Source organism: Primulina tabacum, chromosome 2 (assembly GCF_025594145.1).
Source record: "Primulina tabacum isolate GXHZ01 chromosome 2, ASM2559414v2, whole genome shotgun sequence".
NCBI classification, from domain to species: domain Eukaryota; kingdom Viridiplantae; phylum Streptophyta; class Magnoliopsida; order Lamiales; family Gesneriaceae; genus Primulina; species Primulina tabacum.
The window spans coordinates 4627583-4749279 of NC_134551.1; the positions used below are offsets into that span (position 1 = coordinate 4627583).

The window sequence follows — 121697 nt, forward strand, 5'->3', positions numbered from 1 at the left end:
TCATACTAAAGATTCATGTCAAGTCTCCTAATATTGACTCCAAATATCCTTGCCATTGCTGATGATTTCTCTTCCTAATTCGTGAGATATAAATCCTGGATTTATATGAATATCCGAGATTTTCTTTATCTTGTTTCCTTGCATCTTGTATGATATACTAATTTGTAATATTTCATACCCCAAAATTCGAAATTTGCTTGGCAATAAAGATTTCAACACGGCCATCTTATTCTAATACAATAAAAAGAATCTTATGCTAATAAAATTTCCTTCCAAATTTTAATTACATTATTGCAAGATTTTTGGTTCTCACACTAATAGCTAGCAATATCAATCGAACATTTAATTAAAAGTAAAAAAAAAAAATATTATTACCAAACATTACTACTAGCTAGAATGACACGTGTGTTTGTTTTTTATGAGGAAATTTCGCTCCCAAATAAACCCACATTCATTTATCTTTAATAAACAAAAATCTGTTTATCTATATTACAAGAAAAATTCCCACAGAAAAAAATATATTACAAAAAACGACAACTTCAATACGATCTATATATTATATGCAAAGTAATATACAGTATGTATACTATTAATTTTCAGGTTGAAGTGGTTAGGACTAATCGGAAAAATCATATTGAAATTATATCTATCTAGAGTAATATTTGAATTTTTTACGAGAACGTAAAGAGAGGAATTTATTATTTTTAAAAAAATGTTAAGATATGATCTCATGTATCTTCATAATTGTTAAAATTGAAACTTGAACTTAACTCAATCTCAAAAGCTGGTTCAAGGGAGATGATTGTCTAAATCCATACATGCAACTCTGATAGATTTTATCCAATTGATATGGAACAATTAACATAATTCCTCATGCCCAGAAGTAAACATATGGAGCGTGAAGTTTACTAATGATCTATTTATGGGCAGAATGAATGGTTCAACTATAGACAGTCCAATACATAACGGTGGAAACTGATTCTGATATCAACTTAAGATTAGAGTTTGGATCAACTCAACTCCAAAAACTAGCTCAAGTAAGAGGATTAAGTCTATATATATAATTCCCAATGATTTTAAACTATTATTGAATTTATCGATTTTAATATATTTATGTTGTTTCTTGTCGTATTCTGTAGGAGACAGGAGGATGCAGCCCGCAAGAAAGCGGTGTTTGGGCTCAACAGGGATGACAATAGAGTGAGGTGATTTTGTGAATTATATATCTCTCACATCTCTGTTTTTTCCCAACCCAAATTTGCATAGATCAAATTTATATTAATATTCTCATCTCCATTTCAAAAATAACAATAAGGTCCGGGTGCATGGCGGGGTCGGTGGCTGACACATTTTTTGATTATAATTTACAATTAAATTATAATAAGTATTTTTTAAACATAATTAACAATAATTGTTACAGCCTATTGTTTAGTTAATCATTATTCGTTGACGCCAGTCATGGAGGTAGGTAGGAAAAAATCATTAGCAAATTTTTTTTTTATTATAGCAGTTCGTCTCATATATTATTTGGAAATTAGCGAACTAATAATAGTAATTAGATGACGAAGAAGAGTTCGATTACTCGAAAGATGATGAAAAGGGTCCAAGAAAATGGGGACAAATCAAGAAAGAATGGTGTGCATGCAACAATGGGACCATGCAATCCTCGACAGACTTGTCAAGTGAGATGGTTCAAGTAATTTTAAAGCCAGAAAAGAAGAATCACAAAGCTTCAAATGCAACAATCAAGAATAGAGGTGATGATGTACAATTAAGAATTCATTATTTAATACTCTATCGTCACTCCGACGAAAACTGAATAAAATTTAGAAAAAAAATACAAATTAACGGAGGTAATCACAATCTTAAAGATCAACTATACAGAAATTAAACCCAAGAAACGTAGTTTGCCATAGGATGGTCTTTATTGGTGAATTCATGTTACTCAGTTTGCAATAGGATGGTCTTTATTGATGATTACCTCCTTGCGGAAAAATTCATGTTACTTTTAAAAAATTATCTTAAATGTGAATCTAAGAATGAATATATCTCAATGTACGTGAGTCACACCCCGAAATCGAGACGTATCATCGACGTTGTTTAACAATTAAAATTGCAAAACAACAAGTCACATAGTACAAAAAATAGCCAAAAGCCAATCTATTACATAATTATAATTGTTTCTACGGTGCATAACACAATTACGGAAGCGAAAACGTTAAAAAAAAAAAAAAACTAAAACCGATGTTTGAAACTTTATGTCTCTAACTTGATTACCAACCCCAAAACATGTGTTGTTCACCTTCTTCCCCTCGATCTTCGCCCTTATATGGGAAGGAAGTAAGGGGGTGAGTGTTTAGAGAAACACTCAATATGTGGGGGCAATTGTACACAAAAATACGAAATATACATACAATTTGAGTTCAAAGGTGATAATGTCGCAACATGAATCAATACATGATATAAATAGAATTCGAAATAAGGTATCAAAGCATATTCTAATTGGAGTATCAACTTATATAAAACATTATTATTCATCTACTTATCCATTATATACTGATCAGTCTATATTGTTACTCATCTAAAGGGACGAGACCGTATATCGGTTATGCCACTAAATATGTGGATTTTTAGGACAGCATTCTTCAATGTTAAGTGTCCATTAATTGCTATGTCCGGTATCTTCATATATTTCGTTCTAGGATGGACTGACTCAACAATTTGCCATTTTTGTTTTCTTCCAAGTATACATGTTGTATTTGTAAAGACTCTTCTGATCTATAAATTTATTTATTGATTAAAAAAAATTTCTGACTTCTTTTATACACTTATGTACTATTCTTGGTATATCACTTGTAAGATTACTACATATTTAATTAATTTGAATCCAAATATGAATTCATAATTATTAGACATGTATCCACTCAACCATAAATTTAATTTCCGAAAAAAGAATTTTGATTTGCAATTATATTTAAATTTATAATGGGTTAACACAAGGAATTAGAGTAGATAATCTAAAGACATTTTTATGATAAAATTAACAAGAGAAAATTTAAATTCTTCTTGATGATTGATTTAAATCATTCCCATCAAAATAAACTGCGGATTTAAGTAATAAATTTTTGATTGATGAATTAAATATTTATATTTTCGTTTTATGAAAAAGAATAGAATTAATAAATGTGTTGCTTGTGGTGTCAACAAGTAAATAGGAATGTAAACAGCTAAAATATGCCTAAGATACACAATTACGTGCACTCCGCTCTGAACCCTGTATTCGAAGCACATAAGCAAAGAATCTCTACAGTTTGCATTTTATTTAAAAATACATAGTTTTAATAAATAAATATGAAATAAATCCACCGCCCAATATTTTTATTTTTATTATTATATGTGGTGTATTATTAAATGGAATTATCCAGTTTTAATAATTACTACACATATAATTTAATATATATTAGTGTTTTTCTTGGAAGGAAACCATGTGAGCATGTCCATTGTAAGAGAGTCACACGTCTCCCATCAAGTATTTGACTAAATTTATTTAAAACAGTTTGTAAATTCTTACGTAGTATAAGTTGTTTTACGAGCTTATAATAAGCTGTGATGTCTTATTTTAAAAATAAGTTGTCAAAGTGTTTGAATGAACTTATTTTAAATAATTTAAAACTGTTAACGTGTTTGATATTATAAGATCTTTTTAATGTCAAAATTAAGTATAATACTATGAGTTACTGTATGTAGTTATATATATAGTTACATATACATACATATATATATATATATATATAGTTTTATAATTTTATTATTAAAAATAAATCTATTTTATATTTTTATTTAGAAAAATGATGTCCTTTGAAAAAAAAATATTTAAAATTATTTTTAATGTGTGTAAGTAAAATCGTTGATTAAAAAATTGTGGTTACTAATTTACTCGATAAAATTTTAACAATTTTGTTTTTTATATATCAATAAAAAGATTGAACAAACCTTATTTTAAATTCGAAAAAAAAAAGTAAAGTGATAAAGTGAAGATTTAAAAAGTAAGGATAAAATAGAGATTTAAGAAGATCATTGGAGAAATGAAATATTAAAATAATTTTTTTTGAAAAATATGGTGCATCCCAACTTTAAAAAAAAAACAGATTAATTAAATAAATATTTTGGATTTAAAAAATTAGTTATGATTTTAGTTCTTTATATCATAAATTTTAAATTTTAATATATTATATTTGAAAATTTCAATTCCAATTATTTTCCATGTGACACTGATGTAGTCACAGTGCAGTATGCCACGTTAAGATTTTTGCGAAAAAATGACCAGAATTATCGAAAACTAAAAAAATACATCATTAAAAATGAAATTTATGGAAAAATTACTAAAACTATCGAAAATTAAAAGACACGTGATTAAAATTGAGCAAGCATATATAATAAATCACAAATAAACAAATATGATGATATCAAAATTTTATCTCGGGTTCGGTCCATAGAGCGGGTCTTCAAATCATCACAGCTGATTGGTTCGGGTCGGAATCCTGGACGATATCAAAATATATATTATTATTGTGAGAAATAACAATAAAGATATTATATAATCAAACTTGAAAATTTCTCAAAACGTTATTGTCAGAAATAATAATAAAGACATCGTTTATAGAACGTAGTTTGCGTTAGTCTTGGATTGCACGTAGAATGTTTTCTCCGATTATTAAAAATTAAGAGTTTCAGCAATATTGCAAAACGTGGCCGGCATGGGATTCGAATATGTATTTTCTCCGACAAATTAAATTATTACCACTATTAATATTATCACCATATTAGTAATTAAGTCTTTCATAATAATCATTTAAAGTCAACTCTACTGACATTTTAGGTGCCCGATACAATCCCATGTTTAATTTTGTTTTAATGTTAATTAACTAATGGCATTATTAAAATAATCTGGTTATGTAGTGTGCTACGCTTTTCCTATAAAAAAATTGTTTTTTGTTTATTTCTCTTTTCTTAAAAATCATAAATAGTCTTTTTTTTTTTCTAAATAAACAAGCAATAGGTTATAATGTATATTAGATCATGCACACATATTAATGCAAACTCAAGCTAAAATACCTAAAATTAACTGAGAAAACAGAAATCATGAAAAATTATTCTCAAGATTTACATTTTCCATAGTTCATTGTATCTCACTGCTAACCGCTAGACTGAAGCAGTAAATTAATATATGATTAACTTATAAATAAATAAATAAATAAAATATAAGTAGAAAAAAAAAAAAACGAAGAGGAATAAGTAGTGGGGTGGTGAAGGTAGCGCAAATTCTGCGGTGCCAGCCTTTCACTCTAACCATCCACAAGGAATCCAATTGCCATCCCAAAAAGTAAGCAATCCCTTTGCTTCCTAGCCAACCAATTCTTACTTATTTTCCCATTTTCTATTTTTTTTAGGAGAACTAATGTCAGATTATCTGCTACATTGAATATATTAAATATTTCATAATAAATTGGAAATATAAATATTAGTTTTTCATTTAACGTAGATAATGAGTTTTGAGTAACACCAAATTAGAGTCGTAAAAAGAAAAGATGTTATACATTAAAGTATGAATAATTATTGGATTGTTTTTTAATTACAAAACAATTATATATATATATATATATATATATATATATATATATATATTGTAATTATTTCCTTGAACGTATAATGAGCAATGGAACAGTAAATTAAAATAAAAGACCAAACTTGATTGACTTACAATCAACTGATTGAAGAAACCTCTTCTTCAACAAATTCTATTGATGTGTATAAATGTATACATATCCTCCATATTGTAGTTTTCTACTTTAATACAAACTTGTACATGCTAAATTGTAGCCCAAAATTCAGCCTCAAAATCCTTCAATTATATATATTTTAGCAATCAAAGTTTCTCCTTACCTTGGATTCAGTAATTTCCCGAAAAGGAATTAAGCTAAGAAAAACATTATAGAATCATGCAAGGTGATCGAGAAGTGATTATGATCAAGGGTAAACGCAGCAAGCGGCCAAGGCCCTCCTCCCCGCTCGCATTAACAATGTTGGCCGCTAGCTCATATAGCGTAGCCGAGCTAGGCGGAGGCGCCGGTTTTGGAGGTGGTGGATCGATGAGTGTCGAATTCTCCGGCTGTTCTGATAATTCAGGCGAGCTCACGCCGAGTAGTGCGGATGAGGAGGAGGAATACATGGCTAACTGCTTGATTCTCTTATCCGGAGGACAATCCCGAAACGCGTCACATCCCCGGGTGGCGGTGGCGGAGCTCTACCGGTGCAAGACTTGTGACAAAAGTTTCCCTTCATTCCAAGCTTTGGGCGGCCACAGATCAAGCCATAAAAAACCCAATAATAAACCAATGATTTCCATAGAAGAGAAGCAGCCATTTTCAAGAAACAAGCAAGAATCAACTCTCTCGCTTCCATTCTCAAATCCAGCTTTACACAGTACTTCTCCTCCTCAAAACAAATGTAGGGTTCATGAATGTTCATTGTGTGGAGCTGAATTCGCCTCCGGTCAGGCATTAGGCGGCCACATGCGCCGGCACAGGCCAATTCCTCCGCCAGCGGCAAGTAGTAGCCACGGAGAGTCTCAGGAAGTCAAAAGGCCGAGGAATCTTTTGTCATTGGACCTTAATCTTCCAGCCCAGGAAGATGATCGAGAGGATCAGCCAAAGTTTCCTTTTACTACAAAAGAAGAAGTTATCATCTTCTCCACCTCTTCTTTGATTGATTGCCATTACTGAGCATTAGATTTGTTCTTCTTTCCTTCTTTGATGAGTAAATTTTAGCAACGAAATTGTGTATTCGTTGTTCATATAATCTGTCGATTTACATTCACTATTAGATCATAAACTTGTTTCTTTTGTCTTCAAGGTAGATGGAATTTATTATTAATTCAATTCATTGATACTTCCTCTTTCCAAAAAAATATATATTTTAAGACAATGATGGTTATTGGATCCGTTCCGAAGAAATCTAACTCATTTTATTGGCATCCTGGTTCAGTTTCTCTCTAAACGGGTTTATGACCTTAAGCCTTACGACAAACTCTAGCGACGTAATAAAACTTTTTCTTTGTAAAAGATGAGTTCTTGAACTTGTCTCACTCTAATTTTTGATTAAATTGAATATGGGAATTTTTTATGTTCTTTGCGAAAAATATTGTTCGTTTAGTTCTGTTTATCTGGTCTTAGTTTTTCCAATTCTGTGATATGACAAATATTTATAATATTCTTCACATAGTAAATATTTATTTAGATTAAATATATATTTAAATACTTTTTTATTTAATTTGTTTGAGTTTTAATTATTAGTTTTTTTTAAATAAATTGTATTTTATTTTTATTTCGTTTTTAGTCTATTTATTTTAAGGGTAGTGAATATTGTGATTTGATAGATGTTTTTATTGAAAAAGTTTGTAAAATATTTGAAAAATCTCTTTTATTATATCGTGCGTAAAATTAGAAAATTTGCACAAAAATTATATTAAGACTAGCACATAATTTGCAATTCACATAATATAGAAGTCAATTTACATTGATAACAATAAGTTGATTGTTTTCGCATGTACATTTCATCTGGCTATTTAACTCGAATTGAAAATAAATAAAATTAGCTTGTCAGTTTATTACTTATATATTTCAATTTATTATCTATGTTGATCCGACTTTCTCTTAATTTTCATAATAAAAACTTAATTAAAAAAATATCAAAATAAATAACACAAACAATTTTAATGTGATTTAGTTCAACCGATCTACCCCACGAAGTCACTGCCAGATATCAAGTAAATCCATTAAAATGGAACAGTTACAATCATACAAGAACTTAATCAAACTAAAAGGCTTTTCTTTTCTAATGAAATATTTAGGATGAACATGTTCAATAGATTTTATTTGACGAGCATCACTCAACTTTGACTTCACTTTAATCGAACTCCCTTCGACACATAGATTATTCTCTCCCTAAAACAACACTTTCCTCTCTTGAAGAATAAATCAAGAGGATATGAACACATTCAATAGATTTTTGTTATGTCAAACGTATACTCTTCATCATCAGACGATGAAAATCTATCCTACCTTATGACGAACCAATTGCTTATCTCTTCAAAAAGACTGCCAGCCCAGAGATTATTGGCACACACCGCTGTATTGCTTGAATTGAGGGAGTCAAGCTGCGTATGTGGCTATAAACAGAAACAAAAAAAATCGAGAACGTGTTGCTGGAGCTCAAAAATTATATCGAGATTACTTCGTCGATAATCCCGTCTACATTGAGAAAAATTTTCAAAGGCGATTCTGAATGAGGATACCTTTGTTTTATAGCATTGTGGAAACTCTGATCTGACTATATGCATATAATATTATATCTTTGTCCAACGAAGGGACGAAACCTGTAAGCTCGGGTTGTCATCACTTCAGAAAGTTTTGGCTGTGATATGACTGTATGCATATAATGTTGCAAACGATACCGTCGACAAATACCCGAGGATGGGTGCATCAACAACGTTGGAATGTTTGAAAATATTTTGGAAATGGTGTATGATATGTTTTCTTAGTAGTATTTGAGCAACCAACACCAGCAGACATTTCTCGGCTAACTACTGAAAATGTTGGAAGGCAATTTCTCGTAATGCTCGAAAGCATTGATTGTGTGCACTGGACTTGGAAGAATTGTCCAAAAGCTTGAACATTACAATATCAAAGTGGACATAAAAAGAAAATTTAATCATACTACATGCGGTTGCATCAAGAGATTTATGGTTTTGGCATGCATATTTCGGCATACCAGGATGCAACAACATCTATGTGCTGGAGATATCCAATTTGTTATTAAACACTGCAAAGGGTGAAACCCCTTTAGGGCAGTTTAAGGTGAACGAGCACGAATACAACGTGTGATACTACATAACCAATGGTATTTAACCATCTTGGGCTTCCTTTATAAAAACGGCACATGTATCATTCTCTATAATATGATTGTGGAGGACAAAAAATATGATATGCAGGAATATAATGATTTTCCAACTCGAGATATTGAATATGTGCCCCTAGATGTTGTCACTTGTCCATTCAAGATATCCTACCACGGAGTTCAACGTCTTTTTAAAGTGACGTATCGGTATTCAAAACAGAGAATTGCACCACAAACTTTAAAAATACTTGATCGAACATATTTGGAGTTTACGTAACGAAACATAATGAAATTCATTCACTTTTTAATCACATGTACTCTTTAATTATGTGTACTTTAGTTTTTTAAATTATGTGTATTTTTTCTAATTATTTGTAATTTTTATTTATATTTAAAACTATAATTATTTAATTATTTTATTTTTTAAATATTTAATTAATAAATTGAATAAGAAATCATAATTTAACATAATACATCAATGTAACACGAGAAGTAATCACAAACTTCATCTACCCTCGAGTCTTTTGTTCCAGTATACGAGTAACGTGTTGTTGACTTGGATTCTATCCGTTGCTCTGAAATTCTATCCCATAATATATATGTATACGTATGTGTTACGTTTTACGTATATTATACTTCGTTAACCATTTCTCAGGATTATCGTTCTTTCACATTTCAATATTTTCGCCCATCTCTGTCTGAATTCTTATCCTTTCTCCCCATCTCCTTATTTATTCCCATTTTCTAGCTGTTATTGCTCTTCACTTCTACTTACGCTTCGTCAAACTTTCGAAATTGCCAGGTAAATTTTCATCAATTTATTTATTTTTCTTTCCCCATGATTTTAGTCAATTAATTATGAATAATTAAATTGTCTTGATATTTTTGTTGCGGCATTCTATTTGTATCAATTTTTGTGTGTTTCTTTAATAGTTTAATCGATCAATCATCTGTTTTGTTTTGCTTTTTGGGATGATTTTCAGCTGTCAAATGCTTGAGTTTCTGTCCATTCTGTGTGATTTTGTGATGCTAATCTCTTTTGTTCGAATTTGGTAATGCTTTTGCTGTAGCGATTTTTACTTATATTGAGTGAAATCTGACTGATTTTTTTTTCCCATACGATTTGTTATGCTTCCGAATGTATGGATCTGATTAATTTGTGCGAGCGATTGCGAGTTTTAAGATGTTTGTTTCCTTCACGAGTCGCATTCTTACCTTTTCTTTTCATTTTTCCTCATTTCTTACAATGCTAAGTGACTGGTCGATTAGATCTTGATTGCATTTTCTCCGGTTTGGTTGGAAAAGTCTACGCGTCTATGCTAGTGTTTATCCCATGTGACGTGACCAAATTTTAACCTTTCTATTCTTAGTACATGGATTCTCAGGACATAAGTGGTTTTCAATTGAAATATGCGGGTCCCACGTGATCTGTTACAGGATTGCGAGATCTCTTTATGTTTATCTAACGGCATACTTTCAATTGTTGAATCTGGAGTGAGTAAAGTAATTTTATAGTTCTAGTATCATCACCTTTTTTCATTCTTCTTTCATGGGTTGGTAGATGGCTGTTTGGGGTGGTTTCGGCTTGTGGGGTTAGTTGAGGTAAATGGTTGCCTCTTTCGAAGCTCAACTTAAGCATGTGCTGGATCGTGATTTATTTGTTGATTCATCAAGATCGAGTTTGTTGGCTATTGACTTCATTGTATTAACTTTTATCCATGGGTGGTTTGAGTTATAAGATATGCTCAGCGGCATAATTTGACTGGTCAAAGTCAAGCACATCTCCATGGTTCTTAGTTTAAGACCACAGTTCTCTTGGAAGTTGAATCTCAAGGACTCAGCAGTTGAATTATTTTATAAATCTCCAAGAAATTCTTTTGCGCCATTTTTTTTCCAGTTCCAGGAATGCTTGAGCTGCTTTAATTTATTTGCACCCTATTTCTCCTGTTTGTGACATACTTCTGGTTATTTCGAAGAAATGGAAATGACGGGGGGACTAAAATACATTATATTATGGCCTTTTCAGGTACTTTCTTGTTTCTTGTTTGACTGTGTTTGGATCTGGTGTACCTGATTTTCATTAGGTATTTATTTTATTTCCTTTTTGTTTCTTAAGGTACTCAAGAAACATGTATAAAGAAATATACTTTCGGAGAAATAAAATTTGCCACCTGCCTAGTTTGTTCAAAGAAGTTGAAAGATAGGACTGCTGAATGTGGTATGGAATTTGAATCTTATCGGATGAAGCATAAAAAATTATCGGCCGTAGCAGATCATGAGATCCATTTTGCAACAATTTTCTTGCCTTGGTCTCGTAGAATTCACATCTCTGAGGGATTTTCATGAATTCCTTTAATTAGTGTCCAAAATCATTAAGTTGAATTTATGTTTGTCTTTAAAAAATTTGGTCAAGGATAAGTATGGCATCAAACTCTTGTAGTCCGTGACTTGAAGAATGTCTGGCCCTTTTTCTGTGAAGAGAGTCAAAGAGTCAGAGATGTGTTTCTCCCCTTTGACGCAGCAAGTCGCCCTGGCTGCTAAAAGTGATTCGATCTTAAGAACTTCGACAATTGCTGATGATTGTCGTATTCCAATCTTGCCTGGATTGCCTGATGATGTCTCCAAGCACTGTCTTGCTCTTGTTCCTCGATCTAATTTTCCCTCCATGGGTGGTGTGTGCAAGAAATGGAGGTCCTTTATCAAAAGCAAAGAGTTCATCACTGTCAGAAAACTAGCTGGGATGCTTGAGGAATGGCTTTACATCCTTACTGTGGATAGCGATGGAAAAGAGAGCCACTGGGAGGTTCTGGATTGTTTCGGACACAAACACCATCAACTCCCACAAATGCCTGGTCCTGTCATAACGGGCTTTGGTGTGGTTGTTCTCAATGGAAAGCTTCTTGTTATTGCTGGGTACTCTGTGGTTGATGGAACTCAATCTGTTTTAGCAGATGTTTATCAATACGATTCTTGCCTCAACAGGTAAAACATATTATGTCGCATCACCATTTCCTATTTTCCTCGTTGCTTACCATCAATCTCTGTTGGCTCATACAGTTTAATTTACTTATCTGGATTATTTTATCGGAGTACGAAAGGAATTTTGTTTTTGTTTTTGTTTTTAACTTCTAAACATGTGCAAATTAATGTGGTTTAAGATAAATCTGTGTTGATTTATGCATCAGTAGATTTATATCATGTTCGCTGATTTGGCTGTGCATCAAATAATTTGGCATGTTTTTACCTCTCGAGTATATGAATAAAGAAAATATGGACATTTATAAGTACCTCATGAACTTCCTCCATCCCCGAGAGGTTAATTTTTTTGGATCACCCATCACAAAATTTCTAACTCTTGCAGCTGGAGCAAATTAACTTGCATGAACGTAGCGCGGTATGACTTTGCTTGTGCTGAGATGAATGGCATGGTCTATGTGGTTGGAGGATGTGGGGAGGATGGAGACTCTCTCTCGTCTACTGAGATTTATGATCCCGATACTGATAAGTGGACTGTGATAGAGAGTTTGTGGCGCCCAAGGCGGGGATGTTTTGCCTGTGGCTTCCAGGGGAAGCTCTATGTTATGGGAGGTAGGTCGAGTTTCACCATCGGAAACTCGAGGTTCGTTGATGTTTATAGTCCTGACAGGCACACATGGTGCCAGATAAAAAACGGCTGTGTTATGGTTACAGCGCATGCAGTACTAGGACAGAAACTGTGTTGCATGGAATGGAAGAACGAGCGTAAGCTTGCTATATTCAACCCTGCAGACAATTCATGGAAGACGGTTCCTGTTCCTGTGGCAGGAAGCAAGAGTATTGGATTTCGATTTGGCATATTGAATGGAAAGCTTTTGTTGTTTTCATTGCAGGAGGATCCTGGTTATCATACTTTGTTATACGATCCAAATGCTGCCCCGGGATCCGAATGGCAGACATCTGAGATAAAGCCATCGGGATCGTGCCTGTGCAGCGTTACAATCAAGGCTTAAATTTTTTGTTGAACTGAAATTTCTCAGCCTCCTATGCATCGTTAGTTGTTAGTTTTATCCCTTTAATGCAAGAAAATATAATTTGATCTGGATTTGGAAAAAAAATTAAAATTTTATTTCATGCTCAGTGGATGGATGATTTTGTCTTGGATATATTTATGGTTGCTAGCAAGGCTGCAGCAATTAGGGTAGATCAAACAGCCTGCAGTGGAAAGGATAAAAGAGCAGTAGAATCCAACAGAAACAAGATACATGGAAGCCAAGAAAACGAGAACAAATATATGAATGTCGCCACCATGAGATTCCATAACAATAAATGAAGAAACTTGTAAATTCCCCCGGACACAATACCCAAAAGACAAACAAGGCCACCACACTAGATTTGAAGACACAACCCAACAGAGACAAAAGAGAGAAAACACAATTCAAACTAACCTAGACTTTAATTTAATTACTAATTATTGAATAATAATTATTTTTATATAGATATTCATGTATTATTCCATGTTTGGGAATTAATGAATGATGCCGGGTTGAATATGATAAGCATCGAAGTAGAGCAGATTTCATCAATGTCAATTCGTTGGAGAACATAACATGATAATCCCAAATTATTTTATTATTACTCAATTCTTTTAAATTTTATATTATATTTCATAGTTTCAGATGAAGCTCTTCTGGTTTTATCTGTGGAAACGAAACAAAAACTAATCCTCCAACTCACACTCACGGGTCCATCACCTTCTCACCGCAGAGCAAACAAAACAAGCCTCGGGCTTTAAACCTGACAACAATAGAGTCATATTAATTGACAACAAAAATAGAATCAAATTCTTCATATACTACAAACCGAGTCTTTTTGGTCTCAAATAGGTATACGATCCCTGCTTCAAGCGGGAATCGAAACTCACTTTTGTTGTTTCGACCCTCTTCCTCTTTTCCTTCTCCTTGCTATTTTTCTCCATATCGGCTTAGACCTTCCTCAAGCTCTCCATTTCTTTTTCCATGGCAGTTTTCTCTTCCATTGTCTCTTTTTATGTTCTATCATTGATGTACCAGACTCCTTGACTGAGAAAAACACGGGTCATAACTCAGCTAGCAACTGAAGTTCCACTGCTGTAGCGCATTGCAGGTATTCCTGTTGAAATAGTGCCCAGAAAATCACTGTAATTAGACTATGTTTTTATATTATTAATAAAAATGACATTTATTATTGAACATATTTACCTGAAATTTATTGTCTTAAATATCATAGAAAAATCCCTAGTTTATTGGATGTAACCATGATTTTAGTATATATAAAAGTTATATATACAAGATGATTAAAATTATGGATAATAAACTTAAATTAAGTCTGTGATAAAATTAATTAAATTATGAGATCTTTAATTAAAGCATCACTAATGCGGCCCATGAACATTAAGAATGTGACCGTCTTATCCGGACTGTCGATGTAGAGACATCTAGGTGGGGGCATTTATATATAATGAGATTATGTAGGACTTGGACCAGTTTAATTAAATATTTCATAATAAATTCCGTTGTTACTATGAAATTTAAATTAAATCACAAAGATGATCATATATGAATAAATCTGAATCCTGATGTGATTATAGACTCCTGTTCATTTCAATGTGATTCTTGATTTGCTTGTTTAAAGTTTGCAATTATGCATTCTCAATATTTGCATTTTAGATTTACATTTGAAATTCATGGTTGTGAATATGAATTCACAGACATGGAATCCATTCCTTCTTGCAAGAAGCAGAAAGCTAATTCTCTCAATTGTTAATTCTAGAACTGGGTGTAGGGCCCAATTAATTTATAATTGAATTATAAATTGAACCACTCACTAGTGAATTAATGGTAAAAGATGATAAGAAGTAATTGAAGAGGTAAACGGAAAATTACTAGCTTCAATTATGAATTGTCTATGGAGGATTAATTCATATGTAATGATTATATCAATGGACCTACTCGTTTTGTAGAGTAAATATTTCATAATGAAGAAGAGTGCAATTTCATATTTTTAGTGGAGTAATTATGGAATTAATAAATTGGGTAAATTATTTAAAGAATTTAATTATTTATCTAATTTATTGGAGCTTCTAATTATGAGTCCATGGTCCCAGTACGCTTTTCGAATTAATGACGGATAAGAAATGCAATTTAGAAATCACTCGAGATAATGGAAATTTGTTTCTGAAAGGGGATCGATTAAGGTGCCCGAATGCGCAACGGAAGTTGAAAAATAATTTTCATGAGAAAACCGAGCACCCTAAGCCTATAATGTGTAGCAAATACAAAAACACCAAGATGTCATACATAGGGTGTTTAGAAATCATACCTATCAACCTCTTAAGGTTGATGATGGCTCCAACTAAGGTGTAAACACCTTAGCTCTTGAAAGGATGACAAATCTTCAAGCTTCCCTTTGAGCCCACCTTGCTCAAATATTAAGCCCACTACCAACTAGCTAGAACCCCTCTTATTTTGCACTAGAAAAATAAGAGGATTTTTCAATGAGAAGTGGATTGTTTCTCCAACAATTGAAGAACAAAGTGGAGAGAAAAATGAGGAGAATCACCCCTTCAAAATTTCGGCCATCCCATTGTGTAGGAGGGAAGGGAAGACTTTTCTTGGTCCTTGAAAAAGTTGAGTTAAGCATGTAGGAGGGAAGGGAAGACTTTTCTTGGTCCTTGAAAAAGTTGAGTTAAGCATGTGCATGACATGCCTTGGTTGTACAAAAAGTTGTTTCCCAACTCTTCACCTCCCCATGCACATTCTATTTGGGCTTGTAACAATTATAAGGCCCATGGACTTTTATTTAAATGTCTCAAACACATTTGATACCATTTAAAGTTTACTTGATTTTACTCAAGCCCACTAGTTTAATAATTATTTCTAATTGGGCTCTACAAGGTCCAATGATGTTTAATTAATTCAACACTTGAATTAATTTAATTATTTGGACTTTACTAGGCCCACTAGTGTTTAATTAATTCAACACTTGAATTAATTTAATTTAGTCCATAATAATGTTTATGAAAATCACAATTTTCAAATACATTATTTATTTAGGCAACATTTAATTTAGGAACACATTCATAAATTAAAAGTTACATTTCTCTCATTGAAGTCATACTTCTATTTTTCCTTACGCCTATAAACTCCTTTATAAGCCGTTCAACACATTGAACTATTTTAACTTCTCAACGGGATCTAGAAAGCTAGTACTTGTGTGGCCCTCAATGGTTCATTGATACAACTAGCCGTGGGTTCACATCTCCATGTGATTCGGACTAAACATGTCCTTACTTATCAACTCCTTGATAACAAGAACGTCAGAACTCAAGTCTGATAGTACCCAACCAATCATGTTAAACGCCTAGCAGCATCGCTTACATGATTCCCTAAGTATCAAACTGATAGTGCCTGCAAGAACCATTCAATTATGGTTAGCGTACAGTACGGTCCCTTCAACTCATATATCCCGACCGATTCGACAACCATTGGTTTATCGAGAGTTGTCAATGAATCGATACTATGTGTCATGTCGTAGTTGCATCGATGGTGTAATATATGAAACCCCTTTCATAATTACCACCATACTCTGATCAGAGATTTCAACCTACATACACATGAGAACACATATGATATCCATACCCGAAGGTAAGCGGTGAACCCCGACTACAATGCATCGACTCCTATATGTTTCGACAGAACACCCAACCTTGCCACCTGATGACCCCATGAGAGTCGGTAAACAAGTCAAAGTGTAATTCTAGCACATAGAGTTTCAATGTTGTCCCGGGTCATAAGAATTAATGTGTACAACCATAAACTAGGACGTTTTCACTCGATAAGTGAGAACCACTTGGAAAGTCCTTTATGGAGGGTTGTTCAGTGCACTCTACCAGGAGCACCTATCTGCATGCTCGGACATCACAATGTCCCCTACCAATGAAACATGGTACTCACATCGCAGATACTAGTCTCGAACTCGAGCGGCCTATATCCTTCTTAGCGGCGGCTGAATCGACTAGGAACTGTTTAGAATATACAGTATTCCAAATATGAGTTTCATGATACTCATCATATGAGCATCTCATATTCTTTCTACTATTTGTATATTCAAGGGCTTTATCTATGCAACTAGCATGAGTATACAGATAAAGATGTGCCAAAACAATAATTTCAAATATTATTAAAATAAAGATTGCTTATACATAGAGTTTCATTGTGAACACTCGGCCAACACTTGGCTCGACGAGTACCTACTCTAACAGTTTTCATATCATCAAAGGCTTAGATATAAATATAATTTAATATGAGTTATTAATTATATTTAAATTATAATTATGAGATAATTATAAATTTAATTATCGTGATAATATCTAAAATGAACATACACATTTTTCAAATTTGATCAATTCAATTGATTTAATAAAATAAAAAAAAAAGTCAAATTTGATCAACTTGTATTATTGAATTAAACATGTGTAATATGTTTTCGTCAATGCAATCAAAGCCTACGTAAAAAAATGGTTTTTAATTGTTGAATTGATTGTTGAATCACAATTATTTATATATAACAATACAGGCAATTCAAATTGAATATACGAGAAAAATTTTAAGAAAAGCTATCTTAGAAAATATATTTGATTTCTAAGTTTGTATATTTCTGAGTGCCCACACACTACCGTATCGATAGAAAAGATTGTACTGGAAGGCTGTGGTTACTATAGATCTCGGATTCACAAAAAGAAAAAGAAAACTACAAGAGGTTAGTTTTTCTAGAAAATAATTTTATTTAAATTCATCATTAATTTATATTCATATGTTCGATTATAATTTATGAAATTATGTAATCGATTCCGCTGTGTTTCTGATTTGATCAAAATAATTTTTATAGCCGGAATCGTTCCGAAGACTCTATAAATTTCCAACAAATGGTATCAGAGCAATTGTTTTCATATGAATATAAATCACGAGAATTTAAATTTATGATAACGAGTTATTGTTGAAGCTTATAAATTTAGTTGTTAAAATTTTAATTGTCGATGATATTTGATTATCTTAATTATGAGAACAAATCAAATAAGATGATAAAATATGAATTTATTCTATCGTGTCCTACATAAGCTGGAAGAAAAATTCTTATTTTAATTATTTAATTAATTAAATCATAATATTTCTTCTGTGCACAAAATAAAATAAAAAAACGTGACTTGTTCAAATCATAAAATTCGGTCTTTATCGGGAACGATTTCCGATCGATGTGAGTATTGGAGAATTGGAACTAAATAGCAGCGCAATGGATGGTTCGACCATCCATGACTCATGTGCGTTGGCTCCAATACAGATGCTCACTGGGTTGAGTATCATTATTCGCTTGGTTCAAGCGATTCTACTCACTGGATCGAGGCATCGGCTCACACACGAGTTGTGCAGGCACTAAAACGACGATATGAGCAATGGATGGTTGGACCGCCATGGCTAGTGTCTGTGGTCTCAGGGAATTTCTAGCATACGGTACTTCGTGTAAATTTGTTTATGCGAGAAAAGTGGCTCGTCGGACGAGTTATAGTACTGAAAATTCGATGGAATTCTTGAGGTAGATGGAACTTATGGAAGCTGCAATTTTTTAATGGCAGCATAGCTGCTTGAGGAAGAAGATGGGACGCTACGTTTTTAAATAATAATAATAATTATTGTAAATTGGGCCATCATGTTTTAAGATAATAATTGTGTGCCCAATGCCCAATTAATTTATATTATTGATTTTTTTAATTGATTTATAAAGTTAATTTGAAATTAAATAAATGGTTTATTTAATTTGTTAATTTTATTTTCAATTAATGATAATAAGGAAAATTACGAGTTTCAACTATATCTACTTTTATATTTTTATCTTGTATCATGTTTAAATTAGATTTAAATTTTATGATATTCATTATGTGTAGATGTACACTCGTTGTATTATAAAAAAAAATAATAAGATTGTACTTTTTATAATTAAATCATTAGATGATTTAATTAATTAAATAATTAAAAGTTTGAGAAACTTTAATTATTATAATGAGTGGGAGAAGAATATATGACAATAAATTCTACGGCCTCCACTATTAACAAAAGCAACGTGAGATTTAAATGACGCCTAGTGACAAATAGGACGTCTTCCCTGAGGAAGGTTTTCATTTAAATCAATATTCAAGGCTTAGTTTTCGAAAGGATAAGATTTTTAATTAAATTCATACTTTACCTACTCTAAGGTGGCAATTATGAATTGAGTTTTTAAAATCTGAAATAGTGGGTTACACTCATAAAGATGCAATTAAATTGTTTCAATGCATCTAGGCTAAATTAAATGGTAATTATTAAATAAAAGTGAAGATATAAGATATCTTAGTGTTTTATTTATTAATAGAGATAGTCTCAATTTAGTCGTCATTTAATTCGTTTGACCATAAGGCTAATTGTTAAATGCGAGATTAAATTTCCTCGGAATTGGTAAAATAAATATATTGTATCGTACATCATATTTATTATTCCTAAATTATTTATCTATGATATTTGTTCAATTGATTAAATGTCATTTTTATATTTCAGCAATCATGTCTTCCGGTCCCGTTATTGCTTTACTTAATGAAAAGTTGACTGGCGAAATTTTTTTTAAATGGAAGAGTAACATAAATATTGCCCTCATCTGTGAGAACCTCAAGTTTGTCTTAACAGAGGAATGTCCTCCCGAGCCCTCTTTGAATGCTTCTCGTAGTGTACGAGAAATTTATGATCGATGGATCGCGGCAAACAATAAAGCAAAAGGCTACCTGTTAGCTGGAATGAATGACGTGCTTAGATTAAAGCACGAGCATGTAGATAATGCTTATCAGATAATGGATTCTCTACAAGCAATGTTTGGACAGCGATCTAGTCAATCTAAGCATGAGGCCATTAAGAATGCTATGAATGCTAAAATGAAAAAAGGGCAATCAGTTGGTGTGCATGTTTTGAACATAGTTAATTACTTCACTGAAGCTGAAACTCATGGTGCGACCATAAATGATGGTACTCAAGTGAGTATGATTTTAGAATCATTGCCTCCTAATTTCCTGCAATTCAAGAGCAACTATGTCATGAACAAGCTCAATTATAACATGACACAATTGCTCAATGAGTTGCAAACCTTTGAGGCTATTTCCATTGGAAAGGTTCAAGAAGGTGAGACAAATGTTGTCGAATAAGCCATCTTCCTCCAAATCTAGTTTGAAAAGGAAGAATAAATGGAAAGGAAGGAAAGGGAATTCAGAAAAAGCAAAAGAATTGGAAGAGTTCCAATGACAGAAAGAAAGACAATACTGCAAAGCCCAAAGGAAAATGTTTTCACTGTGGAATTGATGGTCACTGAAAGAGAAACTGTCCCAAGTATCTCGCTGACCTAAAAGAGAAGAAGGAAGGTAAATATGATTTACTTGTTCTAGAATCTTGTTTAGTAACCATTGATTCTTCTATATGGATAGTTGATTCCGGTGCTACTAATCATGTTTGTTCTTCTTTGCAGACACTTAGTTCTTATGAAGAGCTTGTTGATGGGTCATTCACTATGAGAGTAGGCAATGGTGTAGTGGTTTCGGCAAAAGCAGTGGGAGTTGTTAAACTCAGATTTAATAATAAATATTTGGTTTTAAACAATGTTTATTTTATACCTAGTTTTCGGAGAAATTTGATTTCTGTATCAAAATTGCATGAACAATTTTATTCGCTTTCTTTTAATAATAATGAGATTGTTATTTTAAGAAATGGACGTATGATTCGTACTGCATCAATGGAAAATGGGTTATATATTCTAAGACAAAATGAACAACCACTGCTTAATGTCGAAATATTTAAAGTAGAACATCCTAAAACTAAAAAGCAAAAGGTTTCTCATGAATATAAAACATATTTATGGCACCTAAGGTTAGGGCATATTTCCTTAGAAAGATTAAACAGAGTTGTAAAGGATGGTCCTTTAAAAGAGTTAAATGTTAACACTATTCCTGTTTGTGAATCTTGTCTAGAAGGAAAAATGACTAAGAGACCTTTCTCTGCAAAGGGCAATAGGGCCAAAGAACCACTAGAGCTTATACATAGTGATGTATGTGGTCCTATGACAACACAAGCTAGAGGTGGTTATGAGTACTTTGTCATTTTTATAGATGATTACTCAAGGTATGGATATATTTATCTAATGCATAGAAAATCTGAGACTTTTGGAAAGTTCAAAGAATTTCATGTGGAAGCCGCAAGGCAACTAGGAAAATCTTTGAAATGTCTTCGATCCGATCGAGGCGAAGAGTATCTTGATACTGAGTTCAAAGATTATTTGCTAGAGCATGGTATTTTATACCAACTCACAGCACCTGGTACCCCTCAGCAAAATGGTGTTGCTGAAAGGAGAAATCGCACTTTTCTTGATATGATGAGATCTATTATGAGCTACTCTTCACTGCCAATTTCGTTTTGGAGTTACGCAATAGAGACGACAACTTACATTTTGAATGCACTGCCATCTAAGTCAATCCATAAGACACTTCTAGAATTGTGGAATGGGAGAAAACCTAGTTTATCTCATTTTCGCATATGGGGGTGCCCATCACATGTGCTGGAAGGAAAGACTGGGAAATTGCATCCACGTTCAAAAGTTTGTTTGTTCGTAGGATACGCCAAGGGAACGAGAGGAGGTTGGTTTTATGATCCTCAAGAAAAGAAGGTAATTGTATCGACAAATGCCATTTTTCTTGAAAATGATTATATGACCGATTTCAAACCTCGAAGTAAGATTGTACTCGAGGAGTTACTAAATGATGAGATCATTCCACGTACAACAAATGTTGTTAAGGAAACCACTAACGATACCACTAAACCAAGTCAAGATATAATCTCACCTCGACGCAGTGGGAGAGTATTGAGACTACCCCTCCGCTATCTTCAAGACAAAGAGGCAAATGTTGCAGTCACTGATGGGGTGGAAGATGATCCATTGTCATTTCAACATGCAATGGAAGATCCTGACAAAGAAAAGTGGCTTGAAGCTATGAATCAAGAAATGGAGTCGATGTACTCTAATTCTGTCTGGGTTCTTGTAGATACACCTGAAGAGGTTAGACCTATTGGGTGTAAATAGATCTATAAGAGAAAAAGAGGTGCAGATGGGAAAGTGGAGACTATTAAAGCAAGATTGGTTGCAAAGGGTTATACCCAAAGAGAAGGAGTCGATTATGAAGAGACTTTCTCTCCTGTAGCCATGCTTAAATCTATCCGCATCTTACTTTCAATTGTTGCTCATTTTGATTATGCGATATGGCAGATGGATGTCAAGACGATCTTTCTAAATGGTCATCTAGATGAGGAAATCTACATGAGGCAACCAGAAGGTTTTATAGCACAAGGTCAAGAGCAAAAAGTTTGCAAATTACTTAGATCCATTTATGGACTAAAGCAAGCCTCAAGATCTTGGAATCACAGATTTGATGCAACAATTAAATCTTATGGTTTTGATCAAAGTGTTGAGCCTTGTGTCACGCCCCGGGACGGGGGTTGGTTGACACCGGCGTTGCTATCAAATTTGCATTCGAAAACAACCAGCCTCAGAGTACAGAATTCAGAAACCAGTCTTTTATTCATAATACGAAATAAATTAATTGTATGTTACAACTCGAATACTGACGTTTTACAGCGAAATATAAAACCAGACATAACAGTGTCTTAACAGATACAACGGAATTAACATAAAAATAAACTGAGAACAATAATCTTCTTCACCAGCCCCAGAACTGGATCTGCTCTTCTCCTTCTAATTTTTCTTCCTCGTTCTTATCTGAGATGAGTTTGGTGGGTGATTGATATGATTGTCACTCAGTAAGCAGGGGCGGGAATAACTCCCAATTTTCGAAATCATTTTCAACAGAACAGTAAAACAGTAATATGCAGAAAACTCTTATTTTCAGAACAGAAATCAGAATTCAGAAATAACAGGTTTCAGAACAGAAATCAGAATTAGTAAGCACTGAGCACGTTAGTGAATTTCATGGCTAAACTGATATCAGTCCCCTATATGTTCTCTCCTCTAAGAGGTGAGGCCAGAATCAGAATCAGAATTCAGAAATGTTCAGAATATATATTCCTACCATTAGTTCACTAGGGAGTTTCAGTGCTTCAAAATCATATATCAGAAATTAAACATACAGAAACTGTGCTTTAAAATAGAATTATCAAACTTATTTCAAGATATTTATACGTAAGCCCACTTACAGTAATTTGCTAAATATTTCGGTTGCAGTCTTCTGGAATCTGGTTGCCTCGCTACTGGATTTTACAGCTTCGAAATATGCACTCTTTTAGCTCTAATTTCAAGTGATAACTCAAGGTTTTGGTAACATCAATTTCAGGGATTGAGGGTGCTATTTATAGGTCAAAAATCTGACTGTTAGTCTTCCAATTAATTACCATAATCTGCCATTAACAGCCTTTATTCCATGTTAAATACTTCAGTTACCAGTCTAAGCTGAATCAGTAACTGTTTGCTGGATTCTAATCTTCTACTACTGGATTTTTATCTGCTGTCTGTTGCTGGATTCTACTCTGCTGGAAAAGTACCAGCTTCTGAAATATTATCTTCTGCTGGAAATTTTGCATTGCTACTGAAATGCTGGAAATGCTGGAAATTCGGGTTCTCACATCCCTCCCTCCTTATGGAAAGTTTCGTCCTTGAAACTTGGCTATACATGATCCTCAAAGAGGTAAGGGTATTGTTCTCTGCATCTTTTCTTCCAATTCCCAAGTAGCTTCTCTTTCGGTGTGATTGGATCATTGTACTTTGACATGTGGAATAGTTCGTCTTCTCAGTACTTGGTCTTTGTTATCCACAATTTGAATCGGAATCTCTTCATACTTCAGTTCTTCATTTAAAATTGCCCTCAACCAACAGTGTTTCAACGTCAAGAATATGACTTGGATAAGGAATATACTGTAATATCCCAACCTTTTATCTTTCTATTGTCAATGATGTTATTCTATGGTTTGGTGTTATGGATATATGGTTAATTTATTATTGATCATGGTTATTGTTATGGTTTATGAGTATAGTTGATGGAAGGGTTGGTATTGCATGTTATAGCATCAATATGGTTATTGCATTGTATTCATGGTTATTTATTGTATGGTTTTGGTATGGTTAAGTAGATGGTTGTGTATTTGAGGAGTTGTTGTTGTCATGAAGGTATAATGTTGGGAGTTGGATTGATGGTTTGGATGGTTTGAGCCAAATAGGTAATTGGGGTGCAGAAAAGGTATGAAAATTTTGGTATCTGTTACGGTTTTTAGCATAATGAATAGGATATTGATCCAAATGACATGAGGCCAATTGCATTAGAAAGCTAAGATCCAAGGCTACAACTTTCTTGTTTTGAGTTTGGTTCAAAGAGTTGAGGAAGATGAGTCAAAAGTGGCCCGAAGTGCGTTATGTATATCGTCGTTCCTGCACTGACACATTTTGGTAGAATGGACATAACATTTTACTCAAACCTCCAAATGACCTGAAATTTGGGGAGAATTAAGAAAAGACATAGGGCTACAACTTTCATGTTTATCACTTTGGCTAATTCGGAAGTAAAAGTGCAGTTTTGACCCTTGGACCGAGGGTACACGGACCCCTACACGGGGTCCGGGTCTGGCCAGGAAAAATGGATGATTTTCCATGTGTACACAGACCTTTACACGGAGGAGGGCACGGGGTCCGTGTCTTTGGCGTAGAAAACACATTTTTAAGAGTTTCTAAGCCAATAAGTTAGTCATTTCTCTTATTTCTCTTGCATGCATCGACTTGGAGAGTTAGGGTTATTCATTTCTTCTCTTAATTCCTTTCTTTCCAAGGTTTGAATCTTCAAGTTGGAGGTGTGATCTTCATATCCTCAAGAGCAAGTAACCAAGGTAAGGGAAATTATCTTTTGGGTATTTGGTTGAAGCGAAGGGAATGGTGGGTTAGGCTTGAATGGTAATTTATAGGTTGAAGATGTGAAGTTAATGGTATAATCTTGATCTTGTGTTGTAGGATCAACCACCAAGAAGCTATCACAACAAGTTTCATTGGTTGTAAGTGGGATTTTTCCTTGAATGCGTCTCATGTCCTATATGTATGATGAATGATGTTGTTATTGTTCTTAGCTCCTTTAATCCATTGATTATATACTTGTTATGTAATGGTTCATTGATTGTAAGAAAAAGAAAGGAATTTTGATGTCAATTGCTAAGTAAGGAGCTAGTTCTAATTACATGCACACCACATGTTTGATACAATGATTCAATGGTTCTTTTTATGGCTTGATAGTTATATGGTAGTGGTGGTGCTTCTAGCACTTCTAAACCTACATAACGGAAGTTGATCAACATTTAACATGTACAGTGACTGATTTTGAGTGAAATGTACATGTATACCATCGACGGATGACTTATCAATGCCATACAAGGAAAATGAAAGAAATGGTTGATAGAATGCTATCTTATAATTGTTATCTATATATTCCATTGAACGATGACATTTCCTATGGTTCTATTGTAATGATTCCTTTCTTTACACTATTGTATATGTAATTGTTATTGAAAGTTCCACTTACTGAGTTTTTTAAACTCATTCCAGTTATGTCATGTGATGCAGGTAAAAAAGAATAGCGATAGAAGTGTCGAGGCATGGAAGGTGCATGTGCCAAAGCTTGGAGAATTATATTTTGTTAAAATGGTTTTGAGTATTGCACCTTGGTTCATGTTTTGCACCAAGGAAAATGAAAGAAATTGTTGATAGAATGCTATCTTATAATTGTTATCTATATATTCCATTGAACGATGACATTTCCTATGGTTCTATTGTAATGATTCCTTTCTTTACACTATTGTATATGTAATTGTTATTGAAAGTTCCACTTACTTAGTTTTGTAAACTCATTCCATTTATGTCATGTGATGCAGGTAAAAAGGAATAGCGATAGAAGTGTCGAGGCATGGAAGGTGCATGTGGCAAAGCTTGGAGAATTATATTTTGTTAAAATAGTTTTGAGTATTTCACATTGGTTCATGTTTTGAACAAGAAAATTATGTCACATCTTTTGTCAAACACTTGGTATTTATGGAGATGGGATTTATGTGTATTTTGGAAAGATTGATTGTGGTAATGTTTATTCTATTTGCTTGGGAATATTTGGTAAATCTATATTTAGGTGCAAACTTTGCCAAAATTTTATTAATTATTACTTTTCTCCAAATATTTTATAAGGCTTCCGCATTATTGCATTTATAGTTTATTGTCATGGGGTAAGGGTGTTACATTTAGTGGTATCAGAGCAATGTTTTTCGGACAATTGATTTGGAACATGTCTTCATATGCTTGTGACACTTCGGTATGTATCTTTCTGCATCTTATTGATGTATTGGTATGATGATAAGCTTTACATGTAATATGGTTTGAAAATGATTTTAAATTGAGATGCAAATAGGAAAATGCCACCCAAGAGAAAAGCTCCTGAAGTACCTCCTAGAAGGAGAGCCGGAGAAGACCGAGACAGTACTTCCTCTAATGTAGTTGATGAGTTTGGCAGGCTACTTCATGAGCAAGCTAAAGTGCATGGGGAACAAATTCAGAAACTTCTCCGATTGCAAACACCGGTTCAAGGTAGAGGCCAAGGTCGTGATCAACGAGTTGTTGAGGGAGCTTATGATAAATTCAAGAAGATGAATCCACCCGAATTTGTAGGGAATCCGGACCCTTTGATTGCAATGGAGTGGGTGAAGGCGGTCGAGGCGATCTTTGATTTCCTTAACTTTGATGATAAAGATCGAGTGAGTTGTGCTGTGTTTCTCTTAACCAAGACAGCAAGAATTTGGTGGGAAGCAACAAAGGTTTAAAAATTTGTTCTATGACAAGTACTTTCCTAGCGATGTTAAAGCCCGCAAGGTGAAAGAATTCTTGGAGCTAAAGCAAGGGACAATGAGCATGAATGATTACATCTTGAAGTTTGAAGAAGGTTGTCTTTTTGTTCCTTTCATTGCTAGCAATGAAAAAGATAGAGCCGAGCATTTTATGCGGGGGTTGAGGGCGGAGATTCAAAGAGATGTTCGAATGTCAAAGGCTAATTCTTACAAGAAGATTGTTGAGAAAGTATTGATGGCCGAATATGATGAGAAAGAGATTGATAAAGAAAGACAATTCAGGAGGCAACAATTTGTCCAAAAGGGTCAAGCTTCAGTTCAAGGAGGAAAAGGAGGACACAAGGGGAAAGGAAAGGAAGAATATCGCGGTAAAGCTCCTGCGATGCCATCTGAATCAGATAAGCCTTTATGCCCTAAATGCCATAAACCACATAAAGGAGAGTGTCTAGTTGGAAGCAACAAATGTTATAGATGTGGAGGAGTTGGGCACATTGCCATCAATTGCACTCAATCATCGGGCAAGGGTCGAGTTCAGGGGCGTATTTTCTCTTTGACCAAGGAAGGAGTTAATCCTGATTCGTCAATTATTTCAGGTATCATTCTTATTTCAGGCAAGGTAGCTACTACTCTTATTGATACTGGCGCCATACATTCTTTTATATCTGAGCAATTTATGCATTCTCTGGGTCTTGTTCCTATTGGTGAAATTGTCCACTTTTCTATTGTGCTTCCTTCGGGAGATTAGATTCATTCTTCAAGTGTGATTCGAGCGTGCCCTGTTCAAGTAGATGATGAATTGTTGAATGCCGATTTGATTGTCATTCCCATGATTGAGTTTGATGTTATTTTGGGAATGGATTGGTTATCTACTTATCGAGCTGTGATAGATTGTGTAGCCAAGACAGTACGTTTTCCTTCAAAGCATGGTGATAGCAGGGTCTTCACGGGGTCAGGTACTTCGCTTGGCCTTTCTTTTATTTCTTGCTTGCAAATGCAACGGATGTTGGTTAAGGGTTGTCATGGGTTTCTAGCATCGGTGGTGGATATAACTAGATAAGGGAGTGGGAATGTGAGTGACATTGATATTGTGAGGGATTATCTTGATGTCTTTGCGGATGATGTGCCGGGATTGCCACCGAATAGAGAGGTGGAATTTGTTATTGATATTGTACCAGGTACCGCATCGATTTCTAAAGCCCCTTATCGAATGGCCCCAACTGAAATGAAAGAGTTGAAGAGTCAATTGCAAGAGTTATTAGATAAGGGCTTTATCAGACCAAGTTCATCTCCATGAGGGGCACCGGTATTATTCGTGAAGAAGAAAGATGGGTCCTTGAGACTATGTATTGACTATAGAGATATCAACAAAGTAACGATCAAGAACAAATATCCTCTGCCCAGAATTGATGACCTTTTTGATCAGTTGCAAGGTGCTACTGTATTTTCTAAGATTGATTTGTGGTCAGGGTATCATCAATTGAAAGTAAAGGAGTGTGACATACCTAAGACGGCTTTTCGATCAGGTATGGTCACTACGAGTTTTTGGTTATGTTGTTTGGATTAACTAATGCTCCTTCTGTATTTATGGATCTTATGAATCGAGTTTTCAAGCCATATTTGGACAGTTTCGTTATTGTCTTCATTGATGATATTTTAATCTATTCAAAGACTCGAGATCTACATAGGGAGCATTTGAGGATCGTGTTACAGCAGTTGAGGGACAACCAATTATATGCTAAATTCAAGAAGTGTGAATTTTGGCTGGAGCAAGTTGCATTTTTAGGTCATATCGTTTCCAAGGAAGGAATTGCTGTGGATCCGGCTAAGATTGAAGCAGTTAAGAAGTGGCCTATTCCTTTGACAGTTTCTGAGGTACGAAGTTTCCTTGGGTTGGCAGGGTACTATCGTCGTTTTATTGCTGATTTCTCTAAAATAGCCTTGCCACTTACTACTCTCACGAGAAAGACAGTTAAGTTTGAATGGACTAATGAATGTCAGCAAGCATTTCAAGTATTGAAGGACAAATTGACTTCAGCTCCAGTGTTAGCACTTCCTCAGGGAGTTGAAGATTTGTGGTGTATACAGATGCTTCGAAGAAAGGTCTCGGTGCTGTGTTGATGCAGCGAGGCAAAGTTATTGCTTATGCTTCTTGTCAATTGAAGGATTATGAAAAGAACTATCCGACTCATGATCTTGAGTTGGCAGCCGTTGTTTTTGCTTTGAAGATCTGGCGACATTATTTATATGGCGTGAAATGTGAAATTTTCTCAGATCATAAAAGTCTTAAGTATCTCTTTACTCAGAAAGAACTTAACATGCGTCAGAGAAGGTGGTTAGAACTTGTGAAGGATTATGATTGCAGTATTAGTTACCACCCAGGAAAAGCGAATGTGGTTGCTGATGCATTGAGCCGAAAGTCAGGTTTTCAATTGGGTTCTATGATTCAAAAACCTCTATCGTTGGATTTGCAGAGAAGTGAGATCGCATTGGTTGAGGAAGGTACGATTGCTCGACTTTCAGCCTTAGTTATTCGACCGACTTTGATTGACAAAATTAAGCATAAACAACAGTTGGATACTCTTTTGTTGGACTTGAGAGTAAAGGCAGAGAAGAAGGGGAATTCTGAGTTTGGATTGAACAGTGATGGTCTGATTACATTTCAAGTCCGTATTTGTGTTCCTGTTGGTGATGCTATTCGTCGTGATGTTTTGACGGAAGCTCATACTGCACCTTATTCAGTACATCCAGGGGGCACCAAGATGTATCAAGATCTTCGTCGATTGTATTGGTGGCCAGGTATGAAGAAAGATATAGCAGTATTTATTCCTGAATGCTTGACTTGTCAGCAGGTAAAGATTGAGCACCAACGACCGGCAGGCTTATTGCAATCCTTACAAGTGGAAACACATCACTATGGATTTTGTTGTTGGGTTGCCAAGAACTCAGAAGGGCTATAATTCTATTTGGGTGATCATGGATCGATTGACCAAGTCATCACATTTTCTTCCTGTCAAGACGACATATTCTATGACTCAATATGCAGAGACGTATGTCCAAGAGATTGTAAGACTTCATTGGATACCCGTGTCGATTGTTTCAGATCGTGATGCAAGGTTTACATCTGAGTTTTGGAAAAGTCTCCATAGAGCTTTGGGTACAAAGTTGGCCTTTAGCACAGCCTATCATCCTCAGAGCGATGGGCAATCAGAGAGAGTTATACAGATTTTGGAGGATATGTTGAGGACCTGTACTATTGACTTTCCTGGTAGTTGGGATTCGAAGTTACCTCTTGTCGAGTTCACATATAATAACAGCTACCAGTCATCGATTGGCATGGCACCATATGAAGCATTATATGGTAGGAAGTGTAGATCACCTTTATATTGGGACGAAGTAGGAGAAAGGAAGATGTTGGGACCCGAGTTGGTTCAACAAATGGTTGATGTGGTCGCACTGATCAGACAGAGAATGAAGACGGCTCAATCTCGACAGACAAGTTATGCAAATGTTCGAAGAAGGCCTTTGGAATTCAATGTAGGTGACCATGTGTTCGTTAAGATAGCTCCTCTCAATGGAGTTATGAGATTTGGAAAGAAAGGTAAGTTGAGTCCTCGCTATATTGGACCTTTCGAGGTTCTGGATAGGATTGGTGAAGAGCGTATCGATTGGCTTTGCCACCGAATTTGGATCGAGTTCACAATGTCTTCCATGTTTCAATGTTACGAAAGTATTTGTCCAATCCATCCCATGTTCTTCGACACGAAGCATTGGATCTTTTGCCTAATCTGAGCTATGAAGAAGTGCCGGTTCAAATTATTGACCGCAAAGTTAAGGTGCTAAGGAACAAAGAAATTGGCTTTGTTAAAGTTCTTTGGAGGAATCATGTGATTGAAGAGGCTACATGGGAACCAGAGGAAGAGATGAGACGACGTTATCCGGATTTATTTTGAAGTAAGCAAATTTCGGGTATAAAGGGGGGAGATTGTAATATCCCAACCTTTTATCTTTCTATTGTCAATGATGTTATTCTATGGTTTGGTGTTATGGATATATGGTTAAGTTATTATTGATCATGGTTATTGTTATGGTTTATGAGTATAGTTGATGGAAGGATTGGTATTGCATGTTATAACATCAATATGGTTATTGCATTGTATTCATGGTTATTTATTGTATGGTTTTGGTATGGTTAAGTAGATGATTGTGTATTTGAGGAGTTGTTGTTGTCATGAAGATATAATGTTGGGAATTGGATTGATGGTTTGGATGGTTTGGGCCAAATAGGTAATTGGGGTGCAGAAACGGTATGAAAATTTTGGTATCTGTTACGGTTTTTAGCATAATGAATAGTGATATTGATCCAAATGACATGAGGCCAATTGCATTAGAAAGCTAAGATCCAAGGCTACAACTTTCTTGTTTTGAGTTTGGTTCAAAGAGTTGAGGAAGATGAGTCAAAAGTGGCCCGAAGTGCGTTATGTATATCGTCGTTCCTGCACTGACACATTTTGGTAGAATGGACATAACATTTTACTCAAATCTCCAAATGACCTGAAATTTGGGGAGATTTAAGAAAAGACATAGGGCTACAACTTTCATGTTTACCACTTTGGCTAATTCGGAAGAAAAAGTGTAGTTTTGGCCCTTGGACCGAGGGTACACGGACCCCACACGGACCCCTACACGGGGTCCGGGTCTGGCCAGGAAAAATGGATGATTTTCCGTGTGTACACAGACCTTTACACGGAGGAGGGCACGGGATCCGTGTCTTTGGCGTAGAAAACACATTTTTAAGAGTTTCTAAGCCAATAAGTTAGTCATTTCTCTTATTTCTCTTGCATGCATCGACTTGGGGAGTTAGGGTTCTTCATTTTTCTCTTAATTCCTTTCTTTCCAAGGTTTGAATCTTCAAGTTGGAGGTGTGATCTTCATATCCTCAAGAGCAAGTAACCAAGGTAAGGGAAATTATCTTTTGGGTATTTGGTTGAAGTGAAGGGAATGGTGGGTTAGGCTTGAATGATAATTTATAGGTTGAAGATGTGAAGTTAATGGTATAATCTTGATCTTGTGTTGTAGGATCAACCACCAAGAAGCTATCACAACAAGTTTCATTGGTTGTAAGTGGGATTTTTCCTTGAATGCGTCTCATGGCCTATATGTATGATGAATGATGTTGTTATTGTTCCTAGCTTCTTTAATCCATTGATTATATACTTGTTATGTAATGGTTCATTGATTGTAAGAAAAAGAAAGGAATTTTGATGTCAATTGCTAAGTAAGGAGCTAGTTCTAATTACATGCACACCACATGTTTGATACAATGATTCAATGGTTCTTTTTATGGCTTGATAGTTATATGGTAGTGGTGGTGCTTCTAGCACTTCTAAACCCACATAACGGAAGTTGATCAACATTTAGCATGTACAGTGACTGATTTTGAGTGAAATGTACATGTATACCATCGACGGATGACTTATCAATGCCATACAAGGAAAATGAAAGAAATGGTTGATAGAATGCTATCTTATAATTGTTATCTATATATTCCATTGAACGATGACATTTCCTATGGTTCTATTGTAATGATTCCTTTCTTTACACTATTGTATATGTAATTGTTATTGAAAGTTCCACTTACTTAGTTTTGTAAACTCATTCCATTTATGTCATGTGATGCAGGTAAAAAAGAATAGCGATAGAAGTGTCGAGGCATGGAAGGTGCATGTGGCAAAGCTTGGAGAATTATATTTTGTTAAAATAGTTTTGAGTATTTCACATTGGTTCATGTTTTGAACAAGAAAATTATGTCACATCTTTTGTCAAACACTTGGTATTTATGGAGATGGGATTTATGTGTATTTTGGAAAGATTGATTGTGGTAATGTTTATTCTGTTTGCTTGGGAATATTTGGTAAATCTATATTTAGGTGCAAACTTTGCCAAAATTTTATTAATTATTACTTTTCTCCAAATCTTTTATAAGGCTTCCGCATTATTGCATTTATAGTTTATTGTCATGGGGTAAGGGTGTTACATATACCTTCTTATTTGTGACACGTGAAAAACATTATGGATCCTTGACATATCAGGGGGAAGTGCTAATCTGTAAGCAAGTGTTCCCACTTTCTCGAGAATTTCAAATGGTCCGACGTATCTGGGATTCAGTTTCCCAGCCTTATTGAATCGGATAACACCCTTCATGGGCGACACTTTTACATATGCCTTTTCGCCAACTACAAATTCCACGGGTCTTCTTTTCAAGTCAGCCCAGTTTTTCTGTCGATCTTGTGCAGTTTTCAATCTCTTCTTACTCACAGCAACTTTATCCATTGTATCTTGGATTAGTTCGGGTCCAACAATGGTTTTTTCCCCTAATTCATCCCAATACAGTGGTGATCGACATTTTCGTCCATACAGAGCTTCGTATGGTGACATTCCAATACTACTGTGGTAACTATTATTGTATGCGAACTCGGTTAAGGGTAGATGTTCACTCCAATTACCACTGAAGTTTAGAGCACATGCTCTCAGCATATCTTCTAGAGTTTGAATTGTCCTCTCAGTTTGGACATCAGTCTGAGAGTGATATGCCGTACTAAGAGTAACCTTAGTCCCCATAGCTTGTTGAAAGCTCTTCCAAAATCGAGATGTAAATCTAGGATCTCTGTCTGACAGTATGCTAGCTGGAACTCCATGCAATCGTACGATCTCATTCATGTACAATGTGGCTAGCTTGCCCAAATTATAATTCATGCGGACCGGTAAGAAATGAGCAGATTTTTGTGAGTCTATCTACGATTACCCATATTCCGTCATGACCTTGTCTCGACTTTGGTAAACCAACTACAAAATCCATGGAAATATGTTCCCATTTCCATTCCGGGATTTCTAATGGTTGAAGAAGTCCACCAGGTCTCTGGTGTTCTGCTTTGACTCATTGGCACACGTGACACTTGGAAACAAATGTCGCAACATCCTTTTTCATTCTACTCTACTAGAAATTCTTCTTCATGTCTCTGTACATCTTGGTACTGCCAGGATGTACTGAAAATTTTGACTTATGTGCTTCTGAACATTACTTCTTGTCGAAGGCTATCGATGTCTGGTACGCACAATCATCCTTTCATCCACAAGATTCCTTTGTTGTCCATAACGAAGTCTGGTGATTTTCCTTCTTTAGCTTGCTCTTTCAGTTTCACCAAAGCGGAATCTCTATCTTGACTTATCTTGCTAGTCTCTCGAAGGCATGGTTGTGCTGAAAGTGATGTCAGGATCATCTTACTCCTATTCTTTCGACCTAAAGCATATGCTACCTTGTTGTCTTTGCCTGGGTGGTAGCTTATCGTCAAGTCGTAATCCTTCATGATTTCAATCAATCGCCTCTGCCTCATGTTTAACTCTTTCTGAGTGAACAAGTACTTGAGGCTTTGATGATCGGTGAATATTTCACATCTAGCACCATATAAACAGTGTTTCCAAATCTTGAGAGCTCGAGGTCATGTGTTGAGTAATTCTGTTCATACGTCTTCAATTGTCTCGATGCGTATGCAATCACCCTTCCCTCTTGCATGAGTAAACATCCTAAACCTCCTTTAGATGCATCACTGTAGATGGTGAAGTCTTTGCCTTCAGTTGGCAATACTAACACCGGAGTTGAGATAGGCTTCTTCTTCAAAGTCTCGAAGCTTTGCTCACATTTTTCACTCCATTGAAACTTGGAGTTCTTCTGTGTGAGCTTGGTGAGGGGTATGGCTATTGAAGAAAATCCTTCAACAAATTTTCGGTAATAGCCCGCTAATCCCAAGAAACTTCTAATTTCTGTCACTGACTTTGGTCTCGGCCAATCTGAGATTGCTTCTACTTTCTAAGGGTCCACAGCTATTCCTGCTGCTGATACGATGTGACCCAAGAATGTGACGCTTTCTAGCCAAAATTCTCATTTCTTGAACTTGGTGTATAGCTCTTTTTCTCTCAGCGTCTGGAGGGTGAGACGAAGATGTTCTTTGTGATCTTCCTCACTTGACGAAGACACTAGAATGTCGTCGATGAATACCACAACAAACTTGTTAAGAAGTGGTTTGAACACCCTGTTCATGAGATCCATGAAGGCTGCCGGAGCATTTGTTAATCCAAACGGCATTACTATAAACTCATAGTGTCCATATCTTGTTCTGAAGGCTGTCTTCGGAATATCGTCTATCTTGACCTTCAGTTGGTGGTAGCCTGACCTTAAGTCGAGCTTGGAAAAGGCTGTAGCTCCCTTGAGTTGGTCAAACAGGTCATCTATCCTTGGAAGCGGATACTTATTCTTGATTGTGATCTTATTCAGTTCTCTGTAATCGATACACAATCTCATGCTTTCGTCCTTCTTCTTTACGAACAGGACAGGAGCTCCCCACGGAGATGCGTTTGGTCGAATTTGCTTCTTATCCAACAATTCTGGAAGTTGTTCTTTGAGTTCTTTCAACTCTGCTGGAGCCATACGGTATGGTTCTTTTGAGATTGGTGTAGCCCTAGGAATCAAGTTGAGGTCAAACTCCACTTCACGGTCGGGGATTGTGCTAGGGAGTTCTTCAGGAAAGACGTCCGGAAATTCCTGAATAACTGAAATATCCTCTATCTTTAGAGTAACTTCGTTATTTACCTCGCTGATCGATCATTGCTAGTTAGACTTTCTAGGTCTGAGAAGTAGAAAGGAAGGATTTCTGTTCCTTATCTTTACCATGAAGTACGATTTCTTCTTGGATTGGGGTTTGGCATTCTTACTCCGACAATCTACCATTACATGATTCTTGTCCAACCAACAATTCCCAAAGTACACTGTATAAGATCGGCACTGAATATATGCAAATTAACACGATTACTAACTCAAATCTTGAAACCAATATAGAATCTTAGAATATAATTCATTATCAGCCGATTGCTTCAAGTCCCAATAATTATAACTTAGTTAAAATTTCTTTCAACCTTGAACGGAAGAAACTAAATCCTCAAACAATTCTTCTTTTACTAAATTTTTCCTTAATCAAGACTATGAGTCCAGCATGTTTTAACACAAACAAGTCTCATTTGATGTCTTTCTCTTAGCATCCCAAATTTAATGTACATACCATTAATTATTGACAAAAATTTTACTCCTACATCTGAATTTCAAAGCTTATATAATTCTTATCTCATATTTTCATAAATAATATATTATCCGCGAGTCAAACAATTCATCTTAAGTTAGAAGCTTATCTTTGATAGGTAAATTCCCAAAAATGTAAGTCAACTTATATCAGATAGGTATATTATCAAAATATAAGTCACTTATATCTGATACGTACATCCCCAATATGATTCAACTTATCTTGGTACATTCCCAAAGAATGTTACACTTATTTTTTTTCGTATGATAATACCAATCTAGTCTACCTTATCATCTCTCCATTATCACTGTTCTTTTTCCACTACATCTATAGGTATTTCTTCTTCTCTAAGCTCTTAATGTAGCTACTCTGATCAGTCAAAAACTTCATCCAAAACAGGAGAGTGAATGTTCAGAATTGATCTCAAGAGTACAGGTTGAGTTACAGACAATTACTGGAATGAACAAAATCAGTATTGTCTATGAATTCAATGGAAGAAAATAGCTCAAAAAATTTCGGTCTCGGACTTCCGTGAAAAATTTACTAAAAATCATTCACATCAAGAACATGAATGGTACCAAGTTTGGTGTAAAAATGCTAAGTCGTTTGGAAATGAAAATTCCTCAAAGTTTCGAAAAGTTGAAAAATTTTACGAAAATGATGATATCACTATCTTAACGAAGGATTTTGAGGTTTGTCGGCGGTGCTAGAACGATTGAATGGTTCTAAGTTAGGTTCTCCTCGTCGAGAGCTTTCCAACGCCTACTTTTAATAGTAAAAATTCCTCCTGGATCAAAAGTTATGGCCGTTTGAAGTTTGCGCGAAAAACACCTCAACTTCCATGCCATTTGCAAGGTCTACTGCATGCGCTTGCTGGAATACACTATCTACTGCAATTCTGATGCTTCTGCAATCAGTATGCTGCTTTCTAGCATTGTCTGCTGCTTTCCAGTACTGTTAGAACCAGTCTGCTGCATTTCGAGTCTACTGACCCAGCTTTCTGCATTCAGATCTACTGGTTTCCATCTACTGGTTCTGGTTTCAGACAACTGGTCTGATACTACTGTTTTTCGGTCTACTGGTTTTTCTGTTACCTGCTGGTTCCGGTCTACTGGTCTATTGATTTTTTTTGGCCTACTGAAAATTTTTTTTCTACTCATTTCAGTAGTCTATTACAGTAACTTATTTTCAGTAGTCTATTAAAGTAGTTTTCAGAACTTATTTTCAGAAGTCTATTAGAACTTATTATTTCTAGTTCCTCCTCCTCAGATTATGAAACCTGGCTTGCTCTGATACCACTTCAATGTCATGCCCCGGGACGGGGGTTGGTTGACACCGGCGTTGCTCTCAAATTTGCATTCGAAAACAACCAGCCTCAGAGTACAGAATTCAAAAACCAGTCTTTTATTCATAATACGAAATAAATTAATTGTCTGTTACAACTCGAATACTGACGTTTTACAGCGAAAATGTAAAACCAGACATAACAGTGTCTTAACAGATATATCGGAATTAACATAAAAATAAACTGAGAACAATAATCTTCTTCACCAGCCCCAGAACTGGATCTGCTCTTCTTCTTCTAATTTTTCTTCCTCGTTCTTATCTGAGATGGGTTTGGTGGGTGAGTGATATGATTGTCACTCAGTAAGCAGGGGCGGGAATAACTCCCAATTTTCAAAATCATTTTCAACAGAACAGTAAAACAGTAATATGCAGAAAACTCTTATTTTCAGAACAGAAATCAGAATTCAGAAATCACAGGTTTCAGAACAGAAATCAGAATTAGTAAGCACTGAGCACGTTAGTGAATTTCATTGCTAAACTGATATCAGTCCCCTATATGTTCTCTCCTCTAAGGGCTGAGGCCAGAATCAGAATCAGGATTCAGAAATGTTCAGAATATATATTCCTACCATTAGTTCACTAGGGAGTTTCAGTTCTTCAAAATCATATATCAGAAATTAAACATACAGAAACTGTGCTTTAAAACAGAATTATCAAACTTATTTCAAGATATTTATACATAAGCTCACTTACAGTAATTTGCTAAATATTTCGGTTGCATTCTTCTGGAATCTGGTTGCCTCGCTACTGGATTTTACAGCTTCGAAATATGCACTCTTTTAGCTCTAATTTCAAGTGATAACTCAAGGTTTTGGTAACATCAATTTCAGGGATTGAGGGTGCTATTTATAGGCCAAAAATCTGACTGTTAGACTTCCAATTAATGACCATAATCTGTCATTAACAGCCTTTATTCCATGTTAAATACTTCAGTTACCAGTCTAAGCTGAATCAGTAACTGTTTGCTGGATTCTAATCTTCTGCTGCTAGATTTTTATCTGATGTCTGCTGCTGGATTCTACTCTGCTGGAAAAGTACAAGCTTCTGAAATATTATCTTCTGCTGGAAATTTTGCATTGCTACTGAAATGCTGGAAATGCTGGAAATTCGGGTTCTCACACCTTGTGTATACAAGCACATCAAAGATGGAAATGTGGTATTCATAGTGCTTTACGTAGATGATATTCTGCTCATTGGGAATGATGTAAAAAAATTGTCTAAAGTAAAGGATTGGCTAGCCAAGCAATTCCAATTGAAAGATTTGGGAGAAGCAAATTATGTTCTTGGAATTCGAATTGTTCGAGATCGTAAGAACAAATTGTTGGCATTGTCTTAAGCTTCTTATATTGATAAGATGTTATTGCGTTATAGAATGCAAGATTCCAAGAAAGGTTATCTACCAACCCGACATGGAATCATCCTCTCCAAGGAGCAGTGTCCTAAGACACCGCAAGAAGTTGAGGACATGAGACGCGTTCCCTATGCCTCTGCAGTAGACAGCCTTATGTACGCAATGATGTGCACTAGACCAGACATATGTTATGCTGTGGGGATAGTCAGTCGATTTCAGTCAAATCCTGGTATGGATCATTGGATAGCGGTAAAGAACATTCTCAAGTATCTTCGGAGAACGAGAAATTATAAGCTTGTCTATTCGGGTAGACACCTTAAAATAGACGGTTACACTGATTCTGATTTTCAATCAGACAGAGATTCTCGAAAGTCGATATATGGATCGGTGTTTACTCTTGGTGACAATGCCATAGTCTGGAGAAGCATAAAACAATCCAGCACAGCCGACTCGACCATGGAGGCTGAATACATAGCTGCTTCTGAAGCTGCTCAAGAGGCTGTATGGCTTAAGAAGTTCCTATATGATTTGGAAGTTGTTCCAAATATGGATAATCCACTCACTTTGTGGTGTGATAACAGTGGTGCAGTGGCTAATTCAAAGGAACCTCGCAGTCACAAGATATCGAAGCATATAGAAAGAAAGTACCATTTGATCCGAGAGATAGTACAAAGAGGTGACGTTTCCATTCTCAAGATTGCGTCTGGTGACAACCTCGCCAATCAATTCACTAAGACACTGCCTGCAAAAGTGTTTGAGAGTCATATGATGAATATGGGACTTAAAGACATGTCTCATATGCTTTAAGGGCAAGTGGGAGATTGTTGGGAATAGTGCCCTAAAAGCATTGTAATTAGACTATGTTTTTATATTATTAATAAAAATGACATTTATTATTGAACATATTTACGTGAAATTTATTGTCTTAAATATCATAGAAAAATCCCTAGTTTATTGGATGTAACCATGATTTTAGTATATATAAAAGTTATATATACAAGAGGATTAAAATTATGGATAATAAACTTAAATTAAGTCTGTAATGAAATTAATTAAATTATGGGATCTTTAATTAAAGCATCACTAATGCGGCCCATGAACATTAAGAATGTGACCGTCTTATCCGGACTGTCGATGTAGAGACATCTAGGTGGGGGCATTTATATATAATGAGATTATGTAGGACTTGGACCGGTTTAATTAAACATTTCATAATAAATTCCGTTGTTACTATGAAATTTAAATTAAATCACAAAGATGATCATATATGAATAAATCTGAATCCTGATGTGATTATAGACTCATGTTCATTTCAATGTGATTCTTGATTTGCTTGTTTAAAGTTTGCAATTATGCATTCTCAATACTTGCATTTTAGATTTACATTTGAAATTAATGGCTGGGAATATGAATTCACAGACATGGAATCCATTCCTTCTTGCAAGAAGCAGAAAGATAATTCTCTCATTTGTTAATTCTAGAACTGAGTGTGGGCCCAATTAATTTATAATTGAATTATAAATTGAACCACTCACTAGTGAATTAATGGTAAATGAGGATAAAAAGTAATTGAAGAGGTAAACGGAAAATTCCTAGCTTCAATTATGAATTGTCTATGGAGGATTAATTCATATGTAATGATTATATCAATGGACTACTCGTTTTGTAGAGTTAATATTTCATAATGAAGAAGAGTGCAATTTCATATTTTTAGTAGAGTAATTATGAAATTAATAAATTGGGTAAATTATTTAAAGAGTTTAATTATTTATCTAATTTATTGGAGCTTCTAATTATGAGTCCATGGTCCCCAGTACGCTTTTCAAATTAATGACGGATAAGAAATGCAATTTAGAAATCACTCGAGATAATGGAAATTTGTTTCCATATCATCAAAAGCTTATATATAAATATAATTTAATATGAGTTATTAATTGTATTTAAATTATAATTATGAGATAATTATAAATTTAATTATCGTGATAATATCTTAAATGAACATACACGTTTTTCAAATTTGATCAATTCAATTGATTTAATAAAAAAAAAAGTCAAATTTGATCAACTTGTATTATTGAATTAAACATGTGTAATATGTTTTCGTCATTGCAATCAAAGCCTACATAAAAAAAATTGGTTTTTAATTGTTGAATTGATGGTTGAATCACAATTATTTATATATAACAATATAGGCAATTCAAATTGAATATACGAGAAAAATTTTAAGAAAAGCTATCTTAGAAAATATATTTGATTTCTAAGTTTGTATATTTCTGAGTGCCCACACACTACCGTATCGATAGAAAAGATTGTACTGGAAGGCTGTGGTTTCTATAGATCTCGGATTCACAAAAAAAAAAGAAAACTACAAGAAGTTAGTTTTTCTAGAAAATAATTTTATTTAAATTCATCATTAATTTATATTCATATGTTCGATTATAATTTATGAAATTATGTAATCGATTCCGCTGTGTTTCTGATTTGATCAAAATAATTTTTATAGCCGGAATCGTTCCGAAGACTCTATAAATTTCCAACAATTCCTTCGTTGCAAGTATCAACTCGTGATAAACCACGTAATCTGGAGTATAACCCAAGCTATATATGGCACTGCTTGTATGTAAGTGGCACGACATTCCATTCCTGCAGTTGACGTACTCCCCAACACCTTTCAGACGTGCAGCATTGTGAAAGTAAGCCGAGCATATGGCTTTTCTCACTGACATCCAAATCAGGGCCACTAGACGTAAGTGGAATCTTCAAAGTTTTCAAAATTTCTACTGACTGGGATCTTACCTCTCTGGCCTTATGCAACCTTTTTACATGCAGAAAATGATCATTGCACCGATCACCCCGATATTGATTAGCTTTCCACTGCTGATACACATTGAGGAGCGTTAGGTGATCAGAATCGGGGACAAAGAACTTTTCCCTTGCTGCGTCACTCTCCTCGACCCTATCCTTGGGTCTGAAGAAAACAGAGGGTATTCAATCACTTCTACTACTTGTTTCTACAGCAGTAGTTCTTTCGGTATCGAAATATTCATGTTTTGAGCCTGATCTTGTTCTTTGTTATCTTTTGGCGGCTTGTGTCCAATAATCTAAGAATGCTTGTGATTCTAAAGAATCTGGACATCATTATTTGTGCTAAATGCTTGTTCCACAACAACAATTGATATATATCAAGCTAAAATCTCTTTTACTATTATTAATAAAATTGAAAAACTTCGTATTTTTTGCGACCAACATCGCAAAATATCGAATTTTTGTTGATCATATATTTTACTAAAATTCAAAAAAATCGTAAAATAGTTATCAAGTTCTTGTCTAGAACTTGACAATCCATTAGAGCATTTAATACATTCTTTGATAGAAACTTGGATTTTGAGAAATTAGAACTGCTAGAAGTACTAGTTTTAGTATTTTGTGGTCTAGATTCATTTTCTTGTACACCACATTTTAAATTATATGTCCAATAAATTTCAAACAAACAATTTTTAACTCGACTTATTATCAAAGAAAGATCGGGCGAAGAATAATCTTTAATAAGAATTAATGAGTACATTGTTAACATTTCAATCAAAGCATCTATTTTACATCTAGGATTTAAAACAAAAATGACTAAGAAAACTTAAAGAATATAATAAAAAAAATATCTCAGTTTAACTTTATTTTTTCCACGGAAGAACACAATCATTCATTAGTAATCTATTCCTTAAAAATAGAGCTATATTGCAACAATTTACTATACCTAGATGACAGGTTGGATAATAAACTATAGATAGTTGTTTAATTGCATCATTAAATGCATCAAATATTTCACAAATTGCCTTACATATGTTCCATTGATGCGAGAAAAGATAAAAACTAGAATTTCAACCATGTTGTGCAAAAAATAAACACAATAAATCTCTGTATTCAAATGAATCTTTTAGTAATTTATATCTCGAGTTTCAACGAATAAGTATATCTCGTGGGAATTTTCTAGGTCGCATATCATTAGCTTTACAAAATTTGTCTCATTGTTTCATTACATTTGGATGAGCCCATAAATAATACAAAGCTGACCTTATTGGTTTAACATGTATATCTAATTATTTTAGTCCATCTTGCACATATACATGCAAAACATGACAAATTTATCAAATATGGAAAAATAAACCATCAATTGTATGCTCACACACTTTTTATTTTTTCAATACTTAAAATATTATAACTAACGTTATCAAATGATACATCTTTGATTTATAGACATTTTAGTTATATCTTTACCACCAATTATCGGTTCTAATAAAGTGTCCAACACTTTGTCCTATACAGATTTCAATCAAGTCTCTGGTGCTGACTTTTGACATTATGTAATTGTTTTTCTTTTTCTTTTCTTTTTGAATTGATTTTTTCTTGGTGAGTTGTAGCCATGCTACTACTCTTAATTTTTGCCAGATCTGCACAGAATCATTCATTTTGACTTAATACTTGTTCAAAATTTTATGGAGAACTGCAGATAATTTTAACGGCAACATAAACCAGTTGAGGATGGTGACACAGTTCTTCATCTCACATGTCTCTGTACGGGCATTTGACGTGTGTGCAGGTCACTGTTGGATCTCGGTTTTCTGATGCCCAAAACGCAGCGGAAGTTTAAAATTTTTTATTAGATCTTGACATTCAAGATGTATTTGGACACTCATATGATTTTATGATCAATCATTCATAGGATGTTAGAACTATAACTTTAGTGAATTAAATCACTTGGCTCCAACTAATCCGATATAGACGGATATAGCTCTTGATGAATCCCTACGAACGATCTTCAAAAACTCTTTCCTTCAATCTTCAAATCAGGTCCACTACTAGAAGATTTATTCCTCTTCTAAATTGCACTAGAAATTTAGAAGATATATTTCGTTGAAGATTAAAATTAAAGGCGACACAAAAACTCCTAAAATCCTAGGAGTGGTGGCCGAAATTTTGAGAGGAGAAGAGTTGTGGTTTTCGAAAAAATCACAAAGAAGGAGGAGGCTAGGTTTTAAAAAAATTATGAATGAATTGTGTTTAATCCTAAGCCTAACACACATATGTATAAGCTTAGGGCCCATTAATTAAATTAAATACTTAATGGGCTTAATCAATTAATTATTCTAGTCCAACTAGTTTAATTAATTAATTAATCTTTTAAAGTCCAATTAAGAAACTTAATAATATGTATGTTGGTCTTGTACTCCTACAAGCGCATTATACATATATTCATTACATTTAATTTAAATCCTTATAAATTCAACATTTGAATTTAATATTTAAATTATAAATTCAACTCCTTGAATTTATCACCTCCAAAATTTATTATTTAATAAACTCAACTTTTGAGTTTAATAAATTAAATCCTTAAATTTATTCTCTCCAAATTTCATAAATTCAACTTCTTGAATTTACTATCTCATAACTTCAAATCCTTGAATTTATTTTCTCAAAATTTAATTATCATAAATTCAACTCCTTGAATTTACTATATCATAATATAAATTCAACTCCTTGAATTTATTCTCTCAACGGGAACAAATGATCCAGTGTTTGTGTGACCCTCAATGGTTCAGGGATACAGCTAGCCGTGGGTTCACAACTCCTTGTGATTCAAGACATAATCCTTTATTCAGGCTTACCCTAATTTGCCACATTCTATGTATCAACAATTGATAATGAGAATGTCAGAAATCATATTTCTGATTAAACCAATCGAATCATGGTAAGAGCGTCTAGTAGCATCGCCCCATGATTCCCTGAGTATCACTGATAGTGCCTGCAAGAACCATTCGATTATGATTAGCATACAGTAAGGTCCTTTCATCTCATATATCTCGATCGAATCTGCAACCATTGGTTCATCGAGGGTTGCATAATAATTCGATAACTATATGATATATAATAGTGGCATCGCATGTACTATTGGAGAACTCTTTCTCCAACGTACAAATCATACTCTGGACAGAGATTCCACGCACTATTATTTCATCAGATCATATAGGATATCCACACCCGTAGGTGAGCAGTGAATCCCCGACTACAATGCACTGGCTCCTATATTTGTCGCAACTGTACCCAACCTCGCCACCTGATGACTCTCCTGGAGTCGGTAAACGAGTCAAAGCACAGCCCTAGTATATAGAGTCTCAGTGTTGTCCCGGGTCGTAAGGACTAATGGTGCACAATCATAACCACAGACTTATCATCTCGATGAATGATAACCACTTGGAAAGTCCGAGGGAGGGTAGTTCGGTATAATTATCATATGACTACCCATCTGCATGTTTGGACATCTCTATGTCCTTACCAAGAAACGCGGTACACAACATCACAGATGCTAGTCTCGAGCTCAAGCGACATTTATCCATGTTTTAGGCGACTGAATCGACTAGGAACGAATTTAGATTATACAGTGTTTACAAATGAGTTTCAACATCGAATTACGATTCATTTGTATTAAAGTATAATCAAGGACTTTATCTATGCTGATTGCATGGCTATACAGATAAAGTAAAACAAGACCATAAAAAGTTAAATTATATTAAAATAAAGATTGTTTATTACACTTGAGTCAATAAATCCCCTAGCTAACCGTTGGCTTGCAGGACATCTACTCTAACAATCACATCATCTCTACCCAGGAAACTTTATTTTCAGTTTTTAGTTCTCATGTTTTTAATGTTACTGATTGGTGCGTATTGATTTCGCAGTTTTTGTTGGAAAGGGGAGCCGACTTGGAGGCAAAGGATGAAGATGGTGGAATTCCTCTGCATGATATGCATGTGCAGGAGGTGTGTTGTTTAACCTTCCGTGTACCTATCATTTTCTTGTTTCATAAAATCTTACATGTTCTCGTTTCAATACTCGAAAGCTTCTTCACAGGTCATTCGGAGATAGTAAGTGAACTTATAAAACATGAAATGATCCAGAGCGTTTGAAGAGAATGCTTGAAACTGTCGATCGGGATGGGGACACTGTAAGTCTCTTGCCATTACTGATTTGAATTATCCAGTGTGGTAACTAGTGGCTTTAGCTTGTGGGAAAAGTTAATATAAAAATTAAAAATAATGGTACTTTAAAATTAACACACGTTTGGTGCATCTTTTAGCCTCTTCACCGTGCAGGTAGAGGTGAATATGGGAACGTTGTAAGCTTGTTGCTTCCTCATCGAGCTTCTCCCACGACAACAAATATAGATGGGAAGGTAATATACCATTTGTGATTTCGTCCGTTTCTATTTCTGAACCACTAAGCTACTTAACGAGTAGCATTCACGGACTCGAACTGAACCGGACCAGCCGGGAACTGATGCTAGGAGAATATTGGAAATGACTTCAAGTGCTCTATCTATACATTGATCCTGCTACTAAAGTAGTTTACTCGGGATTCAGGCTTTACTCAATTTTGAAATGCATCTGTGACAATTTTTCAAGTGCGACCACGTGAAAAAGATATCGTGGGTCGGATTCTTCATTGTCATATTGAGTTCCTATTGATGAACTGAGGCTTGTGTTCAATGGTGCCCTTTCCTCTGCTTATGTATGTTAAAGTGGTACTGGTTTCATTCATTGAACAAGGATGCCGATATAAAATTAGTCGAGGAATCATTTTGATCCATGCTTTTGTTCAGCGAAAATTACCAACTGGTATGTATTTCCGCAGGAATTCTGTTTCCGTACCTACTAAAAACCAAAACAATATAAATTGCCCTGTACTTAAAAAATTGATAATTGTAAGAATATATGAAAGATATCACTAACGGCGAGAGCTTGTGCTCTTTTTTGGAGATCTAATCAAAGAAAAATGAACATCGAATATGGGTATGATTGTGGCATGGGCAAAAGTCAATCAACTTTCAAACATAGAATAGAGATCACAAAACCAAACTGGTTTACAACTATACAAAAGCTAAATTCTACTAGGTGCAGCTCATATATCTAGTGCATCGCAAGCATATTTGTCATCAGATTTACAAATTCTGAACTTCAAGTGTCCATGGAAACTCAAGAGTTGTGAAACGCTGAAACTATAATAGAACAGTGTTTCTTTGAGCAACCACCGGGACTAGGAGGAGCAACAACCACTGTTAGGAGGTGTCCGCTGTTCTTGCTTCTTTTTTAAGCTATTTCTCTTAAGTACCGTTGATCCTTCTTCAAGAAGTCGAGGAACCTCCATAATCTGGAAAAAAAACATTTGATAAGGCCCCCGCTAAGTGCATCTTATATAGGGGTATAAAGTGAGTTGAGCTGATTCATGGGCGTTGCTAGCTGGCTCGGTTTGATTTCCATCAAGCTTCGATTTTTTTAGCTCGAGCTCAAAGATTATTCACGAGATCGCAACTCATGAGCTAGAGCTCAATTTTTCTTCTTGTTATTTACTGTCGACACATTTTTAGGTCTAATTCTAGATGGGCTTGAGGACTTGTTCCAAAAAAAAGTGAATGAATGGGACTAACTGGTCTGGCTCTACACTCCTACAATACAATGTCCATAGGCCGTACTTCAGTGAAACGAGCCTCTTGCATGAAGTAAAGGACTAAAATGAAGGCTTTCTTGTATATAAGATAAGATGAACCATTCATACTTTTCTAGGTGCACGATTCAACCTTTTAACATCTATTGAGATCTAGAGCTGTATTCTTAAAAGCGAAACTAAAGTACTATGTATTTTCTTACCTTCTGCGTGAGTTCTTCAAAACATTTCTCCACATTTACTCGAGTCTTAGCGCTGCATTCAAGAAATAGACAGCCAAGCTCTTTCGCCAGGGCAAGCCCTTCTTCCCTGCTCACAACTTGTTCCGATTCCTGAAATAGTCCCAATGATAATGAGAGAAGAAACAAGAACAAACTCTAGGGACGAAATTGAGTGGGGTTTGAGTAGGATTCTCCGCCCCATCCCAATGAGTCGGGTTTGGGTAGGATTCTTCACACTCATCCCCATTTATTATATTTATCCCCATCCCCATCGGATATGCAGTTTAATCTACATCATCATACTCATCGGAGGATTGGATATTAATATTTTATCCAAATATTTAATTACCACCTATAATTGTATTTTCTCAAATTTGAATTATTTTGAGTAAACTATGTATATTTACTAAATTGTTGAAAACAATAAGAGAAAAATATAAAAATTAGCAAATTAAACATTATAGAAAAATAACAAAATATCAGAAATAATTTACCCTAACATCATTATCTAACAAAAATAACACCAACTATATACTAATAATTTTCTTCCTTCTATCCAACTAATATAATTCAACAAAAATATATTAGAATCAACACAATAACACTAATTTAATCAGGTATTCAGGTCGAGTATGTGGTAGGATTCTTTAAGATCCGTCTTCATCCTCATACCCAAATACCTCCATACCCGTTTACCCATTTATTTAATAGGGCGGGTCATGTATCGGATTCTCCGTTGTTCGGAGGAAAATTGTCATCCCTAGCAAGCCCCCCCCAACCAAAACCACATTCACTTACTATATCAACTTTATTTCCGACAAGCATCTTGACACAATTTTCGTTGGTGGAGTAGAGTTCCAGTTCTTTTGCCCATACACCCGACAAGTTTGTAAATGTATCCCTTCTCGTCACATCATAAACTGAAAAAATTACCGAATGCGAGTCAATGAATGACCGGGGATAAACACTAGAAGAAAAAGTATTTAAACCACAAATTTTTCATAATATGCAACATGACAACAAACTGTTCCTAAACAAAATGATTCCGCCTCATAGAGAAAATCAGCTTAGTGGACAATTACAGACAACTTATCGAAATGACAAGTAATTTTGGTTTGTCTATAGCTCACCAAGAATGATCCCTTGAGCACCTCTATAATACGAGCTTGTCAATGCCCTGAATCTCTCTTGTCCAGCTGAAAAGACATTAAAATCTACCATTACAAAGAAGGAAAAACCATGTTTTGATCCGCGATGTGATTTTTTTAAATAAAAAAGAAAGGAAAATCCTACGGGAACTTTCAAAATGTCAAATTCAAAAAAAGTAAAGGAAAATTCTACAGGAAATTTCAAGCAAAAGAATAATAAGGATTTTGCTACGTTACCCGTGTCCCAAATTGTAAGCTTCAGCCTTTTCCCTCCAACTGTGAGGATCTTGATCTTAAAATCCACACCTAGGCGAATCACAGTGATGTAAGTATATACAAAATTTATGGCTTGTTGAATCATCAAAAACATTAACAAAACCCCCTAAAACATACCACAAACAAAAATACAGCAACAGTTTTATGCGCTTAAGGGGTTTGAAGGAAAAAAAACTTGAGTTTTATGAACTCGAGGAGTTCAGGAAGCAGGAAATACGATGTGGTTTTCATTGCATTACTTCCTCAGCTTATTTTATGCATTTTCCAAAAGTTCAAATGAAACCCAACTCAAAGCTTGCACAAGATAAAGAATCAAGATTGAAGTAAAAGTTGGATTACATTAATTGAATAAGAAGCAGTATAAGTTACTCATCACATATTCACTCACCATCCTAAGCAAGATACAAAGAAAGTTAATGAGCAAAGCAAAACCAGTCTGTATCGCCCAATACTAAGCACATGTGATTGCCGTCGTACTTCATTAAGGTGGTATTGGGCAGTCATTTTGAATGTTTATTGCCCAATACCTACCATATTCATGTGTATGTCTTAGATATTGGTTCTCAGCATATATACTTTGATCTACACTTACAAGTGAGAAGATGTGCTAAAGTGGACCATTTATCATGGGCGAGTACTTTCTTGGACTCATGGGAACCAAAGCCCCATCAAATCATCCAAACATCAAAGTAATTTATCATTCTGGATCAATATCAGGAGCCATAATACGCGTGACATCAAGGTTGCCTCAGCATCTATCTATCTACATATGGTTACACGATGTACTTCTTGTACTAAAATTGCAAAGATACAAAATTACTCTCCAGAGACAGAGTAAAGCCATACAAAGATTCAAACAGCAACAGCATCATGAACACAAAACCAAGATATTACTCGCTTCCATATACAATCGACACAATATTATGCCAACACTTTTTGCGAAAAACCAAACATCCCAAAAATCTTAACATAATAAGATGAACCAGACAATAACACGTAAAACTCACAGCCCAGAAAACCCAGATAAACACAAGATCATTACCAATAGTAGGGGAAAGATCGTCGACAACATTAGAGATGAAACTGACAAGCAGACTGCTTTTGCCGACAGCAGAGTCTCCGATGAGCAAGATCTTGAAAGACAGATCGTAGTTGCTCTGCCCCTGACCAGAAGAAGCCATCCACTGCTGATCCTCGCTCTCTCTCTCTCTCTGCAGGCAAGATTATCTTTTCTTCAATAACCCACAAAGGAGACTCTTAATTGAAGCTGCCCAACTTCTCTCTCTATATAGCTACTATACACACTGACACACGTGCATATACATATATATATAATATTATATATATGCACAGATAGATATGTCTGCGTGTATGTATAGATAGAGAAAACTGTGGAACGAAGACAAACGGGTGTTCTCATCTTTGGATTCCTGATTCCGTTTCAGCGACAAACCGCAACGTGTGTTTTCGTTTGGGTGACGGTGATTCTAGTAGGAGGGTAAATTTGTAATTACGTGGAGAATGGGGGTTACTTTCGTTATTTCGGGGAAGTTGGTGAGTTTGGTTTTTCACTGAGGTGGGGTGACGAATTGGGCTCCATGTTTGGTTGTGGGACCTTTTAATATTCTCTAATTTGTTTTATTGGCCCAGAGAAATGTATGGCGGTATGGGATAAATGTTCATGATCATTCATCATAATCAGTCACTCGCTCCTAAATATAACTAGTGCATCGACGTACGTATTGCGTGCTTATATAATATTTTTTATAATTCATTTGATTTATATTTAAATGAGGATCAAAATATAATTATCAAAAATAGCGAGGGACTACACTGTAATTTTGATATATAAATTAACAAATAAATTGAAAAATAAAAGAACAGAAAAATGACATCAATGAGAATTGAACATATAACCTAAATCTCAAAAACAATGACTTCTATCTGCTGAACTACTTATACCTTGCAGTTAAAATTTTAAAATTTTATTAATATATATAACTATTAAAACAGACCATGACACCAAACTTAATTACTCTAAATATCTCAAACTTAATAAAATAATATAGAAGTATAGATATTTGGGTTGTATTTCATATTTCATTTATCCCATAGACATGAACTTATTTGTTTCGTAATATATTATTATTTAATTAAAGTTGGCGTGATTAATTGGTAAAGTCTTATTTATAATTATAATTATATCTCATTATATATATTTATTGATGAAACTTTTTTATTTTACTTAAATAACCTTTTTTTAAAAAATTAAATATTATGTTTTATCTATATTTTTAAGTTCAACCATATTTTTATCTATATTTTAAAATTTATAGACAGTATGTCTAATAAAAAATATGAAAAAATAATAATTTTAAAATAATAAAAATTATTGTGTTTAGATAACTATTTTGGCGCAAACAACGTGCGTACAAAAGAGTATTTTCTATTAAACAATGACTAAAATTTGTGTGAGACGGTCTCACGGATTGTATTTTGTGAGACGAATATCTTATTTTAGTCATCTATGAAAAAATATTATTTTTTATGCTAAGAGTATTACTTTTTATTGTGAATATCCAGTAAGGTTGACTCGTCTCACAGATAAAGATTCGTGAGGCCGTCTCACAAGAGACCTACTCTAAATAATTAGTTACAACAATATTTTTATATTTTATATAAATACTCATTAAAGGAAGAAAAAATGGGGAAGTTTATATGTATAATTGGTTCTAATAAATTTGTTAACTTGAATAACAAACAAGCTTATTATGCTTTGTAAATTGATCAAAATGTTGATAAAATATTTTGTGATCATACAATTGTATCACCTATGATTTTTAATTTTCATACACTCTTCATTTAATATAATATACTGATAATTAAAATAAATAGTCTTTAAAATATAATATATCGTTCTTTACCATATATAATTGGAAATTTATAATATAGAACTATTATTACTATCGGTGGATTGCCAAACCATTCACGTATTTTTTTTAGAGAGTGCTTTGGTTAATTTCTCAAAGAGTAGGTCTATTATGAGACGGTCTCACGAATTTTTATCTGTGAGACGGGTTAATTTTACCGATATTCACAATAAAAAATAATACTTTTAGCATAAAAAATAATATTTTTTTATGGATGACCCAAATAAAATATATGTTCTCATAAAATACGATTCGTAAGACCGTCTCACACAAGTTTTTGCTTTTCTCATATTGCCTACTCAGAGTTAATTAATTGCAATCATTTTTAAATTGATTATGAACACACACTGTATGTATCGGAGTTTGAGATATTAGAACCATTTCGACTATCTTGAATTGCGAAATGTCCACATATTAATTTTTTTTCGCTTCTAACTTGTTGATAACAAAGATGCATTGAACTCCCAAATATGGTTTTATACATCAGTTTTGAATGGATTAAAGTGTGTAGAAAATGTCACGTTGTAGTTTTTGGAAGTGTTTCTATTGAACTTGAAAAATTAGTTCTGCATCAATAATAACAAATTTAATCAAGAAACTGTTTAAGTGTCAAATTTAATGATAAATCTACGTCTCTAGGACAAATTTGGTCATTTCGGTGTTTTTTAAGTTCCAAGTTTACACTTCTATTAACTCCAAGATTTAGTCATATCCATTCAAATTTTGAAAACATAAACTTGGGATTCCTTTCGTCTTCCGTTTTATTCTATGACAAAAAAACACAAACTTTTTGCAAATTTTCAATTTATTTTGAGTATACTTATGTCGACACAACAAGAGACAGTACTCAGTGGAAAATTTGGACGGTTTTTCTTGTGAGACACAAGTTCTGCAACGTATAGTACTCTCAACATGTAAATATCTTAAATAGATGAAGGCTAGCCTTCTCTTTTATTATAGCATTGTGTCAAGAAGCAACGAAAGCGTCAATTGGGATAATTTAGAGCATACAATCATTTCGAAAATGAAATTAGCAATCACATCAATATCTGTGAATAAGATTCTTCCAGGCATCCTTGTTTTCAGAATAGTACTTGATCTCAGCCTGCGCCATAGGAAATTATAGTCAATTTTTTCACTCTTTTCTGGGCAAGAAAGAAATTTATACAACTTAAACCCGGATCTGGAATGTATGGTTAAAAACATGCATAGAGAGTAAATCCTTGCACATGGATCGCCTTCATTCAGTTGTAACAAGTTTTTAGTATTCTACACTCTCGCATTGGAGATTGTAACAGTAGGCAAGCTAGGAATGTATGCCAGCTTAAGAACACAAGCTGTTGTTCATATTAGTTACTGCTGCTTTGCAAATACCTCATAAAAACAAATAAACTTGAATTTATGCATACTAATTGAGTAAGAAATACGTAGTATGTACCTTCCTGACTCCTTTGATGGCAACCAAAAGCTTTTCACCAAGCAAATCTCTCATCACTTGGTCTTTTACAAGTGCTTCTACCGATTCAGAAAGCGACTTTGGCAGCCTTCGCACTTTATCTTTGACATTATCAGGATTGTCTTCTGTTAAAGGGAAATGAAATGACAGATAGCACAATTAAACACAATGCTACTACTGCAACTTCAGTCAGAGTAATGGAAGTTAGCAACATCTCATACAGAACCAAGTCATTAGCCATTGTATAAAAAATTATAGCTCGTGTCACCCTGCAACCTCAATTTTTTAAAAATCTTACAACAACCCAACCACTAGGTTTTGATCAATTGATGCTCCCAACAAACTAGATGAGTTATAGAGTACTTACCAATTGGTTCAGGCAAACTAGCATGCCTACGAAGGCCGTCAATTCCAGCAGCAAGTACAGAGGCCAGGGCCAGATAAGGATTTGCACAACCATCCACTACCTTTATCTCAAAGTTGCTTACAGAGCCGTCAGGGGTCCCTGGTGGGCAAGCAGTTCTCAAGGGAGCTTCTCTGTTTTCAGGTCCCCAGCAATGATATGCTCCACTCCACGTGTTAGGTTGAATTCGATCATAACTAGAGGATTTCGAAATTTGAAAAGAACAAGTGAATCATAACTTAATATTTCCATTTAGAACCGTAAATAATATTTTATGGATAACCAAATTTAACACTCTTGTGTTGTGTGCCTTTGAACATATGAAGAGATGACACATTCTAAATTGAAATTTTAAGCAACATCTGCTGTTCTGGGTCAATAAAGTTGCAATGTTAATGTGAGATAAATCGGGATTTTAGTCAAGAAAACAATATATGTAACAGTGTAAGGAAGAAAAGCACCCAAGCATCTACACAAAGATTTGGATCCAAGCACGGACTGTACAATTCCATCCCAAACATACAAGTCTACAAACATGGATGCATTGCAAGAGTTTATTATTTTCACATCAGGTGACAGAAAAAACTTAGTCATTATTTTGGATGAGCTGATGCAAGAAAACATCAAGATGTCTACTACACACGTTAAGGGGAGAAGTAAGAAAAGTTCAAGAGTCAAAACCAAGGACATCATATGGATAAAAGGCAGTAATGTCAACTATAAATGTGACTATAAATACAAACCTGTTTGGAACTGGTGCAGTAAATGCCAATATTGAAGGAAGATGGCTCAATACTCCAGCCATGAACTCCTCCCCAATTTTGGACATTCCATATTTAGTTGATCCTCCATCCGCAATAAATACATTTTCTCCATTCTCAGACAAACTAATGTGCACATGTGATCCAGAGCCAACATCATCCAGTTTGTACCTAGAGGGGATCACATAAACTTATTCGAGAAAGGTGATGTGTGATAGAGACAGCATATGTACTATAAGGGTAATCTGTAACCAACTTGCAGTAGCTGCCACATCAAAGTTGTGAAGGTACAAATAGTTTTTGATTATTATGTTTAGTTTGCATGTTGGTGAAAGTGGAATTTGAAAAGGGTCGTCTGTAACCAACTTGCAGCAGCTGCCACATCAAAGTTGTGAAGGCAAAAATGAGTTTCCGGTTATAATGTTTAGTTTGCATTTTGGTGAGAGTGGAATCTTGAAAAACAAAGACCTTAATTTCTTAGTCTCAAAGCTCTTCCATTCTCTCCTTTAAACAACGATTGACTATAATTATACACCTATCAATTTTAATGAAAAACGTGATGCAAAAATACAAAGCCTACCAAAGGTATATCCCTTTCCCAAATATGGCACGTACTCCCAATAAATCAGATGTTTCACATTCTTAATGTGCTTACTTAAGTTGTGTTCAAAACTCAAGATTTCAAAAATCTCCTATGAGACCATTATCAATTAGCATAACAAAACTAAAAATATTTACAAAAGCTCCTACATTCAATCCTCCTACCAAATGCCTAAAGCAAACAAAGAAAAGCAGCTTCATGATGCATATAAAATATATTTCATGACACTAACTTTGGCACAAAAGTTGCCAACAATCCATGTTTTCTTGCCACAGCCCTAACAACTTCACGAGTGAAAACTAAGTTGTCAGCTGCTGCCTCACAGGTTGTGTAGCCCAATGCAATTTCAAATTGACCATTCCCAGCTTCTGCATGCAACTGTAAAATTTCCGAACATAGAACATAATAAGGAACTATTTATGTTCGTGAAATTATACCTAGCCATTATTTCAGTAAAATATTGTTAAATGTAAACAAATTTATTAATCCTAGAGTCACTCATAAGCTAAACAAGTTTAAATGGACAAGAATAGAATGAAAAAAATTCTCAACTTTTGTAGGAGAAAACCTGAAGAGGATTTAAAGGAGAAAACTAAGGCCACGAATCACAATGACAATTTACCAGGAAAACCGCCTATCAACTGAGAGGCTGGCTTTTGGTACATCGGTAGATAATCAATTCTACAATCATTCTAATAAACACAACATATTTAACAGGCCAGAAATTAAATAGCCAAGGCCAGGCAAATGTTTTTTTGTCGTGGCTTCAATATCATATTATTAAGTGGGTCTGACTCATGATAGTTGGAGCATTCAATCACTCCAATCATATGAGCATCCAGAGCACCCATGCAAAATGACCTAGAGAGGTAATTTTTACATACCTGCTCCACCACAATATTCAAGGACTGAAGAGAAGCCACAATTTCATGAAATACAGGGAAAGCAGAATCAAATGATGATGTGGAGCAGTAAGGTGTTTTGTCAAATGGTACCCATTTTTCCTCCCCATCCCTACACAATTCACTACAAATTACAAACTATGCACAAGGAGACTTAGAATAATGAAGAAATCATAAGATCTTCAAACATACACTAGCATACTCCGTAAGAGATAAAACTCATTCTCAAATCCCGCGTTCATCACCTGCAAGACTAGAAGTTTGACATAAAATAACACAGATATTCAAAAACTCCGGAAAAGTGACCAGATATTACCAAGTTAAATTCATCTTTTAAAAATTTAGCAACTCTTCGCAGCGCCTCTCTAGGGCAATACTCCCATGGTACTCCGGGTTTAAGTTGCATATCAGCTAGAACCATCTCCTGCTCTTTTGCCCTGTATGAAAGTAAAATCATAGGGAAATACACACCGAGTCAGCAATATACCGTCTTCTACTTGAATAGCAAAGTTAAATCACAGTTATTTTCTGTAACGACCATGGGCCGTAACATGAGCTTCAGTTCATACCCATGCACCACTATTAGTCATGGACCGTAGGTTGGTCCAAACGCCCCATGACCAGCAGTGGTGCATGAGTATGAGCTGAGGCTCATGTTGGATCAGCCTACAGCTATGGGTTGAGGCTGATGTTGGGTTAGCCTGCGACCCATAATTGTTACATTTTCATTTTTTGTAATGACCATGGGCCGTAATGATGCATGGGTATGGGCTGGGGCTAGTGTTGGGTCGGCCTACGACCCATGGTCGTTATATTTTCCCTTCCATCTGTCTTAGTGATTGATATTTTATGCTCATTAAAAAAAATTAAACTATAAATAATTAATGCAAATACAAGAAATATCTTATAGGTCAACTTCAACTTGTTGTGGTTTGAGCTAGCGAGGCTGAGATAAGCTCTTCCACGATGCATTATATTTTCATCTAGGAAAGAAACTATCTCCATGGAAATGTGTTTGGTCCCTGTTCCATGGAGCAACATAACTTGCTTTCTAGATAGTGATATGTGAATGGGCGAGCAAAAATGGTGCTAGGGCCATTCAGTACCATACAAAATATGCATGTATCACATGTATAATGTGGCTCAACATAGAGGAGAAGTAACTTTCTGCTGTATCAGTACCTTATGTCCCTTAATCTAAGGATGGCATCAACATCAATTACATAAAATCAGAGTGGAACAAGGATGTCCACTCTTCTATTATTTTCAGTTAAATCCAGGCAAGCTCGTTAAATATACATGTTTCCTAAGACACACTCACACACATATGTAAATGTATCTTTTTTAACACACACACACACATGTATCCACGATAAAAGGACCAAGGGAGCGAATAAAGAGAAACTTCCAACCATGGAATCTGGCATTTGGTTTGCATAGCAGGTATGAGTCTGATTTCACCCACTCCAGTTAGATTAGTCTCATCAGCGGGACCATCCATGTGTGAGGACATCCCCATGGATGCACAGGTTAGCCCGACACCATTCTTTGTAACAAGATCATAAAAGCGTTTCTTAGGAATAACCTAATATGTAAAAACCAACAATATCAGAATAGAGTTGCACGATAAATTCCTGTCAAGAGAATATTCGTACATGGTTACCATTCCAAGAGCTACAAAAGAATTCAACAGACTAGTTGACACAAATGGTGAAGATAGAAGCATGGTGCATGCTTACAGTGCATTACCCAAATGATGTTGGAGCTACAAATAAAAAAATTCAGAAACAGTCTAGGCCTGGTAAATAGAGAAGTGAAATAACATAGAGTGCATTTGGGTGCTTGGAATGGAATTTTAATTACAAAAGTCCTTTATACTCAAAGGCGGATGATGTATGTTGAAACTAGAGCGAAGAAAGATGGTAAAGAAACTTCACGACAATGAAGCTTCCAGTGATATATAAATAATTTGAAAGGAAAAAGTCTTACGCGGCATCTATGCTGCCCAGAAGCATCAACCCACATAATACGAACAAAAGTAATAACTGGAGTAGGAGAATAGTCATCTATCTTCAGAAAGGAAGAGCCTGTCATCTTATCCAAATCAAGGGACATTGAAGCAGATTTAATCTTGTATAGTTCTAGTGAGTTTTTGGAGAATATATCCTTAACAGCATCAAGAGCTTCTGGAATTGAAAGATCTCCGTCAATGCATGCATCTCGCAGAACAGCAAATACAATCTCCCGGGATTTTTTTGCACCTATCCAAGTAATCACACCAAAGTACACAAATTAAAACTGCTGATTCAGCTGCATAAATTATCTTAAGTAGCAAAAATCCTACTAATCATACATAACCTAATTACCTAACAAATGAAAACATTAAAAAACTCTAATGTAGCCTATTGATGTAATGACGCTACTCTACAACACTAAAATTCTGAAAGCACCCTATCAAATTTAACTAAAAGCATCATACAAAATAATATATGGCTAATGCTTGGTTTGTAGGATATGGTAAGAAAGTGTTGTGTAATCGAATGATAATTAGAAATGAAGGAAATACTGATGAAAGACAAAATTGCTGAAAAGCAGTTATAATTTATCACCATGAAAACCAGAGCAAATACAATTTCACAAAATGCCCAAAAATGCGATCAAAAAATTATTGAATCTGCTCGATTCTACGAATTTACAGCCATTGTATTCTATTACAACACAGTGTGAGTAACTAATCACTAAACTTCAAAGCATTGCCCAGTAGGAAAGAAAGTTTTATTCAAAATCTCAAAATCCATTTTGATTCCTCATCGGCACCAAAATCTCAGCCATGATTATTGAGAGACACTGAAGAGCCATTTTTCATTTATGTCATTTTATTTTGGTCCATTACAAAAATGAGCACTATTCCTAGAAGATGTTGCTACTGCAACAAGAAAACGTCATATTCTATTATAGCAAAGCAAAGCTGGAAGCCACACAGCTGGAATTATTGAAAATGTTACTGAGTTGTCGAGGAATATACAGTTTCATGTGATAGAGAGCATGATATAAGGTTCAAACCAACCAACCTAAATAGAAGGTCTCAGGAAATGCATAACCATCAGTGCTGAACATTACCTGAAATGACAAAACATTTGTTTTCAACTTAGGAGAACACATGAATTTCATCTAGTGACTAGAATGCTAACATGGAACCGGTAATTATGGTCCTGGAATTCAGAAATATTCATGTGTTTTCTTTGTTAAAATCACATTTAATGCCTGCAAAATCTAATCATCAAACATATCCAGAAGTGTATGAATTTCACCTTCTTTATTGGTGCTAACTCCAAGAGCTCTTTCACCGAGGATAGCATCCCGTGGAAGCTAAGTTTGGGAACTGCCAGCCCAAAGTCCAGATAGACCTACAGCAGAAGGTTTCCAACGATAAACGTGACTTTAATGTTGTGGACTTATTTATACGCATGACGAAAACTTCATGACATCACCTGAGGGTACAAAGAGGCCAAAAATGATGCTTCCTTAGTAAATGGGTAAGAAGCGTGCAGAAGCACAATTCTACACTTTCTGAATCTACTGTCCTCTAGAAGACTACGAAGATGAAGGGGATTGGATAGCCTCAGGTCCAGATCTTTGTCACCAAAACTAATGATAACCGATTAAACAATGAGTCGATTGTTGAAGCAATAATTTATTGCAATCAACTAAACAATTAGTCGATTGTTGAAGCAATAATGTATTGCAATTGTTGAAATCACTGAGTTTAAATAAAAACACACAAATAAAACATATTCTGGTATTCATTAATCATTACCCTGTGTGTATCTGCATCGGCAGGTCAAAACATTGGGCAACCTCCAATGCATGAATGAAGATGTGATCAATAAAGTTTTTGTTCTCGATCCGGGTGGGGCTTCCAGCTGGAAACATAAACCTATCATACTACTTTGAAAACTCAGGTTTCCATCACATATCCAGTATGAAAGGCATACCTTGCAAAATATCATTAAGGCCCTCTTCAACATCTTTCTTCGAGACTTTTGTATTAATTTCAAGTCCACAGCGGTATGCAGCTATACTTTTAAAGCCGACGATTTTATCAGCTTGTGTAATGTTAGATAAGGATATCAATAAAGAACCTAATGATTCATTACAGAATCACAATACTTGGTCCCAAAAACGGTGTTTTGCAGATATTAAATAAATGAAAAGGATATGACTTCAATTTGTCCACAAATATTTCTGTAAATGAATCCAGTGTCCATGTCCCGCTAGCAATGCCCTAATTAGGATTCACAGTGAATAAAGAAATTGGACTTTAGAAAAGCTATTCTGCATAAATGTTGATCGGTTGAACAACCAGAACAAGGTTAAGATGATGCTACAAATGCATAAATTAAAGGATAAAAGTAAAATGGCTAACCCAATAAACTTATAATGGTGTGATAATAGGAAAAAGGACATTTCCAATTTATCACTTTTTTTTCTCGATCAAGTTAATATTCATCATAAAAAACCTGAATGACTTTAAAAAAACATATATAGTGAGGCATTTAAAAAAATTGCCCTCCTTAGATATGAATTTAATTCCATGCATTTAGAGTAAGCTTGGTGTGGCCTCACAGGCAAAAGAACCTGCGGAGATGAAGATTAGACAAATTTATGGGGAATGGGGGTACTGAGTGGACGTTGCAGCTAAGCCCGAAACAAAAGGAGTAGTATCTCACCTCATCAAGAATCTGCTCAGCCACACTTTCAATTCTTAGTATTCTACCAACATATGGTACAAAGGCTTTGTGCCATTCAATATCGTGTTTTTTGTCCAACTCGAGTCCATCATCAATCAAAATGGTCGAAATTCCAGCAGCTTTAAGGCACTTCGCAGTGATTGCTTCCACTCCAGAGTTGGCGCGATATTCTTGAACAGCGCTCAAGGATATCTCCGAACCATAGAGTTCAGCAATTTCTTTCAAGCTTCTCTAAACATTTTTGTTAGAAAAAAATCTCAAAGATATTATTACCATCAAAAGAACATCATGCTCGGAAAATGTCGATCATACAATACAACTCATTCGTTCAGTTTCACTCACCCTTCCCTTTTCCTAGGTGAATTGTTAGATATCAAATGACGAAAGAGAGAAATGCAAACGTGTGTGTTTCTAAACATACTTTTGCTAGAATCAATAGCAAACGAGCATCGGATCATGAAGTCAAAACGTTTAAAGATGTCAATTTCAAGTGGAACAGAGTAACGATTCCTAGAAACCAATATGAAACTGATATGTTGACTTGGGATTCCACACCAACCTTGAAGTTGATCGTGTGGGGTGCGTAGGATAAGGCATCGCCAGCTGCCTCGGAGAAGCAGTTGAGAAACGGGAAGGCGGAGTCGACGGCCACAATGTTGTGAGCGTGCGCATCCACTAGCTCCGCCGTCTTGATCGCCGCTTTCAACTCTGCAAATCTATCCATTCTCTCTCTCTCACCTGTGGATATTGACCGTGTGTGAGAGGCGTGAACTTCTATCTATAGCAAATTAGTAGGAACAGATTTGGCCATTATACCAACAGATTTGCCATTATAGTCACAGATTTGCAATGGTACTAACGGCCCTTTAGTCAAAGGATTTGGGTCAAATGTACGACTTCATTTATATTTTAAAGTTTTTATTTATATTTCAAGATTTTATTTAAATAATTTAAAATCTTTTTAATAATTCATGTCTATATTTACAAAAAAAAAATTGTTAAATTTTTTAAGTCAATTGATGTGAAGCAAAAAGGAAAAAAACCTACAAAATAAAAGTTGATAAACTCGTGATGTTTTTCAGCTTGAATTATGAAAAGCTGAGGGTTTATTATCATATTAATTTAATTAAGGGAGTTTTATGTCAATTTTGCAAATTACAGGGATGCTGACTGCAAATTTCCTCAAAAAATAAAATAAAATTATGAAGGCTATTTTTAAATTTTGAAAATTTAGTGACTGTATTTTTATTGAAAATTGAGTTAAAAAAACAGTGTCAAACAATATAAATTTTGAATCAATCTATTTAAATGTTTTGTTTTAGTCGGTGATTTTTTTTATTTATATAATATAATTACAAAAATCTACAATATATCTATATCCTATGCTATATAAAGGTTGGACCTAATAATGATAAAAATAGACACCAATTTTTCTTCTAACTTTGCCCTTATGTAATACCAATATTACACTTTTGTTTTTTTTTTTTTTTTTTATTTTAACAAACACTTATATTTTTATTTTTTTCACCATTCAAATAATACTTTAGTCACTCGATAATTTGTCAAATTTCACTTTAGTCCCTAGATAATTATAAAAAATATTGTACACACATATCGCGTGTACAGAGTAACTAATATCATAATTAATTTTTTCATATGATTGCACATTTGTGTACATTAATGATGTAAATACACTTAGAAACACATACACCATATAAAGATTAGTATGACAACTAGTCTCTTGTTATTTTCCTGACTATTTGGTTAAATCTCGACTCAATCCTCTTATTCTCCTCCCAAGTGTTCCACTCTCATTTAAGATTTTTATGATCATAGTTGATTACACAGGGTGTGATCTAAAATTCACAAATTTTTTATTTTAAAACACTTGAAAAGCTCTATCCAATATATTTTTAATATTTTCTTTTTGCCAAAAGAACTGTATTACCATAATTTTGACTAAATAAATTATAAATTTTCTTACTTATACGATAAAAATCTTTATGCTCATGTATATCTTTAAATTTAACAAGTATTAATTCTTAGAACCTTTATTTTATCCACATGACTTTGGCTAGATCAACAACTTTTGCTTTATAATCACATGTAATATATCGTAATTTTTCATAATTTTCTCTTAAGATGTCACTAAATTCTGACTAGGTGAAGAAAAAGGAAAAAAAATTCGGTATCGTTACCGTACCGAAATTTCGATAAATTCGGTATTTTTTTGGTACGGTAATCTCGATATATCGAAAATTCGATATTTTTTCTCATCCATAATTCTGATCGTATTTCATAAACACACGAATCTATAAAACAATTTACTATATGGGGAAAAAAAAAGATTTAGCATAATATATGCATTTCAACTCTCACGTTGGATTAATTACGTTGATTTTCCACCATAATTTGCAAATCTTTAATCAATATATATATATATATATATATATATATGGATTATTGTTTGACTAAACAAAGAATGGTAACTTTTTTATGTGTATATCTTTAAAGAATATATATGTAAGATTTTATCAATCCAAAGAAAATTAATATTTCATTGTCAAAATTATGGCTCCGAATTTTCGACGGCCTTTTGACTTCGCTATTGTTCCGTGTATATAACATGCAACACTGCGAATCAATAACGTAGGTTACTTTAAATTTTATATCTAATCAATTTCGAAGTCATAAACTACGATGAGATTCAGTTCTTCGCTTTTCATCGTTTCCCTATTGTGCTGTGTTTATGGTAAGTTTTTTTTATTATTATTGTTTTTTATCTATACTATTATACATAATTGTTTTGATGAATTATTTAATTAAATTTGTTATAGAAAAAGGTTTATACACAAATTTTGTTTGAGAGAGCAATCACAAGAATATTATCTTCATGTTATTTAGAATTTATTTTTGTCTTATTGAACCTTGTTGTGATTTTTTTGAAAATTTATGTAGAATATGATTACCATATTATATTCGAAAATAATTTTTTTAAAAATGTTCATATAAGAATACTAAACAATATTTATTTAATTTATTTGTTGGTTTTTTCAGGAGGTACTTCAGCAATATTCACAATTAGAAACAACTGTCCCTACACTATTTGGCCTGCAACATTAACTAGCCGTGGGGGATCAATTCCAACTGGGTTTGAATTGAGAAGCCAAGCTTCAACAAACCTCAATGCACCGGCCGGATGGTCGGGAAGGATTTGGGCTCGATCCACCTGCTCATATTCCGGAGGTAGATTCCATTGTCTCGCCGGAGATTGCGGATCGGGTCAAGTCGCGTGCAACGGAGCCGGCGGTACCCCTCCCGTATCTCTGATCGAGTTCACTCTCAACGGAGACGGTAACAAAGATTTTTACGACCTGAGTCTCGTCGACGGCTTCAATTTCCCCGTAGCCGTGGCGCCACAGAGCCGCGGCTGTCCCACCGCAACTTGCCCAGTCGATATCAATAATCGTGGATGCCCTGATGAACTGGCGTTGAGGGACGGGAGAGGTGGTGTGATAGGGTGTAAGAGTGCATGCTTTGCTTTCAACCAGCCGCAGTATTGCTGCACCGGCCCGTATAGCGGTCCGCAAACATGCAAGCCTACGTTTTACTCAGAGATTTTCAAGCGGCAGTGTCCTCAGGCGTATAGTTATGCTTATGATGATAAATCTAGCTTGTTCACGTGTCCGGCCGGAGGCAATTACCTCGTTACCTTCTGTCCATGATAGGACTTTATAGTAGTTTTGAAAAGAAATTTATCGTTATAAGTTAAATTTATTTTAATTTAATGAAATTATTAATTATGCATGAATGTTGGATTCGATGTTTGTCGCATGGCACACACAAACATATACGACGATATCATAGGAATAAAATTGATCAGTCAAATCTAATTAATTTTTTTGTTAATTTGAAATTATGCTCAAAGTATAGAATAAAAAAATTGAATGTATTAACTCTTCCAATTTAAATTCGCTTGTCATATACAAATTTATTCATCCAAATGCATTGGATTGAATGAATTCGGAATCAATTTCCTTCCATTTTTTTTTTATGAATGTAAATGATTTCAAAATGGAAAAAAAATAGAAACAATCTTTAAAATAATATATACCATAATTAAAATATGTATGTATACACAGACACACACACACTCTATCCGAACATAAAATTACAGTGATGAATATTCGTCACAATTCTAAATCCTTGGTGATATTTCACGGGAAATGGTTTTTATTATTCCATCGGTTGGCTGTCCTTCCCGGAGAGGATGAAAATTAAGGTGGGAGTGTTGGTTTAGCATGATGAGATTAAGAGGATCACTGATGCTCGAGAACTCGCCGAAACGGCTAGAAGAGCGTCGGAGGAAGGAAGATGGTCGTTTCGTAATATTGAATTGCCAATGACATTGTGCTATATCTATTATTTATTTAAAAAACCGTCCAAACAAAACAAATCGAACCGTACCACACCGTCATTTTCAATATACTGAATAAATATGGTGTGAAGCATTCTTGGTGTAATTCTCATATAATTTTATCTAATTTTTAAGAATAATGTTAAAAGGTACTATCATTTAAACTAACTATATCGTGAGAGAAAGGCTAATCAAAATTTCAAACAAAAAATTTAAATATTTATGCTTATTTTATTAGACAGAATAATTTTTTTTCCCGTATTTCCATTATTTGTATAAAATTAGTTAATTAATTTAACTTCATCATTCTAGATATTAAATATTATGATCATATATGAAATATCTTAATCCTTATGTGATTATAGACTCATCTTCTTTTCAATGTGATTCTTAATTTGTAATTGTACATTCTCAACACTTGCATTTTAAAGAATGACTGAGATTATAAATCCACTGACATGAAATCAATTTCTTCTTTTAAGTGAAGCAAAAATAGGATCATCTCATTTGTTGACTTTGGAATTGTGCGTTGGGCTCAATTAACTTATAATTGAATTATAAATTGAACTACTCACAAGTGAATTAATGATAAATGATTATAAGAAATAATTTGAGAGATAAACCGAAAATTTCCTAGTTTCAATTTAGAGTTGTCTATGGAGTATTAATTTATGTGTAATTATTATGTTAAAGGATTAGTCTTTCGGAGAGTAAGATTTTACATGAAGAAGAAGAGTCAAGTTTCTTATTTTTAGTGGACTAATTATCAAATTAATAAATTATGAACAGAACGTGTGGTCAAATTATGGGCAGAGCCCAACTATAAGTGTGAAACCTGACCCTGATATCATATTGAAATTGAGACTTGGACCTAACTCAACTCCAAAAACTAGCTCAAGAGGGGAGGATTGTTCAAGCTCATATATGCAACTCTCGAGAATTTATCTAACCGATGTGTGAAAACAAAGAATTATCAATTTGGATTATTATGGTAACATCTAAAATTATAGTTGTTGGGTGCAATAATTGTCTTTGCTTGGTAGAGCGATCGAACCGTGGTGCTTGAGCTGCTGTGCGGTTTAAAAGATTTGAGTTGCACCATTACTACTAGCTATAGCTTTTGGTAAAGCGGTAAGCACTCGATCCTACAATTGGTATCAGAGCCAAGGTCACGGGTTCGATTCCCATTGATTGCAAATAGTGCAATTATTGGGAGGGAGATTCCTTTGCTTGGTAGAGCGATCGAACCGTGGTGCTTGAGCTGCTGTGCGGTTTAAAAGATTTGAGTTGCACCATTACTATTAGCTATATCTTTTGGTAAAGCGGTAAGCACTCGGTCCTACAATAGTAATAATATTTTTGATATATTTTTTAGATTATTGATATTTTTAATATATTGGGAATATATATTAGATATTACATAATATCTAAAAGATATTATTAGAATAATAATATTTTTGACATATTTTTTAGATTATTAATATTTTTAATATATTGGGAATATATATTAGATATTACATAATATCTAAAAGATATTATTAGAATAAAATTTTAAAAATAAAAATTTTAGAAATTAGATTTTGTAGCAACAATTTCTTACACAGTGTATAAAGGATAACAAATCTTTACAACCAGCCAGAGACGAAAACCTCTAAGCTTTGATTAAAGTTTTGTGGAGAATCCAGTCCCATTGACCATGGCCATTGATGAATACCAAAAACCTCACTTTGCGTTGCTTCCTTTCATGGCTCAGGGCCATATGATCCCCATGGTTGATATAGCCAGATTACTGGCGAAAAGCGGAGCCACTGTCACCATTTTAACCACACCCCACAATGGGAAAAGATTCGGAAACGTTATCGATCGAGCAATCGATTCTCAACTCAAGGTCCGAGTGGTACATCTCAAATTCCCTAGTGTCGAAGCCGGGCTCCCCGAAGGGTGCGAGAATTTAGACATGCTCGCAACCATGGACGATGCTAAAAAGTTTTTCGCAGCTGCCGGCATGTTGAAAGATCAGGTTCGAGAAATCATTGAAGAACTCGAACCACGGGTCAACTGTTTCATTGCTGATATGTGTTTTACGTGGGCTTCAAATCTCGGCAAAGCCTTGCATATTCCTAGACTTGTGTTTCATGGGTTCAGTTGCTTTTCTCTTTTATGCTTGTATATTTTGAATAGTTCCAACGACTTCGAAGCCATATCTTCTGATTTCGAGTATTTTGTGGTGCCGGGATTGCCTGATAGAATCGAAATCACCAAAGCTCAGCTTCGGGGAATTAGTCAATGTGATCCGAACTGGAGTGAGTTAAGAGACAAAATGAGACAGGCTGAGGATGAAGCATATGGAACGGTGATAAATACTTTTCATGATTTGGAGCCTGAATACGTGAAGGGATACATGAAAGTGAGAGATGGTAAAAAGCTCTGGTCTGTCGGTCCCGTTTCGTTATCCAACAAAGATGGCTTAGATATCGCTGAGAGGGGGGATAAAGCATCGAGTGATGCAGATAAATGCTTAAAATGGCTAGATTTACAAGGAAAAGCCTCCGTTATTTACGTCTGTCTTGGAAGTTTGTCCCATTTTTCTACTTCGCAATTGGTGGAGCTCGGTTTAGCCTTAAGAGCTTCGAATCGGCCCTTCATATGGGTTATCAGAAATGCATCAGATGAATTCAAAGCAAGGCTATTAGAAGAGAAACTCGAAGACGACACCGACGGGAGAGGGTTCTTGATCCATGGGTGGGAGCCGCAAGTGATGATACTTTCTCATCCATCGGTTGGAGGATTCTTGACGCATTGCGGATGGAACTCGACACTTGAAGGAATTACTGCAGGCTTGCCAATGATAGCATGGCCGGTGTTTGCGGAGCAATTTTGCAATGAGAAGTTTATCGTCCATGTGACCAAGACTGGTATAAGAGTAGGTGTTGAGTTGCCTGTCCTTCTTGGAGAGGAGGAAAAGGTGGGAGTGTTAGTTAATCATGATGAGATTAAAATGATAATTGACGAGCTCATGGATGGAGGAGAAGAAGGGGAAGAGAGACGAAACCGAGCTCGAAAACTGGGTGAAATGGCTAAAAGAGCAACAGAGGAAGGAGGTTCTTCATTCAGAAACATTGAGTTGCTTATACAAGATGTCGTCATGCATCATAAAACAAATTTAAAATAATAATATCTCTAAAAAAGTGGATGGTGAAAAGGTTTTATGGTAAACGAGGGGGAGAACATAAAAAGAGTTATATTTATATTTTAGTTTGTATACAGTAAAGTAAGTCATCTCCCTGCTCTTAAATATTTGAGTTATTTTTATTTAAAAAATAAAAAAAATCACTATTACTTAATATTAGTATTAATTATTTTTCTCATTTTAATAATTTATCGGACTTTAATTTAAATAAATTAAATTAACTATGTTATTTATTATGTCATTTGAATAAACTCAATGAATTGTTAAAAATAATTATAATGTAATTAATTTAAAAAAAACTTCAAAAAATTATATATACGAAGCACACATGATAAAGTATCTCAATATTTTGAATGAAGAGTCATCCAAATGAGTTCTAAATTAAATATATTAGCAAATGAAAAAACAAAAAAATGCAAAATCATCGTTATTACTTTTAAATTAAATAAATGAATTGAATTGAAAGAAAATTATATTTAATCAATTTTTAAATTTATTTTGTCAAATTATTATAATTTCTAAATGCTTGAACAAATACAATATTTTATAACCCAAAAATTTAATTGTTAATTAAAAAATTATTAATCAAACAATTACTAAATTTGAATCAGAATAACTATAAAAGTGTTGATGAAATGAATGTTCATCCACATGTATTATATGATATGATACTAGAAAGATATTTTTGTAAAGTTGCTAAAATGAGAAAGAGATATGTAAAAAATCAATCAATTTTTAAATTTGTTTTTTCCAACTAATTTTAAGAATAAAATAAATTGAATGATTAACTATTTTAATTTTTCTAATATATTTTATTTTATTTAAGTCTCTTCGTAATTATATATTATCAAATAGTACTTAATTATAACAATAATGACACGATAATTTAGTTACATTTGTAGAGTTATTCTCATACACATATATAATGACAATTATATTAACAAAAAATTATTCAAATATTAACTAAACAAGTTCAATAAACAATTAATTTGAATGAAAAAATATACTATATATTTTGAGTTCATTCACATCAGTTATTTTTTTAATAAATTGGCTTCACTACTAAAAAGATCTCGGTACGTGTGATTGAATATGATTATTTTATATAACATTATTTGTCATTTTGTTTTCAAATATAGCGTTCGGTGTGAATTATTGTTTAAACAGATAAATATGTACAATTTTGAGTTTTAAGAATGTAAATAGAATAATTCGGTGCATATATTTATTTAACTAATATGATAAATAATTGATTTATAATGAAATGATTATAAGTTAATTAGGAGAATATATATATTAAGTTTTTTAATTATGAGAGTATATGCATTAAGTTTTTTATTTATGTTTATTTGTTATTGTTAATGTGAATGTGAGTTAAACGAATTGATTTATAATGATTTAGATAATATTAAATTTATATTTGCATCTCCACTTGTCATTGCAATGTATGTATTTACTATTTATTTTACGTTGTTTATTTATTTTATATTTACTACTGTTAAATTTATATTTTCATTTCATTGTAATAAAATTATTGTTCCAGAAAATTTAATATATTAATAATTATTTTAATTAACTTAGGGTTCTAATTGTGAAAATCTCAAATCATCTACATAAATCGAAAGATTACTTAGGACATATATTTAAAATTTTAATGAGTACGTCTCTTGTGAAACGGTCTCACGAATCTTTATCTGTGAGACGGTACCCTACCGATATTCACAATAAAAATTAATATTCTTAGAATAAAAAGTAATAATTTTTCATTGATGACCCAAATAAGATATCTGTTTCACAAAATACGACCCGTGAGACCGTCTCACATAAGTTTTTGCCAATTTTAATATCATAAGACATATAAGGAAATTGTATTCTATATTATTTTTATTTTTATTAACTTTATTTTTCTAATATAATTTATTCTTAGGTTAATGGGTCATGGACAATAGATGTCAAATTAAATGCTAATATTAATTACAATTTAAATTCTATAATTATTATTTTTCTCATTAATTTTTTTGAAACTCACAAAATCTACTCCTTATTACAATCGTTTTTTGGATTATTTGTAAATTGTTAAGAGCTTAAAATTGAAAATTTTGATATTTTTTGAAATTGTAATTGAAATCTTAGTTTTGGCCTCCAGTTTCTTTCACAGAATTGCATTAGGATAAGTGCAAAAATAAGATAAAGCAGTTCATTTAATTTATATGTTTGGTTGTCGTTGTCTTTTAATTTTTCAATTGTTATGTCATCCATTTTTTCTCTACTTCTGGGATATATATTTAGTGATCAGATGCAATAATGATAGTACATGATTGATGTCAAACTATAAATTTGAATTGACCTATGTTGTATTATCTATATATTCGGCATGTAATTTCATCTCTATCTAAATTGTTTTTTTTTTTTGTTACTTTCCCTAATATATAGTGTGTACATGAATAAATATTTTTTTTGAGTTTGTTTACATCCATATTATTTATGTATGTTTAGTTTATTATCATTTGCTAATGATATAAGTTTTTTAGATTGAATATTTAATTTTCTATGTATGTTGTTTAATTTGCATCATCTCCATCTCTATAAATTGTAATTGTATCATCAGAAAAAAAGAAGTAGACAGACTTGGCAAGTTCAAATTTTTTGAGCTTAAAACCTTTAATTTCTCTTCTATGCAAGGATAGTCTCTTCGCCAATGGTGTCACCAAGATTTGATTTAGCCATAATCTCTTGAATCAGACTCGAAATATTACCATAAGAAGAACCTCCATTGATGGCCTTGTTCGCCATTTCTCCAAGCTCCCTAGCTTTTCTCCTCCTTTCTTCTCCATTTTCCCCTCCATCCATCACCATATCCAAAGCTTTCTTAACATCATCCCTTTTTACCAGAACTCCGACTTTTTCTTCCTCTCCCCACTTGACAGGCGTTTCCACACCAACACTCACTCCAACCTTCAGAACTTCCGTGACCAGTTTCTCGTTGCAAAATTGCTCTGCAAAAAGTGGCCATGTCACCATTGGCACCCCTGCCGAAATCCCTTCCAGCGTCGAGTTCCATCCGGCATGCGTCAAGAATCCTCCGATTGCTTTATGTGAGAGGATCAGGACTTGGGGAGCCCATCCCCGGATTATGAGTCCTCTTCCGTTAACCCTTTCTTCAAATCCGCTTTCCAGGATCCATCTCTGCAGTTCACCTGATTTGTCGCATCCTCCTAATGACCAAATAAAAGGCCTGTTCGATTCCTCCAGACCAAGTGCAAGCTCGATCATTTGCGGTGTTATCAGGCGCGATAAGCTCCCGAGACTAGCGTAAATCGCTGATCCGGGCTCGTGTAAATCGAGCCATTTTAAGCAATCTTGCTCATCGATGCAAGCTTTGTTTCCTCTGTCGACAAAATCCAAGCTATTTTTGTTGCACAACGAAACAGGGCCAATGCACCAGACATTTTCACCTTTGGCTTTGCTATATTCCTTCACATACTGCGCCTCCAATTCTTGAAAAGTATTCACCACTACCCCGAATGATGTCTTTTCTGCAGCTCTGATTTGATCTGAAACATCTTTTATAGCAGACGAGCTGCTATTCGTGGAACCCGTAACCTGGAATTTTCTTAATCTGATCGAATCAGGAAGATTCGGAACCTCGAATTGCTCCGAATCTGAGCTCAAGGAATCAAGAATCTTGGACGATACGATATTGTTCGAGCACAAGAGGGAGAAACAGCAAGTTCCATGGAAAACTATTCTAGGAATCTGAAACTTTTCAGCAATTTTAGTAGTCCAGGGCAAACCCATGTCTGAAATCAGGCAGTTCGGCCGAGGTTTTAGCTCCTCGAACAATTCTCCCACTTCTTTCTGCAACAGACTAAGGGCTACAAAGAAATTTGAAGCCAAATTCAGTGAGGGAAGCGAATCAAGATTCTCGCACCCTTCCGGTAACCCTGCTTCCGAGGACGGAAACCGGATCCTGAGGAGATGAATTTCCAGGCCTGATTCTTTCGCACGATCAATCGCTGTGCTGAATCTGTTCGCATTGAGGGGCGTGGTGATTATTGTGACAACTACACCTCTCTGTGCCAGTAATTTCGCGATGTCTATCATAGGAATCATGTGCCCCGGAGCCATGAGAGGGAACAGAATGAAGTGGAGCTTGTGGGATTGACTGGCCATGGCAAAAATGGATGAAGATTTTCGAGGATTTGGGCTTGATTATGGCTTACACAAGAGAATGGATTCTTGGAAAGTTCCGTTTGTTGTTGGATTTGATAATTGTATCAAATTTTCTACTTTTTATTCCATTTATTTCTTTGAAAAGACGTGACATTCTACAAAAAAATGTCAAAAACTATTCAAGCCATCTATATTCAATTATTGTTATTTGGGTTTTTGAAAAAGAAATGCACATCGTAGATAAACTCAATGAATTATGTCCACTCAATTATTATAGATTTCTTGTATCACAAAAATTCACATGAGACGATTTTATAGATCAATTTTATAAGATATATATTTTATTTGAGTCATCCAAAAAAATATTATTTTTTTGTCAAAAATATACTTTTATTATAAAAAAAATATTATCATAATTGACTCATCTCACGAATAAATATTTATATTCACTTTCTGAATGTAATTTGACAATTATATTAAGAGTATGTCTTTTGTGAGATGGTCTCACGAATCTTTATCTGTGAGACGGGTCAACCCTATCGATATTCACAATAAAAAGTAATACTCTTAGTATAAAAAGTAATATTTTTTTATGGATGACCAAAATAAGATATCTGTCTCACAAAAGACAAAAACTTGTACAAAATTATAACATGTCATAAATGTAATTGTAAAATAATATTATTATTCAAATAAATAAGCGCAAAAAATTTAATCTCAAAGGATCTTATTTGTGAAAAATTTGCGCACTTGCTTAAAGGATTAATGTGAATATAGATTAATTAGTTAATTTAAAATAATATTAGTTTCTAATAGTGAACTTACATTTTTATTTATTATAGTACCCAATAAGTATGCAATACATACCATTTATTTTCTAAACAATATTTTTTCTAGAAACAATTTACAAATATATTTAGTAAAAACATTGTTTTATTTCCATTTGTAGTCAGCTCCAAAACTTCTGGTCGTAACAAAAATTCAAGTATAAGTTTCAGTTATATTTAAAATTTAAGAAAAATATGATATTCTGATAATTATATAATTATAATATATTTTCAGTTTGTTGATATAAATGATAACAAAGAATTATAGGAGAGGAATTTTAGAAAAAATAATATTCTCAAAATTATGAAGCATGCATCCCTTTCTCTCACTAGAGAACAAGAGATCACAGCAAATTTTGGTTTATTTCTATTGTACACATGTTGCAGAAGCAGTCCACGTAACTGGCGTGCATAGTCTGCAGACTTCGCTTTCAAGATTGCAACTTTTTAATATATTTTGGCTTACAGTTTTTTTTTAAAAAAAATTTACTTTAAATCCTCACATTTAAATTTAAATTTGTATTAAACATCTATCAAAAAATTTATGTGTTTATATTCTCTGATCCACAACAAAATTTGTGTAGGATCGAGTGCTTACAGCTTTACCAAAAGCTATAGCTGGTGTTAATGGTGCAATTCAAATATTTTAAACCGCACAGCAGCTCAAGCACCACGGTTCGATCATTCTACCAAGCAAGAACAATTATTGCACCCAACAATCTCCCTCCCAATAATTGCACTTCTTGCAATCAATGGGAATCGAACATGTGATCTTGGCTCTGATACCAATTGTAGGACCGAGTGCTTACCGCTTTACCAAAAGCTATAACTTGTGGTAATGGTGCAACTCAAATCTTTTAAACCGCACAGCAGCTCAAGCATCACGGTTCGATCATTCTACCAAGCAAGGACAATTATTGCACCCAACAATTTGTTTGTATTCCTTGAGCTCATGTGCCTTTTCGCAAATGAAAATGAGTACAAAACATTAAAAATACGGTATCAATATATGGCAAAAACTTATGTGAGACGGTCTCACGGGTCGTATTTTGTGAGACGAATATCTTATTTGGGTCATCCATTAAAAATATTATTTTTTATACTAATAGTATTACTTTTTATTGTGAATATCGGTAGGATTGACCTGTCTCACAAATAAAGATTCGTGATACTGTCTCACAAGAGACCTACTCCTAATATATATGATATTTGAGTACCGATTGTTTTAGATCTGATGCTAATATATAATTTTTTAGTACACAAACACGTAAAAGAAATACTGATATTAACGACAAGATTTATTTTTCGGATGAAAATTGATACAAAACATTAAAATTATGATATATATATATATATATATATATATAATATATATAGAAACAAGCCATATTTAATTTTTGAGAGGACTAAATTATTAAATTGGTCGTCAATTTGGAACATCACAAAAAAACCAAGAAGAACAAACAAAAACTCTATTGTAAGCGCTTACGTGACTACGTTTTTCAGCATATTTAAAAAGCTAGAATTGATTAAACGCCGTAAATATTTTAATAAAAATAGGATATTCTGTGAGAAATTTACAAAAGAATTTTGATGGATAGACACTTGTTTTTTTTTTTAAATGTTAATTCTTTCATATATAAAAACAATTTAATTTCGAAGAAATGAAGCATAGTTACTCAAAACTATTAGCTTTCATAATTATAAATTATAAAAGAGCAAGTCTCATTCACAAAAATAATAATAATAATAATATAATAATTTATCCTTCGAAGTAGAATAAGTTTGTAGTAAACTTATTTCGACCACCTTCGTGCTGCAGACCTCAGAAAACTGTGTCAATGGAGGTCATACAACCCAAGCACCTGAACTTCCTTTTGATACCTTTGATGGCCCCCGGCCACGTGATTCCAATGATAGACATGGCCAAGATGCTGGCCAGACACGGCGTTAACATAACAATCATGCTCACCCCACTGAATTTCGATCGATTCAGTTCAGTGGTAAATCGAGCTGCCATGTCCGGATTACCAATCAGGCTTCTCCGAATTAGGTTTCCGTCCGAGGAAGCTGGACTGCCGGCGGGATGCGAAAGCGCCGATACTCTCCCTTCTTACCAACTAATCCACAATTTCTTCGTCGCTATCACACTCTTGCAGGCGATTGTTGAAGAAAAATTGGATGAAATGAAACCCATTCCTAGCTGCGTAATCTGCGACAAACATCTTCCGTGGATGGCGAAGACGTGTGAGAAATTTGAGATTCCGAGGGTTGCTTTTGATGGGATGAGCTGTTTTACCCAGCTGGTGATGCATAATTTGTATCTTTCGAAGATTCACGAAACTGTTCCTGAAACAGTGCCATTTGTTGTGCCTGGTTTGCCGGATGAAGTTGAGTTCACAAAGCTTCAGCTTCCGGGATTGTTTAACCCAAGATCCATTGATTTTGTCGGGTTTCGAGAACAGGTTAGGCAGTAAAAATCCGTTTTCATCCTGAATTTCAACCTGAAATTCGATTCATGTTTGTTTTAAGAAATTTATATTTTATGTAAATATGTATGTATAAGAATGTGAATCTTACAAGATTTAATTTTTATACCTTGATGTTATCACACATTGATCACAAATATCATTCAAATTGTAGTAATTGTGAAACAAATAATACAGGTGAGAATAACAGAGTCACAGGCATATGGAGTGGTGGTGAACAGCTTTGAAGAGCTAGAAAAAGGATATGTGGACGAGTTTAAAAAGATTAGAGGCGATAAAGTTTGGTGTATAGGGCCGTTATCCCTTTCAAATGATGACAATTTAGACAGGGCGGAGAGAGGTAATCAAGCCTCCATTGATGCAGCTCAGTGCTTGAAATGGCTTGACAGTAGGCCGCCAGGTTCTGTAGTTTACGCCTGTCTCGGAAGCCTTGCGCGCCTTTCGGCTCCACAGTTTCTTGAGCTTGCTTTGGGGCTGGAAGCATCGAATCACCCTTTCATTCTGGTCGTAAACATTGGATCAGAATGCGAAGAAATCGATAAATGGATTTCCGACGAAGGGTTCGAGGAAAGAACCGGAGAACGGTGCCTTTTGATTCGGGGTTGGGCTCCACAAGTGCTGATTCTATCCCACCCTGCAGTGGGAGGATTCTTGACGCACTGTGGATGGAACTCGACTCTGGAAAGTGTTTGTGCCGGTTTGCCAATGGTTACATTTCCATTGTTTGGTGAGCAGTTTTTGAATGAAAAGTTAGTCGTGCAGGTTTTGAAGATGGGAGTTGGAGTCGGAGCTCGAGTCTCTGTCCATTTGGGGGAGAAAGAAAAGCCGGAGGCCAGGGTGACGAGGGACAGAATTCAGGCCGCGGTCGAGAAGGTAATGGATCAAGGAGAAGAGGGATGTGAAAGGAGGAGAAGGGCACAAGAGCTTGGAAAAATGGCGAAAAGATCGGTTGAAGATGGAGGATCTTCCTGCTTAAACATTAAGTTGTTGATCCAAGATATTTCAAAATTGACCGAACATAAGAAATTCGTGTAGTGATATTATCTATATATAGTCATCCAATGTGATTCATCAGATTTTCTGTTTGTTATATGTAATTGTAAGTGTTCGTTCTAAAATGATCAGTTATATTTTCAGTCAACTTTGGACAACGTTCTTTTCCAATGTAAATGAATCAAGTTTTGCATGGATTGGTCTGTGCGAATCTATTTTCTTAGGAAAGGACATTGTTGGCATTTGATTCGTTTCAAATCTTTTGCGGTAATTCGATCCATCCAGAGAACAAAGGGTATATTTGGAGTTTGATTTGACATATTCTAAACCACATTTACCTTATATAAACGACTTTTTTAATAATTTATTATTGAGAATAAGTTGTATGTTTGTTTTTCTAGTTAAAAAATATATTATAAGGCTGTTATTGTAGCTCCCTTACCCATAACTCCTAAATTAAACAATTCTAACGTGCAATAATCAACTTAAATAAATCATAATCAAAGTAATCACCGAACCAGTGGAAAATTACATGACCTAAATATTCGTGTCATCTCATCGTGGATCTAAATAACAATATATTACAACCACATCGAATATGTATCTCAACTCATATATAAATAACAATAACAAAATAAACCCTGAAGAATCTCCCCCGAAGGCATCGATATCTCCTAGCCACTGTCGATTCCTCCTGGCCCATCTAACTTTGAGACCTATCTCATGGAATAAGGTGTCCAAGATAAAAACAAGGATGTGAGAGATAGGTCACCCAGTATGTAATGTGTAAGTATACAAACATATATGTAACATGAATTTGGTGATATGGGGAAAACTCATTATCACTCTATATCTAGTTGCGGAGTACGTAGCACGTTGGTGTGCCGAATCAGTTGGTGACTTTCACACTCAAATGAGATCTTGAACCTGTAATATCCATGGTCATCATAGCACGCTGGTCCGTTGAGTCAGTTAGTGGCTCACAATACCCGATCATCATGAAATAGGGTTGAGCTATCCTTACTAGATCAATGCTTATCTCAAGGAATGTACTGATTCAAGATCCAAACAACAAGGAGCACTAAACTACTAGTCTAGTCTAGTAGTTGTTTTTTCTATTAGATGCAAGAATATTTACTTCCATAATCTCATCGGTTTTTTTACTTCACAATAACTCGGATTTAATCCCATAGAGATGGTAAATCTTTAGTCTGTAAAAATCAATACGAGAATAAATAGAATTGCACATTTCATCTTTTCCCCCCCAATTGGATTGGGTTAATTTTGGAGGTTTACTTAAATTTACCAAATTTCGTTACTATATCACCCTCTTCTTTTATTTATTAGATATAATGATATTGGGATATGGTAAAAAAATTACTTCAGTAAGCATAGTTTCTATTTTACAGTTTTTCAAATAATTTTTGCATATTAAAAATCACATTCAAATGGAGCTGAAGTATATTTTGAAACAATTAAATCGATAAAATTTGGAATTCAAATAAATTATTTTGTTTAGCAATCCATATTTCATTTTATTAAAAATGACCATCTCCAAGTGTATTTGAGTGTTTTCAAATACATATGAGAATGAAATTTTTTTTAAAATTTTTGACCAAAATTATTTTGCTAACTATCTCATATATTAATAAATATATTTAAAATTTAAACCGATAGTCAGAATAAAGAGTCTAAAAGGAACTCAGCCCAGTCGCACCTCCAGTTCAATTCGACTCGTTTAAGACCGGGTCAAGCCTGATAATCCAGCAGTCGCCACCCATTTCAATGGTATTTCATAAGACTCGAAAATCCCTCAAAATTATAATCAAAATCTTGTGTTTTCACCATTTTTTTTCTTCATTAGAACATTTGTTTGTTTCAAGAACCATGGCACGAGAACCTCGTTTTGTGCCAATCCCGTTACTAGCTCAAAGTCACATGATACCACGATAGACATGGCCAAATTGTTGGCTGAAAGTGGCGTCATGACTCCAAACATTGTATCCCGGTTCGCGGAAACTATTCGTCATGCTCGAAAGTTGGGACTGGATATCCATCTTGTGGAAATCCCATTTCCTTGTAGAGAAATCCTAGAGTGACATATATGAACTTGAACAACTAGGGAACTAGGCTGCAGGAAAGATTCGAAGAGAGGATGAAAGGGAGAGGACTTCTTGATCTGCACAGGTCCGATTTTATCACATCCTGCCGTTGGAGGATTCTTGACGCATTGCGGATGGAATTCGACTATTGAGGGAGCATGCTCAGGGGTGCCAATGATAACGTGGCCTATGTTTGCCGAGCATCTCTTCAATGAGAAGCTTGTTGTGGAGATTTTGAAGATGGGGGTTCGAGTAGGGGTCGAAATCCCTGTCAGATCGGGCGAAGAAGAGAAAGTTGGAGTGACTGTGGTGAAATAACAGGTTCAGAATGTTGTGAAATTGTCGATGAATGGAAAAGAAGAAGGTGAGAAGATAAGAAAGAGGGCAGAAAAAATTAGGAGTTGGGCTATGGAAACAATGGAAACTGATGGATCATCTCACTACAGCATATCGGGTTTGATTCAGGATATCATGGAGAAATCACACCAAAGTGGATCTCAATCTTAAAGGACAGTTCTTTCTTGAATTTGCAAGTCATACTTAATATAAAAAAAATCCTGAATCAATCCCTAATTTTAATAATCATGATTAACAAATTGTATTGAGATAATAAATATTACAAGGTTAATCAGCCAAATAAATTTGTAGACTACCACACTTGACCCCCCCAAAAAAAGAAATGAAGAAGTACTAGTCAACAGTTGTGATTAGTAAATTTCAACAAATCTATGGTTTTGAATCATCAAGAACATGAATTCGATGAGAATTTTTTGGTAGTAGAAACTAGCCAGTCTTCTCCATTGATGTATGAAATATGAAGGTATGGAGCTACTTCATCTTGCTTCAACTGCTTCGCGTAAGCCACGCGATGAGTAGAGTTGGCTCCCATCCCGTAGCACTCGTATTCACCAAAGTTGACCTTCCTAGTAGAAAAAGAAAAAAGAAGAAGTTAAGATATATGTCGAAAGCTTAGACCGTTGGATAAGAGAACTCTAAACTGAATTATTAGCTATATTCAATAGATTCTGATGCAACAATCCTTACAACCAAAAGACAAATTTGGCTAGGGGCTCAGTAAAGAAGACTCGTCGGAATTGGCTTTCCCAGAGACTCACTCATTCACATTCATTTAGAAAATGATTAATTCAATAGTTAGAAAAGGCCATTGGACAGCTTGGCACATCCATACATACTTATCCCACCATCGTCCATCAGGTATCGGCTAATGAACGATGAGTCAGTAAAACATATGCATATAATGAGCAAAAAAGGATTATGTCAACCACAGACTGATCTTTAGAGGCGTCGTTCCAATTGTTCCAGCCTTCGGCAGCGACAACACCAGACATGTTGGTTTTGGCGAAAACCATGGTAGCATAGTGCCCCCAAGCTCTTCCCAGCCACACTTTTCCAGTGCCATTGATGCTGCAGTTCACAAAAGAGAAGCCTGTTTTTTCTTTCGATGAATCTCTGCCCTGAGCAGTGATGGAGCCACTGATCCCACTAGATGATACTTCCTTCGCCACAGAACTAAGGGTGCAATCCTGCAGTGTTTTTTGGAAAAATTTTATCGGAGAGGAATAGGGTATTTTTCATGCGCAATTCCACATCAAGTATCGGCAACATTTGTAGAATTGTATGCAACGATACTATACGGGTTATGGAAAAAAATCTCTGATTTGTACCTCAAAGAGTGATCTACCATTTCCAAAGATGAAATCGATGGATCCTTGAATGAAACACTCTTTGAAATAATGTCTGCCTTGATCATCATTAAGTGTATCCTGTGCTCCATAAAATCCACACCCGTAAAATGCAGATTGATCACCTGAAATCCTTAGTGCCACGGCTTGTCCTCCCATTTCCCCTGATCAGGTGCTTGAGCTGTGTTCTTACTTATACATATATATAGCATAAATCAACCCCCAAAAGAAATATTGAAATGACGTACATGTTTCAAGAAACTGCTAAATCACATGTTAGAATATTAGAAATTATATTTGATAGTATCATGATTACGATATATATCTTGTATTACGAGAATATTAGATAGAATATTATGATTAATGCTTATATAGGTTGGTACTTTATATTCCAAAAATCAAGAGAATATTAATGTAGCCAATGGACAATATTTGACCATGGATGTAGAACTCCACGCTTGAGGTCAAACCATGTAATTTGTTTCGTGTTACGTTTTCTCTCTTCACAATCTCTTGATAGTTGATACTGTTATTATTCCAAAACTATTCGTGAGAATCAAATAATCAACAACTTCTTGACAGAAACAACAGTTTACCAGAAAACTAATGTTGTAGGCTAGGAAATTGGGAGCAAATATGGCCATAGTGGAGCTATAAGCTGTCCCTCCAGTGGAATTAGCCGTGTCATTCCAGGATATAAAAGTATTGAGGTACCCTTGTCCTTGAATTATCAAATTTGTCTTGTTAGAACTAACTTCAACTTTTTCTCTGTAACATAGTCACTTAAGTTTAAAACATCTCAATGTTAGTGGGAAAAATATGCATGTTGAGGACATATAATGACTTAACCTATAAGTGCCTTTATCGATCATGATAAGTGATCTAGTGGAACTGAAATTCGGCAGGGCGTTTACAGCTTTTTGCACGCTGCTAAAATTCGCACAACCCTTTAAATCAACGGTGATAACGAGGGTAATGTTGTATAACTGTACCAGATCAGATTTCCATGAGTTGTAGTTGCATGAGCTCTTAGGCCTTCTGCGATGATGACCATGCCTTCTGAAAATGAGATTTTCAAGAATGGAGTAGTCGTTCGAGCTGATTTTTTCAGCCACCCTTTTGAAAAACTCGAGCTTATCCAATGCACGGCGAATGCGAAATGATGTGAAAGTGCTTGAATTATCGGTGAAAGATTGAGAGAGCATGGGAAGTGAGAGTGAGAGAAGTAAAATGCTGAAGATAGTGAGCCAAAAGAAGGTGGTTGTCTTGAAGTTCATGGTTTAGGTAATTAAGTAGTTTTTTTTGTTCACGCTTTTTGGGTATAGTTAGGTTATTGCATGTGCCCTTGTGCAAAGTAAAATTCAAATGGTTGTAGAACTTTGATTCGGAATCAAAGAAAATCATTCCATATCAATTTATGTTTAAAAAAAAAAAAAAAACTGAATTTCATATTAAACTCGATAGAATATAATGTTAATTCTTACGCCTAACGGGATCTTGTAAAGTCAGAAACTTGCCATTGATGGTAATGGTTTCACGTTAAGAGGCAAGAAAAGTAAGATTGTGACTCATCTGGCCATTGATGTTTTGTGTTAAGTGGAGGTGTGATTACATTTAATTCTTTTTTTGGGAACAAAGGTGAAAAGAAGAGGATATGGGCAGCCAATGGGGGATTGAATAAGTCATACGCTAAGCCAAGTTCTATTCGATGCATTCTTGCGAGTGGTCTCATGATGAATGGGAATTATGGTGTGCGTGTATATTAAGAACATGGTATCTCGAAGAGTTCAAACGAATACGTGAAAGAGACTTTTAACATAAAATGTATACTTTTTGCCGAGCAAATTCAAAAACATCGAATAATTTGATCAACATAATTTAATTTTTCTGATAGATGTTATCACCAGAAGTTCACGCCACCCCGTTTATTAGGGAAATAAATTCAAATTTAAGGATTATTCTAACATGGAGTACCCATTTCCGTGACAGTGAGGGTTGTTGATTTATGACGATCTGACAAAGCTGATGCGCTTTTCAAACTTCAGAAGTAAAGAATTCAATGGGTATTTTGATAATTGATTCTACTTAGTAATATATCTGCCACTGCCAATATTTGACCGTATTCCAATAATTTTATTAACTTTTCCCACGCAAAACCTCAAATCCTAGAGCGATATGAGACCCAAACTAATACACACCAGTCGAGTCAGATCAAATCTACCGTCGATGAAGTTTCCTATACCTTTCATTCACAGTACTCGAAACTGGATCTTACTCAGAGATTCAACCTAGAACCAACATGCAATTGATGTCCCGATAAGTATATAGGGTGTGATGTACACGAAAAACTGTCGGCCAATGTAAAAGAGAATGAAGTTTCACCGGATGTAGCAGAAGACTTCATTAAACAATCATTAAAAAAAAGGAAGAGTTCCCATAAAATTAGCTATTTTGATAAGATGACAGAGAAAATTATCCCGGGGAGAAGTATAAAGATCCATAGAGCAAATACGATTCTTCAGTTACATCATATGTGCACCATACAGAAACAATAATTAAACCATTTCCCGCTATCCAAGAAATATTTACAAGAAGCTAAAAACCACAGCAACGAAAAAAATAACGAGAGAAACCTACTGTTACATCACCAAGAATTAACAGCAAATGACAAATTTTTACAATGCCCGTATACCACATGGCACAAAAAAAGCCTCTCACGGTGTTTTCTGGGTCCTAAGAACTCATCCACGGTTCATCCGCAGCTCCTGATTCACTTGAGTAACTAGTCAAAACTATGAAGATAAATTAAAGATGATATACAATAACACATTGAGCCGAAAAAGAAAATGGCTTCAATGGCTTTGCTTTGCTAATCCTTTCAATCACTGAAAGGAGGCATCAGAATCCTCTTTGTCTTAATTTAAAACACCGCATTTAGGAACTGGTTTTTCTAACATAGACGTTCCCTTGAAAGTTACCATTTGCCAACAGATCTTTTTGTAATTCAAAAGCTGCAAATGTACAAGACCAGAATAGTAGGCCAAGAAAGATTATTAGTTTTAACAGGTTCAGTTCTATTTATGAAAGAAACCAGGAAAAGAGGCAGAGTTGTACCTGTTCTTCCGGTATCTTTTTAAACCCAAACTTCTCCGTCCATATTGATTTTGCCTCGTCGGTTGCTGGAAGAACAAAGCTTCTGACATTCAGAAATGCAAGTAATTTCTCGATGCACGAGTAAAGGACTTGGAAGTATCCCTGGAAATATTTGAATTTCATGAGAAGTGCCACAAATACTTCAACATCATGAAAAAGATCGAAGTATATCTAGATGCAAACAAATTAAGAGTCCCTACTCAGTGCCACCTAACCTAGGTGGGAGAAACCATATTCAAAATCTGAAAAATTAGGTTTATCTCAACATTAAGATATTTCACGCAGCATCCGACATGCAAGAACCCACAGTAGGATGGCCAACATTAGCGAAATAGTACCTTCCTGAGTGAATCGGACATCTATATAGTGCGTCAAGTTCTTAATCTCTGTGGAATATTTCTAAGTCCAGTCACCTTAATAAGAGTTCAAGGCATCTTTTGCACTCAACGTGAAAAGCCGTAATTCATGCCTTCACTTAATAACCATGTTGTTCACATCAGAATTCAAAAAAATAATATAACAGTTGATTTGATGCTCACGTGTTCCAGATGTTACTTCTCTCCACCTAACCATAATTTTCCCCACTGATAGAAGTGCCAATATCATGACGTGGCAAATGCACAATTTCACAGCCAACCAGGTCCAAAACCACCAGCCACAAGGAAATGGTAAATGTTGCTCCCAATTTCCAGTTTTAAGTGGCATTTTAATTTTTAATAATCTGCCTTCACTTAATTAACTTCTCTGCCATCAACAATCACCCAGACACCAAATACCCTATACAATCACCACATTAATGTTTTTCGTAAGTTCAACCACTTAGACAGTATAACTATTAAGTTAAGTGTGCTACATTCTCTGAACTTGTCAATCCATTGTATACCAGTAATTTATGCATGATAACCAAACTTCCTTCTATAGCTGTTACTGTACCATAGAACACTTGCTTGGGTTGTTCAAATTCTCTCTTCAGAATGGCTCCATGAGCATATTGTATATTTCTTTCTGTATTGTTAACAGATAATAATGAAATTCACCTTCAAATAGAGTACATCTAGGACCTGGGAAATACAAACGAAAAATAAATAGAAGGGCACCTGAGAATGAATGCTTTGTTGGAGGTAGACAGCAAAAATTGGTTTTTTATTTATGTAAATGAAATCTTTACGAAAAGCATTGTTGGCATATGTGTAATCAAAGATCTAAATTATCAATCTCCCGAACCCAGCAGTGGTTTGGAAATGTAATATAAAAAGGACTGTTCCTGATTAATAAGAAACAAAAAAACTTACCCTGCCGTGGTTACCCTTGCGTGTTGCAGCCAACGGGAGTTCAGCTATATCTTGTCCGAAAATTCGCAAAATCCCTGCTGATACAACTATTGAGCTGCAACATGTATGTAAGAGTAACTAAGCGTGAAAATTAAACTATCAGAAGATGAAAGGGGGAAAGTTTACGTAATCAGAGTAGGGTGCTTACTTCACAGTCAATATCGCACAATACATTCCACTAAAGTCTTGGCCTCTAATATTCCTCCTGTCATGGAGTAAGGGTTAAAAGGAAGAATATTTAGGGAGGACAAGAGCAAAGACATGAACATAGATAAGAAAAGCATACAAGGCAGATAAAAGGTTAAAGTATTAGACAATACCCATAAACCATAGAGGGGATAAAATCTCGTCCAGTTTCTGAGTCCACAATTGGGTCAAAAGAATCCTGGAACACAAGTTGATAAGCAAATCCAATGATGCACACTTGTCTTATCCACAGAATAGCATTAATGCATCAAAAAATGAAGAAAAATATGGGGCGGAAAACTAAAGCATCAATAAAGTGATCAAGTTAAAAAAATATCTATTATCAGCTTAACAGTTCATAATTAATTTGGGATGACAGTTGCAAAAAATCCTGCCACAGAAAACCATAAGAACTCAGTATGCAGATGACTTGTTTTAGATAATAACAAACAGGTACAATACTATATGTTAGATAAAATGGAATTCACGTGCATGCAACAACAGTGAACACATGCAATTTTAGTATTAGTTCTAGCTGCCAAGCTGCCAATTAGCAACACTTTGATTCAGATATACTAGGGGCAATGTCATCTAGATAACTGGTTCCTAGTTTGGTAGAGCAAGATTATAATTTAATCAAATTCGGAACCCCAAAGCAAAGCACATTATCTAATCTACAATCAAGATAATTTTGGTTTGCAAAGTTAATGCAGGGAACAACATGAAAAAATTATTCCCTATCTCATTGCTTTCATGAAAAAATTTCATTCACGGTTGAAAAGTTTACATTAAAGCTCCAAAAATAGAAAAGAAACGTTGGAAACTATCAATTATTTTTGTTTTTCAGTCATTGTCGGTGTGGAAGTAGAAGCTATTTACAAATGAAAGCACGTCAGACTAAAAGTTCTATCTAAAAAAATTATTTGTTTTATCAAGATTTTTCGCGCTAACAATCATTAGTTTGACTATTTCTAGTAAAGTAATAAAGCTTGCTATTGAATTCTTCTTAATTTCGTTTTTAGAGGAAAATTAGAAGGCAAAGGCTGAATTTGTGTTGCTCTGGGTCAGTGGTCCTTCAATCACGCACAGTTTATTTAGGCAGGAAAAAAAATTCAATTCATTATATATGTTTTTTTTATAGAAAAGAAACATATAATTGTTTAGGTTCTGTTATGGTGGTTTCTTACATAAATATTTATTGAATTATCATGGAGCTGGACAATATTTTCACAAATACAAAACAAAACATGCCCAATCATTTCTATAAAACTAGAGTCACACTTTTAGATTAATCAATTTTATGCAATTTGTGATTCGTCCTTCACCTAGAAGAAAGGCACTGACCAACAACCTTGTTTCTCCCGCTCTTCAAATTCCAAGACTCACTCTCAGGTACACTTAAAAACAGATCTCAACCATCTTGATATCCATTTTCATAGTTCTGTAACTAATAATTACCCACTGGGTAAAATAAAATTTACGCTCAACTCGAAACATTGTGTGTCTAGCAGCCATCTTGACATCCATTATTTCATAATTCTGTGACTAATAATTACCCGCTAGGTAAAAAAAAAATTACGTTCAACTCAAAACATTGTGTGTCTAGCATTGCAAGTATTTCTCAGATCTTGCCATTGACCATTGACCAAACTCAATCTTACTAACCATGAAAATGAACAGTAAATATGATGCAACAGTTCTTACGTGAAATATAGCTACAGCCTGCGACAGCAACACTCTGGTTTCCCGAGAAGTAATTTTTCCATTCAAAAGCCTCCATCTCATATCAAGATCAACTTCAGCAACTGGATTCTTTTCTATATGCTTCTCCCTTACAATATTCAGAGAAGAGTCCAGGATCTTTTCAGCACCAGCATTCAGTAAATCCTGGAGCGTGGAATACATTCTCTTGCAATTCAAAGAACAGAACCATTTTCCATTTGGAAGCTCCTTCACAACAGATACTTACAGATTTAGAGAGAAATATACAAGAGTCTAGGAACAAAAAAGGTAATTGATCAAGATTAAACCTAAAAGACAGTGTGCACCTTTAGATCAGCCATCTTGCATTTTTTCAAACAGCCTACATGATATTCCTTTTCACACTGGGAAATACCAAATTATTTTTTAGGGTATGGTACAATATCACAGAGTAAAACAACAAAAGTAAGAAAAATACCTGATCACACAGTAAAACAGTACGAGGACCAAAACCAGATTTACTGAAATCGTAGCCTCTGCAAACATAATAACTTCATATATCAATAAAAAACAATATTAACTACAATGACTATCTAACGTCAGGGAAATCCACAATGAAAAATAAAAGAATCAAGGAAACTGCTCTATATATGTGTCATGTGTGTAACCTGCAGATAACACATGCTATCAATTCAGCTTCTTCTGGGTTTTTGACAATGCGAATGCAGCGATTTGTTATCTGCTCAATGGGGTCAATACCTAGAACTCTTCCAGCCGCAACAGCATTAGAATTGTGCTCAACAAACCTTTCCTTTTGGAACTTGTTCTGGCAATATGTGCAGTACCATTTGCCACGAGGAATACTCAACAAGGAGGCACATTCTGCATCGCGAGATAAAGATTGCGGTTAGACATAAGATCTGTATGAACATCGTAAATCTCTACATGTACAACACATCGGGAGAATTTCAAAAGAAAACCCAGAATCATTTTAAGAAAATGCGGCATCAACTAGAAGCAAGTTCATAATGTTTTCCACCAAAGTAAAGATCTCCAGTTGATGTTCACACATTAAATTTGCCTATCATTGAGCCATATATTTAACAAGACTGGACAACGAAGAAGGGTTGTGCTAATTTGACAAACATACAGTCTACAGGATGTGCCATGCAACCCCACAGATACAAGCACATTCAGCAAAAAGAGATTAAAAACTTTAATATAAATAAAAATTGCTACGTTCGGACATTGAAGAGTTACTTAAAAAACTCATTCTTAAAATAGAAAATATAGCATGCCATCCAAATCTAACACAAGCCCACACATAAATATATATGTTTGAAAAATGTGACTCACAAAATTTTCATATTACAGGAAAAGGCGTGATTCTTCAGGTAAATGTGAAGACAAATCAACATCAACATATACACATCATAAATCTTAACTTCACCTTTGTGGAAGGCCCTGGGACACCCATCACAAAGCACAAGTTTCCCACCATCTGCACAAATGATGCATAAGTCATCGTTGTCTTTTGCAGATAACTTGCGCCCTTTCAACAGCGAGACAGCGAATTCATGGAGGGACACCCCATTAGAAGTGTAGATATACATATAGCTACAGAAAAACTAGAAGACATAAGGAAATTAAATGGAAACAACTAAATGTTAATTCAGAAAGCTGACATTGAACAGAAAAATAATCAGAGACCACATACGGTTTCCGGCGTGAGGCACGACCAGCATGAGCTTCAAACTGAGATGGACTAACCTGCTCAAAGTAGGTAAAAAGAAATAGTACATCTGGTAAAATATGGAGCATTTCAAAGAAAACATTAACACAAGTACCAGAGTGCAGCAGCAGCGACACATTATACCCGATCCCATTTTATAGCCATCACGCAATTTCTACAGCAGACAAGCGAGTGATTACAATGCTTTAATCTAAACAAATAGATAAATACATTCATACATGATGTGGGTGTAGATGTAAAATAACACAAAGCATCTATCTGAATCACCTTGCCATTAGAATAATAAGCAACTTCAGTTCCATCTGGTAACCCACCATCTTCAAAGACCATCCTATGCATTTTCTGATCTCTGCGAAGACCCATGAACATTTTCTAATATGGCATGTAGACGAAGTATAAATAAGACAATCAGGTTTCTGTGATTCAGAAAACACCAAAGCTAAAAGTACAGACTTTTTAGTAATTTTTGGTGAACTCTTTGATTTCGTGGATATGTGTGCAGATCCACTTTTTAAGGGCTTGGAGAGTGACGTATTTGAAAACCTATACACCACAATGGAACAGTTGAATAGATTATTTAGTACTACAAATCAAGACATGCAAGGAATAGTCATAAACACCAACTTCTTTAAGATCTTTCTCGTAGTGTTGTTCCTCATAGATCCTTGCGAGGAATCACTACCATTAGCACGTAAATCAGAAGATGACTTCGAATGGCTTGCCAAAGCACTTCCAGAAAACTTTGGAAATGGTTGCTGACGACTTGAACCGAGCAGATAGAAATCAAAAGAGAGAAAAAGTTTAGGATTAAAAGAATAAATAATTCGAGTTCCAGAAACAAAAATAAATGTCAATCAATCTTAAAAGAGAGAAAAATGCCCACATTTTCATTATCTTCTGCTGGCCCCTTCTCTTTGAAATCAGCAATGGGGATCTTTGCGGATATTTTGCATTAGACGCTAACTCTAAATGCCTGTAAAGAGAAAATAAATGGAACACTTTCACCATTTCAATCCCTCTGAAAAGCAGCAAAGGAAATAATTGAAAAGGACCAAGACTAAAAGATGATGCTTACTTTCTTCTTTTTCTTCCTCGACGACTCTTACTTTTGGGAGTGTTATGCACTTCACCATTATCGGAAATTCTCAAGCCTAAAAGTGGCTCCAAAGGCCTGGAAGTGCCAAGGCAACGATTCAATTAATATTAAGGGAAGTACCTAGCTTTAAGATTATCGGACTTGAGTTCTCAAATTCAATTATCTATTTTGTGTATAATTGACGAAGCTAAAAACAAAAACTCAAATCGCGCACCATGATACAGAATTACAGATGCATTTACTGTTTAAATTTAGGAGCTTCCATATATTAACTTCCCAACATTAAAGGAGACGAGAGGTAAGTATGGAGCTTTAAGAGTCTGAAAGTCAAGTGGAATATCAAGTTTGACATTAATATTTACAACTTCAGGCATCTAATTCATTCCCACAAATCATCGTGCATTATTTTTATTCAGACCTCATTTTCAAAATCTGGCAATCTTCAATGCCGTTCAAAAACTTCATATTTCTCAAAGTAATTCAACTATATAATACTCCTAGCATTAAAACTTCCAACTTGTGATATAACATTTTCAACAGTCTCAAAATCATTAGAGTCAGGTAGCATGTTATCAGACAATAGACGAGAGTTTGAGCGAAGAGATAATCTTCAGCGCAGAGTACCTAGATTTTGTACATCCTGCATCGACTTCTGAATTCTCAATAATCATGCAAGAATCACAAACCGGTTCCACCTCCGAAGCTGTTGCAAGAAATGGCCCTAGAAACCAAAGAACGTAATTTTTTCTTCAAAGTATAATAGAAACCAACACGCAGGAGTATATCGCAGAAACAAATTTATACACACCCTGGCAATTCATGCAAATAACAGATTCCTTCACAGGCATAGGGCCAACGAATTTATAAATCGTCTCTTCTAATGTCTTTATAGATGACTTTCGGCATTCTTTGACAACATCAAGGAGGCTTTTCCCATTCTCTAAGCATATATACTGTGAGGCGCGCCGGTATGATTTACATGCATGGATTTCAAACTGACAAGGTGGGACTACCTATAACGTAAACATATCTCTTGAATCCATGCCGCTCATACACAAAAGATGAGAACTGGACTGAACCGAGAAATTTTAAGAAATTCAAGTGCTTACCCTAACTCCCTTGCACGAACTGCACGTACACAAGATTCCAGTATCTTTTATGCTACCACGTAGTGGAAATCCCTATAGAGATAATATGTCCAATCAGATGCAACAAGCAGTAAAAAACTTTTGGGCAAGGAATCAATATCTTCAATTCGGAATCTCATTATTAAAGTCGCATCCAAAAGTTTACAGTTCAACAAGTTAACAATTTCACTTCTGGACTCAATACAAGTTCATGTGAGTATTCATACATCTCAGTCAAATCCAGTTTCCATGAGTTGGATTAGCATGTGAAAGGCTCATCTGCTCTTTTCATCATAAAACCTTGTGAAAGAACAAACATTTAAGAATCATTTTCATCACATTTTCTAGCCAGCATGTAAGTTTATTAACCTAATTAATTTATAACCCTCAGCATTCATCTTCACAAATACACGGTACATGACATTGACGATTACAGCAATTTCAGATGTTTAATTAGCATAATATGATAATAACCATGATGAACAATTTTTTTAAGAAAATTTAAGAAAGAGAAAAATCATTTGTATTTCCTTGGACATCTTGTTGGATTAAATATCTTCTTGGATTTTAAATTTAAAGGGGGGAACTTAAAAAAAATCATTTATCTTTGTTAAATATTAAACATCTGTTATTGCATTAAATATGTCGAATCCCAACACCTCCGTATTCATAAAACCAATTGCTTGGAATTACTAGTCAAATCGGTCATTCAAAAGGAAAGAACAGAGCAACAAAAAATAATTTTATTATTTTTGCCCTTTTATTTTAGTTTATCCGATCATACGATATGCCCAAACAATCATGACAAGATCAATTTATGTCATTGATTCTATTCCGTAAAAGAATCAGAAAATCCTTCTTCGTGAGTTTGATTCAAGCAATGTTGTAAATGGCGGGAGGCGGTGGCGGGGCGGTCGATAACCGCCTACAGCCTCGGCCGCTATTTAAGTAATTTTTTTATAGATAATCATATATAATCATGCAATATAATCACAATAGTCATCATTTTTTATGTAAGATGTGTAATTAAATAATCTTTAAACAGATGAAGCTTCATACAATATAATATCATCTAGATAATGTACAAACAAATATATAAACTCTTCATCGGATGCTTTAGGACATGCTTCAACTTGTTCTACAACATCCGCAATATGATGTTTCATTCTATAAACCCCTCCTTTAATAAGCCTCTTACGCAACTTGCATTTGATCAGATCCTTTTTTCTTTTTATTATACAACATCTCATATTCACAAACAATATCATTAGACTTAGGCTTAAATTTCAACTCCGATTGTTTACCCTTTTCCGTCATTAATCTTCAACAATAAATCAATAATAATAGAGAAAAAAAACAAATTTGATTTTTGAAATCACAAAATCTGAAATATTATAAAAAAATATCTTAAATAATAAATATACAATTCCTAACCTAAAGCATCTTGCTGCTGGCGGCGACGGACAGTTTGTGTGGTGGGACTAGTGGTTGATAGTGAGAAGGAGTGAGAACCAAAAGTTTAAAAAAAAAAGTGGAGTGTGATTTAAATAATTAGGATTTGAGTTTCAAAATTAGTTGACTTTGACTAACTTTTTAAAATTTGTGTTGACTACAACTTAAAAATGTTGATTGTCTCACCTGGAAAAAATGTTGACTGCCTCACCTGTTGGCCGCCTCATGCATAGGCGGGGTGGTCGAGGGCCGCCTACTGCCTAGGCACCACCTAGGCGACCGCCTCGTCCGCCATTTAAAACAATGATTTCAAGGAACAGTTAAGTGGCTGCTAGCACAAATCCACATTTGAGATGTAATTCGCTGATTCATCCATTGTATATTGATAGATTTCTGTTGCATTTAAGAAGTACTAAGAAACTATACTTACCACTCCAAGGAGAAACCTAAAAAAATTTTGTATCCTATTGTGTAATTATGCTCTATTTTAATATTTAATTTATTGGAAGGAGGAAGGATATTTATCCCAAGGAAGAAAATTGGGAGAAAAGATTGTTCAATAGAATCCAGCTCCACCCCTAAACCTCCACCCCTACTTATCTCCCCATCGGACAGCCAATGCACACACATTACAACTCCTTTTTAAAAGGAACTACAAATTGGACCGATGGATTAACATTACTAAAATTCTGAAGTATAATAAGTGATTCAACACCCGGAAAAGAATTTAAAGGCTAATGCTAAAAACAGCAACAATAACTAATACAGAAATTTTGAGAAATAGACACTTGAATAATAATCAGCAGAGAAAAGTCACAGAGAAGAATACCCTCTTGCCGCCATTGTAGAAAACTGGATACCCTTCCAGCAATCCGGTCTCAAAAAGCTCCTTCACTGTTGACGGCCTCCCTTTTATCGCAATTTTCTTAGAAATCTCTGTCTTCCTTGCATTTGGACTAGCCATCACATTCAACTCCTCACTCTCCAATTCCTCCACTTCCAAAGAGATTGCATCTTGTAAACCCCCAGGAAACTCACTTTTCAGTTTCTCATCCTTAGACTTAATTATCGTAAACCTTCTTGTTCCATTGCTCCTCGCCACAGATGCAGCCTCGACCATTGGCTCCTCTTTTACTTCAACCTCCACCATTTCACCATCTACATAGCCAGAATCACCCAAATTACCCTCATTCCCACCCGCATACACCGTATCACCACCATGATCTCCAACTTCACCATTAGAAACCACGGCCTCGTCACCTTTGCTGCAAATTCCCGAATTACCCCTCACTTCACCAAAACACCGAATCCCTCCCCGGCTTACCCTCTTCAACCTCTTACTCCTTGTATATACAGCGAACCCATTCGCCTCACTAGGCCGAACTCTAGTGACATAGCCTTTATCCACACAATCCGACCCGGCCGATTCAGACCGGCTGGGGTAATCGGATCCAAACTCGGTCCCCTTAATCTGAACTGAACTCTCAATTATCAGCCCTAATTCCCGATTTATCACTGTTTTATCGTCCTCTTCCATAATTCTTTAAATCCACTGATGCTGTGCAAGTGAACACAGCAACAAATGACAAAGACAGAATTCAGTAACCGATCCACGTCAAAAATCGAACACAGTAGCATGCATCGAAGAGGTAAAAGGACTCAAATCAAGCAGCAAAAGATAGAAAGATGGAAGGTGTGAGTGAGAATCTTTTAAAACCTACTAAATGACAGGCTCCATTTCCTGCAGCGGACTCCTTGGTGAACTTGCAGTCCAAATGTCCAATACTCTAATTTGAACTGACATCGCGTTTTAGAAAGAACACTGGACAAAACGTTTTACCTTTCTGGCCAATTAGAACTAAGATCGCGTTTACGCAGAATCGTGAGCATTTGCTAATTCTTGAATTGTTGTAATTATATATATATATATATATATATATATATATTTGTTAAAAAAATATATTTGTTAAAATTAAAAAAATAAAAACAAAAATGTAATATTAGTATAAAACTAAGTCAAAATTGAAAGAACAAAAAAAAGACCAAAGACATCATTTTTTACTCTATTATAGATATTCTTAATAATAATAATAGATATATACGCTCTATGCTTTACATTTATTTCGTTGCCTCTCCAAAAATAATTATGCTGCTTGATTAGAAAATGTTTGAAAAGTTTGCCCATTCAAAAAGGGGAATACATTGATGTATATAGTAAATAAGTTGTTTTTTCTATATTAGGATTACAAAAACTTATGTGAGATTATCTCACGAGTCATATTTCGTGAGACGGATATCTTATTTGGGTCATCCATAAAAAAATATTACTTTTTATGCTAAAAGTATTAAGTTTTATTGTGAATATCGGTAGGGTTGACCTGTCTCACAGATAAAGATTCGTGAGATCATCTCACAAGAGACCTACACTATTAGGATAGTCGAATTTACGTGTTCGACTTGACAATAAATTTCAAATAACGTCTTTTTAGATGAATTTGAAGTATATTACAATCATTAATAAATGTTTCTATAATAATTGAATTTTAATTTTAATTTATTAATTTTAATTTTAATTTGAAATTTACTCACATTTAAGTGATTCGAGGTCAAATAAATTTAAAATTCATAATTTCAAACAGTTCAATCCAAATAAAAATTTCAAAAAAATAAATTATTTAATGGAGTGATGGACAAAAATTATGGGCCATTTTCGACCAAGCAAAATGATTTGAGGGGACTGAATCACAATGAACCAACTTTATTTTGGTACTTTGAATTTGCGCATTTTTTTTTCTCAGCCTTAATATTACCTTTTTATCATGATATAATTAAACGATACCTACCACAAGGGTCAAGATATAATAATTCGATCATCATTATATATTTTAAACATTTAAATTATATTAATAATAATTTATAGTTTATTTAAGAAATAATTATAGTTCGTTTTTTGTTTAGGTAAAAACAATGATAACTTCTCTTATGCACTTACTTAACATTTTAAACTTCATTATATATTATGTCTATAATTGTAAAATATGTAACGACATATTATGCAAATATTTTTGTTTAAAGGAACTTTTTTTATAAAATGGAAAGTTATTGTATGAGTATAATTTTATTGTTTGTCGTAAAAGAACGAACGGTTCAAGAAATCATGTTTACAAATTTCAAGTAAATCATATTATATTTAAGCAAAACAAATTTTTGAGGCGGTCTCATGGGTCTTATTTTGTGAGACGGATCTCTTATTTGGGTCATCCATGAAAAAATATTACTTTTTATGATAAGAGTATTACTTTTTATTGTGAATACGAATTTTTCCTTTACCAAATGATCAAAAAGTTCTTTTGTCTTTGATGCATCAAAGGTATAAGGCGTTTGAACTGGAGAAGCATTTTTTCTGGGAAATTCTTTATTCTTGTGCTTCAACAACGGGACTGTACATGATCCAAAATTCACCACTTCTGCCAAGGCGACTTCTTCAACTTCCTGGAAGTAAGAGCCAACAGTAGACTTCCTTTTATGACTTTCCTCACGCAATAATTCTTCATACTCTGATACCTTGGCAGCAAGCTCATAAAAATCACGGAATTTCATCCCTTGGAATTTCTTTCTCAACTCAAAGCCAAGTCCTCGCTGCGCCATTTTCGTATGTTCTGATTCTGGAATGAAAACTTTGCACCTACTCCTCACTCTTTTGAATTCGCAAATGAAATCATTAGCAGATTCTCCCGGCTTCTGGACCACTCTCGACAATTCCGTCATAATGATCTCAGGTACTATTCTGAAAAACTGTGTATGGAACTGGCGTTCCATGTCATGCCAAGTCATAATAGAATTCCGAGATAGTGTGACATACCAAGTAAACACAGTACTAGTCAATGAATTGGGAAACAAACGTAGCTTGTAGTTGGAAAAGTTATCCAAATTTGCTAGTTCCCTACACTGTATCGTAAACCTCGCCACATGTTCCACACTAGATTGGCCATCTTCCACTGAGTATAAAGTAAAGTCTGGAATGCGATACCCTCGTAGATAAGGATTTTTACGGTCAACAACATCGGGGTATGGCTTGTGAAACTCTGGTCGGTTGATTGGCCTCACTCCTGGGCCATACAACTCTTGAATAACATCATGTATAGTCTCGAAGTCCAAGATTGGAGTTTTTTGCGATGGGTGCGGGGAATAATTTGCCCCTCGAGTGTTATTCCCCGAACCTGGAACTGAACACCCATGCATTCCCCCATCACCATATATATCTGGATGCTTGCTAAGAGAAGTGACAGCGAACATATTCCCTATTACTTGTTTACCGTTACTGTAACTTTGGCGTTTCTGACCCAACTCATCTTCCCTACTGTGTGGAGGAGTATACTTTCCTTCCTCAACAGATCCCAGAATCGGTGATTCCTCCAAACGGCGATTTTCACCTGCTTGAGAATTTCCCGATCCCTGGCCTTGGTCTTCAGACAGTTTAGTTCCAGTTTCCTTGGGTTTATCATCTTTTGGTGACTTATTCTCTTCCTTCGAAGACTTTCTCCATTCCTTATTTCTGCCATAAATTCCATCATAACATCAATAAAGGCATTGGTCATTTCGTTGAGATCCCCACGGATATTTTTCTCCATGGACAACATAATGTTTGCTAGAAGTCCCTCACCACCAGAAAATAAAATTCCTTCCTTCACAGCCTCTTCTTCGAACTTGTGTACCAGTCGTTCCACTGATCTTCCATCAGCATCGGTCTCTTCCTCATGTGAACGATGACATTTCCCCTGTGATGGAGGAATTCCTTTATTCTTCTCAGTACGCTTTGGAAGCATTTGGTCCCATCAGGCGTGTCAATTTGTTTCTCACGAAAATTGCGGGGCGTGCCTAGGCACGTGTTCGTGCCAAATGTGAAATGATACGACTTCTTTGCCAAGCGTTGCGAGTCCCGATTCGACCGTTAGTTCTAATTCCCTCGGTGTAGCTTCAAAGCGAAAAAAAATAAACTGAGGAACATAATGAAATTGAAGATAAAATTCATGAACAACATCAAATTTAATTACGTTGTTATGAACATAAACGACATTTTTTACAAGAAAGTTAGAGGAATATGTCAAAATCTAAAGAAACTAAGATGATAGAAATTTGAAAATATGCAGATAAAATATTGAGAGAATTGAAGAAGCTTTTGTTGTAGCTTTGTTGGATGTGTGTCTTGTTTTCTGATTCTTCCTTCCTATTTTGTTCAACTCCACTGAGCAGTTTTAGTCATACGATCACGCATGATGCATCATGGATCAACTCTTCCATCGTGTTTTTTCTCTGACCAACTATATTTCTCCTGGACTTAGCATCATTTGGGCCTTCATGTCTGATGGACTTTTATTTTTATTGAACTTCAAATATCTGGGCTAAACAACATACTAAAGTGGTATTAGCATCACCGATTCTCCGATTTTAAAAACAACGGTTGGAATATTGGAGGTTGTGAGTTTTCATAAATTTTTAATTGTATTACAAACCATTGGTGATTATATTTAAATAAAAATGGGCAAACGTGTGTGTTTGGTTCAAAAAATACTTGTGCTCAATGTTATTTGGGGAAAAAAAAGAAAAAAAAAAAAAGAGACGGTTTGATTTATAAAACTTAAACGCTGGTTCGATTTATCTGCATTCCTAACTCGGCGAAATTAGATTGAAAAACGAATACAGAAAATTGCTGGGGAAGAAGGGCTCAATTTAAATTCAGCCCAACTGATTTAGCTGAAGTCCGATAAAATAAATAGTTCGGAAAAAATTAAATAGAGGTCAATTATCTGTTCAGTTGTGGTTGAAGAATGTGAAATTTTGAAAATAAGAGTACTTCGGCTTTTTCATTTTAGATAGATTTCAGTCGCTTTTATTATAATTTCTTGTGAATTTCTTTTGATTTGTAACTACTAAATACATAATATTCCTAAAAAATATATAATGATGTCAGAAGTTTATTTGTTCAATTTTCAGTGTTATATTTTTTGAGTTTACGGTAAGTTTTTTAGTTTGGGATATTAAAATCGACAATCATTTTTTTCCGTATTGTTAGAAAATATGTGCAAACACCTTTCTTCACCCACATTCCATTGTAAAAAAATTATAAAATATGACATGGTGGTGTGTAAATTAAGAGTATGTCTCTTGTAAGACGATCTTACGAAAATCTGTGAGACATGTCAACTCTACCGATATTCACAATAAAAAGTAATACTCTTAGCATAAAAAGTAATACTTTTTCATGGATGACCCAAATAATATATCAGTCTCACAAAATACGACCCGTGAGACCGTCTCACACAAGTTTTTGCCGTAAATTAAATGTGTAAATCTAGAAATGGGGGATCATAAATTATGAAAATAGTCTCAAGTCAAGCCTCAAATATTTAATTTTCTTCCTTTTTATCATTTGAAGTCAAAGTCAAGCCAACTAATTATAAGTTTCTAGTCAGTACACACACAATCAAACCTCGACGGCTTCAATATTTATAAATTTTTGTTCGTTCTCAACAATGTAATTACATGAGTAATTATGATGAAAATTATTTATTTATTTCCAAAAATAGGTACCATTTATTATTTTTAAATTTGGATGTAAATATAAATCTCAGCGTACTAATTGTACCATTTAAGTTAATATAATAAATCTATTAACGTGTAGAGTTCGTTTCACCTACCAAAAGTAGCTCACCATTTGTGCTCGAAATTAGAGCCAAGTTTCTTCACGCAATAAAAAAGAGTTCGGTCCATATAATGGCACGAACTAAATTAAAACTATATATTGGGTTAATAAAAAAAAAACTCTAGTTAGATCATATCACAAGTTAATTTTTTTGTGAGATAAATATCCGATCCGACACAACTCGTGAAAAATATTTTTTTAGATTAGGTATATCGTGAGACGATCTCAATAATCTATATCCACGAGAGTAGTCGACTGGACTTATGCTCAACATTAAAATTAATAGTTTTTACATAACAATAATATTTTTCATGAATTGAGTCGAATTAAAAATTTTCTAATGAAATTGACATGTAAGATTGCTTCACAAGAGTTTTTGTATACTACTTATGTCAAAAATATTATTTTTCATTGTATATATGAACCTAGTTGACTTGTGTCAGGGATATAGATCCGCAAACCGTCTCATAAAAGACTTATTCGTTAGTTAATTATTTTTTTTATTTTTATTTTTATGAACTCGTTGGTTTATATATATACCAAAAAAATGAAGGGAAAAAAGTGCTTGGCTTCCCATGATTTAAAAAAATTCATGTTATGTTTTGAATTTTGTTAATAAACACGAGGACGAAATATATTTAGTAAGAATCAAACTGGTATACTTTCAAAATTATCATCGGAATTTTTAATTCAAAGAATGTGATTATTTATATCAGCATGTAAATGAACAAAATAGCTCAAAAAGTAAGATAATAGGTTCTAGTACCGAGTCGTTCACAAAATAATTAAATGGAATATAAATAGAAATATGTTGTCTTGTTTCATTTTAAATTCCGATTTGTTATAATTGAATTCGAATCTAAATTTTAAATTTGAGATTTTAGCGTTGAAACAAACTGGAAAATTCTAATCGAAACTTCTTACACCTCTTGATCGAGTTGAATTCAAGTTATTTGATTAAACAATAATCATGATAATATTTTACAAGTATCGACTTAGCTTGATCGAGATGTTTGAACTTAAAATTTTAGTACAATATAGGACATTCGTTGAACCTAAATGTCCAGACAAGGCATGAACAATATTTAAATGAATATAATTAATCATTCACTGACGCTACTTGCCATAAAAAAATAAATAATTATCAAGCCCTCGAAATTCTATATTTTTCGAAGGGATACAATGTTTTCTGCACTCAATGATCTTAGTACTCATGCACTAATATTTATAACTTATATGCAACATTACATATTTTACAAAAAAAAAAAAAAACGTAAACATTAAAATAATTATTCTCTACTCAAAATTTTGCAATTTCAATTTCCTGGACTCGAGAAAATTCTTCTTCGTGGAGTCGCAAGATTTAATATACTCTAGAAAGCTAGCAAAATTTGTATCTTTGTACCGCCGTGGGTTTCCGTCGCTGATAAGCTTAGGCGACGGCCGCACCGTGCTTGTGAAAGGAAAACTGTGCAAGGACGCAACCGAAACGCGATATCTTGTATTATTTACAAGAACTCTGTGTAACACGCTTTTGTATTTACCGTTGCTGAATATCTGCAAACAAAAATCAAGAAAACTTAAGACTCTTACACATGATATGAAGAGTGTTTATATATGTGTATATGTATACCTCGAGGTGATCTCCGACGTTGACGACGAAGGATCCAGGTACGGGTTGGACGGTGACCCATTTGTCTAGGTGGTGTATCTGGAGACCCTTGACCTCGTCTTGTAGGAGCAAAGTGAGGAATCCGTAATCCGAATGAGGTGGCATTCCAAGAGTCAAGTCGGGTTCGGGGCATGGCGGGTAGCAGTTAACTACCATTAGCTGGCTCCCGTTCTCGAATTCTTTCGATAATTCATTATTGTCTGACTCTGTCCCCTTCTTCATGCTGTCTTCTAGCCCCAGACTCTCGGATATGGCTTCCACCAACATTAGGAACAGGAATCTCGTTTCTTCAGCGTACGCAGCCACCAATTGCCTAACAAATTTAGTTATTTTTTAGCACGATATATACATAAATATATGTAGGGTTTAATGTATGTGTACGTACGTAGAGGACTTGTAATTTTGTACAAATTTTGAAGGGGTTGGGAAAACATCAATTTTGGAGTTTGAGACAAATATACGAAGAATAATTTAACTTTATATAAATATTTGTACGTGTTGATATAATTCTCGTACTTGACGTGGTCCTAACCTGAAATCCAGCGGAGTAGAAGGCCAATGAGGAAGAGCATCTTGTATAGGGTCACACACCAACTTCAAAAAATCTCTCCAACAAAAGACACCGTCGTTGGCCTGATTAAAACTGGTCCCGTATCGCACCGGGGAGCTCGTATCCGCCGACATGTACTTCTCCCTTTCGGCCAACGGCAACTCGAAAAATCTTCTGCTCACATTCACCATGTTGCTGATGATCTCATCTGGGATTCCATGATTCACAAGCTGTAAAAAATATGTAGATTTCTGTCAATTAATTCAGTTGTAATGAAAAAAAGTGTAATGTGATTAGAATACACAAACGTTAAACTTTAAAAACATATTATATATAGTTTTTTTTAAAAGTTCTAAGGTGAGGCTTCTCCTAAATTTTAAAATAAGATCATAATCTGATTCAAGGATTTGTAAACCTCGATATTTTTTGTCTGAAAAGAGCGTTTTTTTTTTTTTAAATAGAACACTTTCACTTCTTCGCTTCTGAACAATAACGGTGTTCTTGGATGAACAAGGTACGAACCTGGAAAAAACCATAATTTTCGCAGGCGCAGGCGAGAGATTTAAGAACTTGCGATCTATTGCATCCCTGTAATTCAGCAAAATCAATTACAGGCAGCTGAAGATTGATCTCGGGTTCACTAGATTTTTCGCTACTGATCGCATTTGGCCTTTCGGAAACAGGCAAGATGTATTTCCGGGGAACATGCTTGATCCCATTTTCGTACAGGTTTTTGACTCCTTTCTGGTACTCGATTTCCAGGGAATCCTGATTCCTTAGTTTCCCCGAGGCTGCCATTGCTGGAGACATTTTTATAACACAGTGGAAGATGAATGGATGGATACAGAGAGTATTGAAGCAATAGGATCGGTATAAGAATATGTGTATATCCCACCTGAATTATTGTCACTCACGTGAAATGGATAGATAGAAGATGGGAATCAAGAAAACCAAAATGTGTGTATTTATAGGGGTAAATCCATAGAGCCCTCGTGTCTTTTTGAAAAGGTCTAAAGCCTTTACAAAAATCAATAATTAATGGTTGACATTATCGTGTCGATAATTTCTTATGATATACATGCATTTTAAGCATAATCATATGAAATTATCCCGAAAATCAAATCGAGTTTTCGAAATCGAATATCTTAAGTACATATGGCATCAAAATTTCAGAATTTGGGAACCCTAATTATTTCCGGAGGATTTCATGCATAAACGCATTAAAAGTATGTGCATATATGACAAAAAAATATGGACCTCCAATTTTCAGTCATCAACTTATAGATAAAGAAAATCTGGCTCGTTAATTTTTCAGAAAAAGATCTTTTAACATTGGCGCAAAAAGATTGGGTTTTGTCCGTAAAATATGTGAAATTGTCTCTTTTTATATTGGGTAAATCTAGAGGCTGCCGTGTAAAGAGGGGATCTCGATTGGAGGCTGTGGTGTCTTTAAAAAAAAGTGGTCAGTTTTGAGATAAAAAATGGTTTTGGTTCTATGTACTGGTTTCTGATATTATACTGCGTAAACCGTTGACAAATGGGTGCGACGAGTAGATGTTGTAGGGACAGGAGACGCCATCCATAGATTTCTTGTAATATCCAGTTCTGGTATGCTTGGTAAGGGTATAAATGAACCGGTTAGGGACGACTCGAAAAATATTTGATTTATATTAGAGCTTATCGAATTTGAGCCGAACTTGAACATGTTTGAATTAGCCCAAATTATTTTGTTTGATAGTTCGCGAACCGTAATATTTTATTAATTTAATATAATTATATATTAAATAATAAAAGCCTTTGGTGTACATATTTTCGAGCAAAGTTGACAAACATGTTCGAATATTTCGTGCCGAACTAGAATTCGAGCTTTAATTCGAACCGAATTCGAGTCAAATTTTTTAAAATTTTTGAATTTCGACTCAAGCTTGAAATCGAATAGAACCAATTCGAACAAAATTTGAGCATTCAAATTTCAGTCACATTTGGTTGTTTGGGTTCATTTACACTTATGTGAACACCTATAAAGTAACACTAATTTATTGGATGCAATGAAAATTATCATAACTGTGCACCCAATATGTAGGTGTCACTTTATCGATGTTCAGATAGATGTGCACGGTACATATACATCATATGTGCTGATATTTTGCTCGATTATTTCTTCACACATCAATATGGTATAGCTTCTCTTCGATGCGACGTTCAATTTTAGTTGCCATTTTTTGTTTTAAAGAAGCCGATTGTGCTTGGATGGATGTACTTGATATAATGTTTTTTGTCTTGCTTAAATCGAGAAAATTCAAGGATATCTCCATAATATCTATAATAGATTTTCAAATACATCCAATAAGAGTGTCATTTTAATTTCATTTTTCTAATCATCTTTTCGTCCAAATTAAACAAATTCATCAATTCAAACTCAACCTAAACGTTTTCACAAGCCTCGGACGATTGCATTTTCAAGTCTAATTATCATCATGCATGATCAAACACAAAATTATTTTTTTATCACTATTATTATCCAATCATTGATAATGTACACAAAATATACGGACCCTCCGATCTTGAAACCTAGCTAATACATGTACCTGTCATTAATTGTAGGTAGAAATAGTCTATGTTAAGGTCTTGAATTAATTAGCCCACTTGTTTACACTGTGTCTACGTTTACATTGTTTTCGAGACTTGGTTTATTCTTGTTACGCCATTCTTGACTTTAAACTAATTTTGATCGGACGTTTCCGAATTAGGGTTGTTGGTAATTACATGCACGACTTGGTCAACTCGAAATGGACCTCGGATGGAATCGAGTACACCAGGATTTGGCCAACCCGCGGGGAATATTGATGTCAACTCCCTAGTCAATCAATTACCTTAATTTGGTTCGATATCGACTCGTTTTTTAATCTAATTAACTTAACATTAAAAAAAACAGGTAATTACTAGTGACTGTCAAAACTTTTTATTAAGGGCAGGTATAAATAAGTCGAGCTGATTGTAAGGAGCTTCGTCAAAATCATGTTTAAATCAAGCTTGAATGTGTTGCGTCTCAAACTCGAATTTGACACACACACATTTGAGTTTGAGACGTAACTCATTCAAGCTTGATTTAAACATGATTTTATATATATGTATATGTTGTGAAAAAGTAAAAATTTATGGTAAAAAGTAAAAATCTCAAACTCTCAAAATTTACCAAACTACACACTTTATAATATTTTTCTCTCTACTCAATTGTGATTTTCTTCACAAATGAGAGATCTATTTATAGGAAATCTTTACAAATAATCCAAAAATAAAATACATCATTACCTACATCATCACACACTAATTTTCAATATTTACAACTCTTATTTTCAACATTCAAATATTCAATACTCACATTTTAAATATATTTTTCAACACTCCCCCTTGTGATGATGATCATAATGATTGTCTTCATTACGTGTTTTTATACTGCCTCGTTAAAAACCTTACTAGGAAAAACCCATTGGGATAAAAACCATAGTAAGGGAAAAAGAGTGCAGTCACGTAAACTCCCCCTCATGTTGACACGAACAATTCTTCACAAATTTCGTAGATTGCGCATCCCAATATTATATATGTGCTTTCTGAATATTGACGTAGGAAGTGCCTTTGTGAAGAGATCTGATGAGTTTTCACTTGATTGAATGTGACGAACATCAATATATTTATTCTTCTCTAGCTCTTTAGTGAATGCGAAGAACTTAGGAGGAATATGTTTAGTTCTGTCGCTTTTTATGTATCCTTCTTTCATTTGAGCAACACATGCAGCATTATCTTCATATAGTATCACAGGCTTCTCATCAGATGATAATCCGCATGAAATTTGGATATGTTGGGTCATTGATTTTAACCACACACATTCACGACTTGCTTCATGTAGTGCAATAATCTCGGCATGATTTGATGAAGTTGTTACGAGCGTTTGTTTCTGAGAACGCCAAGATATTGCAGTGCCTCCACGAGTAAATACATATCCAGTTTGGGAACGTGCCTTGTGTGGATCAGATAAGTATCCAGCATCAGCATAACCAATTATACTTGGATTAGCATCTTTTGAATACAAAAGTCCCAAGTCTGTCGTTCCTCGTAGATAACGGAATATATGTTTAATTCCGTTCCAGTGTCTCTTTGTTGGATATGTGCTAAATCTTGCCAACAGATTCACGGCAAAAGATATATCAGGCCTTGTACAATTTGTAAGGTACATAAGGGCACCGATGGCACTTAGATATGGTACTTCTGGACCAAGAATATCTTCATCATCTTCACATGGACGGAATGGATCCTTTTCTATGTTTAATGATCTAACAACCATTGGAGTACTTAAATGATTTGCTTTATCCATATTAAAACGTTTAAGGATCTTTTCTGTATAATTTGTCTGGTGAACAAACATTCCACATTCTTTTTGTTCAATTTGTAAACCCAGACAATACTTGGTTTTTCCAAGATCCTTCATTTCAAATTCTTCCTTCAAGTATGACACAACTTCTTGAATTTCTTTATTCGTTCCAATGATGTTTAAATCATCAACATATACAGCAATAATTACGCATCCGGATGTTGTTTTCTTAATGAAAACACAAGGGCATATTGAATTATTTACATATCCCTTTTTCATCAAGTGATCACTTAGTCGATTATACCACATTCGACCTGATTGCTTTAACCCATATAATGATCTTTGTAATTTCATAGAATAACATTCCCTGGGTTTTGAACTTTGTGCTTCACGCATCTTAAATCCTTCATGGATTTTCATATATATATATATTAGTATCAAGTGATCCATATAAGTAAGCTGTAACAACATCCATAAGACGCATTTCTAAATTTTCAGATACCGCCAAGCTAATCAAATACCGAAACGTAATTGCATCCATCACAGGAGAATACGTTTCTTCATAATCAATTCCAGGCCTTTGAGAAAAACCTTGTGCAACAAGTCGAGCTTTATATCTTACTATTTCATTTTTCTCATTTCGCTTTCGAATAAAAACCCATTTGTATCCAACATGTTTTACACCTTCAGGTGTAAGGACTATAGGTCCAAAAACATTACGTTTATTTAGCGAATTTAATTCAACCTGGATGACATCTTTCCATTTTATCCAATCCTGCCGATTTTTACATTCACCAAAAGATTTTGGTTCATGATCTTCGTTATCATTTATGATGTCGATTGCCACATTATAAGAAAATATATCATCAATTTCATCTATATCTTTTCGGTTCCATATTTTTCCAGTATTAATATAATTGATAGAGATTTCATGATTCTCGTCAGTTTGTGGTTCTGACAGAACATTTTCATCATCATGTGTTTCTTCAGGAACACCATTCTCTATTTTGTGATCATCATGTGTTTCTTCAGAAACGTCATTCTTTATTTTGTGATCATCGTGTTTCTCTATGAATTTTCTTTTTCGAGGATTTTTATCCTTGGAACCGACTGGCCTTCCACGCTTCAGGCGTTTAATGACATCATGAGTATCTTCCATTTGTTTCTTTGGAATTTCAATTCGAGCAGGGGCATTTGCAGCATGTATATATGATTTAGTTACCCCTTTTGTGTCTGCAAATGCATCTGGTATTTGATTTGCTATTCTTTGCAAGTGTACAATTTGTTGTACATCTTTTTCACATTGTTTTGTTCTTGGATCCAGATGTAACAATGATGATACATGCCATGTAATTTCCTTTTCGGTATGTTTCTGTTCTCCCCCTAACATTGGGAAGATTTCCTCATTAAAATGACAATCAGCAAAACGTGCTGTGAACACGTCGCATGTCTGAGGTTCAAGATATCGAATGATTGATGGACTATCATAACCGATATAAATTCCAACCTTTCTTTGAGGTCCCATTTTCTTTCGTTGCGGTGGTGCAATAGGCACATACACCATACATCCAAAAATTCTCAGATGAGAAATGTCTGGTTCTTTACCAAATGCAAGCTGCAATGGGGAGTATTTATGATATGCACTTGGTCTGATGCGAATTAATGAAGCAGCGTGTAAAATTGCATGTCCCCATATAGAAATAGGGAGCTTTGTTTTCATAATCATTGGTCTAGCAATCATTTGCAGACGTTTAATCAATGATTCAGCCAATCCATTCTGTGTATGTACATGAGCAACAGGATGCTCAACAATGATTCCCATAGACATACAATAATCATTGAAAGTTTGGGAAGTAAATTCACCAGCATTATCAAGTCTAATTTTCTTGATTGTATAATCGGGAAATTGATTCCTCAATTTTATTATTTGAGCAAGTAATCTTGCAAATGCAACATTTCGAGTTGATAATAAACATACATGTGACCATCTGCTGGAGGCATCAATCAATACCATAAAGTATCTGAATGGTCCACATGGTGGATGGATTGGTCCACAAATATCACCCTGAATACGTTCAAGAAACATTGGTGATTCAGTTTGGATTTTGACTGGTGATGGTCTTATAATAAGTTTTCCAAGAGAACATGCTTTACATTGAAACTTATTATTCTGAAAGATCTTCTGGTCTTTCAGTGGATGACCATGTATATTTTCTATAATTCTTCGCATCATTGTTGAACCAGGATGTCCCAATCGATCATGCCAATTGGTTAATATCGAAGAATTATCAACTACCATGTTTGATTCAATAGGACTTATATGTGTATAATGCAATCCAGTAGGGAGCATTGGTAGTTTTTCAATCACATATTTCTTTCCTGATTTATATGTGATAAGACACATATATTTCTCATTCCCTTCATTCATTGTTTGAGTATCATACCCATGGGAATATATATCATTAAAACTCAACAAATTTCTTTTCGATTGTGGTGAATATAAAGCATCATTGATCAAAAATTTTGTACCATTAGGTAACAAAAATTGTGCTTTACCACATCCTTTAATCAAGTCTACAGGACCTGATATTGTATTCACCGTTGTTTTTGTTGGTTTTAGTTCCAAGAAATATCTTTTATCTCGGAGGATAGTGTGCGTTGTACCACTATCGGGTATGCAAACTTCATCTTTGCTCATAGCATTTTCCATATTTGAACTTCAAAAAAATATGCAATGAAATAAATTACTTGCAATATATATTTAAATATAACACAAATCATAATTATAATAAAACATTATTCTATGAATACATGAAAAATAGATTATTGTACATTTATATTCTACCATTATATTGTTCATTTTCAGAGAAATCGTTGAGAAAATCTGGAGCATCAATATTGTTCATTTCTATCCCACCAACATATTGATCATTTCCAGAGAAATCATTCATAAAATCACCAGCATCAAAATGAGTTGAATCACTCAAACGGTCACTGCGTTCAGTGAAGTTGGTCTCCTTTTCTTTCCCCTTTAATGATTCTTTATAAAGTTTACAAAGGTGCTCAGGGGCTCGACAAACTTTGGACCAATGTCCTGGAGTACCACATCTGTAACAAGAACTTTCATATCTTTTTGAGTGCTTCTCATTAACACTTGTATTCTCATGATGCCTTTTCTGTGGATGGTTTGGGACGTTCTTTTGAGATGAGTTATAAAAATAACTATCTCGATTATTTTCAAAACCACGGCCTTGACCACGACCACGGCCAATTCCACGTCCACGTCCACGACCTCGACCTCGACCAAAACCTTGTCTTTGAATTTGATTTTGGTTTCCAGGTTTAAATTCATTTTTATTTACAGCATTTACTTCTGGAAATGCTGTTGATCCAGTGGGTCGGGACTGATGATTTCTCATTAATAGCTCGTTGTTTTTTTCCGCCACAAGAAGACAGGCGATGAGTTCAGAATATCTCGCGAATCCACGTACTCTATATTGTTGCTGTAGAGTAATATTTGATGCATGAAACGTGAAAAATGTTTTTTCAAGCATCTCAGATTCTGTGACCTCATGTCCACAAAATTTTAATTGCGAGATTATTCTATACATCGCCGAATTGTAATCACTGACTTTTTTAAAGTCTTGGAATCTCAATGTATTCCATTCATCCCGGGCGGTCGGAAGTATAACTTCTCTTATATGTTCGAATCTTTCTTTTAATCCCTTCCACAAAGCCATGGGATTTTTTTCAGTCAGATATTCACATTTCAATCCATCGTCGAGATGTCGACGCAAAAATATCATGGATCTTGCCTTTTCTTGTGACGTGCATATGCCATTTTCTTTAATGGTCTCGCTTAGACCCAATGACTCAAGATGCATTTCTACATCTAGAGTCCATGACATATAATTCTTTCCCGTGATGTCGAGCGCAACAAATTCGAGCTTTGTTAAATTTGACATGGTGGTACTAAAAAAAATTACGATGCATTTTATTAGTTAATAATTATTGCAATACAAAGTAACGGATAAACAACAAGTACAAGTATTTGTAAAAATAAAGAAAACGCACGAGGAGGATATTCTCCGATAAATACAAGACTCGTGAGTATGATAACCAAAATAATTAAAAATATCCTTGAGAAAGCCATCTTCTTTTTTCTTCGAAAAATTTGATGATGAATAATTTTTAGAGAAGAAGAGAAAGTTGGAGTGATGGAATGTGTTTGTGAGATCATATTTATAGGGCAAAAACTAGCCGTTTTTTACCATTTATGACCGTTGGGGTACAAAAAAAATAAAGGTATGTATTTGTATAATTTTATGGTAATAATATGATATATATAATATTAGACATGTTTAAATAATTATGTATATCATATCATAATATTATAATGAGTGTCATAATTTATTTTGTTTAAAAACCTTATAGGCTTTTATACTTGTCGTATCCCTTACCGGGAGTGTGGGATGTCGTCTTAACATCCTCCCAGGATTTATAACAAGTTTATGAAAAATTTATTTTTATTATTTCTAATAATAACATTATATTGTATATTAAATAAATACACAATAAATAAATAACAGTAAAATAAATATAATTATTTTTGTTACCTTTTTCTTCTGTTTGGAGCTTGGAAAAGTATGTAGGACTTTTAGAGCTTCGTGCTGATAACGTGTTGTGAAAAAGTAAAAATTTATGGTAAAAAGTAAAAATCTCAAACTCTCAAAATTTACCAAACTACACACTTTATAATATTTTTCTCTCTACTCAATTGTGATTTTCTTCACAAATGAGAGATCTATTTATAGGAAATCTTTACAAATAATCCAAAAATAAAATACATCATTACCTACATCATCACACACTAATTTTCAATATTTACAACTCTTATTTTCAACATTCAAATATTCAACATTCAAATATTCAATACTCACATTTTAAATATATTTTTCAACAGTATATATATAGTCACACATTTTTTATTATTGGTATGTCAGACCAAAACAGGACCATCATACTAATTACCACTTACGGCTAGCCGATAACAACCAAGTTTCAATTATCCCCTTTGGCTGCCGTTGTCATCTTTTACGTGAGACGGTCTCACGAATCTTTATCTGTGAGACAGGTCAATTCTACCGATATTCACAATAAAAGTAATACTCTTAGCATAAAAAGTACTATTTTTTCATGGATGACTCAAATAAAAGATCCATATCACAAATACGACCCGTGAGACCGTCTCACACAATTTTTTGTCCAACATTAATACCAATATAATAACAGGGTCAAGGGGTACGTATCTAACTCAGCAATTTTAAATTGCATACACATTTCTTAATTAAATGAGTCATAATTGTCCAGGGCTAATGTACATGCATGTTTCTTGAAAATTTATTTTATATATTTTGACTATTGATTCATAAATTTATATTAATTATTGACAAGGTTTGCTGATTCACAAAACACTCGAAACGTCGACAGCATTATTTCATAATATTTTATGATACTCTAAAAAGTAAACTTCTGACGTGATATCGGAAATAAAAAAAAATATTATAACAAATTTAAGATTCCTATTTTATGATATTTCATGTTAATATTTTTGTTATTTTAGTAAAATACATGACATGAAATTTTAATTAAATTAATATTCCACCTTACGCTAAAAAAAAATTAGAAATAGTCTAGACTAAACATCTTCCAAAAATAGAAACTAAATTCAGTTTTTAATTTCAAATAAAAAATCGAAATCACGATCGATTACTAACATTTAGTCCCGGTCTAAAAAATAACGAAGAATAAAAAAAAACAAAAACTAAAATAATGCGAAAGTATAGTCGATCGGAATTATAAATAAAATTAAGTTTTAAAGTCCTATATGCAATCTAAACGACTTAATTTTCGTAGATTAAATTTAATCCATATTTTTATTTTTTTATTTTTAAAAAGGAGTTAAATATTTACAATATGATTTTTAAATTATTGAAAAACTAGTTCAATTACTCATAGATTATAATGCCTACGTAAGCATACGTATAATCCCCAAACCATGCATATAAAGTAGTTGACCTCAAAATTTTATTAATTTTAAAATACTACCAATATACTATCTGGAGACTTCTGCTTTTTGACGCGTTAGCAGCATAGACAATATATACTAAACTATAATTTATCTACACAGATGTTTATAATATGTTACAAAATTGAAATTTATTTTAATTGGATTATATATAGGAAACATGTCGATTTTAGTCTCGTATGTTTTGAGTTATAAAAATTTTAGTCTTGTATTTTTTATTGAATAAATTATAGTAATATAACTATATTTTAGCGATCAGTTTTAGTAAAATTATATATATAATTAAAATGCTAATATCAGTATTAAATTTTTATAACTACTTTATTAAACATACGTCACTACAAGAATAAATGTTTATGGTGACATTCACAAATGTCATCATATCCAATATTTAGTGACATTTAAGTTTTAGTGACACCTCCAATAAATGTCATCTATTCCAATGTCGTCTTAAACTTACTGACATTTTTTAATGTCATTATAAGATGTTAATGACAACTTCATACGTGTTACTAATTATTCATTTAATGACAATTTTAAATATCAGGAAAACTCATGTTTAAATACATTTATAGATGCCTTGTTATTATAGTAATAATGACAAATTTATATGTCAGTTAAAATCATTTATAATGACAACTAAAAGTGTCGTGTATGTTATTTATAGTGACAATAACAAATGTGAGAATATTTGGGTTGGATAAATATAGGAGGAGGGAAAATTAGATAAAATAAATGTGAGAATAAAAAAACATATTAGATTAGTTATCCTGACATTTTTAATTGATGTTATTTTTTATATGGAGGGAGACAATTATTTTCCTTCCTCCAATATTTATCTAACCCAAATATTCTCACACTTATTTATAGTGAAATTTTTAAGTTTTTTAATGATTTTTTACGATGTGGGAAAAGTAATTGTTCTCCTCCATATATAAGATGACATCAATTAAAAATGTCATGATAACTAATCTAATATGTTTTTTTTATTTTACACATTATTAATTTTTTACAAGTGTCATTATTAAGTATTTATAACAACATTTAATTAAAAGTGTCTACAAAAAAGTGTCACAATAGTCATTTATTGTTGTAGTGCGTGAATTGTCACAAGAAATTTTGTTAAACATGTAATTTAAAATTTTAGAAATAATATCAGTCAGTTAATTACATGATTTCGAGAAGAAATACCAAAATTGATCGTTGTGATAAAATTGATTCGTGAGACCGTCTCACAAGAGTTTTTGTGTTAAAAATATCATAATTCATAACTCAATATATAAAAGATTATAATTGTTATTTTTCCTTATATATTAAAAAAATTCTCAGTTAAACTTATAACTTTATTACAGATTGGCGTCCAAAAAGTCTGCCGAAACCCTTCGTTTATTTATTTTTAATGCGTAAAACCTAGTTGGATGTCGAAGCCCTGTTTGTGGTTAAACTGTGTGTGTATATGATAAAATATAGACCTTATATAAATAAACTAATAAAAATAAATAAATAAAACTTCAACAAATATACGTACGTACGATGTATAGGTGCTATTCGACCACTAAATTTTATGAAATCAATTACGTTATCCACCTTTATATCCTTAAAAATTTTGAGCCTATAAAAGTAATATAATTTATTATGAATGTTAGGATCGATTTTGACTACTTGGTTGAGGGTATAAACGAGTTGATCAAGCTCTCTAATTTTTTTAAAAGATGTACCTCCATATTTATGAATATTCGAATCGATTTCGAGCTGATATCTCATTGTACTAATTTTTATCGATTCGATTCGATTCAAAATCAAATACAAATAAAATATCCAAACTTGCTACATTATATTTCGAAAAAAATTTGGATCTATTTTTTAATAATATAAATAATTACGTATAAGAATAATTTCATTCCGGATATCATATTATCAATTAATCAATATATATATACATTGTATATGTGTGTGTACGTACACGTAAACAACATTATTGAACGAAGAGCTCGCAAGTCGACTCACAGCTTTGGAAATTAAATTATATCCGTCTTCGTTTGACGAAATGATTAACTCAAGTTTTTAGTTGCAGAAATATATTGTAAATTTTTATAAAATATTTTTTATTTTATTTTTAATAAATGTGGGACAAGAGTCGTATACACCAATGTACATAAATAATGAATATATAATATGTTTGACATTTGAGAAAACTGGCATTTTAAAACATTGCTGATGGGAAATGTTATTATTAAAACGAAATTGTATATTTATTTATGGGATACGTGTAATATTTTAAGCCAGCAAAAGTCAATCCATGAAAATTGTCTTTGGGGAAAGAGTCGACGACGTGTGGTTAGGGGCGGAGGTGTTTACGTTGTGTATATTTTGTCCTTTGTTCCCCATTCGTTGCATGGTCAGTAGAGAGATATGTCATTATTTCTATATATACCGGCACGTCAACGCTTCACATCTGGTTTATGTTTACACTAATAACAATAATAATAATAATAATTAATTATTATTTATTATTATTATTAGTGTTAGATTTTCTTTTCAAAATATTAACCAGACTCGTGAAAAGTTATGGAGCTAGAATTCCATTTAATTTTGTTGGAGTGAAATAATTGAGTATATATGTTATGTAGAATGATCGACTTCGTTACAACATTAATTATTTGAAAACAAATAATTAATAAATGCTTAATTAAATGTGAAGCTTTACAATTATTTTAAAAATTCAAGTTTGAATGTGATGTCCATTGAAATATAAACTACGTCTAAGTGTTTATACTGATTATATCATTTTATCTAATTCCGGTTATGATAGTTTTGTGTTACTTTTGTATATTTAGCTCTCATTAAACTCTATTATACTGAAAAGATGTTTCACATAACTTATACGCTCTAAAAAGCAATTTATAAGTTGTCTGGAGCTCATAAGATCTCATAATTTGTCTAGTAAAAAAGTTACAAACAACTTATAAGATGTCAAAATAAGTTGTTTGAAAACTTATTTATTAGATCATCACTTTTTAAATCTCTACTTTATCATATTTCAAATAAATTTTATATATCCTTTTATTAAGATATAAAACAAATTTTTTAAAATTTTATGGAGTAAATTAGTAGTTGCAATCTACTTACATTAACTCATAAAATACCTCATAGCTTATATGTAAGGCCCGAGATGTTATTATTTTAATCCGAGATTATTAAGATTGATGAATTCTGGAATGTTGAGTCATATTCCATGGTTTTATAATTCCATAGGATTGAAATTGAATTAAAAAGAGTTGTGAGGACCAAATTGCAAATTGTGAAGATTTTAGGGGCTAAAGTGCAATTATGGAATTGGGTGGTGCACTTGTCCTCACCATGCAATATATGTTGAAATCCTTGTTTCTTCCCTTCGAGAATTCCATCCAAAATCGAGAGAAAAGCTTCAAAAATCCCTCAAGCTTTTATTTTCTTTAAAATTGCGGTTCGGCAAGATCTGTCTATCAGAATTTGAATCTGAACACAGTACCGTGCTCCTCTCATCAACAGCTACAACTGGACGTAAGTTTTATTGAGTTCTGTTATCATTTGAAATTATGATATTGGAGAAATTATTATTTGATCATTATTATGTGTTCTGGGAATACTACACATCGTAGAATTGAAGTCAGATCGAAGAACAGATTGATTATGGAATTGTTATGAATTTCTGATTATATGGACTGAAAACCGGACAGATTTAGATTATTGATTGATTACAGATTGTATCGGATATGGGTTATGATTTGTAATTGATATTTGTTGATATTGTATTGACGGGGATATCGGGATTGTGCCGTTATGCCGTTGATTTTGAACTAGATTTAGATTAATCAGATTCAGGATTGAATTGAGAATGGAATATTGATATTATGATTCTCGCTATGTCGTTTCAGATTTACAGAGACACTCTTGAGTTCAGAACTGATATTGCTTCAGACCGACACTACGAACGAAAGGTATAAGTCAATGTGGTATTGGGAGATCGACTCAAGTAGGATATACTTGGGTTTCCCTAAATCACATACTTATTGTTACTATATGCATTGATTTGATTTTATATGTTGTTCTATTGATTTATAGGAAGCATGTATTAGATGAGTATTAGACGAGTGATCTTGTGACAGAAGTGCCTGATAGCGGTGGGATCGCCACGGGCACATTGCACGATGTCACAAGATAGTGTATTGGCGATAGTGCCATAGTCTGTGACGGATAGGTCAAGACACCGGATGTTTGGTTATATCGACGTGGATAGAATCGGAGTTTCTTCTATTACTGTTGGTCGATATAGGAATACCAACGTCTGGAAACCGGGATCCCTAGACTAGGATTGAGTCTAGTCTGAGTCGTGGAGTCACGAGCATTGTCGACAGTTTTGTATTGATTATGTTTCAGATTTTGATACATATTGCTGTTATCTGTCCATGCTTTTATGTTTATCATATGATTGCATGTTCGTTGATTTATACTGGGATTATATTCTCACCGGAATTATCCGGCTGTTGTCGTGTTTGTATGTGTGCATGACAACAGGTGGGACAGGATCAGGGTCGAGGAGATGACGAGAGATCATGATTAGAGTGGAGACCACAGACTTTGATGTTGCTGTAGATAGGGTTTGAACACTTGATAGCTAGTTGGTGAACCTTCGTTTGTATCGAATGTATGCTGTACAGGACTTGTACCTTATGTTATATTGATATGTATACTAGTATGATTTCCATTACGTTCCGCATTTAAAAAAAAAATTTAGACCCTGTTTATTATAATTAATTAAATTGTCCCAATGACGATTATGAACTTGATTAGCGTCCGGGTCCCCACAACAGGTGGTATCAGAGCGATAGATCCTTTAGACTGAGATAGAAGAAGCTAGTGAGCGGGCTAGATTGAGTTATCTTTCCTTGCTTTTGATATGCTAGCATGCGTTACTGCTTTAATACATGTTACTTGATTTATCTGAATTGATATGGTAATGTGTATTAATGAGTATGAATCAGCACCGATTCTGAATCAGCAGTAAGATGATCGGAGGATGACTAAAACAGAATTATTGTTTGGGATTACTAATCTTTTTGATAATCAGATATGCCTCCCAGAAGAATACCAGAACAGGGTAGTACTACAAATCCTCCGATGGATGTCACAGCAAGTCCGATGGAAACACTTCTGAAGAGATTTTAGTCATTCCATCCACCGACTCTGAAGGGTACTGAGACTGCAGTGGATTGTGAGAGTTGGCTAGATGACATAGAGATGTTGTTTGACTCATTGGACTATACAGATGAGCGAAGAGTGAAACTGATAGGGCACCAGTTGCATGACGTTGCAAAGAACTGGTCGATTACAACGAAGAAGGCATTGGAGCATAGAGGTACGACTATTACCTGGAATGTGTTTAAGACCTTTATCAGCGGTTCTTTCCAGTTTCATACAGGAAGGACAAGGGGGCCGAGTTTGCGAATCTGAGACAAGGGCAGTTGAACATTGAGGAATATGTGTCTAAATTCTCTACACTACTGAGATTTGCTCTACATGTGGCCGAGAATGAAGAAGCGGTGGCTGATCACTTCATCAATGGCTTGAATCCAGAGATATTTACATTGGTGAACACTGGGCGACCAAACAACTTTGCTGACACCCTGAACAGAGCAAAGGGAGCAGAAGCTGGTCTGATGAGACAGAGAGGAGCTTCATATGTTGCCCCAGCATCGATACCACAGCAACCCCCTCCCAGATTCGAGAGTGGTAGCAGCAGTGGTGGAAAGAAGGACTATTTGAAAGCCAGAGAAAGACAATTTAAGAAGTCTGGCAGCAGTTCTTCCAGTTCCAGTGGCTCGAGACAGACTGGTCAGAGCCAAAGTTATACAGGACCCTATTGCAGCACTTGTGGAGGGAAGCATTCCACAAAGCAGTGCCGAGGAGTGTTTGGCTCTTGTCGTATATGTCGACAGCAGGGACATTTTGCCCGAGTATGTCCCCAGAGAGGTGCACAGGGATCCCAGGCAGCAGAGTCATCTGGATCAGTGGCTCAGACCGGGAGACGACCATCTGCCGTCCATTCTTTCCAGCCAGCACCATCTACCCAGTCACAGCAGAGGCCAGGAGGAAGCCAGACAGTGAGCCAGCCTCCGAGACAGCAGGCCAGAGTTTTTGCTTTGACTGAGGAGCAGGCACAGGAGGCACCAGATGATGTTGTTGCAGGTAACTGTTTTATTTCTGGTTATCCTGCATATGTATTGATTGACACTGGTGCATCACACACATTTATTTCTGAGAGATTTGCTTTGATGCATTCATTGCCTGTTGAGTCATTGTCTACTGTAGTATCTGTTTCTTCTCCGTTGGGAAAAAGGTTTTGTATCAGTGACTTCTGTTAGATCTTGTATACTACGATATGACGGGCATGAGGTTGAGTTAGACTGTATTGTGCTTGGATTGTCTGATTTTGACTGTATTATCGGAATTGATATGTTGACCAAGTACAGAGCTACAGTTGATTGTTTCCACAAGATTGTGAGATTCAGACCGGAGATGGCTGAGGAGTGAAAATTTTACGGTAAGGGTTCTCGAGCCAGAATTCATTTGATATCCGTATTATCTATGACTCGATTATTGCAGAAAGGAGCGGAAGGATTCCTTGTATATTCAGTTGATTTACTGAAGTCGAGTCCATCATTGGCGGACTTGCCAGTGGTGTGTGAGTTTGCTGATGTCTTCTCAGACGAGATTCATGTATTGCCTCCGATTCGAGAGATAGACTTCAGCATTGAGTTGATGCCAGGTACAGTTCCGATTTCTAGAGCTCCGTACAGAATGGCACCGATTGAACTGAAAGAGTTGACGGATCGGTTGGAGGATTTATTGGCCAAGGGATACATCCGACCGAGTGTATCTCTTTGGGGTGCTCCCGTGTTGTTTGTGAGGAAGAAAGACGTTTCAATGAGACTCTGCATTGATTACCGGCAACTGAACAAAGCAACGGTAAAGAATAAATATCCATTGCCCCGTATAGATGATTTGTTTGACCAGTTGCAGGATTCTTCTATTTATTCCAAGATCGATCTGAGATCTGGATATCATCAGCTGAGAGTCAGGGATTCTGATATCTCGAAGACAGCGTTCAGAACTAGGTATGGACACTATGAGTTTATTGTCTTGCCATTTGGTTTGACCAACGCTCCAGCTGTGTTTATGGGTCTGATGAACCGTGTATTTCAGAAATATCTCGATGATTTCGTGATTATTTTTATTGATGATATTTTGATTTATTCGAAGAATATGATTGAGCATGCAGAACATTTGAGAACTGTGTTGAAAATTCTGAGAACTGAGAAATTGTATGCTAAACTGTCAAAATGTGAATTCTGGTTGAGACAGGTAGTATTTCTGGGTCATATCATATCCGGAGATGATATATCACTTGATCCCAGCAAGGTTGAGGATGTGATTTCTTGGCCGAGACCGACATCAGTGCCAGAGATTCGCAGTTTTATGAGTTTGGCAGGATATTATCGCCGATTTATTAAAGATTTCTCGAACATTCCTAAACCGATTACTCAGTTGACTCAGAAGAATGCTCCATTTGTTTGGTCAGAAGACTGTGAGTCCAGTTTTCTGGAGTTGAAGAAGAGATTGACCAGTGCACCAATATTGACTATCCCCTCAGGTACTGGTAGATTTGTTGTTTATTGTGATGCTTCTCACAGAGGTTTGGGTTGTATTCTGATGCAGCGAGGGCATGGGATTGCTTATGCTTCGAGACAATTGAAGCCACATGAGACTCGATACCCGATTCATGATCTTGAATTGGCTGCTATCGTGTTTGCCCTGAAGATATGGCGACACTACCTCTACGGTGAGAAATTTGAAATTTATTCTGATCACAAAAGTTTGAAATATCTGTTTTCACAATCAGAACTGAATATGAGACATCGAAGATGGCTGGATTTACTGAAAGACTTTGATTGTGAAATCAAATACTATCATGGAAAGTCCAATGCAGCGGCTGATGCACTGAGTCGAAAGGTATATTCTTTTTCCTTGTCGACTATTGGTTTTTCACATTTGATAGAGGATTGCTGTTTGTCTGGATTGGTATTTGAGACAGATTGTAAACAGATTATATACTGTGCAAGCTGAACCAGAGCTGATTTTGAGGATTAAAGCAGCTCAGAAAGTTGATCAGAAAGTACAGAAATCGATTGAGATGGTCAGATCAGGTCATCGATCAGAGTTTCAGGTACATGATGATGTACTGTATGTGAATAATCGTCTTGTTGTGCCGAATGTTTCAGAGTTGAGACAACAGATATTGACAGAAGCGCATAACAGTCGATTTAGCATTCATCCTGGTGGCAGAAAAATGTATAACGATCTGAAAGGACAGTTTTGGTGGAAACAGATGAAGACTGACATTGCAGAATTTGTTTCCAGATGTCTGAATTGCCAACAGGTGAAAGCGGAAAGAAAGAAACCCGGAGGACTGTTAAAGAGTTTGTCTATTCCTGAATGGAAATGGGATCACATTTCCATGGATTTTGTGACGCAGTTACCACGTTCCTCCAAATGTTCTGATGCGATTTGGGTGGTGATTGATAGACTGACCAAATCGGCATACTTTATTCCATACAAGATGACGTACCGCTATGATCAAATGGCCGAGATTTATGTCAAAGAAGTTGTTAGATTGCACGGAGTGCCGAAGTCGATTGTTTCAGACCGTGATCCTCGGTTTACTTCGCACTTCTGGCAGAGCCTGCAGCAGGCTCTAGGTACGAAGTTGCATCTGAGTACCGCATATCATCCACAGACTGACGGACAGTCAGAGCGGACGATCCAGACATTGGAAGATATGCTGAGAGCTGTAGTGCTTGATTTTAGCACTGGATGGCAAGATGCATTGCCACTTTATGAATTTTCGTACAACAACAGCTATCAGACGCGTATTGAGATGGCTCATTTCGAAGCGTTGTACGGAAAGAAGTGTCGATCCCCTCTTTATTGGGATGATATCTCTGAGGTTCCTGAGATTGGACCTGATATGATCAGAGAGATGACAGAAAAGGTAAAGCTGATTCAGAAGAGAATGAAGACAGCTCAGGACAGACAGGCCAATTATGCCAATATTCGACGAAGACCGTTGGTATTTGAGGTTGGAGACCGAGTATTCCTAAATATTTCACCTTTCAGAGGAGTTGTCAGATTTGGCAAGAAAGGGAAGCTGTCTCCACGTTTTATTGGGCCGTATGAGATTCTCGAGAAGATAGGAGATCGTGCCTATCGACTTGCATTACCGCCTTCTCTATCTGGAATACATGATGTCTTTCATGTATCTATGTTACGGAAATATCTCCCCGATGATTCCCATATTATCCAGCCAGACGAGGCTGAGCTTGATGAGTCTCTGAGTTATATTGAGAAACCGGTTCAGATTATTGATCGTAAAGAAAAACAACTCAGAACGAAGATCATCCCACTTGTGAAAGTCCAGTGGACTCGTCATGGTATTGAAGAAGCTACTTGGGAGATTGAATCAGATATGAGACAGGAATTCCCAGAGTTATTCCACTTATGTGAGTTTACTATTTTAGTTTCTGTTATTTCTGGTTTGATTGCCTGTGATATGATTGCTTGAGATTTCGAGGACGGAATCGTGTCTCAGAGGGGGAGAATTGTAAGGCCCGAGATGTTATTATTTTAATCCGAGATTATTAAGATTGATGAATTCTGGAATGTTGAGTCATATTCCATGGTTTTATAATTCCATAGGATTGAAATTGAATTAAAAAGAGTTGTGAGGACCAAATTGCAAATTGTGAAGATTTTAGGGGCTAAAGTGCAATTATGGAATTGGGTGGTGCACTTGTCCTCACCATGCAATATATGTTGAAATCCTTGTTTCTTCCCTTCGAGAATTCCAGC

At 34.6% G+C, this 121697-nt stretch overlaps 12 protein-coding genes across 15 annotated transcripts; 6 read left to right on the forward strand and 6 right to left on the reverse strand.

The window, feature by feature from the left end:
* Positions 1 to 5876: 5876 nt before the first annotated feature.
* LOC142537313 (zinc finger protein ZAT5-like) lies at positions 5877 to 6927 on the forward strand. Its single transcript, XM_075642853.1, has one exon. The coding sequence runs from the start codon at positions 6000 to 6002 to the stop codon at positions 6780 to 6782; it is 783 nt and encodes a 260-aa protein (XP_075498968.1). The 5' UTR covers positions 5877 to 5999; the 3' UTR covers positions 6783 to 6927.
* Positions 6928 to 11177: 4250 nt separating this feature from the next.
* On the forward strand, positions 11178 to 13264 carry LOC142526843 (F-box/kelch-repeat protein At1g67480-like). Of its 3 annotated transcripts, none has more exons than XM_075631476.1 (3): positions 11178 to 11937; positions 12317 to 12991; positions 13073 to 13264. In XM_075631476.1, the coding sequence occupies exons 1-2, from the start codon at positions 11411 to 11413 to the stop codon at positions 12942 to 12944; spliced, it is 1155 nt and encodes a 384-aa protein (XP_075487591.1). In that variant the 5' UTR covers positions 11178 to 11410; the 3' UTR covers positions 12945 to 12991; positions 13073 to 13264. The 3 variants fall into 3 exon arrangements, with proteins under 3 accessions (XP_075487591.1, XP_075487598.1, XP_075487581.1); XM_075631483.1 differs by having other exon boundaries at positions 12317 to 12984; XM_075631466.1 differs by lacking the exon at positions 13073 to 13264 and having other exon boundaries at positions 12317 to 13071.
* Positions 13265 to 26477: 13213 nt separating this feature from the next.
* LOC142537182 (uncharacterized) lies at positions 26478 to 27651 on the forward strand. Its single transcript, XM_075642738.1, has 2 exons — positions 26478 to 26816; positions 26902 to 27651. Exons 1-2 carry the CDS (start codon positions 26478 to 26480, stop codon positions 27649 to 27651), a joined length of 1089 nt encoding a protein of 362 aa, XP_075498853.1.
* Positions 27652 to 46597: 18946 nt separating this feature from the next.
* On the reverse strand, positions 46598 to 50329 carry LOC142526859 (ras-related protein RABC2a-like). Its single transcript, XM_075631496.1, has 6 exons — positions 49913 to 50329; positions 48832 to 48900; positions 48577 to 48642; positions 48245 to 48366; positions 47429 to 47557; positions 46598 to 46931 (listed from the first exon to the last, which is right to left on the reverse strand). Exons 1-6 carry the CDS (start codon positions 50049 to 50051, stop codon positions 46818 to 46820), a joined length of 639 nt encoding a protein of 212 aa, XP_075487611.1. The 5' UTR covers positions 50052 to 50329; the 3' UTR covers positions 46598 to 46817.
* A 2388-nt stretch (positions 50330 to 52717) lies between these two features.
* Positions 52718 to 61478, reverse strand: LOC142526868 (protein fluG-like). The gene is made up of 18 exons (XM_075631507.1): positions 61234 to 61478; positions 60654 to 60905; positions 60143 to 60208; positions 59919 to 60033; positions 59741 to 59846; positions 59415 to 59571; positions 59235 to 59330; positions 58995 to 59043; positions 57913 to 58184; positions 57336 to 57508; positions 56240 to 56360; positions 56116 to 56168; positions 55906 to 56035; positions 55254 to 55399; positions 54403 to 54591; positions 53624 to 53856; positions 53239 to 53381; positions 52718 to 52905 (listed from the first exon to the last, which is right to left on the reverse strand). Exons 1-18 carry the CDS (start codon positions 61396 to 61398, stop codon positions 52843 to 52845), a joined length of 2529 nt encoding a protein of 842 aa, XP_075487622.1. The 5' UTR covers positions 61399 to 61478; the 3' UTR covers positions 52718 to 52842.
* A 1896-nt stretch (positions 61479 to 63374) lies between these two features.
* LOC142537183 (thaumatin-like protein 1) lies at positions 63375 to 64399 on the forward strand. Its single transcript, XM_075642740.1, has 2 exons — positions 63375 to 63426; positions 63732 to 64399. Exons 1-2 carry the CDS (start codon positions 63375 to 63377, stop codon positions 64397 to 64399), a joined length of 720 nt encoding a protein of 239 aa, XP_075498855.1.
* Positions 64400 to 66738: 2339 nt separating this feature from the next.
* LOC142526890 (UDP-glycosyltransferase 73C4-like) lies at positions 66739 to 68273 on the forward strand. The gene has a single exon (XM_075631543.1). The coding sequence runs from the start codon at positions 66788 to 66790 to the stop codon at positions 68261 to 68263; it is 1476 nt and encodes a 491-aa protein (XP_075487658.1). The 5' UTR covers positions 66739 to 66787; the 3' UTR covers positions 68264 to 68273.
* Positions 68274 to 70861: 2588 nt separating this feature from the next.
* On the reverse strand, positions 70862 to 72620 carry LOC142526874 (UDP-glycosyltransferase 73C3-like). The gene has a single exon (XM_075631523.1). The coding sequence runs from the start codon at positions 72452 to 72454 to the stop codon at positions 70955 to 70957; it is 1500 nt and encodes a 499-aa protein (XP_075487638.1). The 5' UTR covers positions 72455 to 72620; the 3' UTR covers positions 70862 to 70954.
* A 2431-nt stretch (positions 72621 to 75051) lies between these two features.
* On the forward strand, positions 75052 to 76911 carry LOC142526882 (UDP-glycosyltransferase 73C2-like). The gene is made up of 2 exons (XM_075631532.1): positions 75052 to 75746; positions 75948 to 76911. The coding sequence occupies exons 1-2, from the start codon at positions 75123 to 75125 to the stop codon at positions 76803 to 76805; spliced, it is 1482 nt and encodes a 493-aa protein (XP_075487647.1). The 5' UTR covers positions 75052 to 75122; the 3' UTR covers positions 76806 to 76911.
* Positions 76912 to 78584: 1673 nt separating this feature from the next.
* On the reverse strand, positions 78585 to 81845 carry LOC142537314 (putative pectinesterase 14). Its single transcript, XM_075642854.1, is given in 6 exon segments — positions 78585 to 79788; positions 80156 to 80409; positions 80551 to 80735; positions 80738 to 80756; positions 81165 to 81336; positions 81418 to 81845. Coding segments are annotated over 6 exon segments (1239 nt in total). The 3' UTR covers positions 78585 to 79607.
* A 1172-nt stretch (positions 81846 to 83017) lies between these two features.
* LOC142526898 (uncharacterized) lies at positions 83018 to 94156 on the reverse strand. 2 transcript variants are annotated; one of them, XM_075631555.1, is made up of 21 exons: positions 93197 to 94155; positions 90898 to 90969; positions 90597 to 90801; positions 90413 to 90509; positions 89768 to 89863; positions 89576 to 89665; positions 89317 to 89454; positions 89146 to 89235; positions 88960 to 89041; positions 88787 to 88846; positions 88657 to 88709; positions 88390 to 88556; positions 87608 to 87821; positions 87418 to 87475; positions 87287 to 87343; positions 86943 to 87188; positions 85373 to 85437; positions 85201 to 85257; positions 85014 to 85107; positions 83683 to 83823; positions 83019 to 83579 (listed from the first exon to the last, which is right to left on the reverse strand). In XM_075631555.1, the coding sequence occupies exons 1-21, from the start codon at positions 93902 to 93904 to the stop codon at positions 83484 to 83486; spliced, it is 2886 nt and encodes a 961-aa protein (XP_075487670.1). In that variant the 5' UTR covers positions 93905 to 94155; the 3' UTR covers positions 83019 to 83483. The 2 variants fall into 2 exon arrangements, with proteins under 2 accessions (XP_075487679.1, XP_075487670.1); XM_075631564.1 differs by lacking the exon at positions 89146 to 89235 and having other exon boundaries at positions 83018 to 83579; positions 93197 to 94156.
* A 6083-nt stretch (positions 94157 to 100239) lies between these two features.
* LOC142526910 (putative 2-oxoglutarate-dependent dioxygenase SLC1) lies at positions 100240 to 102220 on the reverse strand. Its single transcript, XM_075631575.1, has 4 exons — positions 101815 to 102220; positions 101275 to 101522; positions 100704 to 101055; positions 100240 to 100627 (listed from the first exon to the last, which is right to left on the reverse strand). The coding sequence occupies exons 1-4, from the start codon at positions 102100 to 102102 to the stop codon at positions 100367 to 100369; spliced, it is 1149 nt and encodes a 382-aa protein (XP_075487690.1). The 5' UTR covers positions 102103 to 102220; the 3' UTR covers positions 100240 to 100366.
* Between the last annotated feature and the right edge of the window lie 19477 nt (positions 102221 to 121697).

Coding starts and splice junctions, on each gene's coding strand:
- LOC142526890 (XM_075631543.1), top strand. CDS start 66,788: ATGGCCATTGATGAATACCAAAAACCTCACTTTGCGTTGCTTCCTTTC.
- LOC142526910 (XM_075631575.1), bottom strand. CDS start 102,102: ATGTCTCCAGCAATGGCAGCCTCGGGGAAACTAAGGAATCAGGATTCC. Junction 101,523..101,814: donor AAAATTATGGTTTTTTCCAG/GTTCGTACCTTG, acceptor TATTTTTTACAG/CTTGTGAATCATGGAATCCC. Junction 101,056..101,274: donor TCTACTCCGCTGGATTTCAG/GTTAGGACCACG, acceptor TAAATTTGTTAG/GCAATTGGTGGCTGCGTACG.
- LOC142537183 (XM_075642740.1), top strand. CDS start 63,375: ATGAGATTCAGTTCTTCGCTTTTCATCGTTTCCCTATTGTGCTGTGTT. Junction 63,427..63,731: donor CCTATTGTGCTGTGTTTATG/GTAAGTTTTTTT, acceptor TGGTTTTTTCAG/GAGGTACTTCAGCAATATTC.
- LOC142526868 (XM_075631507.1), bottom strand. CDS start 61,398: ATGGATAGATTTGCAGAGTTGAAAGCGGCGATCAAGACGGCGGAGCTA. Junction 57,509..57,912: donor CTGGGCAGCATAGATGCCGC/GTAAGACTTTTT, acceptor TTTACATATTAG/GTTATTCCTAAGAAACGCTT. Junction 54,592..55,253: donor TTGGCAACTTTTGTGCCAAA/GTTAGTGTCATG, acceptor GATCCCCTCTAG/GTACAAACTGGATGATGTTG.
- LOC142526859 (XM_075631496.1), bottom strand. CDS start 50,051: ATGGCTTCTTCTGGTCAGGGGCAGAGCAACTACGATCTGTCTTTCAAG. Junction 48,901..49,912: donor CGATCTTTCCCCTACTATTG/GTAATGATCTTG, acceptor TGATTCGCCTAG/GTGTGGATTTTAAGATCAAG. Junction 48,643..48,831: donor GCTTACAATTTGGGACACGG/GTAACGTAGCAA, acceptor ATGTCTTTTCAG/CTGGACAAGAGAGATTCAGG.
- LOC142537313 (XM_075642853.1), top strand. CDS start 6,000: ATGCAAGGTGATCGAGAAGTGATTATGATCAAGGGTAAACGCAGCAAG.
- LOC142526882 (XM_075631532.1), top strand. CDS start 75,123: ATGGAGGTCATACAACCCAAGCACCTGAACTTCCTTTTGATACCTTTG. Junction 75,747..75,947: donor TTGTCGGGTTTCGAGAACAG/GTTAGGCAGTAA, acceptor CAAATAATACAG/GTGAGAATAACAGAGTCACA.
- LOC142526843 (XM_075631476.1), top strand. CDS start 11,411: ATGTCTGGCCCTTTTTCTGTGAAGAGAGTCAAAGAGTCAGAGATGTGT. Junction 11,938..12,316: donor TACGATTCTTGCCTCAACAG/GTAAAACATATT, acceptor TAACTCTTGCAG/CTGGAGCAAATTAACTTGCA.
- LOC142526898 (XM_075631555.1), bottom strand. CDS start 93,904: ATGGAAGAGGACGATAAAACAGTGATAAATCGGGAATTAGGGCTGATA. Junction 89,042..89,145: donor TCACCAAAAATTACTAAAAA/GTCTGTACTTTT, acceptor GGGTCTTCGCAG/AGATCAGAAAATGCATAGGA. Junction 87,344..87,417: donor CTGTTTTACTGTGTGATCAG/GTATTTTTCTTA, acceptor GGTATTTCCCAG/TGTGAAAAGGAATATCATGT.
- LOC142526874 (XM_075631523.1), bottom strand. CDS start 72,454: ATGGCCAGTCAATCCCACAAGCTCCACTTCATTCTGTTCCCTCTCATG.
- LOC142537182 (XM_075642738.1), top strand. CDS start 26,478: ATGCCACCCAAGAGAAAAGCTCCTGAAGTACCTCCTAGAAGGAGAGCC. Junction 26,817..26,901: donor ACTTTGATGATAAAGATCGA/GTGAGTTGTGCT, acceptor TTCTATGACAAG/TACTTTCCTAGCGATGTTAA.